The 111,334-nt window shown below is 39.7% G+C and overlaps 6 protein-coding genes and 1 long non-coding RNA gene across 15 annotated transcripts in view; 4 read left to right on the forward strand and 3 right to left on the reverse strand.

Annotated features, from left to right (window-relative positions):
• Positions 1-884, forward strand: part of LOC105039138 (protein NRT1/ PTR FAMILY 5.8) — a 3,246-nt gene extending 2,362 nt beyond the window's left edge. Inside the window, exon 4 of the mRNA XM_010915157.4 lies at positions 1-884. This exon is cut by the window's left edge and continues 42 nt beyond it. Within this exon, the coding sequence (XP_010913459.1) occupies positions 1-778 (778 nt within the window). The 3' untranslated portion in view covers positions 779-884.
• A 5,025-nt stretch (positions 885-5,909) lies between these two features.
• Positions 5,910-13,428, reverse strand: LOC105039140 (uncharacterized). The gene is made up of 2 exons (XR_830843.2): positions 13,030-13,428; positions 5,910-6,391 (listed from the first exon to the last, which is right to left on the reverse strand). It is a non-coding gene; the product is annotated as an uncharacterized lncRNA (long non-coding RNA).
• Positions 13,429-15,136: 1,708 nt separating this feature from the next.
• Positions 15,137-16,712, reverse strand: LOC105039141 (metalloendoproteinase 2-MMP-like). The gene has a single exon (XM_010915159.4). The coding sequence runs from the start codon at positions 16,396-16,398 to the stop codon at positions 15,298-15,300; it is 1,101 nt and encodes a 366-aa protein (XP_010913461.1). The 5' UTR covers positions 16,399-16,712; the 3' UTR covers positions 15,137-15,297.
• A 140-nt stretch (positions 16,713-16,852) lies between these two features.
• On the reverse strand, positions 16,853-23,637 carry LOC105039142 (uncharacterized). 4 transcript variants are annotated; one of them, XM_010915161.4, is made up of 8 exons: positions 23,260-23,636; positions 22,952-23,159; positions 21,631-21,740; positions 20,347-20,425; positions 20,181-20,248; positions 19,945-20,011; positions 19,477-19,593; positions 16,853-17,266 (listed from the first exon to the last, which is right to left on the reverse strand). In XM_010915161.4, exons 1-7 carry the CDS (start codon positions 23,539-23,541, stop codon positions 19,481-19,483), a joined length of 927 nt encoding a protein of 308 aa, XP_010913463.1. In that variant the 5' UTR covers positions 23,542-23,636; the 3' UTR covers positions 16,853-17,266; positions 19,477-19,480. The 4 variants fall into 4 exon arrangements, 3 of the variants coding, with proteins under 3 accessions (XP_010913463.1, XP_010913462.1, XP_010913464.1); XM_010915160.3 differs by lacking the exon at positions 16,853-17,266 and having other exon boundaries at positions 19,187-19,593; positions 23,260-23,634; XR_002163707.3 differs by lacking the exon at positions 16,853-17,266 and having other exon boundaries at positions 19,524-19,593; positions 20,321-20,425; positions 23,260-23,637.
• A 13,623-nt stretch (positions 23,638-37,260) lies between these two features.
• Positions 37,261-38,682, forward strand: LOC105039143 (uncharacterized). The gene has a single exon (XM_010915163.4). It carries the CDS (start codon positions 37,417-37,419, stop codon positions 38,338-38,340), a length of 924 nt encoding a protein of 307 aa, XP_010913465.3. The 5' UTR covers positions 37,261-37,416; the 3' UTR covers positions 38,341-38,682.
• Positions 38,683-61,928: 23,246 nt separating this feature from the next.
• Positions 61,929-63,952, forward strand: LOC105039386 (protein JINGUBANG-like). The gene has a single exon (XM_073250868.1). The coding sequence runs from the start codon at positions 62,508-62,510 to the stop codon at positions 63,753-63,755; it is 1,248 nt and encodes a 415-aa protein (XP_073106969.1). The 5' UTR covers positions 61,929-62,507; the 3' UTR covers positions 63,756-63,952.
• Positions 63,953-75,851: 11,899 nt separating this feature from the next.
• On the forward strand, positions 75,852-82,740 carry LOC105039145 (uncharacterized). Of its 6 annotated transcripts, XR_012134922.1 has the most exons (8): positions 75,852-76,129; positions 76,944-76,979; positions 77,099-77,300; positions 79,428-79,506; positions 79,610-79,727; positions 79,890-79,972; positions 81,994-82,085; positions 82,246-82,740. XR_012134922.1 is itself a non-coding variant. In XM_010915164.2 (6 exons), the coding sequence occupies exons 1-6, from the start codon at positions 75,954-75,956 to the stop codon at positions 79,918-79,920; spliced, it is 642 nt and encodes a 213-aa protein (XP_010913466.1). In that variant the 5' UTR covers positions 75,854-75,953; the 3' UTR covers positions 79,921-80,145. The 6 variants fall into 6 exon arrangements, 1 of the variants encoding a protein (XP_010913466.1); XR_012134921.1 differs by having other exon boundaries at positions 81,994-82,740; XR_830844.2 differs by lacking the exons at positions 81,994-82,085; positions 82,246-82,740 and adding an exon at positions 81,170-81,530.
• The last annotated feature ends 28,594 nt before the right edge of the window (positions 82,741-111,334 follow it).

The raw sequence follows: 111,334 nt of genomic DNA on the forward strand, positions 1-111,334 counted from the left end.
ATCTTTGGAAACAAACTTTGCCACTGTGGATGAACCTCCTTCTGTCACTCAAACAATTTTGAGGCTTCTGCCCATTTGGACAATGCTCCTCATGTTTGCAGTCATCTTCCAACAGCCAGCAACTTTCTTTACAAAACAAGGCATGGTGATGAAGCACAACATTGGAAAATTTGTGATCCCTCCAGCAATGCTTCAAAGTTCCATCACTATCTCAATAATACTGCTAATGCCTCTCTATGATAAGCTCATAATCCCCTTCCTGCGTATATTCACTCGTGATGAGAAGGGGATTACCGTGCTTCAAAGGATTGGGATCGGCATGTGCTTTTCGATCGTCGGCATGGTTGTGGCAGCGCTTGTCGAATCCAAGAGGCTGAAGATTATTATAAAGGAAGGATCAGTTGAATCACAAGCACCAAACACACAACTGAGCATTTTTTGGTTGCTACCTCAATACATTCTCCTGGGAATCTCTGATGTTTTCACAGTTGTGGGAATGCAAGAGTTCTTTTACACGCAAGTACCTGCCGCTATGAGAACTATTGGCATAGCACTTTACCTCAGTGTTTTTGGTGTGGGCAGCTTTCTTGGGGCTCTGTTGATCTCAGTTGTGGAGCTGACAACCAGTGCAAAAGGGAAAAACCATGGCTGGTTCTCTGATGATGCAAGGGAATCTCGACTCGACAACTATTATTGGTCTCTGGCTCTGCTAAGCTCCATTAGCTTTCTTATTTTTGTAAACTTATGTAGATATTACAATGATGCTTCTGCCAAATGATCAAGTATTCCCCTTCCTTAACCTGAAGTGTTGAACAAATTTGTACAGACCAGCGAATGTAGATACCGCAGGGTTCTAATGCTTATGCAAGATGTTTCACAACTTATTATCGTTCCCTGAGTTGGCGTTGAACAAATTTGTAGAGTTAGCTGAAACAGTGCGGAGCAAGAGTTTTTGCTGTATGCTTGGTTAATATTCTTGGGTTCGCTCTTACTTAAAATTGTTGCAAAAGGAGGATTATAATAGAATCTCATGGTGCATACTTTCAAAGATGTTGCAAAATTCAAGCCAATTTTTTTAATAAAAAAACTTATATACAAAATTATTAATGCATGGGTCACTTGTATCTTTGTGTTTCTTGCACTACAAATTTCCATTTGATGGTTAAGTTATCTATATAATATGACTTTCCATTTTGTTGGAAATTAGATGATCATGGTGATGAAAATGACTACAAATAGTCCAATAAAAAACAAAAGAAGAAAAAAAGAAAATGACGCCAAAGAGATGGGGGAACAGGATATGGTGACACCTTTTTCTTTCCAAAGGCTGAGGATTGTGACGGTTTAATCGTGATGTGTTTGAGACGTTAATAATTTAACTGGGTTTGACGTATACGGAGGCAGATGGCTCTGTTTTTATTTATTTCTATGTCTGGCTCTCGAAGAAAAGGAGCAATTATTTTAGAAGGGTTTGGGTTGTATCTCTCATGCAAAACAATGGTGAACTGTTGGATTACGTTTTCCACAGTTTTCACAGTGCTTCAACCACCTCGTTCTATCCGCATCATAGATCACAAAACTGACATCATGCTATTAAAGCTGTGCCAAGTGTGATCTAGCAATTCGCCTCACGAAAGAAGATCAATCATTCTTTCGCACGAAAGATACAACCTGAACCCATTTTAAAAAGCAAAGGGGGAATAGTTTTAAAAAGCAGAGAATATTTTACAGGCTAATGCGTAGTAATCATGAACCTGATGAATGTGGGAATAGGTTTCTAATTTCCTTTTTTTTTTTTTTTGGAAAAAAATCCTTTAACCTTTGTTCAACAGCTTATCAATGAAGATATGGTACAGAAGCAAGAAGGCTATGGGAGGTATCATAGAAGAAGTTTCTGAGGGTAATAAATCCATTGTATGAAATGAAAATCATTCATTTATTTCACCTTCAACCATATCACAGTACGAATTATATGTTTCTGAAAGCACGAATGTGATGCTACAACAACCAAAAAGGAATGCTTAAGATCTACGGAGTTGGTAGAAGTGGCATAGAATGTGCAAACTGAGTGTGAATATACGACTCTTTCGGAATTGGAGGTCTCATCTCTGCTTCCAGGGACTCCAAATATTTAACGTTGCTTCTGGATGTTACAAGGTGGATCTCGTTAGAGATGACAAGGGCAAGTATTCGTTACAGTTTTTATCTTCAATTCAGCTCTACCATGCTTATCCTTATCATCCTTCCTCAAGCCAGAACGGCCATGGCTGGATGGTCATCTTGGATCGCAAAAAGAATGCGTCTCGAACCTGAGCCTTTGGTCATGGTGTTTGCAATTTGACAGGATTAGCAGTTAAATACACAATAAAGAATAAGATAAGCTTGAAGTTGAATTCCAAGTTCTTGCAAGATAAATGGAAGCTATAAGTTCATGATAGAGATATATTTTCCGCCTTAGCGCTGGATTTGGAGACTGTAGATTGATTTTTAGTACACCAATAAAAATAGCAGACACGATACAGATTGACCATCATAAGGATCTCCAACCGGTCAGCATATTATGCAATTAAACTAAGAGAGTTGGATCTCTTCGGATGTGGGAGTAGCTTGCAAGCCAAGGAAACAATGAAGACTGCCGAAACTAGTTTGGAGATGCAATGAGACAAAGACCCAAAAGTTCATCAAGGAGTTGGATTCTCTTGCACGTGTAAGACCAGGTGGTCGCAGGTATTGCATCCGGTGGCCAGCAAAAATCCTTGTGGGAACTATGCCTTGCTGCTTAATTGGTACCAACCGGGCGGAATTCCTAATGAATGCCTTTCTAGCAAAGTAGCATCTACCACACTTAGCAATTCTCGGAAACCCAATCCGGACGCAACAAAACACCAATTTTCTGTAGCAAGAACTGTGCCCGCAGAAATTAGTTTATCGTTGGCAGTTTGATGTTGGATTTTATGCTTCATCAGAACCATAACTGAATTTGTACAGTTTTTTTTTTTTTTTTAGGAAATATAGGGCAAGCCCCTTTAAAATGGTCAAGTGATCTGGGCTAGCATGATCATTTTGGTCATCGTCGACCACCAGATTAACAAAGAGCAACCAAAACAACACCATGGGAACAAAAATTATTCTCTAATTTTATTTACATCACACAACTTACAAGACAAAAGCTGTTCGGTACAAGTATTCTGTATGTATGCAAAGATAAGAAGGCGTATACAAAAAAAAAAAAAAGAAAAAAAAAGAAAAAGGGAAAAAAGAAACTGTCTCCATGGTTCTTCAGCGCTTCTGGGTCGTCTTCTGATACTTGTCTTTGATCCACTGGATCCCATGAGCTGTGCCTTCCTTCACCTTCTTCAGCCCAGTGGAAGCCACGGCCTTCGTCTTCTCGATGCCGCTCTTCTTGTTGCTATCGTCGCTGCTCTTCTCTGAATTTGGCGGGGGATCGCTGTAGTCCCACTGATCCGCCCACGATGTCCCGATCGAGTTATTCCGCTCCATCAAGTCGAGACGATAAATTTAGCAGTCTAATCCAAGAAAGCTAGACGGAGGAGGAGGAGCAATGGAAGAAAGAAACAAGGAAAGAAGGGTCCATTTGGTGTATTTATGGTTAAAAGCCGGAAGGGAATCCTGTAAACAGAAGGCTGGGAAATTTGCCGCGTGCTTTGACGGAGGAAAAGTTTGAAGTCTTTGGAAGAAGGTTCGTTGGTATTGCAGAATAAGAAGACAAAGAAAGGATTTTTAATATCCAATTGCAGCTAAGAGTGATCTGGTTGGTTGGCGATGCATGAAGAATTTTATTCTTCTATTGCTTTTGCAGCCGGCATATTTGATGAATATGGCAAGACCGAGTCCTCTCTATCAACTAACGCACTATTTTGAGGAAGGGGAGGGCCTCAAATGGATTAGGCCACACACCAAAACCAAATGAATTCAATCGGCCATAATCTGCCAAGTTGGCAGTTATGCATCAGAAAAATCTTAGAATATCTGTGGTCAGAAAAGACGGCATGGACTGGCACTCACCGTAACCGAGCATTGGCTCTGGTTTCTACTAAAGGGATGTGTTTGTCAATGGGTGGAATCAGAATTCAGACGAAATTATATGAAAATTTTGCCAAAAATTCAAAGAATGATCGAAAATGTAGAAATCATAATGAGGTGTTCATATGGTTGTATGAAGTAGGAGTGTTTTTTTTATCAAAAAAAAAAAAAAAAAGTAGGAGTGTTTTATTTATTTTTTTTTTGAAAAATATAAAGCAAAGTAATTGTATCATCAACATACTGTAGGCAATGCATCCTTCTTGTAGTCTCGTAGGATTTGATGCCTCAGGTTAAATTGTTTGTAGATGCTACTTCCAACTATCTTGGGAGTAAATCCACTGTGAGAATGAAGAACAAGGGAGAGAGTGCATCCCCTTGCTTGAGACTCTTACGAGCCATTTTGCCATGACGAAGAGTCCATGAACACCTCTTTCCCAGAGCCCTCTAGCTTTTAGGAGAGAAATAAGATAGTCCCATCCAATGTTATCAAAGGCCTTTTCATAGTCTAACTTGTGGACCAGCCCTCTCAAGTTTGTCCTATTTCTATATGAGATGATCTCAATGACCGTCAAGAAGCAATCATTAATCTAACGACCTCTTATAAACGCGCCGATTGGGCTTGGGAGATCAGAGTGTTCTTTACAAGTATCTTCAAGATTCCATTGATGAGGCAAATTGGTCTGTAGTCCCCCATTGTTAAACTTTCGCAGAGCCCTTCTAGATCTTCTCAAATAACCAACAAAGATCCTTTGCGATAATGTTCCCATAATACTGGTAGAAAAGCCAGGAAACCATTCGGGCCTGGGGCCTTTTTCTTGCTAAACCGAACACCACTTTTTGGATTTCCCCTGCAGACAAAGGATGCTTCAACTCAACTCGGGTAGGTTGATTTGCTTACGTTGAAACAAACTTTTGCAGTTTGCCACAAGGGACCTCTCTCTATTCCCAATTATCGTGATAATTGTTACACCATAAATTAGCTATTATCACTACAACAAAGTGATCATATTATGTGCAAGGCATGAAATAAGCACACGCAGAGTAGGTGCCATCTGGTTGAAATGTTAAATGAGTTACGGCCGGCCATCACCTAGAGAAACTGGAAATAATGTGCTATAGATGGATGATGCATGCAAAAACACTTGCAGGCCAGGCCAAGCCATGCGGATGCGAATCTATCGAATTCTTCTCTGCATACATTGCAGGGAGCATCCTATAGTGTTCTTCGCTTGTTCTTCCGGAAAATAATCAATATGAGTCGTAATTTAGCATCACTGGTTGCTCAGCATGTTTGAAAGATGTTTTGGCTGTTACAATCGAAAAAGAAAGGTGAGTTGACCGTTTTAATTTTCAAATAATATTGGAACTTTCTGCTCGTAAGAGCATGTTTGTTATTTAGCAATGTTCGTCAAACCAAACCAGGTCACAACGGATGTGCCGCGTTGATGTTACGTCAGGGGTGAAGCATGCAGGCATCATTTACTAATTACCTGCCCCAACCGCCATGACATGGTAGTCCTTATTTTCATCGGCAATGTCATCAAGTTGGATTTTTGAACTGGATTCCCTCAAGAAATCGTTTTTTTTTTTTTTTCTTAGTTGATTGGATAAGCCGTTGTTTAAAGATAGGATGTCTGATGGCTGTTCAACCTTTCTAGAAGCACCACTTCTTTTCCGAACAGCTTCATTGCCTTTTCCTCCGACCACGTTGGGTGGATACTCCTTGCTTGAATTCCTGTGGTCTTTTATGTTTCCAGGTGGTACATGGTGGGTCTAGGTTAAGGTAAATTTATCATCTATTGATTTACAAGGAAAACAATGAGATGAGATTAAATATGGTTCATTAAAATAGTAAAGGTAAAGAATGCACATAAAAAATTCATTCTTTTAATCTAAAGAAAGGATAGAAACAAGATTGCACATAACCCTACCAAGAACACTGCATGCCAGAAAATTTTGATAGGTTCTTGTTGTTCTTGGTAACTTTGTGTTCAGGATTACCCACATAATACAAGGGAAACAATTGAACCTGCACAATAAGTTTAAATCTAGTAACATCTACAACAAAATAATGGTTCCCTCCGAAACTATTTTTCAAGGACGAGAAAACCCAGTCAAAAATTAACTATGAAGACCCAAATAGTCATATATGCAAAAAGAATCACATAAACAAGTTACCACACAACGCCTAGCATGATCATTGAGAAGAAGACCCAAATAGTTAGAGATGTAATTCACAGCATCAGGCCGCCATCATTGAGTCGGGAACAAAATTGATAGCAGAAACACAGTAGCTTTTTTTGTTGCAAAACTTTTGCCAGGTTGCAGGGTGCGATCCGAGCAACAACTGCAATTATTATTCACATAAGTATCATCATCTAAAATTATCAGTGTGCAAAAATTGACAGTGGCTCGAAACCACTGAAATAAGTGTATCATTGGTCAAAATAAAAATGAAAAATAGGCCCAAATTAAGTTTATCCAGGCTGACTCATCAGTATTTGGCAAGATAGTAAAACTACCACCCCAGCCTTACCTTACAACTACACGCTTGAGAGTTGATCTCATAAAGAAAAGTACATTAGCGAGAATAAACTTTGCAGTAGTCTCATAAGATGACTGCATATGATCATCAAAATTACTACATACAACATGCAACAAAATGATTACACACAACATCAAATCCTAGGTGTGAGTCCATAGAAAGTAGTAGAAAGAAAGGAAGGATAATACCAGACTTGCTCCGGGACCTAGGAATCACATCTAGTTTTTGAAGGCCTCAAAGCTCCCTTGTGGAATCACACCACAAGAGCAAAGAAAACCAAAAGCTCCCCCTTTCATTCATAATCTGCATAAAGTCTGATTACGTCAAACCCTGAGAGTCCATTTTCAGAACAGAACAGAAACCCTGATTTGAGACTTTTAAAAATCCCAAAACAGCCCCTAATAAGGCATGGTTATTGTTCACCATGAACAATTAAATCTGAGATCTTTTAATCTCAGCCTTTGACTTTAAGGCCTACTAAAAACTAAAAATAATAGGAAACATAAAAAAAGAAGATTCATAACTACAATGAAATCTAAGAAAATCAACACTTCAGTGCACCATGACATGTTCTTAATCTCCATCATTCAGTTCTGCTGCCAGAATCTCATCTCCAGTTCTTATTGATTCCTTGTCTCAACAATAATTGGTGATGGATACCAATTATTGCATGTTGTGTGATATTATGAGTAGAGTTTAAACTGCATTTCACGTGTGATCTACATGTTTGTTCTTGGTAAAATTAATACTTGACCTGCTTTGAATCAGCCCAAGTTTCACTGGTTTTCATGTTAGTTTTGCCCATCACAATGTTGTCTTGCACGAAGAAACCAAAATCAACATGTATTTCTTTTAACCAGACAACTTCTCCAAGGTTTAATGGAACCTGTAGGAGGTCTTGTTCATTAAATTTATGAGGATCATAAAAAGCAAGTTTCCAGACTTCTTTAACAACTTTAGGAAATTCAGAATCCAAATAGCCTACTTTTGAAGGATCATCAGAAACAGATGTCACCTATTCTTCTAACATTATAGCAGAGTCTTTTATTTCATTAAGCTCTTCCTTTAAAATGAGAATCTCGGAAAGCTTTCTCCATGACTATCTTTTCTTCCACTATGTCTTTAGGACCTTGTACATTAATTATTTAGGTAACTCCTTGACCTCTTTTCTTTCAGTTCCATTGCCACATGGACTTGATCCTATTTTTGTTGAATTGTTGCCCCATATCCCAGTATGATCATGAGGTACTTTATTATGGCTTTCAACTAAAATTAGCTTCACTGTTCTTGCATCTGCACATGTCTGACAGTTCTCTGAAAAAAGAGGTGCTTAACTTCTTTGTCTACATTGCTTTTTCTGCAAGCCTTCCACCACATAATGAAGATCATTCACCAACTTGATTTTTGAAAATCGAGAAGCTTTTTCCATTTTTCCAAATCCCTCTCTTGGAGTCTTTTTGACGATAGGTTGATCATATCCATTCTGATGTTGAACAGTAAAAAGCTTTTTATAGTACAGCAGCAGATACCTTAAATAATTTCTTCAACCCTTTCCAATTGATAACAGGAGCTCGGTCTCAACAAATAATCCTATCCTCTACACCTCTCCACCAGATGTAGGCCGGACCTTTTAGTTTTGACTTGGTGAAATGGACTTGCATTCGGTCATACATACTGTACCAATCAAAGCAATCTTCTAAATCTGTGATCCAATTCAAAAACTCCTCTGGTTCAGGATCTCTAGTGAAATTTTCATGAGGGATGTCGTCCATGTTCATAAGGGCATTATTGATAATCAGATATGACAGAACATGGTGGCTTACCAGAAGCTCTGATACCAGACTGATGTCGGACAGTCTAATAAATGGTAGAGGTCTATAGGGTATAGGGAGGAAAAGGCTTAAACCTATTATGTTGTTGGAAATTCCAGCTTAGTCATAACTTTAGGGCTTTAAACAAAACAAGGCAACCAAAGACTGTGTTTTTTGCGAGAAAGAGGGGTCTTTTGTTGGATTATAAGAATAGATTCAAGGAGAAATAACAAAGATGGAAACAGCATATTTGATTCTAACGTATTATAGATCTGAGAAACTACTGGTGTTAGGGGCAGCAAGGTTAGAGTTTGCAGGCATAAACCATGGATTGTAATGGAAGGCTGTTAGGCTTGCTGCAATACCAGAACAAGGTCTGGTATGACAACAGCCATGATCTACTAGGACAATGTCTGCTAATGACAACAGCCATGATCTGACCCTGATAGGTGGTTGTTTGCCTTCGACAAATGGCTGACAATGGTACCAATGGAACAGCTTTCTGTGTCGTTAGTTCCGCAGGGTTCTGCTGCAGATTAGTTCACAACGACAACAAAAAACAAAAAGAAGCAAAGCTGAAGGCAGAAGAAAGAAGTAAAGGAGAAGAAGGATGATAATGGACTCGCTTTGTAATACCTCCATTATGGAAGCACATCACAAGAGTAAAGAAAACAAAAGGCTCCATTCTTTTATTTATAATACATGAAGTCTGATTACATCAAACCCTAACATATTGTTTGGTATGAAGGATGGACTAGAGGAAGGATAGGTAAAGGAGGAAGGATGAATGAGGAAGAGGATGAATAGAAGAAGGAGAACCTTCTATCCATGCTCTCATACATTTGGTGAAACATGGAAAGATAGATGGGAATGATACTCTCCTCTATTTGGTATAGGATGAATGAAAGGGACGATGGATGATATTTGTATGATATTTTAACTAAATTACCCTTTAATAAAAAAAATATTATTATTATCAATTTATAATACTTATTTATACTAAAGAAATAAGCAATGTATAAACTTATAATCTTTATAATTTATAATTATATAAAAATTATATAAATATTTTAATTTAATTTAATTTAATTTAATAAATAATTTAATAAATTAATTATTAATAAATTAATTTGTTTATATATATTAATTATACAAATAACTAATGAATTTATAATTTAATTTAAATAGTTAATTAATATTATATAAAAAATTAATTAAAATAGTAAATATAAATAGAAAAATAAAAGATAATTCTAATTATTTAATTATAATTATGAAAATTATGTACTAAAATTAAAATAATTAATAATAAAATTTAATAATATAGGATTAATAGTATAGATAAAATAAATATATATATATATACAAATAATATGAATGAAAAAATGAAGAAGTGTTATAGTTATGTCAAAAAAAATAAATGAGAAATAATTTTATCAAGCAGAAATCCACCCCTCACATGCTCCACCCATCCTTCCTTACATCCTATTTATCAAAAAAAAAAAAAAAAAAAGGCCTTTGAAAGACAACAAAACTAGTTCATAGCTGTAAGCTTTTCTACAACGCCTATTTAACACTTTTCTTGTCTTCCTTGTCTCTCTAACCGGGCATGAGAAAGGAAGGCTTCAGCAACTTTAAGCAAGACTTCATTTACTACAAGGTAAATGGATGCTAAAGTGGCCGGCAACACAAGCAAATGTAGATGGGAGAAGAGGTGTGTTTTTGGTGTTGCTTAGAACTAGTATTTTGTAACTTTTGAAGCAACAAAATGTTTTGTAGATAAAATGAGTGGTTGACAACAATAACTGAAAAGTGCTTCCACAAGAAGGAAAGTTTAAATAGCAGAAAACAGAAAATCTAGCTTCTAATTTCTCCTTTTGTGATAGGAATCTCTTAAAAAGTAGAAGCAACAATAAACATGCCCAATAGGTGGAGTCCTATAGTATTGCTTCATTCAGCCGAACACCCCTTGATGGTTTCACCTTAAACACCCTGCACCAACTCCACAATATATACTCCAATTATTTAGTTGAACACTTCATGTCATGTTCATTGACCCCCAAAAATCCAAAAGTACATAACATTCTTCTTAGAGGACTATAGTGTAGGTTCCATGAACTTGCTGCACCACTTGTCCTAAAATTATTGTGCCACAAAACATTATATAATGTTTTATAACCTTTATTGCATTGCTATAAGTAAATTGCAATATTATCTGTAGCTAATGTGGAGCTCAACAAAGAGTAGAAGAAACAGGAAAATGTATCGTACAAGCTAAAATGAGGACTTACTATTTAATAATGGTTACATGGCCTCAGACAGCTACAGGAAAAGGGAAGACTTATGCAGATGAACAACATGTGGCAAAACAAGGGAAACATCTATTACATCATGAAATATGTCCTGCAGAAATAAGTTCTCTAATATGTGGAACCAGAGAAACTTATGCAGAGGAATAAGATGTGGTGATGTAGATATGGGGGTTCTTTTCTCTAAAACAAAAACAGATGAAAACATCTAAATCTATTGGAAGACTACAAGAATAACTTTGCATATGACACAAATTCATTAAACACAGTAGCTTACAACAGGATGTAACAGCATTCTGGTAGTAACTCCAGGGAATAAGCGTTCCAGCCAAACAACCAGTAGAAGAAACATAGAGAAGGCCCCCTGGTTTGGGCACTCATAATAATCATACACCACCAAGTTCTCTCCTCAGATAGATGTGCGAGACACCAAAACTTAAAAAACCAATGTAAACCAGCTGAAAGTTCCACACTTGTTGCCCCAAGGATCATGGATCAAGAATGAAATCACTGAACAATCAATCTTAAATAAAAAGGATGCAGGAAATACCAGTAATCAGGGAATTATATTTCCCTGAATCTTTACTTGATTTCCATTTATCATAAATCTATATAATCAGTACAAAACAGAGTGAATATCCCAAAGGAAGCAGAGGGGGTAATCTAAACCAAGCCTATGAGGTGATCTAAACCATCTGTCATTTATATAGAAGATGATTGCGTGGTCCAAATACTACAAGCTGGTTGATCAAAATATCCCAATGGCCTGATGCAAGGGCTTTTTAATAGGATAATGCCTTACTCTTTAATAATAACCGAGATAAAAAAGAATATAACGTATTAGGTAAGCTAAACAACAGAAAATATATATCTTTTAGATTTAGATATCCAAGCAGAGGATTAGGGACCATTGAGATGATAGTATACGCAAAAAACAACTACAAGGTGCAGGAAAGCAATAATCAGTGAAAAAAAGGGCAAATCCAAAGAGAAGGTGAGTTTCATGGACATGAACAAAATTGTCCACCACTTCATATTTAAAGAATAAGCACATAAAACAACATGAAAAGTAGAACATTGAAAACCTAAAGTTTACAAATCAGACACCACATAATACCTTTTTCATTAAAGCTTCTTGATATAATTCAGTTCAGATGGTTGAAAGCATTCAACAAATATCTAAATCGCAGTCCTGGGAGCAAAAAAAAAATCTAACTCAGCGAAAACACTGAAGGAACAATGAGAAGTCAAAAAACATTCAGCCTTCCTTGGATTGTTTCAAACATTACCAAAAGTTCATGGTAATCAAGCAGTTACCTAACAAAAGGGGAGAAAAAGAATTCTTCAACCCATTCACTGTAGGACTTTACCAATCAGATACGAATATAGTACCATTCCATTAAACATTTTTGCTTAATTCGCTTCCAGTAGCTTCCCAGCATTCAAGAAACGTTTAAATCACAATCATGCACGAAAGAAATTAGCAAGACTAACTTCTTCACGACATAAAACCAACATCAAGAAATATCAAAAGATTCAGCCTTCCTTGGATTATTTCCAACATTACATAAAAACTCAAAGCAATCAAACAATTACCCTGGAAGCACCAACAAAAATTCTCAAAACGATTTGGTTAAAGGTAGAAAGCAGACACCAGTATTATTCTTTGCATAAAAGATTCTTGGTTCGACTCAGTTTTAGCAGCGTTCAAGAAACATTTGGATCACAATCACGCAAGAAAGGTAGTTTTTTGATTTAAAAGGAAACTAGGTAATTAGCCACCTTGATTTATTACTCAAAGATGCTGGACAGAGTTTTAGGAGTCTGCAAGAGAGTTTACAGGACCTAAAAGGACAGAGCAAGAAGGTTAACAAGACGGGTAAGTGTCCATAAGATTGGAGAAGACAGGGTGGTTGACTGAAGCACCAGGCTTAGGAAACTTCCGTGGCTTAGGAGAACACGCAATAGAGGTAGTAAGAACGTAACTTAATTCACAAACCTAAACAAACAAGATAAGCTTGAAAAGATTCGACCTTTCTTCAATATTTTCAGGCATTACCTAAGAATAACTGGCAATCAAGCAGTTACCGTAGAAAGAGAGGGGCAAAAAAAAAAAAAAAAATCTCTAAACTGTTACGTAGAAAACAGACAAAAAAATAGTACTTATTCCATACAAGATTCTCGGTTCGATCTAGATAGTTTACCGGCATTTACGAAACATTTAGATCATGAAAAATTTAATTAATTAATCAATTAACTAGCAAGAACCTAACTTCATCGCAAATCTAAACTTAGATTGATGAGTTTGAAAGCATTCAACCTTTCTTGGATTGTTTCAAACATCGAAGGAAACGTCCATCGGACGGACAGTTACCTCGGGAATGATCTCAAACTCGAAGCTGGCTTGATAGGCCGGAAGGAGTCCCCACGAAGGCCACGGGCCATTGCTTCTTGAACCTATGGAGACACCCGCTCTGGCTCATGGAACTCGAGAATGCGAGAAAGACGGGAGGATTGGAGTGGAGAGGGAGAAGCAATTGAAGAAACGGAACAGAGGAGGAAGAGGAAGGGACAGAGGACCAAGGAGGAGGCCATGGGGAAAGGCGAAGGAAACGCTGGTTTAGAGTCGATGGAGAGGGACGTACGGAAGTACAAGCGTAAGAGGGGGAGTGGCGGTCACCGAAAGAGGGAAAGAAGTAGAATTCCGGACGGTATGGGGCAAATTATAGTGCCTTCCTGACTTCTTGCGGGCCTAAAATAAGTGAGTGCTCTCCTAAGCGACGGAGTTCTTATTTTCTTTTTTTTTTTTTTTTTTAAAAATTTAAGATTTTTTTTTGATATTTTATAATATATGCAACGCGGCGGTGAATGATTAGATATCTTGGAGAGGCAATGTCTGTCTAACTTCTGAACCAAACTTGTGAGTGGTCATGCGTTGGGAGAAAATTTATTTACCCCTCGTAGGTGAACCATTTTTAGAATGAAAAATATCTTGTTGATACTGCTGGTCGACCATATGTAGAATTTTTTTTTACCAAAAAATATGTTTAAAAATATATTATCCATAACGCACCACACCTGCCTTGGGTAAGAAATTTTTTCAGGTAACCTATGGATGCACTTTTGAGGAAGTATCCATTGTATAAGATGATAGCCTTCCACTAAGATGATAGCCCACGGCGCATCATAGATTCTGTAAATTTGTTGGTTAAGTTCTCTCTAAATCAAACATTTGTTCCTTGCTTAATGAAATAGTTTACTAATTCTAATGCATGGTTGTTAAAATTTAAAGAGAACCGCCTTTAGAAAGTAGAAACCCATCACTCCAAGATCATCTCATAAAGTTTGCCGCACAAAAATTTATGGTGCAAGCATTATTCTAAGATGAATTAAAGTTTCTGAACGGGCCGGGCAAGGAAATAAAGAGAGAAAAAGGTGGATTAAGTTCTGTACAATGGTGACATAGACATCATAAGTAACTTTTTTTTTGTTTGTTGCTAAATGAAATTTCCCTTCCAACACATGCTTGTTAAAATTCGAAGAGAACCGATTTTAGAAATCCATCAGTTGAGATGATCTCACAAACTTTGTTACTGCATGCACACAAATTTAATTATGCTGCAAGCATTATTCTATGATAAAAAGCTTTTCAAATGATCTGGCAAGAAAACAAAGAAGTAATAAAATGGATTAAGTTCCATCCATTATCGACATAAGCATCACAAGTTACATAGAAAGCATAAAAAATGACTTATTCAAACGGGTCATTCTCCTCTATATAAAGCTTGTCTTTATACATATATATATATATATATATATATATATATATATATATATATATATATATATATATATATAGGAAAAAAACTCAGTCTTACGGCCTAGGAGAATTGAGAATTAACCAAGAATTGAATCTCCCCTTCATCAGGGATTGGAAGATGGGAATAATCCAGGAGAGCCATCCTCACTGCCAATAGACCTTTTGACCAACATATATATATATATATATATATATATATATGTTGACAACAGAATCTTTCCTTATAATCGGTTGAGATCTAAATGTGACAACATAACAAAATTGTGTTGCCTACTCCAGATTGGACCGTGATGGTAGCTAGCATCCTTTCGGAATTTTTTTCTAAAACAAAAATGATATATTGAATTGCACCTCATTTTTGGGTAAAAAGCTTCAAATGCCTGAGATATACTCTTAAATTATTAGGATATTCAGCTGCATTTTTGAAGAGAATCTATGGATATTTATATTCTCTATGCGCACAACCACGTATTGAATTGCAACCACCTGAGCCAGAATATTGCCCAAGACAACGTGTCTGAGAGCAACGCTGTTTTGGTTCAAAACTGGCTAAATTATTAGCCTCCCATTCCCAAGGAACTACTAATGAAAATAAATCCCAGAAAAGGAGAGAATAAAGCCATCATATATATATATAAAAAAAAAAAAAACGTATAAATAGTATATCCGTATGTGATATAATGTCCAAGAACATAAATACAAGGAAGAATATAAAAGGAATGCTATGTAAAACAAAAAGGTCAAAAAACAAAGAACTATCCCAAGCGGCTACAACACCAAGAACCCAACGGCCGCACCCGCCAAACACAACCCAACTACCCGGCCCCACCCCACGCCCATCATCCCCAATCCCCCATCGCTGGAGTCGCTCTCCCGGCTGCTGGTCGTCGGAACAGCGCCCGTATAATTCGGATTACTCCCATACAAGTTCTGTATCCCCTCGACGTCGTCGCTCGCCAGCTCCACCTTCTTCGTCTTCGTCTTGATCGTCGGGTACATGATCGCCTCCTCCACCGATGAGTGGCCGAGCCCCAGCAGGTGGCCGATCTCATGCACTGCCACCGATTCCAAGTCCACCGCCACGTTCGAGCTCGCTTGGGTCACGTCCCCATCCGCCACCCACTGCTCCGCCGCGTCGAGGTGAAACCTCCCGTCGGTCGGCGAGAACGCATGAGCTAACGTCCCCAGCACCCCGTCGAACGGCTCCCCGTCGCCGTGGTCGCCGCTGTAAAACCCGATCTGTATATCGGCATCCGACACCGAGTCCGACTCGGTGAACGTCAACGTCGTTGCAGCCGCCCACCGGCCGAAAGCGCGGGCGAAGACGGTGCGGAGAGCGGAGGTGTCGATCGAGACGGCGGAGGTGGAGACCAAGGCGTACGTCAGGTCGCGCTTCCATGAAGGCCATGTCGGGCTGCCCGGGAAGTAGGCGTAGAGGTTGCGGCCAGGGAGCTTGGCGGAGCGCATGGAGGAGGTGCCGTTGATGATGTCGGCGACGCCGCAGCGGGGGATGATGAGCTGGCTGACGGTGGAGTCATCGAGGGAGCCGGTGGCGTTGAGGCCGAAATTCTGCTGGTAGGTCTTGAGGGCTTCTTCGAGAGCCTCGTCAAAGGCGTCGGTGAAGTTGGCGGTCGGAAGGTAGCCGAAGCGGCTCAGATAGTCCTTGAGATCGGCGAGGCCGGTCCTGTTGTCGCCGCGGTGGCAGCCGGAGAGGTTCTGGAAGGGGAGCCAGGGGTTGGTGAAGGGCGAAGGCGCACCGGGGAAGGGGAAGGGGAAGGCAGAGGCGGAGGGGGTGGATGAGAAGAAGAAGAAGAAGGCAGCAAAGGAGGCCAAGGAGAGGAGGAGGAAGAGGTTGGAAGAGGAGCTCATGGCCTTGGTGGTGGGTTTAGGAGGGGAGAGGAAAATGGAGTGGTTTAGGGAGGAGATTAATAGGGTTTTTGTTGGAAGTTAATGACATAAGAAGTAGTTACGTGGGGGAAGAGAGGATTTCAAAGAAGTCTGCCGACCGGGCCGGCTGAAAAATGTGCACGGTGTACTTTTGGTCCTTGGTCATACGGATAATAGTCTGTGTTTGGTGTCGTGTGGGATGAGGAGGCGAAATTAATGAATATTTTGGAAGATTATGCCAGGAAGGTTCTAATTATTTTAGCCTGAGTTTAAATATTCATACAATCAATTTTTGCCATCAATCTCGCATTATGTTCTAATAAAAAAAAAAACAAAGGTAATTGATCAATCGGTATAGGAAATAAAGAAGTTATGGAATGTTTGTATTATTTATCTAAGCAAAAATAATATTTTCAAAATTTTAAATTTTGTATCATATGCCAATGACTTTTATCTATTCCCAGATAATCTTACACAACTTGGATTGATCATCTCAATGTCGCATAACACATATACAAGAAAAGCTGCGAACGGAAAAATGCTTTTGAGTGCCCGTTTGTGCACGCATGATGCTGGCCGACCAACATCAACATTATTCATGACAATTGCTTTCTTCGTTTCTTTCTCCACAGCAATTCTTAAATTGCACCGGAAAATAAAAATGTCTCTACTTTGCTCCACCTATGCGTGTCCCTCTAGTCTTGACCAAGCTATCTATTAGCAAGCTTGTTCTCCCCCATTTACTTCCTCACAACATGGGCTGCGCCACCAAGAGTGAACCTTCCGATGTTTCTTTCAGCTCGCCGGTTGTATTTTGAGAATTTATCAAAGTCAAATGTTTGCTAAGGGCCTGTATGCAGTATGTGAGGTCAATAGACGAGGTCAAATCTAAAAGAATAAACTGTAGAAAAAAAAAAAATATTTATCTAAAATGAATGGCAATTATTAATAATTATGAAGTCTGAAATGATCTAGACCGCGTCCTTTTGATAGTTACAGGCACGATTAGCACACGGTTCTTAATTTTTCTATATAATAAATGATTGAAGTCATCTTGTCCAAAACCACAAGGCAATCCATGAAGGTCGCTCTCGTAGACATTAGGTATCGGACGACTATAATCTACTAGATTTCACATCACCCTTCCTCCCCTAAGGGGTGGGCGGCAGGCGTGAGTCGGGGAACTGGCCTGGAGTTCCACCAACCAATTTAAATGCGACGCGTTATTCAAACTATTTGCCGATTGGATCACATCCTTCCTGCGAGATGGTCAAAGAGGAGAGCTCAAGTGATTTTAACTCGTTGCAACAATTTTTTTCAAAAAAAGAAAAGAAGAAAGAAGATAAAACTAAGGAGCTCGTAAGCTCTTCGAGGGGAAGGGACAGGGAAAGAGAAAGCCATCCATGGAACTTCTCGAGTCCCAATTCCAAGCTCACTAAACCTGAAGTCCTAGCTACGTAAGGGATTCATTATTTCAGGATACTCTTTCCGATACATATGCTTGCTTGTAAATTTCATGCAGCACCAACCTTGGATCAAGAACCCAAGAAGCAGCAACTTACTGAATCATGTATTTATGATTTAATGACCAAGAAAGATCAAGGCCTCTTCCAACTCGTCCATCATTTCTCCTTGATACTGGATAACTCACGGACCTCAACAAAAGGATGTTGTTTCGTCTTACTAAAACCTTCTGATTAGACCACCCAACCACCAAATAGATAGACCTTTTATAAGATTGGTTTGGCCTCTTGAAACGGTTAGTTTGCTCGCATTGACGTTGACCGGACACAAAAGAAAAGAGGAACATTGATTGCAAGATTTCATACGGATGCTACAGTTAAACAAAGCCCTAGGATTAACCTGTCCAAGAGGCGGCTATCTCAATCTTCACGTGGATCACCTACCCATCTATTTATCTAGAAACCAGAAAGAAGGACGCATTTCCTGAGGATATACAAAGTAGCAGGCAGCTGACTAGTTTCGGAGGAAGGTGATGTCATACATCTGTTCTTTGTGTACGTGCCTGCCTGGCCATTGAGATCAAGATAAAAAAGAAGAACAATGATGAGAAAAGATCTGGTCATCCCCTCTCGGGCTTGGCTATTGTTAGGCTTCTTGATGGAACTAGGATGGCAATAGCTAAAATCAAAACATTACCACTCGCGAGCTTAGCCTTACCTTATAGCCCAGTACATTACCAGGTGACCACTTCTCTTAACATGGGTTGACCCAACATATCCAAACCGGACCCGAGCCGTGCAAAATTTACTAAATAAGGAGAAAAAAGGGAGGGGGAATGCAAAATCCAAATCAAGTTTGGCTTAATTAGGATCGAGGATATTAACGGCAAAAAGAAAAAAAAAAGGCAATGGTTTAGCAAACAAGCAAGCATACAATATAAATTTGTCACTCGACATACTGAATATGTTGCAGGGCACAACAACACACTAAGCAGAGGTTATATGTTTTGATGACTAAACCTCAAGTGCAGCAGTTCAGGTCATCTGAACCCAGACCACAACTCCAGTTTGCCAAGAATGGGTTTGTTCTCTGAAAAAAGGGGGGAAAGGATACTACAATTTTGCTTATATATCTTCACTTAAAAGTTGTCATTATTCTTTCGGCTAACAACAAGAACCCAAAAGGCAACCAAATAAGTTTATTTAAGAGAATTCTACACCCCTCGTGCTGAGAAAGCACTCATCCTCTATTTCCATTTCACATATTTAAACAGATCTAGAGGAAACACCATTGAAATTGATAAAAATGTCGGAATTTAATTCTGTATTGAAGGCTAAATGTCATCTGGGAACAAGATGAAATCTCTGTAAACAGGATATGTTTTACACAAATAAACAGGCCAGCATGGGAAAAAAAAAATAATGATCAAATAAAACAACAAGAAAGTATTTTTTACAAATGAAAAAGGTTATTGGTGCAACAAGAATCATCCTTCCCATGGTGGAATTAAACTTAATAACATGGCCCTTTCTGAGTCCATTTAATTAGAGAAAATATAAGTCGACGGTAATATGATGGCAAGTCAAAAAGTCGCACCTATTCATAGTGGCATCTTTGAGGGAACACCTGGATGACGAGGATACTTTCTAGGCGTCGCACGATCTTTCAAACAGATAACAACAGTTCGTTGTCCAAGAGGCCCATGTGATTCCACTGTGAACAATAGAAATAATTCTAAGCTGCACTTATGAATTGCATTACCAAACTATACACGTTGCTACAAAATGGTGATTATGCCATTTGACATCGCAATTAAATGACAAATTGGTGCCTAAGAACTTGCTTATCTTATATCACACCAAAAACACATCTGAGGATCTTCAGAAAATGCAAAACTGCCTATGGTAATTTTTCATGCACATTTAACCCCAATCAACCCTTATCTTAATCAACCCCGGTCTATATGTCCAAGTGTGGTTTCATTTTCTCTAAAATGAATCAATAATCAGATAAGCACTATAATAGCATATTTATGAGACTAACAAATGTATAGAGATAATATACCTGTAGACAATTCCAATATTGAAGCACCCATCAACCGAATTGCATTCTCTGCAACTTTTACTTCTTCCTGCCCAGATAGGCAAGAGAATATAAAATATAAAAGCAGTAAATTTGAGAATTATAAACGGATGAATTTGAGACATTTGATATAAAAATTACATGCATGTGTTAAAATCACATGGGTGGCATTCTTTAAAATATATATGTGCCCGCGCGCGTGTGCACGTGTGTGTTACCTGAGGATGATAACCTTTAGCAGCTACAAATAAGCCACCAACTCGAACCAAGGGAAGACAGTATTCAGCTGTAAACAACCAAGCTTTTAGCAAAGTGAACTTCAATGTCAACTGGTTCACTGGTTATGTACAAAACATACTTTGCAATTATAAACTGAAACTGCACCTAAAATTCTCATTTCTGCAACAGCTCTTGCCACTGCCACATCAAATAACTCCCTGAAATCAAGACACTGGCCCACATTCTGTCCTATAACAAGATTTTGGCATGCCATGGTTAAAAAGAAGGTACTGGTGAATTTGAAAAGTTCAAGAAAAAAAAGCCACTAATCAAAAGAAAACTATATTTCCGTTGGTAAATCAAAATAGTAATAAGTGGATGTCCTAACTATATGTTTGATTAAAAGATCAAAATATGAGATCTAATGCAAGATAAATAAAAATAGGTCACGCTAAAAGCTTAGGCTCAACCAGCCATCAAGACTCGGGTCTGTTGGTTGGTTCCTCTCTCGTTAGTGCATGTGTTGAGGAGAGGTCCTGGGCTTAAACCCAGGCAGTGGCGGTCCCACCATGATTGTCAAAAAGAAAAGAAAAAGAAAGTGGGAAAAAAGGGCCCTTAAGCTCAAACCAATAGCAACTGATATATCTTAACAAAGTTTTCTTTGTTCTTTGTTAGATGTCAAATTTGAGAAGCTATTAAACAGAATAACATTTCCCAACTTACGCAACATTACTATGCTATACTGCAAATTGGACTTGCCTTTATTCATCTTTTTCCCAAGGACATGGGAATAGTTTTGTCATTTTATTGAATAACTTAGAGATATCTTGCACCCTATTCATTAAGTAAAATTATATTGTTTTCCCGAGTGATCCTAAACTATTATTCTACTAGCAATTAAAAGAATACCGAAGCTGATTTTCATAGAAATCTAAAATGAAGTGTTATACAAGCTCCTTCTCTTTAATATGAAATCAACAAAGCAAGAGTATAAATTATGAATTATCATGAATTGCTAAAGATTGCTTTTATTGTATCGCAAATAGTTGAAGACTGCTTTTACTGTAACTATGTTACAAGCGTAATCCATCTTTGCAAGCATGTCTGATTCTAATTATGTGGATGCTAACAAAAATTTGATCTACTAAATGACATTTTCCGCATTAATCACAGAAAATTATATCTATGAATCAGTCAAAGTCTGTGAAGAGAAGCTATCAAGTGGTCTAAGCTATTGATCTGCTTTTCAAGTTCAAATATGAATTAATCTCATTCAATCATCAGAGCTTGTTCAGGGTTTTGCCAAATCTTTTATATTACTAGCATACGTATGTGCGGTAACAATAAAATGAGGTATAATTATGCCAATATAGGTGGATAGAAATAAATGAATAACGTGAATATCTTTACACAAGAATTTTTCAAGCATAAAATTTAAAGAGAAAATACCTCTGCTCTTTCACGTAAGATTTGCACGTTTGACAACCCAGTAAGATCAACAATATGCTCCAAGAATAAGCACCTTTTATGCATGGATTCCAATAAAGTAACTTTCCAACCTAAAAGTACGGCATGTGAGCACTCTGTTAAAATAAAATTTAAAGCAGATATATCTAACAATACAATCTCCAATCAAATACCAATAAGGTTATAAATAATGTTTCTGAAATGCATGTGTATCAATGTAAACCTCCTATGCAGTCTTTTTCTTTGGCCAACATTATTCAATTTGCAGTGATTGGCCCGGTGTTGGTACAATTTGTACAAGTCCTCCCTACTCACCAACCTCCCTTGATTAAAAAAAAGGCACTAGTCTATGCAGCAGTTCCTCACATCACAATGTGATGTGAGGAACATATCATATCATGCAAAGGAATTTGATCTGATGTATATAACCAAATACTAAGGTCCATAATAGAACCAGTGAAGAAGTTTGTATTGATTACATTGATGCATGACATCATAATTCTCTCTCTTACATTTTTCTGCTCTTTTCCTTTACGTGATAAATGAAATCTGGTCCGATGGCACTAGACTGAATGGGCTCATAAAGGTCCTAAAATGATCATTGTTGTTGATGAACATGAAGATAACATATGATATTCATATTTCAAATAATAAGCATGCAAATTTATGTCATGATAAATCCATCACAGCATCTTGAAAGAACAAGAAATTTTGGAGTCAGATATTCTTCTGATTTCAAAGGAAGAACTTGCAGGTTCAAGAAGTTAATTGCAGACTGGGAGACTGCACCTACTGAAAACAGAAGTCCATAGAAAAATGTTTGCCCAATAAAAACTTAAGATCCACATTGACTAGGTTTTTTGATAATCTTGTTTATCATGATCAAGGTTTGCCCTGTTCATTTTCATGTTTCAGATTCAAGTACTCTAACTTGTACTTTTCAGCATCTCAACAATCACTCTAAACTCAGCCCTTTTTCTGGCTTGGTTTTACCCCTTCCCATAAACCCTTGCCTCAAGCTGCTACTTCTGCAACTCAAATTAAACAACGTTCACTACTTTATACCAAATTCACCACATGCGTTTAGAAAGACCAAAAGACCACTAAGATTTTGAAGGTTTTGAAAACAACTCCAAACTTTTAGTATAAATGGTGATGTCTCTGCATTGAACTGTAAACTCATGCTAAGTATAGCTCAATTTCAAAGGATCGGAAGAAGACTAGAAACATTTAAGATCAAAAAAAAGTACTACAAAAAGAAAAAAAAGGGAACAGAAGATGGAGAAAGAGAGAGAAAGATTACTAGGGCAGGCAATAGCAAAAATTAGTCCGGGGAGACCGGGGCCCGAACCAACATCTACGAGGTTGAGGCCGTCACAAGAAGAAGAAGAAGAAGAGCTAGAGCAGTGAGAGAGATAAGACCGCTGCAATGGAGGGAGGATAGCGAGGGAATCTTCCACGTGCCTCGTCATCACCTCTCTCTCCTCCGTCACCGCCGTCAGGTTCATTCGCTGCAGAGACAAAGCGACAAACATAACTCCTGCAATCACGGATTAAAGAATTTGCTAAGCTTAACTCTTCTTCTGCTTCAAAATCAAGAAATTGCGGTACTTGGTTCCATTGGAGCAGGGTGCTGACGTAGAGGGAGATTTGGTCCTTCTGGCGAGGAGAGAGGTTCTGGAGAGTAGGGGAGGAGAGGAAGGTGGTGCCGTAGGTGGAAGTGGGTGGGGTTTCGCCGTTCCGTTCCGGCGGGAGTGCAGTGGCTTTTGTTAGAGTGGTGGCGGTGGTCAGGTGTTTGAGGAGGAAGGGGAGGGAGCGGCGGCGTCGGTGACCGAAGGAATGCAGGTGGGAGGAGAGGGCGGGGACGCTGATCCTGCCGCACCAAACGGACATCGTTTTGGGGGTTGCTTCAGCTTCACTGCCCGGTGACACACAAACGAGACGAGCTCGCGTTTAGGTTTTTAGCTCGATATTATGACATTTGGCTGCTCGAACCTGGGTCTACTTGAGGTACGGCAATTTAGAAGCGAGCAAGTCGCACGACCCCAAAAATAAAAAAATTATCTATTAGTATCTAATTTAACTTAGAATTATTTTTAAATTTTTTAAATTTTTAATTAAAATAAAATATTTTTACATTGCTAATGATTTATTTTTGAATCCCTATCATCTATTATTGCCATCTGCTGGCGTTTAAGCCCATTTAAATAACAAAAATGACCTTGATGATTTTGGAGAGAAAGATTGATCCTCATCTCCAATCCATTATACCCAACTCCATCCTCTTTCCCTTCTCACACTCCAGTGCCATCGATCGTGACTTCGACAGCACCGTCATCGACCGCCCAAATGCACGCAACCGCCACCCTCCCTTTTTCCTCCATCTCTACCCGCAGCGGACGGTGAAAATTTCTCGGTACGCCCTCTCTTTTCTCTGTTCTCCTTCTCCTTTTTCTTCTTTTTTCTCTGATCTCTCTCTAAGGGTCCAAATCGATGATGGGGATAATTGCTCTTTTTTCTCTCTTGATCTAAGCTTCACGTTGCTCGATTTATCCCTATTTTGTGGTCCCAAAATACTGTCACTTATATCTAAACTGTGAAAAAATTATATAAAGCTAAAAAAAAAGAGACGAAGGTATGTAACAGAAAGTTAGATTTGCAGATAAAAATAAGGTATGTATAATCATTACAATAAAGTATGTAACCAAAATTTTGAACTATGTACCGATTTAGTTATTTGATGTATTTATTTTGTGGTAGAAAATGGCTGTATCGATTCGAAATACTACTAGAAGAAGAAGATCCAAGGAGAAAAAAGAGAAGAGCAGGGAGATAATATATTAGATTGAATTACCTGCATATTTAATAGGAGAGTTATATGGGTTGCTGATTTAGTTATGTAAGTATTTATTTAGTTACACATATATCGGTTATAGTCACCTGTATTTATATTTTGATTATAGAATTCACTTGTTAAGTTTGGTTGCACACAGTCCTGATTATATATACTTTTTAAGTATTTTCTTTTAAATTAACTTTGGTTACATATTTGATGTTGTCTCTTTGCAGATTTGATGAGTTTTCATGTTTAAGATTTTTATTTTATGTAGGTTACAAATAAATCGGAGTTAAAGGATGACATCAGTGAGGATGAGGAAAAGAAAGAAGTCGAGAGAGGTGAGGGCAGCGATAAGAGAGAGGAGAAAAGTGATAAGGATCTTCTAATTAATTGTCGCTGTTATATTACATCATATCACCTCTTCATGTTGAAAGTTAAAAAGAAAATGAGCCAAAACCACTTGAGCCGCATGGGCATGACTCCATTTCATGCGTTGCTTGACGTATCCTCTATCAAACAAGAGAGAGTAGTTATTGCTAATCTACTTGTAACGTATTATATAGATTCTGGTTGTTTTAGAATAGATAGTCACTTATTGAGATAGAGTGTGAGAGATGTTGGCTTGATTTTAGGTCTCCCGATATATGGCGCTCATGTCAATTTCAAAATAGGTGCTTGAAAAAAGATTGATATAGTTAAGAAGTACTTTGACCAGAGGATACATAGCAATGAGATATTTAAGCGAAAAAAATTGGAGGGCCTTATACTCTCCTTGGTAGAAAGAGAAAGGATGGAGGACTTTGAAGATTTTATCCACCTCATGTGTTTATATATTATGGAGATATTTTTATTCCCGATAAATAACATAAAAGTTGTTAGATGGATCTTTAGGTAGATATTCTAATTTTTATAATTTTGATTTATTTATAAATTTATATATTAGAAATACTTACAGTCTTGTTTATTGTGTAGATATGTGGAGAATCTCTCTTCACTTTCTAACTTTGCATGGGTCACGCCGTATATGATTTCATGCATAGCATTATCAAAGAGAAGGCCTTATTGGTACAAAAATGAAATACAGGTGAAAAGGTGAATATTGAATACTTAAGGGGTTGTGTAACTATTCTTAATGCAAGTGTCCATCACCTCCATGATGCTTTTTATAATTTTGCTGCAACGTAGTTTTTGTTTTCCATATGATGCAGATATGGTTATATGAGGTTATGGGTTTGGTTGATCGCACCCACTATAGATTTTTTCTCCATATTTTGAGTTATAGTATAAAGAAATTTTCAATTCGGAGGAAGCTGCAATCTAGGATTGCTAAAATGCCATCAAAGAATATAAGTATTTTCAAGTTTAGAAATGTATTTTTTTTTAAAATGGATGATATGTACTTTCATTTCACAGGATAGCTGAAATCCATACATTTTTAATCTTAAAATTTATGTGCAATGGATTATTTACTCTAATATTTAATTTTGCAGATACAATCTCTTATAGAGAGAGAAGTGGCTCTTCCAACCAAGTGAAGAACAATGCTCACACATCGATGCTATTGCCAAGATGAGAAGTGGGATGTCCAAGAAGATAAAATCTGAGATGAAGATAAGGGAAGAGAAAATAAAAGAGAAGAGAGTGGATAGGGAGAGAGGGTTAAGAAAAATAAAAGAGATCATTTCACACTATAAGAAAAAGCATCGAAAGTTGAGATGGATAATTTATGGACTAAAAAAGGAAAATAAAGTTTCAAAGCAAAGAATTGTTGAGCTTAAAAAAGCCTTGTGCCTTCAAAGAATGAGGAAGAAGCTGAGGTTGGACATGATGGAGCTCCATCTAAATTTTTTAGCGATTGTTTTGATCTTCTTTCAGCAGGTACTGAAATTATGGGGAAAGAGAAATATGAACAGAAAGAGGAGGGTGGTGCTAGAAAGAGGAGGGGCATAGGCGAGTATTTGGTCCGGTTACATATTTTCATTGTTCAATTATATGATTGTATTTATGCATATATTGCAGCACAAAAGGAAGATTGAGTCGACTACAGTGGAGGAAAAGCCTGTCAATGATGAAGAATAGTTTGAGAAGTCTACTGCAAATGAAGTAAAGAAAAAGAGTGAAGCTGCTAATTAGCATGGAGAGGGTGAGGAGACTGCAGCTAATGAGGATGGGGCTAGTACAATGGGGGATCAATTATGTAACTATAGATGGATAAACTTAATGTAACTTTTACTTGTGGATAAATAACTGAGATACAATTATGTAATTAATATTTATTTTTAATTATAGATTATTTTTAAAAAAAATTATTGAAAGCTATTTAGGTTACATAGATTTATGTTAAGATAATTTTTATGGTTATGTAAATTGGATAATTAGTTATGCAAGTCCATATTCAGGTTATACAGATTTGTATTAAAGTTACACAAGTTTATATTTAGGTTACATAGGTTACACAAGTCCCTATTTAGGTTACACAGGTTTATGCTCAGGTTATATGCTAGGCCAATGTATCAGTTGCTCTTCGTGCCAGAGTCGGTGGTCTGGTTATGTGCCGGACCAATGTGCCAGTTGCTCTTCATGCTGGTCGATTGTCTGGTTATCCAGTTTTAATTTCTGGTTACACAGATTTATGTTAAAACAGTTTTTATAGTTATGTAAATTGGACAATTGGTTATGCAGGTCCATATTCAGGTTACATAGATTATATTAAAGTTACACAAGTTTATATTCAGATTACATAGGTTATACTGGTTCCTGTTTAGGTTACATAGGCTTATGCTCAGGTTATCTGTCGGGCCAACGTGCTGGGCCAACGCAGGTTATGTGCCGGGCCAATATGCTGGGTCAACGGTGGTTTGATTATTCAGTTTTAATTTTTGGTTACACAACATAATTTTTGATTATATGAATACATGGTTTGGTTATACGAACCCAATTCTTCTGCAGATTCAGTTTCTTTATTTTCATCTCTGGTTGCATAGTAGCTGTTTATTATTCAAGCTATTTACATATACAATCCACTTACAAGTTCAATAAACTATTACAATCCATCAACAAAAGTGAATAAAGCACAAAAATATCAATAAACCATATGCAATTTGGTTACATTTGGATTCAATGCTAAAAATTTACAGTCTCAATAAAATAATTATTTATACACTATATTTTTTTTATAAATATGTGAGTCTCTACAGAATATTTATACTCAGGCTTCAAAAATCAAGAAGGCAACAAAAATATGGATTCTTGATACATTGAAATCCTTCTTTGTTTGGACAACTGGTGAGCTACATCCAAAAGAGAGTAAATTTGAAACAAATAAAAAATAATCAATTTGCTTCATAAAAAACTAACTTTTATAATTTCATCTTTTTCATACATGTGAGTCTCCACAAAACATATACATACAGGCTTCAAGAATAAAAAAGACAGCAAAAATATGGATTCTTGATACATAGAAACCCTTCTTTGTTTAGACAACTGTTGAGCTGCATCTAAAAGAGAGTAAATCTAAAACAAATAAAAAACAATCAATTAGTTTTATAAAAAATTAACTTTTATAACTTCATCTTCTTCGTACATATAAGTCTCAACAGAACATAACCATACAGGCTTCAAGAATCAAAAAAACAGCAAAAATATAGATTCTCGATACATTGGAACTCTTCTTTATTTGGATAACTGTTAAGCTGCATCCAAAAGAGAGTCAATCTGAAATAAATAAAAAATAATCAATTAGCTTCATAAAAAACTAATTTGTATAACTTCATCTTTTCCGTACATATGAGTCTCAACAGAACATATACATACAGGTTTTAAGAATAAAAAAGACAGCAAAAATATAGATTCTTAATACATTAGAATCCTTCTTTATTTGGACAACTATTGAATTACATCCAAAAGAGAGTAAATCTAAAATAAATAAAAAATAATCAATTAGCTTCATTAAAAATTAACTTTTATAACTTCATCTTTCCTATACATATAAGTCTCAACAGAACATATACATACAGGCTTCAAGATATACTAATTCTTCAGCTATTGGGGCATTGCATGTTTTTCGTTTGTGCCCAATATTATGACATCTCCCACATTTAAGCGGATGGACTTCTTTTGGTTGGGATTCAATGTGTTTCTTTTTACGCCTTCCTACCTTTGGTTTGATTATAAGTGGTTTTATAATCGGATCCTCATGCTTTACCTCTGTAGGTTTAGAAATATCCGCGATAGGAAAGATGGCATGCTCATACATTCTTTGATAAGCATCCACTGTGAAAAATTCAATTACATATATATACATTGACTCATACTTTTTAATTATTATTGCATATGCATGTGAGTAAGGATGATCATAGATCTGCCAATACCTACATGAACAAGTACGGATATTTAGATTAACTTCGTATAGGCAATCCGTGACTACTTCAAACTGCTCGTCATTTGAATATCACACTGTAGGACCTCTTCCATCTTCAATGTTCATATTTATCAGTTCCTCAATCTTAGGAACTAGATATGTTTGCCATTTATGGGAGCGATCACTTCTCTCATGCATCAACTCCATCATCTTATACCGGAGCATGTCTACTATAGGAGTTATTGGAAGTCGTCATGCCTCTTTCATCCAATTGTTAAATCACTCTACAATATTAGAGTACATCTCCCCATATTGTTCTTCCTTAAATAGACAATTTGGCCAGTGATCAATATCTGAGCCATGTTCAATCCATTCACATGTCTTCAGTGAAATCTCTCTTATGTCAACCAATGAATTGTGATATCTGTAGTGCATAAGCTACGCTATCAAGTAGGCTCAACATCTTTTCTTTTTGTGCTACAGATAACCCATCAAGTTTTTTCTTGAAATTCTCCTTTAGATGCCTTAAACAATAACCATGGGTAGCATCAGCTAATGAAGTTCTCACACCCTTTGTTAAGCCTTTTGCTCTGTCTGAAATAAAACATAATTGATGATAGTAAGGATCTTCATTGTTATAAATTACATCATAGAATTTTTCACAAAATCAAACTTCATTGGCATCATTCTCTGTACTAACAATAGAAAAGCTAGTGGAAACATCCCATTCTCAGTGTCAAGTGCCACTGCTGAGAAAATTACACCACCATATCTATTAAGGATATGGGTTCCATCCATAAACAATAAAGGACGGCATCCACTCTTGAATCCAACTAAACATGCATAAAAACATAAAAATACCTTCTCAAAATATCCATCTGGATACTTAAGTACAAATAATTTTTCTGGATTAGTCTCAGCCACTGCTTCACCATACCATCACAAAAGATCAAATGATGCATAATCTTCACCATGTAATGCAACTCTAGCAACCTTTTTATCGAGCCAAGCTTACCTGTAAGGAAGATGAATGCCAAAATCTTTTTGAATATCCTTCTTGACATCAATTGGTTTATACAATGGTTTGTCTCTAACTTTCTAAAGTACTATATCGGCTACCCATATTTTTGATGCCTTTAGATATCCGTCCCTCCCAATGCCACTGCTGCAAGTATGTATGTTACTGAATATTTTGATTTTGAAAGTCTCTTGCTACCCAACCCTTAATGCATGCAGTCACCATGGACAACTTTTATTGATGCATTTGATAGTAACTCTTAATTTATCATTCTTGATGAATTGATAATCTTTGTTATGGGCGATTGAATAATTTCTTAGTACCTCCTTAAAATGAGTTGCATCTTTAAATATCTGACCAATACTTATTATGGCATTTTCCCATAATCTAGCTAATCGAAGGCCAGATGTAGATGTAGAACCTTGAGATGAAGCTGTGACCTTGAGAACGATACTCCCAACGTCTTGTGGACCAATTATGCTATCAAAAATATGAAATAATTACAGTGGACAATGAACTTTGGATAAATCAATTCATAATAAAATAATTTAAAGAAGAAATTTTATCCCGACTCAATTAGATGAGTTGATTCTGATCCATTATTAAGGTTGGTCTCCATATTGATCTTTATTGACGGAGACTTCAGTGCAATGTGAAAATCAAGTATGCGTTGAACACCCTTATCATTCTTGAGTTTAAATATAGAGTTTTCTAGGATGGAAAGCTGATATTTCAGTATCAGAATGTCTTTATCTATGCCCCACCTACTATATATCCCATCTGTAATTTTATCGAATGTGCTCTCTCGATTCACCCTCAATATGTTTCTTTCTTGTCCGTATTTTGTCACCACTATATGATAATCTATCTACAATTACTTGCTTTATGAATAATGTGTAGTATAACATATTGATAAAGAGAATATGAAACAGATATCAGCAATCCATCTATATATCAAGCTATTAAATAATATAATAAATAAATATTTAAAAATATATTTAACTATTTACTTATATAATAAATGAATAACACTATAAATAAAACAACAGAGACCATTTCTTTTTTGTTTTTGGTTTAAAGATGAGTGGCAGTATTTTGAAACCAACAAAATAGGGATAAAGATGGATCAGCTGAGATCGTACCACAAATCCAAAAAATCTTAGGAATGAGGGAGAGATCAGAGAAAAAAGAAAAAAAAATAGGAAGGAAAAGAGAGAGAGAGAGAGAAAAATAGAGGGTGTAAAAGAGATATTACCTCCTTGATTGCTGGTAGAGATGGAGTGAAAAGAGAGGACGACGATGGTGGTGACGATGTGGGATTGGAGATGTGGCATTAAGAAAGGATTCCAGTTGAGAGAGTTAAAGGGGCGGCATTTGCAAATAAACCAAAAATCCATCCCTAAGTAAGTCTCTGCAGAGTTAATCTTTTCCTCTAAAATCATCAAGGCCATTTCTATCATTTAAATGGGCTTAAACGATAACAGGTGGCAACAATAGACAGTAGAGATCCAAAAATAAGTCATTAGTAGTCCAAAGACATTTTATTCTAACTGAAAACTTAAGAGAATTAAAAATAATTATGGGTCAAATTAAGGACTGATAGATAATTTTTCTCCAAAAATATATAACCCCGTGCATGGGACATGATTTTTTTTTTAAAAATAATATTTATTTTTATTTATCTATTTTATATATTTTTTAAAAATATATTCAAGTCTTGTATATCAACCGATAGAGAAAGTCTTTGTGCACCTTATGTGGTACAATAAAATTGATGTGTAGCGCACCATCCAATCATATTGGATCATATAACATACTTAATGATGGAATAGATATTTAATATGTTTAATTTTTTTTTCTAATTTTTAATGATAAAAATATTTTTTTTTCTCTAGAATAAAGAAACAACAGCATCATTACTTCTTAATGCGTTGTATGACTGTCCATGGCTATATCTGATATCTTGAACAATATATGACTTCATATGTCTTTATGATATTCTGAATAATATATATAATTTTTTGATGCCTTGTATGATTTTTTGTAAACATAGATAATATATTGAATAATATATATAATTTTTTATGAATATATATATATATATATGATATCTTGAGCAATATATATATCTTCCAATAAATATATATGACATCCTAAATAATATATATATACATGACTTTCTAATGCTTATATGACTTCTTATGCAATAAAATTGATGTGGAGCGTACTATCCATTGGACCACGTAGCGTACTTAATGATGAGATAGATATTTAATACTGCTCTATTTTTTTCTCTAATTTTTAATAATAAAAATATTTTTTCCTCTCTAAAATAAAATAAAAAAATATTATTATTTTTTGATACTTTATATGACATCCTGTAAATATATATGATATCCTGAATAATATATATGACTTTTTATATCTTAATGGCATCTTGAATAATATATATGATTTTTTGATGTATTGTATGACTTTCTGTCAATATATATAATATTTTGAATAATATTTATAATTTTTTATAAATATATATGATATTTTAATATCTTATATGACTTCTTGTAAATATATATGATATTTTGAATAATATATATAACTTTCTATGAATATATATAAATTCTAAATAATATATATCACTTTCTAATACCTTATATGACTTCGTATGAATATATATATGACATCCTGTGAATATATATATAATATCTTGAGTAATATATATAGCTTCCTTATAAGGCATCAAGAAGTCATATATATTATTCAGAATGTCATATATATTGATAGAAAATTATATAATACATTAGGAAGTCATATATATTATTCAGAATATTATATATATTCATAAAAAGTTACATATATTATTTAAGATATTATATATATTCATAAAAAATCATATAACATATTAGAAAGTCATATATATTATTCAAAATATTATATATATTTATAAAAAATTATATATATTATTTAAAATATTATATATATTTATAAAAAATCATATAAGATATTAAAAAGTCATGTATATTATTCAGAATGTCATATATATGGATAGAAAATCATCAAGATATAGAAAGTTATATATATTATTCAGAATATCATAAAAATATAAAAAAATATATATATTGTTCAAGATGTCATATATGTTCATAGAAAATTATATAAGATATGAAGAAGTGATAATATTATTATTTCTTTATTTTATGGAAAGAAGAGTATTTTCATCATGAAAAATCTTACAGAAAAAAAAAGCTGAGCGATATTTGATATCTGTCCCATTATTAATTATGTTATGTGGCTCCATGTGATTAGATGGTACGCTCTATGTCAATTTTGCTACACCGTATGTGGTGCACAAAGAATTACTCCCAACAGGCATGGCACCAGATCTGAATTCTTGAATGTTAGACACCACACCCCATCCCCTCCTCGCTCTCCAGCCATTTGGAACACCAACACTAGCTACGACAGATGCGGTAGCAGTCGTCACTCCGACACCCAAAAGTTTTGGCAATACATATGCCTTCATTTTAATATATCTATATTAGATTAGATTAGATACCAAACAGTGAACTAAAAACTACATCCACCATGTCCAAACTTAAGCTCCTCTATTTCAAATACAAACAGTAGTATTTATACATATTCTACAAAAGAATAGGGATCAAGTTTTGGAGGATTAGGACGTTCCCATACGATAAAAAATATAAGGCAGTCCTTGAAATCATCGCCTTCCATCACAAATATTCCCTGAATTCTCCCATCCTAGCCCTAGACAATCACAACCCAATCTCTTTTTTTTTTTCCTTTTTCCTTATCCAATCAAAGAAGAAGGACAAAACAATAGAGTATTACTACATCATGATTCATTTTTTATCCCGATGAAGCAAGTAGATCACAAAATATTAGATTCCAAACAGAACAGAAGGAAGGAAAGAAGAGGGGGTGGTAGTGGTAACTGACCATCCGATCCAGAAAGAGAAGGAGGCATCGAGGACCTTGGCAGTGAAGACACAGACGATTGTGGGGAGGAAACTGAAGAGGATGGAGATGCCGACCTCGAAAAAGATAGCATAGGGGAGGCAGAGGGCCAGAGTCATAGTGTGGGCCACCACGTAGAGAGGGATCACCCACATCTCTAACCTCTCTGAGAGATCCCAAAAAGTAAGGAGTGTCGCCTCATCGGCATGCCCCCGCTAGAAGCACCACAGGCCCCGCCACAACTGTAGCCCTCGCAAGCCCTTTCCCAATTTCTCTCTTCTCTACGCATCAAATCTCATAGTGGATAACACACCTCACTACCCCTTGTATTTCACCAATTCCCAATTACACGCTATTGCCCACCTCGCCGACTCCCCCTCGTCGTCACCAATGCTAGCAACGTCATCTTCCTTATCATCGACTGCCCTGCCAATGTCCACTGCATCACCATTGGCCCTACCACTAGCATTCTCTCGAGCCTCTCCCTGGCCTCCATCCTTGTCGACATGACCACCACTACAGAAGTCCTGGCAGATGGCTAGCAGATAATCTCAGAGTAGAGAGCATGCTGGCAGTCGTGGGAGAAGTAGGCGGCGGAGATCGATATCTAGCAAAGGGGGTGGGAGAGTCGCACATGGAGACAAATGAATGAAGCAAGTGGTCTGATGCTTCAGTGAATGCAACGAGAAGCAGGAACACGGAAAGCACAATTATACATGTGTCAAACGGAGAAGGTTAACATGTGGTGAACGAAGGCTAATGCCTCCATTTTAATATACATATACATACATACATACATATATACATACATATATACATACATACATACATACATATATACATACATACAAATATATATATATATATATATATATATATATATATATTAGAAGATGGGAATTGGTGTTTGAGAAAGTCTTTGTGCACTGGGTGCAGCAATAAATTTGATGTGGAGCACGCCACCCAATTATCTTAAAGCACGTAACGTACTTAATGATGAAAAATATATTTAATGCCATCCAACTTTTTCTTCCAACAATTTTTAGTGACAAAAACACTCTTTCTTCTATACAATAAAAAAAAATAGTATTATTATTTTTTAATATTTTGTATGACTTCCTGTGAATATATATGACGTTATGAACTATACATATAACTTTCTATATATTTATGATATCCTGAATAATATATATGACTTTCTGATAACTTGTATGACTTTCTATGAATATATATGACATCCTAAATAATATATATGATATTCTATAAATATATATGATATTCTGAATAATATATATAATTTTCTAACATCTTATATGATTTTTTGTGAGTATATATGACATTCCAAATGATATATATGACTTTCTATAAATATATATAACATCCTGAATAATATATATAGCTTCCTAACATCTTATATAATTTTTTATAAATATATAATATTTTAAATAATATATATACTTTTTTATAAATATATATGATGTCTTTATGTCATATAAGATATTAGGAAGTCATATATATTATTCAGGACATCATATATATTCACAGAAAGTTATATATATTTTTTGGGATATCATATATATTCACGGAAAGTCATATAAGATATTCAGAAGCTATATATATTGTTTAGGATGTTATATATATTCACAGGATATCATATATATTGTTCGGGATGCCATATATACTCACAGAAAGTCATATAAGGTATTAGGAAGCTATATATGTTATTCAAGATGTCATATATATTGTTCAAGATATCATATATATTTATACCAAGTCATACAAGGTATCAGAAAGTCATATATATTATTCAAGATGTCATAAATATACAGGACGTCATATATATGGTTCAAGATGTCATATATATTCATGAAAAGTCATACGAGGTATTAGAAAGTAATAATACTATTCTTTCTTTGTTGTATAGAGGAAAGGATATTTTCATCATTGAAAATTAGAAAAAAAAAAATTGAGCAGTATTAAATGTCCGTCCCATCTAAATGCACTACGTGTCCCAATATTATTGAACAGTGTGCTACTATTGCACCACACACGGTGCACAAAGAATTATTCATTGGTGTTTATGAGCCCATCTCACTCATACTTGCACCTGGTATCAAGACTCAAGAGGCTGTCTATTTGGGCGTGGTTAAAAGTTAATCCATGAGTAATGATCTTTTAGTTAAAAGAAATTCTAAATAACATTTTCAGATGATCCATTGAAAAGTTTTAGTTTTAAAAAAATAACTAAAAATTCATATTAGGATCTTCACTCATTGTTATTTAGGCAAATTAGGCTGGAGAGGTCTATTGTATGAGGTCAGGCACTCCGACCCGTGTCCAGCATCCTGGCATTTCATCAAAGTCCGATATCCATCGTGACTCGAACTTAGGTCATTTGATTGGAAGTAAGTGGCCCGTTCCACTGAATTGCCACTTCGACGGCTATAATCATAGTACTTTAGTTGACATTTGCAGCACATGTTTTTGTTACTCTTCTTAGGATGTTGTTGTCTATCTGGATCTCGTGCCTTGCTACTTCCAAGTTATCATATAATCTGTTTCTTCTACCTAAAAACAATGGAGGCGGTGTTTTGATGCATTGACTACCACCATATAAGCCATCCAAATGATAGTTAGAGAGGCATCACATATTGGATCTCTCCGATGCCAACTTTTCTTACTAACTAGGATGATTTTTATCCAATCAAGCAAACTCTTCATGTTAGCATAGTCATTATTTTTATTAAATAGTTTTAGATTATTGCTGAAAAGATGAACTTATCAAAAACTATGAAAAATAACATTCCATAAAACTACATCGCTTGTGCAATAATTAATACAAAAAAAGGTAAAATTAAGGTTTTCTCTGCCATATCCTTGAAACTAACGTTGGGAAAGACTGAATAACCATAATCATACCAGGAAAATATTGATTATTTGGTTTTATTTAATGATTGCGTTCATTCTTTAGTTGGTGCATTTTTCTTTTTTCCTCTTCTAAGTAAGAGATGAGTTTCTTTGGGGGGTTTGAGTAAGGGTCATCTCTACCACATCCTTAAACTACTGCTGGTGAAGGATGAATAGCTGCAATCATATCATAAAAAAAGCATTGAAATTTCGACTTTATTCGATAATGGCGCTTTTACTTTAGTTGGTACCTTCTTCTTACGTTTTCCTCTCTCGAGCAGGAGATAAGCCGGGAAACTTTTGTTTCTATCAAACGACAAACCATGAACCAGTAAAAATTTATTTCTATCGGATAATAAGCCAGACATAAAATCTTTACCTTTTATTACAAAAGGAAGCGAAGAGACAAAACGGTTTTACTTGTGCATAAATGATGAATTCGGTACCGTATTTGCCGAAACTACGTCGCACATTCCCGTGGGCCACAATAACCCGCTTTCCGCGAGAGGTGTTACCCAACTGCTACCTTCCTCCTTGTCCGTCAGACAGAATTTTCAATTCTGACGCCGATTGCTGACCAAGAAAACCCATGAAATCCCTCCACCCTAGAAATACGAGCTAGATCTCTCGGCGATCGCGGCCGGCCGGCTACATCCTCCACCTAAGAGAGCAATGATGGCGGGCCTCTTCGCCTTCTCCGTCGCCGGCCTCGGCTTCCTCCTCGTCGCCGCCCTCGAATCCCTCTTCCCCGTCCTCTCCCCCTCCTCCCTTCTCCCCCTCCGCTTCCTCTCCGTCGCCACACTCTCCTTCCTTGCGATCCTCTCCTCCCTCATCTCCTCCCTCTCCTCCCGCGACCCCCTCTCTCCCGCTCTCCCCCTCTCCTCCCTCGCCGCCGCCGCCCTCTTCCTCCTCTACTCCCTCGCCGGCCTTCTCTCCCTCCCCCCCGCCCACCTCCTCCCCCTCCCCCCTTCCCTCCTCGACCTCCTCTGCCTCTCCGCCTTCGCCCAGGAATTCCTCCTCTTCTACCTCCGACGCAAGGACCTCGATGGCATCGAGAACCGCTACTTCGACCTCCTCCTCGCCCCCATCTTCCTCTGCGCCGCCTCCACCCTCCTCGCCCTCGCCCGCCCCCGATCCCTTGCCCCCCGCCTCGCCCGGGCCGCCGGCCTCGCCCTCCACGGCACCTGGCTCCTCCAGATGGGCTTCTCCTTCTTCACGAGTCTCATCGCCCACGGCTGCTCCCTCCACGAAAGGAGCTGGGCCAACTACACCATCAAGTGCAAGACCCACATGGACTACCACCGCGGCCGCGCCATCGCCACCCTTCAGTTCAATTGTCACCTCGCTCTCCTCGTCTTGGCCGGCGTTGGGGCCTACGCGGCGGTGGTCAGGAAGATGGGCGGCGGGGTGCAGCAGGGATACAGGCCTTTGAATAAGGAGTTGCAGATGAGCGATGTCCCGTCCCAATTCACGTTGGAATCGGACGATGATGAAGAGGGAGAGATTGCGGAAGAGGTTAATGGTACGAAGTGGGGAGATGTCGTGCTGCCCGTGACATCGGAGGCGAATGGTGTGGCTGCTGGTGGGTCTCACTGACAGGGTAAGTCAAATGGCTTCGATTACCAACAAAAGATAGGATTTTGCAGCACCCTTAGATTGTCTTTGTCCGGGGATGCTTTAAAATCTGGAAGAGTGTACCTGTAGTGATGTGTTTCTGATGAAACACCTTGTTGGGTGCTTCTTTTGATACGATTCGAAAAATGCTCCTTGTAGATACTCTTGTGTAATTTAGTTTTAGTTGTGTCGGAATGAGATAGGAAGATTACTGAGTTGTTGTCTTGCTTGAGGCCATCATATGTGTTTAATTTACAGCATTAGACTAAAATGCTAATAATAAGTTTGGACATGAAGAGTACTTGAATTTTACTGGGTATTCAATGTTGATTTGCTGGCAGACTAGATGCGTGCAGGATATTATGTCAATCTCTTTCTACAGTTAGTCTTATCTTCAATTTCTTTCTGAAACGTGAATATATTTGAGAAAAATTTAACATCTGAAGCTAAAGAATGGATTTATCAATTTTCTATTGTATAAGTAACACATTCGAGGTGAACATGGGAGTTCTTCATTCTTTTAAGTTCTTATCATTGTTGCTAAAACTGTATAGAAGTTATTAGATACTACATTGAATGTATTGTGATCATTTATCTCCAAATGGATGGGCTCAACAACTCAAGATTAATCTAGATAGAACAAATATCATTTAGCTTATGAACCCAAGGGCAAATTTGGAGCAATATAAACAAGTGGCGCAACAACTAATCCTCATTCAATCTAAATTTGACTTTTCTTGGTTTTGTAACTTGGTTTTCTAATATTTTTTTTCGATCTTTCTTGGAAGATGGTGCTAGATAACTTAGGGTCAGTATGATAATCACATTTTATCAAGATACCAAGCAACTTAATAAGGTGATTTTTCTTGCAACAATTTTATTATATCAGGTGGATGACTTAGACATTATCAACACTTTTAGGATATAGTTTTCAGTCTATAAAAGAAGATTCATGAACAAAAACCACATATGGTTGTACCGTTGCTCATATAATCCATATCCTTATATAGTTATATTCCTTTTGAAGAAGCATTTTTTTTTTTTTAAAAAAAATTTTGCCATCTATTCTTTGTTTTCTTCTTGAAATGTGGAATTCCCTTCAATATGAGTTTTTCCCTTCTTTTCTTTAGTTATTTTTTATCATCTCTTATACTCTTGGCCTCTCTCTCTCTCTCTCTCTCTCTCTCTCTCTCTAATGCTATGTATTTTTGTTTTTGGATCTGAAGTCAATTTTCAAATCGTTTTTGTGTTGTTTTCTCTTGATATCTGCATGATACATATACTCTCAATCAAAGGTCAGGGTTCTTGCATCACATCCTGCTGCAACTATATACGACCCAAGAATATACTTGATGGAGTGTAAAAGTAGATTATCTCTCATTAATGGGTTATATCTTGTTGAGGATGACAAAGGAATCTACCCTACCTTAGCACATTTCAGTTAGCAGAAAGCCTAATGACAATTTATATATTTGTTTTAGTTTTATTATATATTCTGATAGGTTTATTTAGATGTTGGTTTGGAGTCCTGCTATCAATAGTTTCGTGTCTAAAGGGTCCATTTTATTTATTGATGGGGTTGAGACAGATATTAGGATTGGATTTTGGAAATGTTAGGCATTATTGTCTAGACTTAGATTTTTAAATTGTTTCATTCATATTTTGTGTGCTAAGGAGCCTTGCTAAAAAAGCTTGTGAAGTCATGATGGGAGTTTTGGAGCCTTTAGCTGCCTCTTAGAAGAAGGGGGTTTGGAATAAGGGTGTCCCTGTGTTTTTATTTTTTTAAACCTATAACAGTCCATGTGCAAGCAAACTCTCTTTCGTATGTAATTCAATTCAGTTGCAAATAAAACTATGCTAGGTGTTTCATCATTGTGATAATTACATAATTGAAAGTGGAGTCTTCAATCTAGACGAACTTCAGGAACCTTGTACAAATAGTGATGACTCCACATTCATATAATTTTATCATATAATTTTATTTTGTAATGTTTTTCATCTTCTCTTTAAATTGCCTTGCCCAACTCATCAATTCCATGGAACTCCTTAAACTGTATACTCTGACATTAACTATACTATGTTCTTTTTCTTTTCAATCTCCATAGTTCAATGTCTTGCAATTTGGATTTAACCGGTTTTATCAAAAATGCTCCGCTACACCCTTAATAAAGAATAGAAACTTATATATACATCACCAAATTTTGTCAGGAAAATTCTTACTGTTAGTTCACGTCCTGCTAAATTAAGTTGGACATTAATTTCTATCACTTACTATCACAAATAAAATGTTAGATATTACATTCTTGCTACCTACTCTTTCCAAGTATGACCATCTTAGAACACTATCAACCTTTTTAGGCCTCTATATCCTTCCTAGTACTGCATTAACTTCTTGCCAACTGCACTTCCAAGTTTTGCTATATTACGACAACATTTTGGAGCCTCTATCTCCTGCAGAATCCTGCATGAGATGTCCAATTCTTTTTCATAGGATTATTTCCCTTTGGACATCATTAGTTATTTGTTGTACAAACTTTGAATGACTTTAACTAACCTTATGAAATGTGGGTTTTTTGGGTCATAGTCTTAATTGCTATTCCTCTGTTTGTCTTATTCAAAACTTAAAATATTTGAGAAATAAGAACTTTGAGCACATTAGCTTGGGTTTTTGGTAATTGGCTCTGGAATTGGTAAATTTTCAACTGATCTTTATTTGGTAGATACAAAAAAAAAAAAAAAGGTAGTCTTCGGGAAGAAGCTTCAGGTTCAATAATGCTGAGGAAGCTCTATATGAAAAGTTTGTTAAACTCATTAAAGTTGGAGTAAGTTTGATAGCTTAGAAAGCTGCAGTCAAATAGCTGGTGTAAGATGAAACTAAGTCGATACACTTCAGATAGTTAAAGAAATTGGAAAGCTGTCCTACTGCCACTCCTCAATAATGGATGGTGAAGTATTGCAAGAAACTGCTGACAAGTGAGTTTTTATTGCATTCGATTCAGATTCCTTTACAACAATCTTTCCTTGGTAAGTTGTGTATAGTGGATGAGGCATTAGACAGAACAAGAAGTTGAGCAATGGTGGAACCTTTCTTGGTTTCCCAAAATTATTTTGCTTGTGTTGGAGATCAGTGGTTCTGAGCTTGAAGAGCATGAGATAGTGGGGTATTTTCCATTTCACCATGCATTGGTTAAAATAGGCAGAGGAACATCATTATTTTTCATAAAGAAAAAGAATGGGTATAATTTTACCTAGTATCTGGAGGCTAATTTTCTTGGCGAGCTCAGTGGTTTTCCCACTTCCTTAAGTGCTGGTGATCTTCTTGAGGTATTTGGATGGGCTCTTATATTGTGTGATTTCTTGTCTTAGAAAGGAAAACATTTATCGATAGGGAAAATCATTTGTTGTTTGGTCAATTGAACTTATGGTGATAATTGCTAGAATTCTCAGCACTCTCCAACTTAAACTGGCAACAAAAAAATCCAGTCAAGGTGTGTATTCAGCTAGTCACTGGCATTCTGATCTCAAATAGATAGATGGAATCTGTACAGTTCAAGCAGCAAATAAATCTAACAGTAATTGAGGATCAAGTTGAAGTTATCATGATAAAGCAATTACTGTAGAAGGATCATTGAAATTATCAGGTTGATTTAAAGTGGCTAGGGGTTACCTGTCTGAATTTTGGCTGAGGATGAGCAATGTTCTTTTTCAAAGAGTGCGCTATCACCTCTGCTTGAGTTTGAATGGTTATAAATGCTCTACTTACCAGCCCTAAAAACAGAAGAAGCTGAATTGTATCATGCTCAGGTCCAATGCTAGTGGTTCGCCATTAATGGATTATTGCAAGGTGACTGTTGGAAGTGGTAACAATACCTGTGGTCTTTATGGAAAAAGCTTATCCTATATGAATGCAAAGATTATCATGGTTTGTTAACATAAAAATATAAAAAACTGCATGTCGTAAAGGTGGATGTACAGTCGGAGCCCTGGATAAGCATGCTAGTTTATATTAGTTATATGTCAATGAACTGTGTGCGATACCATCTGTCACTCTCATTTCACTTCCAATTTTACTTAGAAGTCTATATGCAAGTGAATTTGTCATGGTAGGGCCAAATTGGAGTCATATCATTTGCAATGAGTTGGACCAGACTCTATTGGAGCGTATCAGTTTGATGTTGAGTCATATTTGCGATTGTTGTTGGTGATATATGAAGGTGTACCAAAGTCGAAAGACTAGACATCGGAAACATACATGCTCAAAACTTCTATGTAATTATAGACTGCTAATTTTGAGGAGGTGGTAATTCCATTGTTGTCATTATAACCTGCCGATTTTTAGGAGATGAGTATCAGTAATACCCTGTGGTACAGGAGGAGTTTCAAATCTTGTCTTTCAAAGAAGTTAGTCTCAGAAACTCTTTCTACAGGAATTGAGCTTGGATAAATTTTGCAGAGACCTCATTTGATGCTTTGTTGTGAGATGCTTTGAAAAAGGTGATGAACATATGTTATCAGAAAATTTACACCTCAGTTGCTTGAAAATCTGAATAATAAGTGGTTCTTTCTAATTCAATCTGGCATATATGGAAACAAGAATGTGCAGTTCTCAAGAAGCTTTACGTGATGCTGACCTGAGGATGCTTAAATATTTTGATATTTGTTGTTATTATGCTGGAGTCTAAGTTGTGACCAGACGGAATCAATTGTTGGGCATGATTTGTGTAGACAGCAGTCATGAAACAATGAGATGTCACTCAACAGCATGGTGTGGTTGCAACCAGGAAAACTGGGTGGTATCGGTTGAAACCAGGTGGGCTAACATTTCTGCAAAGCTGAATTATAGTCAAGATATATAGGAGGTCCTAAGATTCCAAGCTGGAATTTTCTTAAAATGTCCCATGCTTTAACATTTTAAGAACCTTGAGGCCCCATTTGGATGTAGGATTAAGTTGTTTTTGGAATATGCCTTGCATGGTTATTTGCAGTCAGCGGAGAAGAGAGATCATCATCTTGGGTAAGGAAATTTTGTCTCCTAGAATCCTAAAACAATTAGGATACTGCAAATCACCTTTTACTATGAACCACTTATCCTGGTTCTTCAGCATTCCATGATGTTAAGCCACTCTGTCGCGTCCATATTTCTTTATAATTGTTGTTTCTTTCCTTTTTAAACTTCCATTATGTGAGGCATTTATCTGAAATGGTCTGTTTGTGCATCCAAACAGGCCCTAGTGTGGTATCCAGTTGCTGAATAGGTGGGGGGGAGGGATATTTCTTGCACTGTTGAAGGAATAGGCCTATTCCATGGAATAGGCATGTTTTGGTGTTTGGTTGAGGAATAAGTGCAGGAAATAGATGGAGGTTATAAGCTGCTGTTAATGCATATCGAACTCTGCGATAATTGCTTCTCCAAAAAAAAAAAAGACTGATAATTTGGATTTCATTATAAAAATCAAATTGCCTTCTTTTATCTTTTGAGTGTTTATAGACTGGATAAGGGCTAAACGGTAATTGAAGGGAATAAGGACAAGCCTATTCCCTAGTATAAGTCTATTTTCCACCATCTTGGTGGAATAAACTTATACCATATTGGAAGATATCCCTTGTCACGATATGAGTCCCAAGTTTGTGGTGTTTGGCAAGAATTTTGGGGGATATCCCTCACTTTAGGATATACCTCCATTTATTCCTCAGCCAAATGCCACCTAGGAGTACATTGATCCTTTCTTTTTAATTTTGTATCAAGAGAAAAGGATTAGGTATTTTTAAAGAAAAAATGTACTTGACTATGAACTGACTAAGATGAAGAGTCTTGATAGGTTGTGTTGATCATTTAGAATATGAAGTTGTCGCAAGTTGTAGTCAAGTGTCAAACGTATCATGTATGGGCATCAACCTGATATATATTTTGATGGTAGTGCACTTTAATGATGACTGGAAAACTTGGATGGCATCTATGTAAATTCAGATATTTGTTTGGGAACAAGTTTAGCAGAATCAACTGTAAACAATTTGACTTGTCTCCATTTTTTGCTGACCAAGTCCTTGCACCATATTATTGTTGCTTTTGCCTCAGAACTAGCCTTGTTCCCTAAATTTCCAGCAATACCATGAGCTTTGGGCATTTTCTGGGAGCCACAAACCATGCAATTCACTGCTCATTCACAAGAAGCTGGCCAAGATGCTTTTCCTCCTTCCCGGGTACATGAAGGAGATGCTTTTACCTCTTGGGCAGAAAGCTATTTTAGGTAGCTCTCTTTTGGTCCCCTGAAACGTTGCGTGAGAGGTGTTAACTTCGTGACTTTTTTTTCCTGTCTGAAGTTAATTGGGGTACCATTGAAGTAAGTCTGACATGCAAAGTATTAGGCCGCCATGGCTAAGGGAAATGTTCGATGACTTCCAATAATGTTGGCCTTTTTGAGTGGTTTGTTTTGTTTGAAATTTTCTTAAATGGACGTGTCTTTGTAGCCTCTTTTCTGATGCTCCTTTTTGAGGTGGTGTTAGAATTTTGCGCATTGTGCTTGAAATGCATGTATGAAATTTAATGTTGCAGTTGCATATGCATGCCACCAATTAGGAGTGTAATCGAGCTAAATCAAGTTCGAGCTCAATTCAATTTAAAATATTTAGATTTAAAATTTAGCTCAAAATTGATCGAGTCTTGGTATTTCAAATTTGAGCTCAGCTTAATGAAAAATAGATAAAATTTGAGGTTGATTTGACTTGGTTCGGATATCAATTGAGCCATATTCAAACTTAAAATCGAATCTTAACATACTAATTGTTGGGTATAAAATTTTCCTTCCAACCGAAGTTCGTGTCAGGAGTGACCATTCAGGGATTCTACTGACGTCCGACCTTCGGCGACTTCTCTCCTGCGGTCGAGTCTCCGCAGCATTTTCGAGTTCTACCGACGGATAAACCCCCCACTAGCATTCTTCACGACTGCAGGAAGATTTCGTCCGGACTCCTACGGGAGTCGGACTTCATCCCCGACCCCGACTGCAGGTAGACTTCGTCCGGACTCCCACGGGAGCCGGACTTCGTCCCCGACTCCAATCGCAGGTAGATTTCGTCCGGACTCCTACGGGAGTCGGACTTCGTCCCCGACTCCAATTGCAGACAGACTTTGTCCGGACTCCCACGGGAGTCGGACTTCGTCCCCGACTCTAATTGCAGATAAACTTCGTCCGGACTCCCACGGGAGCTGGACTTCATCCCCGACTCCAATTGCAGATAGACTTCATCCGGACTCCTACGGGAGCCGGACTTCGTCCATGACCCCAATTGCAGGTAGACTTCGTCCGGACTCCTACGGGAGCCGGACTTCGTCCCCGACTTCAATTGCAGGTAGACTTTGTCCGGACTCCTACGGGAGCCAGATTTCGTCCCCGACTTCAATTGCAGGTAGACTTCGTTTGGACTCTTACGGGAGCCGGACTTCGTCCCCGACTTCCATTGCAGGTAGACTTCGTTCGGACTCCCACGGGAGCCGGACTTCGTCCCCGACTCCAATCACAGGTAGACTTCGTCCGGACTCCTACGGGAGCCGGGCTTCGTCCCCGACTCCAATTGCAGGTAGACTTTGTCCGGACTCCTACGGGAGCCGGACTTCGTCCATGACCCCAATTGCAGGTAGACTTCGTCCGGACTCCTACGGGAGCCGGACTTCGTCTCCGACTTCAATTGCAGGTAGACTTCGTCCGGACTCCTACGGGAGCCGGACTTCGTCTCCGACTTCAATTGCAGATAGACTTCGTCCGGACTCTTACGGGAGTCGGACTTCGTCCCCGACTTTCATTGCAGGTAGACTTCGTCCGGACTCCCACGGGAGCCGGACTTCGTCCCCGACTCCAATCACAGGTAGACTTCGTCCGGACTCCTACGGGAGTCGGACTTCGTCCCCGACTCCAATTGCAGGTAGACTTCGTCCGGACTCCTACGGGAGCCGGACTTCGTCCCCGACTTTCATTGCAGGTAGACTTCGTCCGGACTCCTACGGGAGCCGGACTTCGTCCCCGACTCCAATTGCAGGTAGACTTCGTCCGGACTCCTACGGGAGCCGGACTTCGTCTCCGACTCCAATTGCAGGCAGACTTCGTCTAGACTCCTACGGGAGCTGGACTTCGTCTCCGACTCCGACTGCAGGAAGACTTCATCCGGACTCCTACGGGAGCCGGACTTCGTCTACAGAAAGCCTCTGATTGGGCTCCTATAGCAAATGGCCCCTGCCTATAGTACAAACGCTCAAGGCACCCAACGGTAGACAGCCCGCCAGCAGCATCCGAGCTCCTCTCAGATGGATAGCCACCTCTCTTCGTCAGGCGCTTCAATCGAACTTCGGTCGACAGGCCTGGACTCCTTGGCAGGCCACAGTAACGGCCACGACTCTGCTCCACCTCCTGCGACGGATTCTGCGCGGCTCCATCACTCCCCGTAACAGGCCCCACGCGGCAGGCCGCAGTAATGGCCACGATTCTGCTCCACTTCCTGCGACGGATACTGCGCGGCTCCATCACTTCCTGGCGAGTCACGACAACGGACGCCGCTCCACTCTCCGCAACAGACTCCACGTGGCAGGTCACGGTGATGGCCACGACTCCACCCCATTACTCTTCATAATAAATTCTTCCTGGCCCCGAGCGGCCCACTACTAGGCGGTTACCAACGTCGCTATCAATCCGTTGCTCCCTCCGCCTATAAAAAGGGGGGACTCAGATACGTTATTCTCTAAGCTCTAATTTTTATCCCAAAACTCTGCTAAAATTTTCGTTCGAGCACTCCATTCTTGTTGAGGTAGAGAACTGACTTGAGCATCGGAGGGTCTTGTCGGAGCAACCCTAACTCCGGTTTAAACTTTTTTTGCAGGTCCCGACGGCGATCGCGACACCCTCGACTCTAGCTTCTCCGACGCAGGCGGATTTTCGCACCAACAGGATTGACGCTAGAGGAAGGGTCTGTATCTTCGCAGTACCCTTGTTCTTAAAGGAGCGCTCAACGGGACCGCCTCCGGTCATCTTTTCTGACATCCTCTCCTCCTTCCCCCACTAGATCTTCGCCCGATGCCTCCCCGCAAAGCATCCGCACGGCGACCCATGGCCTCCGCAGTCAGATCTCAGGCTTCGGCCTTGCCTCCAGTTTCTCAGGCTCCTCCTCCTACGACAACGGCCGCCGGCATGGAGCGGTCAGGTAATCGACCTCCGACGGATTTCGCCAATACCATCTCGGAAGAATCCTGGCAGGGAGCAATCGGCGTATTGGCCGGACCTCCCAAGCGGCAAAAGATCGAGGAATCCATAACTTTCACTGAAGAAGATGCTCAGGGAGTTCAATTTTCTCATAACGACGTAGTTGTAGTTTCTTTGAATATAGCTAATTACGATGTCCGCCGCATTCTTGTCGACAATGGAAGTTCGACCGACATTTTATTCTACGATGCCTTCTCAAGAATGTCCATCCTTGACGGTCATTTGGGGCCGATTAGCTCTCCTCTGGTAGGGTTTACCGGCGATGCCGTTCCGGTGGAGGGAGTAATAACTTTGACTGTAGCTGCGGATCGATATCCAAGACAATCCAGGGCTCTGATGAATTTCATGGTGGTGAAGGCGCCGTCAGCCTACAATGCAATCCTCGGCCGATCTGGCCTCAACGCTCTCCGAGCCATCATGTCAACCTATCATTTGAAATTGAAATTCCCTACCAACCAGGGGGTTGGAGAAGTCAGGGGAGACCAAGCCCTGGCCAGACACTGCTATAACATAGCCTTGCAAAGAAGTGACCAATCCGACCTTTATCCAGTTGATGGGCTGGACGCCCGCGACGACCTCGCTGAGGAGAGGGGCGACCCAATCGAAGATCTGGTTTCGATCCCTTTGAACGACGGGAATGCGGAGCATGTGGTGAAGATCGGCTCTAACCTGGGGGAAAAGGTGCGGACGCAACTCATCGATTTTCTACAAAAGAATGCGGACGCCTTCGCTTGGGTTCCAGCAGACATGCCGGGGATTGACACGGAAGTCATGGAGCACCGTTTGACCGTCGATCCAAAGCATCGACCGACGAAAGAAAAAATTCGAGGTCACGCACCGGAGAGGCAGAAAGCGATGGTCGAAGAAGTGGACAAACTCCTGAAAGCCGGATTCATTAGAAAAGTCAATTATCCTGACTGGATTTCCAACGTCGTCCTAGTCAAAAAGGCAAACGGCATGTGGAGGATGTGTATAGACTTCAAAAAGCTGAATAAAGCATGCCCGAAGGACAGCTACCCTCTGTCCAGAATTGATCAACTGGTGGATGCAACCTCCGGCCATGAGCTTCTCACCTTTATGGACGCATTCTCCGGCTATAATCAAATCAGGATGGCGCCGGAAGACGAAGAAAAGACTGCTTTCATTACTAACCGTGGTCTTTACTGTTACAGGGTCATGCCTTTCGGCCTCAAAAATGCAGGCGCAACCTACCAACGGCTGATGAACAAAATCTTCAAGGAGCAGATCGACCACAATATGGAGGTCTACGTGGACGACATGCTCGTGAAAAGCAAATCTTCCATGAACCACGTCGCCGACCTCGAGGAGACCTTCGACGCCCTCCGAAAATATAAGATGAAGCTGAACCCGACTAAATATGCTTTCGGAGTGACCTCGGAGAAGTTTCTGGGCTTCATGGTATCAGGGCACGGAATTGAAGCCAATCCAGAGAAAATTTGCGCCATCCAGGAGATGGCCGCTCCGAAGTCGATAAAAGAGGTTCAGCGCCTTACAGGGAGGGTAGCAGCCCTGAATTGCTTCGTTGCGAGGTCGGTCGAACGGTGCTTACCCTTCTTCCAAACCCTCAAGCGGCCGAAGGACTTCTGTTGGACCACTGAGTGCCAACAGGCGTTCGAAGAACTAAGGAGCTACCTCGGCTCACCTCCGTTATTAGCGAAGCCCGAGCCTGGAGAGGAGCTGTTCTTATACCTGGCGGTCTCCCCTACGGCTCTCGCAGCAGTTCTCGTCAAGGAAGAAGCAAAAATCCAACGGCCGATCTACTACGTCAGTCGCGCGCTGAGAGATGCCGAAATCAGGTATACTAAATTAGAGAAACTAACTTACGCCCTGTTGATCGCAGCCCGGAGGCTCCGACCCTACTTTCAAGGGCACACCGTAACGTTGCTCACCGACCAACCGATCAAGGCGATTCTGCACCGGACGGATGCCTCCTGGAGGATGGCGAAATGGGCGATCGAGCTCACAGAATTCGACATCAACTATCGACCTAGACCAGCAGTGAAAGCCCAGATATTGGCAGATTTTATAGTGGAGTGCACTATCCCGGAGGAGGTCGAATCTGAACAGGGCGAAATGGACGGCCTGGAGCCCCGATCGAACTCCCCCGAAGAAGAAGCAGACCCCCCTGGTTGCTTTTAGGCCCTCTACGTGGACGGGTCTTCCAACATGTCGGGCGCAGGCACGGATCAGATCTTGATCAGTCCAGAGGGAATCGTCGTGGAGTACGCTCTGCGCTTCGAGTTCCCCGTAACAAATAATGGAGCAGAATATGAAGCTCTGATCGCAGGATTGAAGATCGTCAAAGAGTTGGGAGTGGACCGGCTCCAAGTTCACAGCGACTCCCAACTGGTAGAGGGACAAGTCAGCGGAAACTACGAAGCACGGGAGGGCAGCATGGCTAAGTATCTTGGAAAGGTAAAGGAGCTCGTCCCCGCCTTCAGTAGCTTCAACATCAGGCAGATTCCAAGGATGAAAAATACCAGGGCCGATCTTCTCTCCAAGCTGGCTACACTGGCTCCGACTGAATTGCCCAAGGATGTTCTCTTTGAAGTTCTGAAGTGCCCGAGTACGGAAGAATCGCGGCCCATGATGGAAATTGACCACGAGCCCAGTTGGATCGACCCACTGATAGCATATCTCAGAGACGGGGTTCTCCCTTATGATGCAAAAGAAACTCGAAAGCTCAGAAATCAAGCCTCCCGATACATCCTTTATGAGGACAAGTTGTACAAGAGATTATACTCTTTGTCCCTTTTAAAATGTCTCCGGCCTTCGGAAGCTGACTACGCCTTGTGGGAGGTGCATGAAGGAATCTGCGGAAGCCATATGGGGACTAGATCCTTGTCCCACAAGTTGCTCCACCAAAGATATTACTGGCCGACTATGCATCGTGACTCAATTGAATACGTCAGAAAGTGCGACCGATGTCAGAGATATGCCAACATCCAGAGACAGCCCGCCACCGAGCTTACACCCTTGAGTGCCCCATGGCCGTTTGCGTAATGGGGGATGGATATCCTTGGATCCTTTCCCGTGGCGTCGGGGCAGAGGAAATTCCTCCTGGTAGCGATTGACTATTTCACCAAGTGGGTCGAGGCCGAACCGCTGGCGAAAATCACAGAAGCTAAAGTGCAAGACTTCGTCTGGAAGTCAATCGTTTGCAGGTTCGGCCTGCCGACAACCCTAATTACTGATAACGGACGGCAATTTGCGGGAGCGAGATTCGTCGAATTTTGTGAAGACCTAAACATCTCCCACAACTTCACATCGGTAGCCCATTCTCAGGCGAATGGCGAAGCCGAAGTGACCAACAGAACTCTGCTGCAAGGGATCAAGACAAGGCTCGAAAAGACGAAGGGAACTTGGGCAGATGAACTTTATCATGTGTTGTGGGCGTACCGAACTACCCAAAGACTGCCCACGAGGGAGACCCCCTTCGCTCTAGCCTTCGAAACGGAGGCTGTTATCCCAATCGAGCTCAAGCTCCCGTCGGCACGAGTCGTGGCATTCAACGAGCATCACAATTCGCAAGGTCTTAAAGCCAACCTCGACTTGCTGGAAGAAAAGCGGGAGGTAGCTCAAGTTCGGATGGCAGCCTACAGACAGAAAGTCGCCCGCTATTACAACTCCCGGGTCAAGAATAATGTCTTTAGAGCAGGAGATCTAGTGCTTCGACGAGCCGCTGTCTCGCAACCTCAGGATCGAGGGAAGCTCGCCCTAAATTGGGAAGGCCCATACGAAGTCAAAGAAGTAGTCCGGCCCGGAACTTATTACCTCAAGGAGCTCGGAGGAGCAGACCTCCCGCGACCATGGAGCTCTGAAAACTTACGAGTGTATTACCGATAACTTTATTTTAAATAAAAATTTTATATCCGCATGTCTCCTCTTTTGGCGCGAGCCTATATCGATAGGACAGTCAAAACAAACCGCGTCGGGAGTTGGAGGAGGACCTCGCCCTAACTTGAGCAAAGTCGAAGGCCCGGTTCTCCCTAGACCGGATGGGGGGAGAGGCCCTGCAACACCCATATGTGCCCCCACAGCCATGTTAGGGACAGGAGGAGAACCTCGCCCTAACTCGAGCAAAGTCGAAGGCCCGGTTCTCTCTAGACCAGATGGGGGGAGAGGCCCTACAACGCCCGTATGTGCCCCCATAGCCATGTTAGGGATAGGAGGATAACCTCGTCCTAACTTGAGCAAAGTCGAAGGCCCGGTTCTCCTTAGACCGGATGGGGGGAGAGGCCCTACAGCGCCCATACGCACCCCCACAGCCATGTTAGGGACAGGAGGAGAACCTCACCCTAACATGAGCAAAGTCGAAGGCCCGGTTCTCTCTATATCGGATGGGAGGAGAGGCCCTACAATGCCCGTATGTGCCCCCACAGCCATGTTAGGAACATGAGGAGAACCTCGTCCTAACTTGAGCAAAGTCGAAGGCCCGATTCTCCTTAGACCGGATGGGGGGAGAGGTCCTACAGCGCCCATACGCGCCCCCACAGCCATGTTAGGGACAGGAGGAGAACCTCGCCCTAACATGAGCAAAGTCGAAGGCCCGATTACTCTGAGATCGGATGGGGGGAGAGGCCCTACAACGCCCATACGTGCCCCCACAGTCCTATTAGGAGCAGGGGAAGAACCTCGTCCTAATACGAACTGGGATCGATTACATCAGAAGTAAGGGAAGAACATCGTCCTGGCGCCGACTAAGGTCCGGTCATCCAAGACCAGATCAGAAAAAGAGAACCTTCTCAGCAGCCCCTTCGCGCTCCCGCGACCCCACCAAGAGCAGAGGGAAAACCCTCACTCGAAAAAGAAAAAGGAGAAAGGGGAGGGGAGTTAAAAAGGAAAACGACGGACTACGTCAGCGACGAATGGAAAACAAACAGCATCAAAGATGCAGGGAACCTCGTCCCAGCAAGGATTGGGGTTCTTATCAAAATCCCCGGCCTTCAAGAAAGCTCTCAACACAAGTTCGAGATAAGACGACTTCGTCAGGGTGACGAGAAGCTCGGACCTCCGAGCTTGAACTCTGAAAGGGGGTGTCAAACCCGAGCGGCCCCGGACAAATCTACGGCCATGGACGAAAGGACGGGCCAATGCAACGGCAATCGGGTACCTCCGAACGGCATCGATTTCGAGCAAGGCAAAAGCCGAAAGAAGCTCGACAAGCGACAATTCAACACATGAGTAAAAGAGGTAGCGAAAAATTTCTTTCTCATGTTATTTATTAAATATGCATTACAGAGCTATTAAGGCTGAAGAAGAAGGATGACTGGAAAAGCGAGCCGACGCGGCAACGACCAGTAACCTTCGGATGACGTCAAAAAAAAAAAAGAGGAAAAAGAAAAAGAAGGGAATACAACAATAACAATGGTGAATGAAAGAAGTTCGGCAGGCGGTAATTCGACGCAAAGTGCGGACGAAGTAACAAAATCTCCTTCTCATTCTTGATTAGCAAGGTGTACGTTACAAGGCCCTGGGGGCCGAGGAAAAAGAACATTGTTACAAGACTCAAAAGGAACACGTTGGGGACCACTTCAAGCATTCGACTTCTCCTTCCGGTTCTGTCCTTCTCGGTAGCATTTTTCAGTGCGTGTGATAAATCCCTCAGCTCTCGCCCCCCGCCTCGTTCCGCTCCATCGTTGAAACCCCAATCCTAGGGGGAAAAGGGGGGATAGAATTCATGGGGCAGCGACGGCGACAGCAGCAGCGACGACGACCTGCATCGGGAAGAATCGGAAGTACCCTGGAGGCCGCGATGGCGCCGGAGGCATGCACCACCACCGTGTGCTCCACGACAACCACCGTCCTAGGTACTTCGGCAAGATCGGCATGCGTTACTTCCACTGTCCTCGCAACAAGTTCTACTGCCCCACCGTCAGCACCGACCGCTTCTGGTCCCTCGGCCCCGACGACGTCAAGAATCCCGCCACAGCTTGTGACGACAACTCTGCCCCCTTGACCGGTGTCACCCTGTTCAACTACTCCGAAATTCTCGCGCGGAACACGCTCACCGGTTATTTCCGTTATTAAATCCTTGTTGTTGAAGGAATTCTCCCTCGAGCCCCCTTTGAGGTGGTGGGAACCCTCAGTGATAGTTCGACCGTCGGAGAATTCGCAGGCCGCTGTTTTTCCCCTCATACTCCTCTTGATCCGTGGCATCCTCTCGAGGTTGTTCTTCGGGGCAGAAGCCCCGACGGGAGAACCCCTCGAAGGGGCTCGGAAGACTGAAGGCGGCGGGGAGCCGGTAGAGATGGCGAAGAGTGCTTAGAGTCAAAAAGGGCACCGATGGAGTGACTAGACTCTCAGGCAAAAGAAAGGTGTCAACTCTCAGGCGAAGTGAAGCCCCTGGAGGGAAGGGGGGCTTAAATAAGCGACGGGGCCTGGCGCAGTTATGGTGGCGAATATCTCTAAGTCCACCAGTGCCCGCCATGTGTCCCACTCACCGTGACGTAGGGCTGGCTGCTAGCGGGACCATTATGGTGTGGTGCTTAGGACTACGCATCAGGGAGAATTCCGAAAGGACTCTTCGGATCACCTTAATCAGAAAAAGACTCCAGCACGCGTGCATTGAATGCCAAGATTTTCGAGGGCGGTCGTGTGCGGAATTCAATGAAACGACTTCGGCTGTAAAAATTTTTCTGTACTTCATTCGTTCGAAACTCGAACTCGGAAGTAGGGGGACTGGTGTTGGGTATAAAATCCCCCCCCAGTCGAAGTTCGTGTCAGGGGTGACCATTCAGGGATTCTACCAACGTCCGACCTTCGGCGTCTTCTCTCCTGCGGCCGAGTCTCCGCAGCATTCCCGAGTTCTACCGACGGATAAACCCCCCACCAGCATTGACCAGATTCTTCACGACTGCAGGAAGACTTCGTCCAGACTCCTACGGGAGCCGGACTTCATCCCCGACCCCGGCTGCAGGTAGACTTCATCCGGACTCCCACGGGAGCCGGACTTCGTCTCCGACTCCAATCGCAGGTAGACTTCGTCCGGACTCCTACGGGAGCCGGACTTTGTCCCCGACTCCAATTGCAGGCAGACTTCGTCCGGACTCCCATGGGAGCCGGACTTCGTCCCCGACTCCAATTGCAGATAGACTTCGTCCGGACTCCTACGGGAGCCGGACTTCGTCCCCGACTCCAATTGCAGATAGACTTCATCCGGACTCCTACGGGAGCCGGACTTCGTCCATGACCCCAATTGCAGGTAGACTTCGTCCGGACTCCTACGGGAGTCAGACTTCGTCCCCAACTTCAATTGCAGGTAGACTTCGTCTGGACTCCTACGAGAGCCGGACTTCGTCCCCGACTTTCATTGCAGGTAGACTTCGTCCGGACTCCAACGGGAGCCGGACTTCGTCCCCGACTCCAATCACAGGTAGACTTCGTCCGGACTCCTACGGGAGCCGGACTTCGTCCCCGACTCCAATTGCAGGTAGACTTCGTCCGGACTCCTACGGGAGCCGGACTTCGTCTCCGACTTCAATTGCAGGTAGACTTTGTCCGGACTCCTACGGGAGCCAGACTTCGTCCCCGACTTTCATTGCAGGTAGGCTTCGTCCGGACTCCTACGGGAGCCGGACTTCGTCCCCGACTCCAATTGCAGGCAGACTTCGTCCGGACTCCCACGGGAGCCGGACTTCGTCTCGGACTTCAATTGCAGGTAGACTTCGTCCGGACTCCTACAGGAGCCGGACTTCGTCCCCGACTTCAAGTGCAGGCAGACTTCGTCCGGACTCCTACGGGAGCCGGACTTCATCCTCGATTCCAATTGCAGGCAGACTTCGTCTGGACTCCTACGGGAGCCGGACTTCATCCCCGACTTCAATTGCAGGTAGACTTCGTCCGGGCTCCTACGGGAGACGGACTTCGTCCCCGACTCCAATTGCAGGTAGACTTCATCCGGACTTCTACGAGAGCCAGACTTCGTCCCCGACTTCAATTGCAGGCAGACTTCGTCCGGACTCCTACGGGAGTCGGACTTCGTCCCCGACTCCAACTGCAGGAAGACTTCATCCGGACTCCTACGGGAGCCGGACTTCATCTACAGAAAGCCTCTGACTGGGCTCCTACAGCAAATGGCCCCCGCCTATAGTACTAACGCTCAAGGCACCCAACGGTAGACAGTCCGCCAGCAGCATCCGAGCTCCTCTCAGATGGATAGCCACCTCTCTTCGCCAGTTACTTCAACCGAACTTCGGTCGACAGGTCTGGACTCCTTGGCAGGCCACAGTAACGGTCACGACTCTGCTTCACCTCCTGCGATGGATTCTGCGCGGCTCCATTACTCCCCGTAACAGGCCCCATGCGGTAGGCCGCAGTAATGGCCACGATTCTGCTCCACTTCCTGCGACGGATACTGCACGGCTCCATCACTTCCTGGCGAGTCACGACAACGGACGCCGCTCCACTCTCCGCAACAGACTCCACGTGGCAGGTCACGATGATGGCCACGACTCCACCTCATTACTCTTCATAATAAATTTCTCCTGGCCCCGAGCGGCCCACTACTAGGCGGTTACCAACGTCGCTATCAATCCGTTGCTCTCTCCACTTATAAAAAGAGGGGGGGCCCAGATACGTTACTCTCTAAGCTCTAATTTCTATCCCAAAATTCTACTAAAATTTTTGTTCGAGCACTCCATTCTTGTTGAGGCAGAGAACTGACTTGAGCGTCGGAAGGTCTTGTCGGAGCAATCCCAACTCCGGTTTAGACTTCTTTTGCAGGTCCCGGCGGCGACCGTGACTCCCTCGACTCCAGCTTCTCCGACGCAGATGGATTTTTGCACCAACACTAATGATATATATATATATATATATATATATATATATATATATATATATATATATATATATATATATGCGCGCGCACGTGTGTCTATATATATATACGTGTGTGCGCGCGTATATATATATATATATATATATATATATATATATATATATATATATATATATATATATATATATATATATATATATATATATATATATATATATATATATATATATATATGTTGGGTATAAAATACCCTCAGTCGAAGTTCCCAATGGGATTAACCCTCGCGAGTCCCCCCCCAACTTCAACCGCAAGGAAGACTCCGCCCGGACTCCTACGGGAGCCGGGCTCTGTCCCCAACTTCAATTGCTGGTAAGCTCCGTCCGGACTCCTACGGGAGCCGGACTTCGCCTCTGACTTTAATTGCAGGTAGACTTTGATCGGACTCCTACGGGAGCCTGATCTCACCAGCTACAGAGAGACTTCGTCCGAACTCCCACGGGAGCCGGACTCCACCCACAACTCCGATCGCAAGCAAACTCTGCCCGGACTCCTACGGGAGTCGGGCTCCGTCCCCAACCTCAACTGCAAGGAAGACTCCGTCCGGACTCCTACGGGAACCGGGCTCCGCCACCAACTTCAACCGCAAGGAAGACTCCGTCCGGACTCCTACGGGAGCCGGGCTCTATCCTCAACTTCAATTGCTGGTAAGCTCCGTCTGGATTCCTACGGGAGCCGGACTTCGCTTTTGACTTTAATTGCAGGTAGACTTTGACCGGACTCCTATGGGAGCCTGATCTCACCAGCTACAGAGAGACTTCATCCGAACTCTCACGGGAGCCGGACTCCACCCACAACTCCGACCGCAAGCAGACTCCACCCGGACTCCTACGGGAGCCGGGCTCCGTCCCCAACCTCAACTGCAAGGAAGACTCCGTCCGAACTCCTACGGGAATCGGGCTCCGCCACCAACTTCAACCGCAAGGAAGACTCCGCCCGAACTCCTACGGGAGCCGGGCTCTATCCCCAACTTCAATTGCTGGTAAGCTCCGTTCGGACTCCTACGGGAGCCGGACTTCGCCTCTGACTTTAATTGCAGATAGATTTTGACCGGACTCCTACGGGAGCCTGATCTCACCAGCTACAGAGAGACTTCGTCCGAACTCTCACGGGAGCCGGACTCCGCCCACAACTCCAACCGCAAGCAGACTCCGCCCGGACTCGTACGGGAGCTGGGCTCCGTCCCCAACCTCAACCGCAAGGAAGACTCCGTCCGGACTCCTACGGGAATCGGGCTCCGCCACCAACTTCAACCGCAAGGAAGACTCCGCCCGGACTCCTACGGGAGCCGGGCTCTATCCCCAACTTCAATTGCTGGTAAGCTCCGTCCGGACTCCTACGGGAGCCAAACTTTGCCTCTGACTTTAATTGCAGGTAGACTTTGACCGGACTCCTACAGGAGCCTGATCTCACCAGCTACAGAGAGACTTCGTCCGAACTCCCACGGGAGCCGGACTCCGCCCACAACTTCGACCGCAAGCAGACTCCGCCCGGACTCCTACGGGAGCCGGGCTCCGTCCCCAACCTCAACCGTAAGGAAGACTCCGCTCGGACTCCTACGGGAACCGGGCTCCGCCACCAACTTCAACTGCAAGGAAGACTCCGCCCGGACTCCTACGGGAGCCGGGCTCTATCCCCAACTTCAATTGCTGGTAAGCTCCGTCCGGACTCCTACGGGAGCCGGACTTCGCCTCTGACTTTAATTGCAGGTAGACTTTGACCGAACTCCTACGGGAGCCTGATCTCACCAGCTACAGAGAGACTTCGTCCAAACTTCCACGGGAGCCGGACTCCGCCCACAACTCCAACCGCAAGCAGACTCCGCCCGGACTCCTACGGGAGCCGGGCTCCGTCCCCAACCTCAACCGCAAGGAAGACTCCGTCCGGACTCCTACGGGAATCGGGCTCCGCCACCAACTTCAACCGCAAGGAAGACTCCGCCCGAACTCCTACGGGAGTCGGGCTCTATCCCCAACTTCAATTGCTGGTAAGCTCCGTCCGGACTCCTACGGGAGCCGGACTTCGCCTCTGACTTTAATTGCAGGTAGACTTTGACCGGACTCCTACGGGAGCCTGATCTCACCAGCTACAGAGAGACTTCGTCCGAACTCCCACGGGAGCCGGACTCCGCCCACAACTCCGACCGCAAGCAGACTCCGCCCGGACTCCTACGGGAGCCGGGCTCCGTCCCTAACCTCAACCGCAAGGAAGACTCCGCCCGGACTCTTACGGGAACCGTGCTCCACCACCAACTTCAACTGCAAGGAAGACTCCGTCCGGACTCCTACGGGCGTCGGGCTCCATCCCCAACTTTAACTGCTGCTACAAGGAGACTTCGTCCGAACTCCCACGAGAGCCGGACTCCACCTTCTACCCCGACTGCGGGAAGGCCTCGTCTGAGCTCCTACAGGTGTCGGACCTCGCTTCCGACTCTGACCGAACTTCGACTGACAAGTCTGGACCCCCTGGTAGGCCACACTAACAGATAACACCGCTCCACTCCCTGCGGCGGACCCTACGCAACTCCATTACTTCCCGGCAGACCGCTATGATGCCCACGATCCTGCTCCACTTCCTGCGATGGATACCGCACGATTCTTCCATCCTCTGGCAAGTCGCGACAACGGACGCCGCTCCACTCCCTGCGGCAGACTCCACGTGGCGCGCTTCGGTGATAGCCACAGGTCTACTCCACTACTCCTCGCAACAAACTCCGCTTGACCCTGGGCAGCCCTCCCCACTCCCTGACGGGTCACGATAACGGACGCCGCTCCATTCCCCACAACTGATTCCACGTGGCGAGCTACGGCGATAGCCACGATTCCGCTGCACTACCCTTCGCAATAAATTCCTCCTGACTATGGGCGGCCCACTACCGAACGGTTACGAACGTCGCTATCAGTCTGTTGCACCCTCCGTCTATAAAAAGGGGGACCTCAGATACGTTATTCTCTAAGCTCTCATTTTTACCTAGAAACTCTGCTAAAATTTTCGTTCGAGCACTCCATTCTTGTTGAGGCAGAGAACTGACTTGAGCGTCGGAGGGTCTTGCCGGAGCAACCCCACCTCCGGTTTAGACTTCTTTTGCAGGTTCCGGCGGTGACCGCGACTCCCTCGACTCCAGCTTCTCCGACGCAGGCAGATTTTTGCACCAACAATATATATATATGTATATATATATATGTATACATATATATATATACATATATGTATACATATATGTATACATATATGTATACATGTATACATATATGTATACATATATGTATACATGTATACATATATGTATACATATATGTATACATATGTATATATGCACACACACATACATACATATGTTCGAGTAGGTTCATAAGTTTTCGAGTCGAATATTCTATTATCCGAGTTTGATTCAAAAAATTATTTAAGTTATTCGAGCTTGATAATAACTGAGTCGGATCAAGTTTGAGTAACTTGCGAGCAACTCGACTCGTTTGTGTCACTAATGTTCTTCTTTATATCATGACCCTATGCTATATAAGAGTTGCTGTTTTATGATATTTTGGGGCTTTTTAAGTGATGGGATAAGTTTAGCTGGGGGCTAACACAAGCTCAACATATCATCTACGGATCTTAGAGATAGTTAGGGTGCTAATCGGTAATGCAAGTACATGGCTTCCAAGACTGCATTTGATAAGGGGATGAGTGCAGATTATCCTCCAAGAGGGTGATTTTTCTGCCAAATGCTCACAAATGGCCTGGAATAACCTTATCCAGATAAGTTCAAAGAGTGGACTTATTCAGATAATTCTATTGCACCAAATTAGTGGAACAGAATTATTCTATGGAAGAGAATAATTTTATCCTTATGATAAAATCCAAATAATCATGAATATCTATGTACTCACTTATATCTTTACTTATCCCTCCTATCATATATCCAAAAAAAAAAAGGGATATCCTATCCCATCAACAGTGCAGCAAAAATTATGCATTCTGTTTTTTTTTTTAATAAGACAAGGACTCATACAACATGAGTATAAATACAACTAAAATGATCAAAAAAAAAAGTATCCTTAAAAGGTAGAGAAAAAATAGAAATATTAGTCCAAATAATCTCTCTTAAGTGCTGGACAATATACTTAGCTATCCAATTCATAGTATTGTTCGTCTGATGATGATAAACATATCAGATATCCATAAAGATGTGTCCTCTTACAATCCTCCGGATGTCATGGATGAATGGATACTAAGCAGATCCATGGCTCTGCATCCAACCCACCACAGTGGCAAATCCCTCTCAAAAAAATTATTCCCATTATCCATTTCCTTGCATATTAAAACTAGTGCACTGGGTGACTCGCACACCAAGATTCGCAGAGAACCTATAATGCTAGTAGATGTATGGTCACACGCAGGACCTGAGTTTGTATAACACCATGAAAGGGTGCCTTGTCTGGAAGTCTGTAACACTCTCTGTTGGAAAGCATATCTCCATCCGGGGGTAGAGGTTTCCCGTTGGCTGTCGCTGTTATCCCAAGTATTCTAGACCATGCTACAGAACCGGATCGTTCCTTGGTAGATCGCCATGGACTCCCAAAAGACTGTTGAGATGGTCCATGGCGACGTTACATTACTTGGGCTATGCGTCTAATCCTATTCGTTCTCTCGTCTTCTCTCTCTCATTGCATCAACTTGACGCCATCAAGTCTCCACAGGAAAAATCTAGAAAAAGGGATGTCTGACCAGATCCCCACCACCGTTGGATGGAAGATTCTGCATGCTGGAAAGTGGAAATAGTGAAAGTAAAAGCCAGACTGTAGGTACCACGAAATGGACGCCCACCCACAAAAGCGAAGTTGTTGGTAGGGACAGTAATAGATTCACATTTTACGGTGGCCGAATCATTGGATGAAGCCATGTTTAGGAAACGATTAGTGCTTGAATTATCTGAAGGTTGATGTCTTACAACCTAGGATATTCGATCTACTACTTTTTGATTGAAGGTTAATTACTTTGATGTAAGCTGTTGGTCAAACTCAAGCAGGTATCAAATCTTCCACAGCTTAAGAAAGCTTTTAGATATGGCAGAACTGTTCCGTCAACTTAGAACAAGTTTTAGAAGCAAGAACTGTTCATCAAACTCGGTTTAACAGCATGATACTGCATTGCATCAGGCATTACGGGTTCTCTTATTGTGTCCATTAAAAATATAGAGGATAACAAAACTATAGTTTGAACCCTTTTTTTTATTGATGGAGTATAATTTGAATGTGTTGACCATTTTGTACTTCTAACGTGCAATTAATAGAAATTCATGATGGTGGTGCAGGCTTGATTCATGAACTTCCGTAGTGTACGTATAATTATTTATATGCTGATACTTCTATACTTATTTAGAGGCAGGTACCTAGATCTCATGTGTCTCATAAACTTGATGGTGAGGAGTGAGAAACTGCAAGTATCCTCAACATCAAAATAACTATATTGATCTCAGTGTCAAAGACCTAAGTAATTTTTATCTCGTTCAACAGTATGATGTAAATAAGAAGCGACTACTTGCAATCGAGGTATATAATGTACAAGCCAGATAGACATGTATCAGCTTTGATTATTGACATGTGGTAGTGCAGAAGCTCACAATACCATCCACATTTTCCTCTGGAAATTTAGGCGACACTTGGTGATTGATGGCTATAGCTCTTGCAACTATGTGCAAGCTGGTGCAGTGAGGCTTCGGCCAACAAAATCTCCTTTACGATTAACCAGCAGAATACTGATTACGCGCAGTCCCCCACTCAGAAACAACCTCCCCGGAAGAAAACTTAGTGCCTTGAAGTCGTACATAGGCACGGACATACTGTTCTCCTTTCGGCCAGGTGGGACAACAAATTTCCAGCCTAGGTCTGGCCTCACCAACCCTGCTTGCGTTGCAACAGTGAAAGCAGTGAAAGTAAAGAAGAAAAAAAAAAAAAAAAGCATCCCCTTTTACCCTTCCTATATAAGTTGACTATATCAGCCATGAGCCTTCCCAATCTGCCTCCCCACCTCTCTCTCTCTCTCTAATGGACATGACACCACCTTGTTCCATAGCTTGCAACGCAAACAAAAACAATGAATCACCCTCACAACACCAAATGACACAATACCATGATTCCAGCCAGCTCGTCTCAAGTTGCACATCCTCTCCTCCCAACCAAGCCAACCAACTCCCACCCCACTCCCTCCACCAATGCATAACCACCCTCAATGGCCACTCCTCCTACATCTCAGCCCTCACTATCCACAAAAACTCCCTCTACAGCGGCTCCTCCGATCAAAACATCAGACTATGGACCTCCATCCCGTCTGACCCACCCTCCCACCAAATTACTCCTTCAAGCTTCATCGTCGCCACCACTACAAGTCCTGTAAAATCCTTGGTAATCTCCGGCGGCAATCTATTTAGCTCCCATCAAGACCATAAGATCCGGGTATGGCAGATTAACCGCAAAGAGAACCACCAGTACCGTTACAAGCTCCGGGCAGTCTTGCCAACACCCAAAGACCGCTTCCTGAGCCTCCTCTTGCCCGAGAACTACGTTCAAGTCCGGCGACACAAGAGATGCACCTGGGTGCACCACGTCGACGCCATCTCCGGCCTTGCTCTCTCTCACGATGGATCCCTCCTCTACTCCGTGTCATGGGACCGCACCCTCAAAGTCTGGCGCACGTCGGACTTCAGGTGCATGGAGTCGGTCGCCGGTGCCCATCATGATGCGATCAATGCGATAGCCGTGTCGCCGGATGGCTACGTCTACACCGGCTCGGCCGACACCACCATCAAGGTATGGCAGCGGCGCCCCGAGGACAGGAAGCATTCGCTGGTGACTGCATTGAAGCGGCATCAGTCGGCGGTGAACGCGCTAGCTTTGACCGCCGACGGATCTGTTTTGTACTCAGGGGCATGTGATCGGTCGGTCGTGGTTTGGGAAGGAGGCGGCGGGCTCATGGCGGCGACCGGTGCACTCGGAGGGCACACCAAGGCGATCTTGAGCTTGGCGGCGACGGCGGACTTGGTGTGCAGTGGATCGGCGGATGGAACAGTGAGGGTGTGGAGGAGAGGAGGGGATAAGCGGTACTCATGTTTGGTTGCGTTGGAAGGGCACGGAGGACCCATCAAAAGCCTGGCAATGGTGGGGTTTGATAGCCATATTGAGGGCTGTTGTGGGAGCGGTGGTTCATATCTGGTTGTTAGTGGGGGTATGGACTGTGATATAAAGGTGTGGAAGCTTTTGGTCCCTAACAAGCTGGTGTTCAACTTTGAGTTGTAAATTGGGGTGGGAAAATCTTGCCATGAACTGGAGCCAGTTTGGACTTATCAGTTAAAGAGAGTCCAGATGGTGGCTTGTCTGTAGGTTTAATTTATTAGCTGGAAAGCAGTTCTACCTGCTTACCATATATTCCTCTATGCTTGAAACTATCTGAAGCGGCTCGACCCCACTGTACCCCTGCCAATCTGTGCAGACTTCTTTCTTCGACCTGGTGAATTCCTTGGCAAAAGCCAAAGGCTGGATAGTCTCGAAAAGTTAGTCTTCCATTACAAACTCTGTTATATCTAAACTAAAATGGAGGGGAGAATTTTAGAGAAAGATCTTTAATTAATTTCTTCTACTTTGATAGTAAGCAATTTTGATTTATCCCTCCAGAAGCCATTTCCCACAAAACATGAGGCATGGCATCCTGTCACCAATTTACAGGAATGAGACAGGAAGGTGATCACGAACCTTCCTGCTTCTTCCGTGATGAATGAAACAAGAAGAGCTGCTATCAAATTACAGGTTGTTGGGATATACCGACCCCTATATGCCGATTTATCTTCGGAACGAACCGACCGACGTCCGACTCTACCCACCAAACGGACAAACGACTCCGACAATGATTGCCGACAATATCCGACCAAAGATATGCCGATCAAACAGATCCATACTGTTTCCAATCGGCCGAATGACCGAACTCATATCACCGACTCACCGTCGAAGGTGGCAGCCGACGTCCGACTTCCACAAGGCACCAAATCAGCCGACGGTATTTTCGAGTCATCATCCGACGTCCCGACAGCCGAATACCGATATATAGTCGGCCAGCCCGTCCAAACGCCGTACAACCGCTATGGGCTGTTGTCCTGTCAAAGACGTGCTGTGCGACCGCCTTGGGACCTTGTCCTGCCAAGGACATGGATTAATTCCAATGACTTGACAATCCACCATGATTTGACAGTCCTCGACGATTTGACAACTCCCCAGTTGTCTGCACCATTAATGGCGAGACCATACCGCATTCTACTATAAAACGGGGTAAGGTAACAGTTTTGGTAAGCTTTCTCAAACTCTCTCAAGTTTTCTCAAGCTGAGCCCCTGGTTCTTTCCACTATTGCCTAGTCTCCTCTCTGATTTGACCGTCGGAGGGTCTCCGCCAGAGGCATCTCTGATCAATGAGGACTTTCCTTGCAGATGTGCGTTCCCGATGATCAGGCAACGAGGGGATTGGCCGCAACAGATTTTGGCGCGCTAGGTAGGGGTTCGACGGAGGTAAGATAGCGAGCTCCACAGAGCTTGAAAAATCTCTCGAGATGATAAAAATCAGGGCTCAACGATCGAGAGCTACCAGATCGGCGAGACACTCTTTCCGCTGGGAAGAGGCCCCTCCTTTACTCTCCATAGCGGAACCCAGCTCTCCGCACCCGGTGGTGACCATGGAGGCACAGTCGCGGTGATCGAGCGGCAAATGACCATTCTGATGTCGCGGTCAAAAACCTCCAACAACAACTGACCCAGTTGCCGCAATCGCCGGCGGAACAACCGACGGCGCATCCTATGCCATCCAGAAGCAGCCGCCGACGCCCGCATCAACTTCTATCTCCTCCTCAAGAGCAGCCATCTCAGCACTCCCACCGAGAAGGGGGGAGGCGGCCATAGCGTGACATCCACCGGTCTCAGCGTCCCTCTCCTTCCCAGCTGGAGCGAGCGAGGAAGGAGAAACGGCCGCAGACGCCGTCCGCCTCACTCTCAAATTTGTCGGAAGGTTCGACCCCTTGGGTTTCTCAACATCGACGGTTGGACGACTACGAACATAAGTTTGAAAAAATCGACCATCGGCTTATCCAGCTCCAGGCGGATGGTTAGAAGTCTTCAAACGACGTCGACTTTCGGACTATCCAATCTCTCTCCCGATTTATCCTCGACAAACCGATCTCTAGTCGGTTCAAGATACCTCATGTGGAGCTTTATGACGGCTCCACTGATCTAGTTGACCATCTGGAGAGCTACAAGGCTCTCATGACAATTCAAAGGGCAACTGATGCCCTCCTCTGCATCGACTTCCCCACCAGCCTTCGTAAAGCTGTCAGGACCTGATACTCCGACCTCCGCTCAGGAGGTATCCACTCTTTCGGACAGCTCGAGCATTCTTTCGTGGTCCATTTCAGTACCAGCCGGAAGCCGCCACGAACCTCGGACAGTCTTTTTCTCTTAAGCAAGGAGAAAATGAGACACTCCGACACTTTGTGGCCCGATTCAACGCGGTCACACTTGAGGTCCGAGACCTCAACTAAGACATGGCTATCTCGACCATGAAGAGGGGGCTAAGGGGATCCCGATTCACATATTTCTTGGACAAGACCCTCCCCTGGACGTACGCCGAATTGCTGGAGTGCGCGTACAAATACATGCGCGCGGATGAAGGAGCTTCTGACCGGCGCCTGACCGAGGGCACGGGCCAGAAGGAGAAGCGAAAGAAAAATTGAGCTCCTGCTGAACCCAGTAGGCCCCCGATCGATAAACAGATCTCGCCTTGACGATGGAGCCCGAGATCGTCCCGACGTCGGAGTCCGAGACCGACGCATCGCAGGTATGAATCCTACACCCCTCTCTCTGCTCCTCGTGCGCAGATCCTGATGGAGATCGAAGGAGCGGAATATCTGCGACGACCCCCGCCTCTGAAGGCAAAGGGCCTCGACCGGAGAAAAAATATTGCTGATTCCATCGGGGCCATAATCACAACACCGAGCAATGCATCCAACTCAAGGATGAAATAGAAGCCCTCATATAATGAAGGAATCTCGAAAAGTGTCGAAGGGACCCACCGACTCGACCCCTTCCCGACCGACGTCCCGACTTGGGCCCAACATCTCGTTGGAAACCTACGGTCCGATCGTCGACGACATATCGGACTCTTATGAGAACCATTCTATCTACACTAATGGAAGGCCAGCGCTGACAATGAAACCTCTCTAAGTTGAAGCCGCGCTCCTTCCACAATCGACTCTCAATCAACGTGGCTGGCTAACTTGCCGACTTAGCTTCGACTAAGAAGGGCAAAATGCCAAGACGATCGCGGTCACACTCATGATATACCGACTTGGTCACGATCGGTCGAAGGATATTCGGCTTGCCACCGTTTATCATACGTCCCGACGTGCATGCCCGACCAAGGGCTGGACAATGGATATTCGACTTATCATCATTATCCTATCCGAATACGTCGGACACTACTCGACTATCAGATTCTACGGAATGATCGTGTCGACAAGCTACGTTCGAAAATTGGCCGACACCCGATCCGACATGTACGCCCGACCAAGGGCCGGACAATAGATATTCGACTTGTCATCGTTATCCTATCAGAATACGTCGGACACTACTCGACTATCAGATTCTACGGGATGATCGTGTCAACAAGCTACGTTCGGAGATTGGTCGACACCCAACTCGACGTGCCCGCCCGACCAAGGGTCGGACAATGGATATTTAGCTTGTCATCGTTATCCTATCCGAATACGTCGGACACTACTAGACTATCAGATTCTACAGGATGATCGTGTCGATAAGCTATGTTCGGAGATTGGCCAACACCCGATCCGACGTGCACATCCGATCAAGGATCAGACAACGGATATTTTACTTGTCATCGTTATCCTATCTGAATACGTCGAACATTACTCGACTATCAGATTCTACGGAATGATCGTGTCGACAAGCTATGTTCGGAGATTGGCCGACACCCGACCCGACGTGCATGCCCGACCAAGGGCTAGACAATGGATATTCGACTTGTCATCGTTATCCTATCCGAATACGTCGGACACTACTCGACTATCAGATTCTACGAAATGATCGTGTCGACAAGCTACGTTCGGGGATTGGCCGACACCCGACCTGACGTGCATGCCCGACTAAGGTTCGAGCGACGGACGCTCGACCTACAGTCGGGACGACTCTCGACCATCGAATTTTATGCAACCTGTACGATAGTCAGGACACCGGCCTGCGATCGGGGCTTGCTCTGCCCTTGGCGTGGCACATGCCACTGATTACATTGATCAACTACACTGGATCCTACTAAACATCCTAACGAGGTATGTCGGAGCTACGACCTATACACTCGGGGATATCTCGGCGAGACATACAATTTGAACCGCATGCAAGGAAAAATTTGAAAAGTCTTCGATTTCATTTAGTTGAAGTTAGATTTATAAAATTGGGCCAAAGTCCGATTACAAGTATCAAAGACGAAACAAAAACAAAATGAAAACAATGGAGCAGATACTCTGACTATTCATCGGAATCGATTTCCTACACTGGAAGGAGTTCAAGAGCGATCGGTGTACCCACTCGGGTCAGAGTGGGACCGGAGGTTGGAGCCGCCTCACCTTCGGTAGCTCGTTCCACCAGCCCAGGGATGGCCTCCTCCGCAGCCATCGGATCCTCCGATATTGGGTCGGCCTCCTCCTGTGCGGCTTGATCCTCCGACCCCAGAGGGACGACGCTGCTCAGGTCGAGCTCCGGGTGCAGACTCTGAATTGCATCCCGGACGTCCTCGTACCCCACTCGATAGGAGGCGAAGCCGCTCTCGAGAAGCTCCTCCCGGTACTCGTCCGAGCCGCGAAAGTCCTCCACCACCCGGCTCAGCACCTCTTTAGCCGACTCCGCCTCCGCCTTCGCTATGTCGGCGTCGGCTTGGGCAGAGGACAGGTTCTCCTCGGCCTTAGCCAGATTCTCCAGGCTAACCCGAAGTTGTTCGTGCTCGGCCTCGAGCTCACCGATGCAGCCGTCCCGCTCACGCCGCAGCTGATAAACAGAACGGGTCTTGCGATGGACTTGCTCGCGGGCCGACTGAAGTTCGGCCTTCGAGGCAGTCAGGCCGTCGGTGAGTCGGGAAATCTCCTCCTCGAGCCTGGCCTCGTGGTCGGCCGACAGCTTCAGCTGTTCCACCAGCGTCGCCTTCTCGACTTTGGCGGTTTCGGCCCTATCCTTCCAGACTGCTCGGACGTCGCCGAACCTTCGATACCCAGCCTCCAACTCGGATATGTTGTAGATCAGCTGCAAGTAAAGGACCGGTCGTCAGAAAAATAAAATGATGAAAAATCATTCCTTTCGTCCGAGGTCGTCACCCATGTGGTAACGCGGGCCAACACGACACCGGACTCAGGAGTGGGGGGGCAACTGTTGGGATATACCAGCTGACCCCTATATACCGACTTATCCTTGGAACGATCCGATCGACGTCCGACTCTACCCACCGGATGGACAGACGACTCCAACAATGACTGCCGACAATATCCGGCCAAAGGTATGCCAGCCAAACAGGTCCATACTGTTTCCAATCAGCCGAATGGCCGAACCCATATCACTGACTCACTGTCGGGGGTGGCAGCTGACGTCCGACTTCCACAAGGCACCAGATCAGTCAACGGTGTTTTCGAGTCATCATCCGATGTCCCGACAGTCGAATACCGATATATAGTCAGCCAGCCCGTCCAAACGCCGTACAACCGCTATGGGCTGTTGTCCTATCAAGGACGTGCTGTGCAACCGTCCTGGGGCCTTGTCCTACAAAGGACATGGATTAATTCCAATAACTTGACAATCCACGATGATTTGACAGCCTCTGGTGATTTGACAACTCTCCAGTTGTCTGCATCATTAATGGCGGGACCATACCTTATTCTACTATAAAATAGGGTAAGGCAACAGTTTTGGTAAGCTTTTTCAAGCTTTCTCAAGCTCTCTTAAGCTTTCTCAAACTGAGTCTCTGGTTCTTTCTACTGTTGTCTAGTCTCTCCTCTGACTTGACCGTTAGAGGATCTCCGTCAGAGGCATCTCTGGTCAGTGAGGACTTTTTTTGTAAGTGTGTTTCCGGTGATCAGACGATGAGAAAATTGACTGCAACACAAGTGAACTAATCTGAACCCTAATATTGATTGTGGTATTGTTTGACATTATAGATCTTTGACTCCGAACATCATGGGTTTCTTATGGGACCCAAAGTAACATTTTCTCTGTCTCAGTGACGTATCCTGGTCCATTTGGAGGACAAGAAGGTTTGAGGCTGTGAAGCTCCGAATCAAATAAAACTATCATAGAATCCAATGCGATGTACGATATATAATTATTTTTTTAAATAATAAATTTAAATAAATATATAATTATTTTTTCCAATCATTAATCAAAAATACATACGTACATACATGCCTAGCATACACAATTACATAAACCCCACACATATTTTTATGTAATAAATATATTATTTTAAAATAATATTTTTATTTATAATATTTTATTCTTATACAATATATAAATAGAGAGAGAGAGTTTTGCAACAGTACTTTTTTATAATATTTTATTATAAAATATAGTTAAGATATTATATAATATTATTTTTATATATTATATTTTATTTTAAAAAATATTTTTTTCTTTTCTCCTTTCTTCCCTACAGCTCCATCGCCTCTCTCTCTGCTCGCAAAACAATTGAAAAAAAATCATTATATAATGAATTCTTCATCAGGGGCTAAATGGCAAAACAACCCCAAACCAAATCAAACCAACTCAATGTGGTCTGATCAAATCAATTATTAATGGACTGATAGATTAATGGATCTAAATTTTTAAAATCCAAAAATTCGAATCCATCCCTTTTTAAAGTAAATGGGTCAACTAGATTTTGAGTTTCGAGTGTGAACCCAAAAATCCAAATCCATTAGACCCTTCTCCTCTTCCCTTCTTTCTTTCCCGATCACCACCCATAACCCCCCATGGCCACCATCAAACTCTCGATTAACCTCCATCGGTGGGTCATCGGGCCTTCCTAACCACCGACGGCCTTCTTCCGACTGTTGGCATCTCGACGACTGTCGGTCTTGAGAGATCAGTTGAAGAAGGCCGTCCAAAATGTCGTTTCACTCCACCGCATCTCAGCTGGCAGCTGTCGGAAATATGCAATCGATGGAACACCGCTCTCTTACCGAGGCTCTCAACTGATTTTTCGGTGGATATGTTTGTGATCTATCAATCGTTAGGAGATCGGTTGAGGAAGATGTTAAACTGTGGCTCCTTCTCCCAAACATACGATCGACGACCATCGAAAAAAATCTGAATCAGCGGACCACCACCATCTGTCCAAGGCTCCGGCATATATTCTTCGACGATCAAGAGGGAAGACCATCAATTTACCTAGATTCGACGGATCCTTCCTCTCATCTTTTTTATTTTTTATTTTTTTATTATTCAGGATGGGATGGTTGCTGGAGGGGAAGCTCGCCATCGGCGAGCCTTGGGTGACTGTCGGATGCAGGTTGGAGGTCTTCATCTGTGAATTCTTCCCCCTCGCCGACGACATCCTCGACCTCCATGACCGCTTCATCCTCCCCAATTCGAACCTCCAAATTTTCTTTCCCTCTCCATGCGGTTTTTTTGGACATGTGGCACCCAAAAGGCCCAACCATATGTCAAACGAAGGCTAATCACCGCAGTTGCTCCATTTTAATATATATATATATATATATATATATATATATATATATATATATATATATATATATATATATATTTGTGTGTGTGTGCGTGATTCTGGCTTATGCAATAAGTTAGTAAAAGAAAATTAGTTTTGAAGTCCATCCAACCTCGAGTGTGATCAAATTTAGATTTGAGCGTATTCTTTGTATGGTTGGAAGATTTTTGTTTCTCGAATCCATAAGCTATTGTTTTCTAAAATCTAAGCCCATACCTCGCATAATTACTCAAGATCTTTTCAACGAATAACTAATATGAGACTAAATATGTGTTCGCATGGATCCTTGTATACTCTCTCCATTTAAACTATAGTGTCCTCGTCAAGCTAAGGTTCCAAATCCATGCATCTATTCATAAACACCACAATAGATCCGTAATCAGCTCTAATGAATCTATGCTACAGTATTTCCTAGTCCATATAGGGATGTACAATTAAATACACGCTCATATGAGTCCTCACATATTCTCTCTATTTAAACTTTGGTGCCCTCACCATGCTCAGGATCTAAATCCATGCATCTATTCATAAATGCTACGATCGACCCATAGTCAACTCCAATGAACCTATGTTGCAGTATTCCTTAGTCCACATAAGTTATGTGTTAGGTCGGCTCTGATATCATTTATAACAATCCAAGAACTCATCCAAAAAGACTAACTGAAAGGTATTTTTTTGATTCTTTGGTCATATATAAGTACCAAAGATATTTCTAATGAATACGGACTAAATACACGTCCGTACGAATCCTTACACTTTGTCTGATTTTGAAAAAAAAATGATATTATTAACTATCAAAAGATATAAGGTACGAGAAGAAGGGTGGAGAAGGAGAGTAAAGCAAGACTTTGGGGGTAGCTGGCCATCCTAACAAAGCCATGACTATACATTTTCCATGTTCTTTTCTTTCTTTTCTTCATGGTGTGCAGGGCTTTAGCTTTTTAGTACACAAGATGAATGCGATCAAGAGATCTTTTAAATAAAAAAATTTACTCTATATTTCATTTAAGAAAATTTGGACCATTCGGACCATTCTTATCATCATCATTATCGTTACCAAAAAAATGCTCAATTTTGAATTTTTTCTAGACTTTTTTTCATATCTCTACTGGATACAAACTATACATGTATACATACATGGATGTGCATACACACATATATATACAATATATATATATACATATGTTCAAAAACATATATATACATATATATATATACATGCATATTCATACATACATACATACACACACCATTGCAAGAAAGGCTTACTTTTGAAATTTCTAGACATTTTTTCCATGGCTTTAACAGATACAAACTATATATACATATGTGTATATAGTCATCGATATATCATGTAGATTTAGATCCGTAAGAAGTGATAATTATCTTATAAAGACTCATTTTTGCTCAAGTAAATCCTCCTGAATGTAAAACTTTTAGATTGTGTTTGATAGCTAGTTATCTATCCAGATTGCTGATAATTTAAAGTTGGTCCATTGGATTATTGTGTTTGGTATACTTTTTAGATGGTAATTTAGATTATCTTGACAATCTAGATTATCTCCTATGAGGCAATCTAGATTATCTTGGAAAGGAGTGGCTATCCATATTACCACTTCTTTAGTAATGTTATAATAAAAATTTTGAATAAAATTACTCCTCAAAAAAATCACACAAAGTCCATTGTCTAACCCTCCCCCTCTCCTCCACCCCCCTCCGCGTGCACCCCCTATATGCGACTCCTCTATCTCCCTCTGCCTACCCATAGCTCCTCCACCCTCATCCCTCCGTGGCTGCTCTGCGCTCATCCCCACCACCCTCATGGTTCCGCATGCATCCGCCTCTCCCCACCCCACTTCAATGTCCATGGTTTCCCACACCTCACTTTTTCACGCCATCACCACATCCATACCACTCCTATTATTTCTTATCAGAAAAAAAGAAGAGCACAAAGATAAAATTATTGGGGCATTTTGAAATTTTGATTTCACATTATCGGTAATCTAATTATCATATCAAATATATCAATTAATATTTATAATAATTTTACTGTAATATTACCTTAATGTATCAAATACAATAATTAATATTATTAATAATTTAAAATAATAATTGATTTTAAAAATAATTCATATTATCTTTCAAATTTACCTGACGATGTACCAAATGCAACCTTAAAGCTGTCTTTAACTATTTTACATAAAACCCCAGACTATATAAATATTACATATCAATTTCTGTTACAATGACTTGACCTGAGAATTTTAAATAAAATTTCTTATAAAATAATAATATCATATAAAAATTTCGAATGCCAGCTTGCAAGCTTTATGCTAATCATTGTCAAAACTACTCCGAGTTATAAATAACTGATCAAAAACCAAGACTTATATAATCAAATGGTTAGAGTATCAATCTCAAAAGTATGATGTCTGCTCTCCTATAAGTTTGGCATTACAGGGCATGTACCCCGGTCCTCCAATCTTAAATGCATCCCAGTGATCTTGTCTCCCATTACAAAATCTCTCTCCTTTTGTCTCCTCTCGTTAGCTCCACTTCTGTCTAAGATGTATCAATTGGAGGAATATAAATATTACATATTGATGAACAAAATCACATATCAAAATTAACAACATCAATTTTCCACAGATGTTATTTGTAAAATGCTACTAGTTGCACACTGCCATGTTAAGCTACTTTACATAAAATCTCCAAGATATATAAATATTAATAACGGTTTCTGCCAATGATGAAATGTTTCACATAAAACTCTCTATCAAATAATAATACTGTATACAAATCTCTATTATCATATTGGCAAAAAATCTCTACTATTAGCCTATAAGCTTATATTAATGATTACCAAAATATTTCAATTAGAAATAATCGACCAAAACTCAAAAATTATGCAACTGACATCAATCAGTCTTCCCTACATTTGGTGCCGTAGGATTCGCGTAGCCTCTCCACCAATCTTGACCAACTTCATTCCTGGTTATAAAACTCCCCCACCCCCGGTCTCCTCTTCTTCAGCTCTACTCGGATGCTCCTGAGACTGGCACTAAGAAATGCCTTCGTTATAACTAGCTTGGCACCATAGACGGTGTAAACAATTTGGTGTGGAACATATTATTTTATATAATTAATTCATATAATTATTATTTTTTAATATATATTTAATATTTATAATTTTATATTTTTATTTATATAATAAAAATATTTTTATTTTTTAAAAAAAATATGACATTCTATGGTATATTATGATTTTCTACATTCAGGATGTCATATATGACTCAAAAAATTATGACATCCTGTGTCAAATTATGATTTTTTGCATACAGAATATTATAATATGATTCAAGATGTCATAATATAGGAGTATTTTTATTCAACCACTTCGCAATGCACATTTAATGCTTACAGTTCTATTTTATCATTTAAAAATTTTGAATGACGAAAATATTCATACTCTTTGAAAAAAAATTATGATATCGTGTGGCATATTATAACATCCTGTGTCAAAATTATGACTTTCTATAAATAGGATATTATAATATGGACATAAGATGTCATAATTTTTTTTAAAAAATAGGAGTATTTTTGTCATTCAAAATTTTTAAATAAAAAAGAAAAACTACAGGTATTAAATATATGTTGGAAAGAAATGGCTATATAGACCAATCACATAAAATGGTGCGCTCGACATCGGATTTTTTACACTACTTGTGGTGCACAAAGAATTTTCCAAAGTTATAAACTCCTATGGTCCTTGATATGCCGATGGGCTACGATGTACGTTAAGTCGGCCATTAGGGTCTATCCGATAGCTCAAGCCCAAAAGGCAGTTGCATAGTAGAGCATGCAAACCAGCTGTGGTGCATTATCTCATCCAGTCATACTCATCATATAACTAGCATATTCATATTCATATTTATCTTATATGATAAATATAAGTATAAATATAGATATTATTTAAATATAAAAAATTATATTATATTCATTTTAAATGGATGAGGATATAATTTGGATATCAAAAATATGAATATTATTATAGATATAAATTAGATAATTAAATTTTATAACTATAGAATTAAAAATATTATTAAAAAAATAATAAAATAATTTAATAATATATTTATATAATTATATATTTTTTTAAAATTATAGATAGATTCTGATATTTGGATATAGATCGGATAGTCGTCTATCCATATCTATATTTATTTTATTTTAATAAATATAAATATAAATAAAAATATTAATTTAATTTTTAAATTTTTATTTATATTTAAATTAATTTAAATTTTAAAATAAATTATATGAACATTATCCATATCATTTTTATTTCCATATAACTGCATAAAATTTGGACCGCCTTGATTACTTAACATGATGCCCATTTTAGACTCTTCGCTCGTCATCTTCGACATGGACCGGTTGATGCGGGTCCCTTTCCTTCGCTCTCCGCCTCACCCACAACCGGATTACAGCGGGCAAGAGATAAAGAATTGGTGGGAAACAGCGCCGGGTCTCCAAATCAAAGCCCATGTCGCTTCGGGAGTGCGACCCGCTTTAATACTTTCAGCCTCATCTAAGTTTTTTTATTTTTTTTTCTATATAAACGTATCCAAATAATCTATCGGAGGAAGAAGAAAGGCGGGCGGCGGGCGAAGGGCATAACCATGTCTTCCTCCTCCCTTTCCTTTATCCTCCTTCTATGCTATCTGTTTCTCCTCCTCCTCCTATCCTCCTCTGTCCCCGCGAGGGGTCGTCTCCTCCGCCTTCGCAAGCCCGATCCGGCCGATGCCGCCGCCACCGCCCGCTGGCTGGTCTCCCGTAACTCCTGGGGCGTTCTCAGGTCCCTTTCCTTCCTTCGACCCTTCCATTTAGAAACCATTTTGATGGATTGATGTGAAATATTTGATTGCTCCTTGTGGATGATATCTTCTTTATGACAAACTAATTAGAATTTCGGTCTCACTTGGAACATACATGGGTTTTAGGTGATCTGCACTTTGCCATATTCATCTCTTAGCCTTGTGCTTATTGATTCAATAAAATTTTTGTTTTGGTTTAGTGTTGAATGGGAGATGGATGAAGAATTGCATTTTCTGCAATACTCATAGCGTTACATGGTCCTGTGATATATTTGTTCTTGATTTTTCATAGTGAAAAGCTTGAAGGGTTGAGGACTCAGCATTCAGTGGAATTAGATTTATTTAAAGATACAGTAACAGAGAAGAAGTGTAATGTCTTAAAGCATCCATTTCTGTACTAATGGTTGATGACTCTTTAATCTACTGCTTGTTACAAACTCTTATATCAATTGATCAAACAAAAATCTCGACCCAAGGGTAGAAATTTCAAGTTCCATAATTTTTTGTCATCTAATTGACTTTTGTAGTGGAGATAAACTATCCTCTGTACTGCACTTTCGCATGATATGGAAAACTACAGAATATCTTTGTTCTTCAGTGCATCCAAAACAGACATTTTGCAATTCATGTTTTTTGCCATTTTCAAGTCTCTGGATGCGATTTCTCCCTCAAAAAAAAAAAAAAAAGAAAAAAGAGAGGGTCTGTGAATGCAATTCTAAATTGATTTTGCATGCCCGCACACACATTTAAAAAAAAAAAAAAAAAAAACTGATTTATTTTTTACTTTTGCTGCAGCACCATCTCAAGTGATTTGGAGGGAGCTCCATTTGGGTAATCTGTCCACTCTCCTAAAGAAAAGCAATGATTTGATGGACTGGAATAAGTACTGACAATTGGATCTGCTAAATTCTATGTTTATCTGATAAGCAACTGGTGTATTATCCTTGCAGAAATGTTGTTTCATTCAGTGATGGACCACCTGGTGATGGCCGTGGCATCCCATACTTCTACTTGACAACACTAGATCCAACAGCAAGGGATGCACTGAAGGATGAAAGGTCATCTTTGACACTCAGTGAGTTTCCACTCGGAACTTGTGGTGAGACTGATCCTGAGAATCCCACTTGTGCGAAACTTACACTCACAGGGAAGGTACGTAAAGAAAAGTCGTCAATCATGAGAGTTTTTCGCTTTTGGTAAACTGTTCCACCAGTTGCCTTGCCACTATCTATTTGTAGTATTTATTGTCTAGTGTATAGTCATGTCCATTTTTTAGTACAATTTTTTATTTCTGTAATTCATCCAGATTCTGTTGCTGACTGCTTTGTATCAGTGGTAAATGGCATTCAGTATCTACCTTTGGATCTTTGAGAACTTTATGTTTCTATGTTTCTAGATTGCCTTAACATAGTGAGGAAGTAAATGGAATAATTCATGCTCATATAGTCAATATAGATCTTTTAAAATCAGATGCTAGTTGTTGTGACTTTATGTACCAGTCTTTTGTGCACACTGCTTGCCTTTTCTCCGAGCATGGTATGGAATGCCAGTGAGAGAAGATTTTGCTAAGTTTGGTAGTTGGTATTTTTAGGGTTGAGGAGACTGCACTGGATGCAGAAGATAAAAAATGGTCTTGTGATAATAGATGAGGCCCGGGAAACAAGTGTATCAATTAGTTACTAGTGCTTGAAAAAGAATATATGGATAAAGAAATTGGTTATAAGCCTCTATTTTCCACCGGTACTAGGGGCACCATTGGCTTTGAGATAATACATCGTAGAACAATTTTCCCCACTGTGGTATAGTGGTCAAAGTTTTAGATCTTCCTCTGAGGTTTTGGTTCGGATGAAGGGCAGACAGAGAGAATTGATGGACTTCTTAAGTACCATAGGTTGGTAAAAAGATTGAACAGGTGGATTTGGTTCTTCAAGGGGTTTGAAGCAGCGCTATAGATTTTTGAGTAGTTATTCCTATTCCATGAACTTCTTCTAGACAGTGCTGTCTTGGGGAATGAAAAGTTATAAGCTGCCAATTTGCAATCATGAAATAATATTTGGTCTGTTCGGGCCAACATGTGTTTTGCTTTTCTTGGTAGCACAGAGGAATTTACATGTTCTGAAGAACCAGATTCAAGTGATAGTTGTAAAATATTTTACTACAATGAACTTAATCTTGTCAATTCGAAAGGATTTGATTGGAAAAGAAGTATATTGTGACTCAAAGATATCTGATGAGGGGTTTTGATAATTTGGCTGCTAGAAACATGTCCATTTAGCTGTTATTCATATGTCACAGTTCAGACACGCACATTTCATTGGAGCCGCATGGCGGACATTGTTAGCATTCATGGGCCCAAGAGCAAGTTTTCATAGTTTGGAAATTTAGGCTTCACAAGATTTCTATCTGTGCCTCTATAAATGTACGGTTACTATAGCTATTAGGCAACTCCAAACCATTGTGACAAAACACTTCAAACCATATCTCATGTTCATTGTTTTGCAATATGAAATGACAAATCATGTTTCATGATCATAGATTGCAATGTGATATGACAAACCAGCACCATTACAATTCGAAGTTTTGAGCTTTGTTGGTTATGAACTGAATATCCAGGTTAGCCACACACTTAGAGCTGGAGGACTGAGCCATTTTTCCTATGGAATTTGGAGATTGGTTCACCAGGATGATGTTCAGGGCCATTGTTGTTCATTGGGTGAAAATAAAGGGAATGCCAACGGTAAAACAGTAATTGCTAGCATACTTGCTAGTGGATGACGTGACTGCTACTTCAGGAGAAAAACTTCTCCCTTTTCCTTGCAACATATGTATGGCAGATGAGCATTTGATTGTTCCCCATCAAGTAATGCCTGCTATCCTCATCATTGGAGTCATCACAAACTGAATCACATGCTGCACTTGTCTGCTATCAATCTTTCATACACCAGACTAAATGGAGCATCATACGATCGGGCCAGGGTCTAAATACTTGGTTTACTTGTAGCGTAGAAATGAACTTAGATGACATTCTGTGACATATATATGATTGAACATGAATGCACAAACTCTATCATGGTCTAGTTGTGCAAAATGAGCTTTATCTAAACTGCTTCCATGCACGATATTTGTTTCTGTTTCTTTTTTTCTTTTTTTTTTTTGTTGACTTTTAGAGAGAACCAATTCTTAAGTATAACCTTACAAACTGAGCTTCCACAAAAATTTGGTATTTGTTCTCTTAGTATGATATAAAATAATTACTTTTAATTAACTTTAATGTGACAGCTGAAGCTTGTTGATAGCCAGTCCATGGAAGCAGAATTTGCTCAACTCGCACTGTTTTCTAAGCATGCAGAAATGAAGGGTAAGCATGTAAAGTTCAGCCAATTTTCCTTTTAAATCATTTCAAAATGTTACAGATTCATCTTGAACTTTCTTAACCATATTTTTGCTATTGGTGCATGTAGATTGGCCAGAAGATCACAACTTCCAAATATTTAAACTGGATATTGAGGATATATTTTTGATTGACTGGTTCGGTGGTCGCAAACCTTTATCTCCAGCTCAGTATTTTGACCCTGGAAAGTGAGTAAAGAAATAATCTGTAATGTATTATCAATCTGGTATGTGCAAAAATAAGTCATGAAAACAAAAAACTGATGTTTGAGTAAAGGGTGACACATGGTTTACATGTAGTTACTATCTAGCTAACGCATTTTGTTTGCACTTTGGTCTCTTTTCTCACAGGAAACAACCTCTTCTTGAATCCCAGGCATGAAAGCCCACCTCATATTCATGTCTTCAGGTTCCTGAAGCTAGTCCACCTTAAGGTACATGATGTTAAATCTCATGCTGTCTTCTTTTAAGCTCAATTCGTGGGTTTCTACTCGTATAGATGCTTGTTTGTGGTTCTCATAAATAAACCTCAGTGTTGATGTTGGTCGACTTGTCATTGGAGTGGAGGCATAGAAGAACAGTATTTGGAAATAAATCTTATTCTTCACATGGCTGCCGATAGAAGAAACTTTACTTTGTTTCAGTTTTGTCATTAATGCCATATATCATGATGTCTTTGTGTTCAAGTTGCTCAGATCACTTGGGACTATGCAAGGGAACACCATATTTTTTGAATTGGAAGAACTTCACTGGGACTCGACTGGTTGCAAAACATTGTCCCACCCCTTTTTTTTGGGTAAAGAGAAGAGTGGCTGTTCTTTAAGGAGTTTGGCTATAGTTTGTTAGTTTAGCTTAAATTCACAAGACCTAAGAGCATGATGGACGGAATGTCTTATGTGCTATAGGCATTGGTTGAAACAATGACTCCTAAAACCACCCTTAGTGCATATATGATCAAAACCATTATAAAACAAATTGATTCAGAACACGGTAAACTATATGAAGGAAGCCACCAACTTGCCCTTCGGTGAAGATGAGCAGCAAAATTCAGAATGACCGGATTGTGAAAATTATGCAATGTCTCATGCATAGAAGGCCTCTATCACCATCATCCAGGTTAAAGTATTTTTTTCACTATTGGCTGAAAGGGCCTCTTTATGCTTGTACAAGAGATCCACTGATTGAAAGAGGAATCCTCCATCTTCCTTGAGATTTGAGGAAGGGCTAACATCTGTTTTTTAGCCACAAAAATATAACGACATGTACGGATATGTATAAACAAAAGGCAGTTAAGTATAAAATATAACTCTTTAATGTATAAACTTAATGAATAGGTTGAATATTAAAATAGGAATAAGAATGTTTAGATGTAATAGCAGTGCTGAGAGTGGGGTTCTTACAAATTAAAGCCCTCCCAAAAGAAAGATGATGCAACATGAAGGTAATAAATAACTCATCATTCAAGCATAAAAAATTGTTTATTCAAAGTGGAGACGATCTGGAAAGGTGTAGAATAAGGCTGCAAAGATCTGGACATGGCTGATGAGTTGAAATAATCCCTTCTGGCATGTCAATAACATAAAAACACTCATCATTGTCCCTTATATAATAGATGCGGTTCCTTTTGACAGCCAGCTCACCTGCAGATTATGGTGCAGCAAACTGCGATCCACCTAAGAAGAACACGTGTTCACCAATGTGATCTGCCTCCCCCAAGGTTTACTTGGAGAAGTCTTATCTTGTAAAGGGCAATGTCGCTTATCACTTTAATATCCCTACGGAGAAGCAGGACTTGCAGAGATCTCCCTGTAAGATTCTAGTGTGTAAGATTGAGAATGAAATTGCACCACCGGCCGTTCAATTGGCTTCGTTTCTGTAATTTGGAACCTGGGGTTTGGATCAAAGTCCATAAGGGCATGCTTGTGTGCCCCTAGACAGACATAAAGCTTGCCTTTGTGGGTAACAATATTATAGATATTGATATTCTTAGAACTGTATCTGTGCCTGACCCCCTTGCTATCTCCAAGGTGGCACAACAAAAGAACGCCACTTTCCAGAAGACTATGCACTCGTGTGTTTAGGCAAGCAAATTCTACTATAGATTGATTAGTTGGGACTAGCACCAATGTTCATATCTTACTGATGCCTCTAGTCTTCATCCTAATTTTGCCTTCTTATTGAAAGCTGATGCTAGAAAGATTTTTTACTTTAAACCACATTGATGTTTCTTTGCTATATCTGTTTTCCTTTTCTCTATGTTATCAAAAAATGAAAAAAGAGACTGTGCATTAGGATCAGTTGGTTGCCATGAGAGAATGTACATTTAATGATCTGCCGGACCCCATTTATTAGACGGTGGATCGTTACATCAGTGGCAGGGTTCCATAAAAAAGAGTGATGTGAAGTTGCATTCATCAGCAACAAATCAACCATCCTTTTTTTCTTTTTTCCGTAGGCCGCCCAAACATTCATCCTGCTGCGTCCTGGGATCCTTGTCTATCCTACACACGCTTTTAATATGGCATCTGTCCGATATCCAGCAAAATTGTAAGTATATATTCAGATCTGAATCTGAATCCGATTGGATACAAAAACTCCTATCGAATTTGATCCGAAGCAGATACGCAAATATCTGACCTGTTTTTAGCTCTAATATTGATTCTAGCATGCTATAAGCAGATCTTTATCGAATAACTTTTCTCTCCAGCGAGGAACAATGTCATTTCATGTTTTGCATAAATAATCAAAACACACTTGGAGAAGCATCCCCTTGCCAGAGTAAATTTAAAGGGCAGGAGCAAGGGAACTTAACAATACAGGAGCTCATATCTGAACTAGCGTTTGTCCTTTGTCTTTAAACTTCTGCTGAACTTGTTGCATGCTATCAGAAGACGTTTATTTATCTATCTGCACTTGTCATTTCTCTTATGAACTCGGCAAGCAACCGTGCAGTATTATCTCCCTACGAATGTCATTATCTGAGTGGGTTCGCTCTTCACATGCACTATTATAGTATGTTTTAAGATGCCTGCATATAATTGTGGGTTCGCCTATCATCGAGTATTTCCTTTTATTTTCTTTATCTGCAAATTGATCTACATAGTTGTATTTTGTTATGGTATAATACTAAAATTTGGCGAAGTAGCCACATTCTTTAATGTGGAATCTTTTGGTTTTAAAGATTTCTACAATATTTATGGCCTATTTGGATGATTGGGCTAAAAATTTTATGGGATTTATAGGTTGAGCTGGTACAACCAGCAAAATTATGGGATTATAACTATCCAGAAATAGCGGTGATGTAAACCAGCCCGAATTCCATGAGGAATAGGAAAAAAACCTCAGCTCAAAGTAATTAAGCATTTTCTCTCAGCTGCAGGACTCAAAGCGAGTCTTTCAAATGACCATCAAGTCTTAACAGCTCTGTAAAACTGATTGTTACATTTCTCCCTCAATGTTGATTCTGAAAAGTGACCATACAACTCAAACAGACGTCAGACCTGCTGGTATTTCTGCTTCTTAAGTAGCTAACAAAACTTATATTCCGCAAGTTTAGCGAGCACGACCTACCCTGCAGGCCCAATGTCTTCAAGACCATTTGGACAGTCTACGTTGCAACAATTGCAAATAAAAATTGCACAACAAAGCTTGGTCCCGAGTCAGTCGGTTAACTCTCACCAGCAGTCAGTGCGCAGTCCTCCTGAAGCTGTCCACTGGTGGAAGCAACCGAGCTTTGATGCAAGCAATGAACTTGAACCAAAATAACGGCTCGATGCCATCTACATTTATGAACTTGAAACAAATTAACGGCATCAGACATTGCTGTAGGAATCTGTCCGGCACAAGTCTATAATATGTACAAAGATGAAAGGTACATCTTTTTTGACAGTTCGATTAAAACTACATCGATGAAATCACAGGCAAAATAACATTCTCTGCCAAGATGAAATGGGCTACAAAATTGTATGGAATCATGCTGCTATAAAACCTGTGAAGCCACTCTTGCAGTTGCAATACGTACATGATATGCTATGTATGCTTTCCTTCTCTGGGAATTTTGGTCGGTGATCCTCAAATTTTATAATAAACTAGGGCCCTATCTAAAAGGGTTTAACGGTGGGTATTATTCGAATTTCTTAACGCTATACAGAAATATTCATGATCTGTCTGGTGCATGGTTGATGTTGGACAAGACATATATTCAAAATTTAAACCCTCGTATGATCCTTTTATTTAAGTTTTAGCATCTCTATCAAGTTAAGGATCAAAATTTAAAATTTAATCACAAATATCATGATCAATTTCTAAACAACTGAATGAGTCCATGCTGTAGGGATCCCTAATCTATAGGAACAGTAGGTCACGTTCGCTCTGACGCAATTTATAACAGCCTAAGATTTGATCCAAAAAGATGAGTTGGGATTTGGGTTCTTTGTTCCGATACAAATATCTAAAGTCCACCTAATACATAACTGTTGTGGGAACAGATATATATTCATATAAATTCTCACGTTACCCACCCCACGATCTGCTTGCATCCTGTAAGTTATACAAGTACTTTCGAGAAATTTAGATATCTGAGAGCTGTCACATCGAATGATCCTGCTGAATTTTATGTCGTGTCAGAACAGTTGGGCTTCTGGCTGTATTTTGTGCTACCAGTCCTCGTCCTTTGGGAGAGAAACCCTTAGAATTCTTAATTGTCAGAAAATTTTGGAGAAACCCGTGAGCAAGACTCCGATAACTGCTCCTTTTTTTTCTATGTTATTTTATTTGAAGAGAGCGTATCTATGGTAATACTCATGATCAAGGGATTTTTTTTTTTTTTTTGAAGGGATGGGAGACAGTAAAAAGGAACAGCTGCCCGTCATTTGTTATTAGCTGGAGCTATTTACAGGAGGTGAAGATTTAGAGGAAGATAAAAAGTTACATGAAAGGATCTGTAAACAACCCAAAAATAGAGATGATCATCACTTCAGATTATAGGTTATAGAAATTAGAGCAAGTGAGGTACGAGCATTGATGTTGGCAGAGTTCCTTGCAGCTTAAACATAGAGTCGTTGGTAACAGATAACAAGAGCATCCGACAATAGGATTGCAAAGAAAATGAGACAGCACCAGAAGCCAACAGTGCATGGATGATCAAGGGAATTCATCAGCAAGATAAGCCGAAAGAATCCCTTAGAATGAGTGCAATTGCAGGTTCCCATTGATTAGAATTTTCGGACATGTTGAGCAGTGTGCTTGAAGCATCGCTCAGCCTTTTATTACAAGAACCGTGGGAGTGCGGTTGGTTTCTTTCAGTCCTCTTAATCTGTGCCGTGCGGCTGTGGGCCAAGCACAGACCGCATGGCTCCACGCTCGGCTCGAAGTGCGGACTCCATGTCACAGACCAAACCATGCACACCAGGCGACACAGTGAAAAGCTTACCTCCCGTACCCCAAAATTAGACCCAAAAGACTGTAATTTGAATGTACTTTCTGATTCACGGACGATTAAAGTGTTATTTTTAGGGGGGGTAGGTTCTCATTTGGCATTAGAAAGTCCAAGGAAGAACCCAATTTTAAGGCGTACCCACTAGAATACGCACATTGCACTTTTCCTTTGATTGGTCGGATGCTATGGCCATGGCCAGTATTCTGGATTCACGGTTCGGACAGCGGGAACAAGGCGTGCTCTTCGCTACAGTGCTTGGCATGTGACTGTTGGCCCCGGGGCAATATACGGCACCGCTGATAAAAGACTGGGAGAAGGCTGTGCTCCATTGCCGACTTCTGTTCATGCTGACGCTGATGAAACGCTTCCTCTCGTTTCATTTTTCATCGGTTGTCTCAGGCAGCGCGGGGGGGGGGACCAGCCAAAAGGAGCTCGTCTTCCACGGGATCCAACGAAAATATATAAATTGAAAGCAATGTTTTTGAAATCAGATCGAACGGCAAACCGATAAAATTGTCCGATTCTCAGGTCTGTTGCTCGAAGCAGTTCTGTTGATGATATCAGCAAGATATCATTATGATATCATAATTATATTTTTTATTTTTCAAAAAATTATTAAAAAAAGTAATAAATCAAGAACGCTCTCTATATTGATATATTCTTTGACAAATATTAGTGGATAAGAAGTTAATGCATTAAGAATTTTTTTAAATAGAATAAATGAAATAAAAGAGGGACCGGCTGGCATTAACTTCCACGAAGTAGGACGATAAGAAAGGGGAGCCAATCAAGGGTGCATTGATGGGTGATAATGTGTGGATGACGTCCTCTTGGTGGCAGACATCTATGACCTTAACCTCATCAAATTTAGACTCGATGTCCACCTCCATGAGCCACGCCCTCTCCAAGTGGTGGGAGTAGTTCTAATGGTTGACAAGGCAAGCATCAGAGGGGGAGGTGCAATAAATGCATCTTAGATTAGGGTTTGGATGCCTTAGATTCGGGATAACGAGAGGATCTGAGCTATCATGAGAAAGAAGAGGGACCAGGGAGAGACAACGATGAGGCTGGGATTTGGGGGAAGTTTGAGACCAATTTCAGCTATTGATTAGGCAATGGATTTCGACGGTGAAGAAAGAGATATCCAAAGAGTTTTACAAGGAGGATGATATCGTAAGGCTTCGGAGATAGATGGTGAGGTCGGTTTTAGATCGAGCTGAAGTATTTTTGAGTGCAGTTTGATGAAGCCATAAAAAATCATACAAAAAAAATCCTGGATCCGATGGAGTACCCTTTGGATTAAAATTCTTTGATGATTAAATCAGTTGGGGCTTTGAAAATCAGCAGTAGAAATGAAAAAACTAGAAAATGAGAGAGAGAATTTTGAAAGAGTAGAGTGAGGATTCTTGTTCCCTTCAGTGGGAGAGCTGAAAAGATTCAACAAAGTCTTAGCACTAGAAGTACTGACTTACATTCCGGAGAATATCTTGTCCCTTTTTATATAGAGAAAAGTTACTTAGCTACTAAGTAATGGAGAGAATTTATTAGGCTATTAGTTTTTTATAACAAAAAGGCTAGCTGTATGAAAATCGTGGATTGTTTGTCCACATAAATATTAGCTGTAAAGTAACTGAGAGATAGCTACTGCTGAACTGGATGCCAGCTGCGAGATAATCATCTATGCTTCCAAAGTTACATCGGTATTGAATCAATGCATGCACCTTACTGCAAATTAGTAATAGGCTGAGCTGAATGTTGTATTTAATCAAGAATCAACTTAAGTCAAGTTAGATCGACAAAATGATGAGCTGAAGATCAACACAGATGGATAGATCGATCCACAACCTTCTTGACTCGATCGAGATGTATACTTATAATTCAAATAATCTAAATGCTGATGTTGCCACATGGCTTGATGATGAGGTCGGTTTTTATGTACCAATAGATACCCCTTGCTTTCCATATCTAAAGTGGAATTAATTCTTCACATTGGATGTAGAAAGTCAATTCAGAAGATCTTATCTGACTTATGCTGTCAATAAAAATACACCATTTGAATGATGGTTAAAAATATTAATTTTTTAATTATTCAAAGTGACACGTCATTTTTCAGAAACGATCCATCGAATCCAGTAATTATGAGTGTTTAGAGAATCAGAAATTCATTATTATCTGAATGGCTGTATCCAAATATGTTTGTGCCACATATTACGCTCGTCATTGGTCATTCTATTTATTTTACAAATTAATCCTATATGACTTAATCAGAAAGAGTGCGTTGAATCGATTTTTTTCAAAATCGTTGGATTATCGACAAGTGGCATTGATCTGATGGCATAATCAATTAATCTGGACTATTAACAAATTCTATAAATAGGCCTATCTTCTGTTTGAAAGTTACTTTACTGTTTCTTCTGTACAGAAGCCCTGTCGAAACTTCCTCGGAGCTTTCTTAACATCTTCAAAGTCGGAAAAAAAAATTTTCGACATCACCAGAGCTGGGGAAGAGGCCATCGAAGTCGAAAAAGAGTTCTTCAGAATCCTTCCTCTATCTATTAGGTAGATTTCTTCATTCTTGGTTTTTTTTCGTACAATTTTAGGGTTTTACATCTCTCTAATCCCTATTTTTCTCTTTTGGACAGTTCTTTCCCTTTTTTTCTTTTTATTTACTTTCATCTTTCCATTCACTTCTATTTTCTCTTTCTTTTCAACAAAAAATATCTCCTGATAATAGCGAGATGAGTCAGAACGATCGTATACTTTGGTCAATCCAACCGCTACTTGAAATTGAATTGGAAACTTCACTTCAGGCAATGATTGAAGTCAGTATTTCAGGTCAGAAAGATCCAAAGTCTGTCATAAAGGGATTTGTAGATTACTTCGGTCCTAGTACTGAGCAATCTATTTTTATTGATCTCAATCTTCAGAAATTTAGAGAAAAATATTCAATTCTTGAAGAATTTCAATTGATAGCTCCAGATAGGGATGATCAGGTCATTGAACCTCCAGAAGGTTGTGTCATATTCTATGATGAGGCACTTTGGTTTGGACTTCAATTTTTCTTACATCCTTTCTTCAGTAATGTCTTAGATTTTTATAGATTTCATTGACTCAAGTCACTCCTAATGCCATTAGGATGATCATAGTGTTTATCATCTGTTATAAATTTTTTATTATAGAGCATAGAATTTTTCATTTTAGGGTGTTGTTCGTCCTAAAGAAGCACTCTTATGAAAAAAGCTAGTGGTATTTCTTACCTCGGCCTAAATGTAAATTTGGCCCTGCTCTTCCTTCTTCTATCTATAACTGAAAAAATCATTTCTTCTTTGTTTCTTCCAATATTCCATGGGATTTTAGCTGTAAATGGCATAAACCTGAAACCAAATGAAACTCAAATAATAAAATATTATCCAAGGATGAGGAGACTTTTGTGGGACTACCAGGTATGAAGGTACCCAAGCTGAGCGTACTGGTGTCCGATTAGTCTTTGTTTGACACCGGCATCAGTCAAATCTCTCTCCAAGATAAATCCGATGTCAATTTTTTTCTTTATTACTTTCACTTCGTCATCTTTTTTATTATTTTATTATTATTTTTTTTATTTTTTTAACAATATTCCTCCTTTTGTAGCAGCAATAATGAGGTTCAATTCAAAAAGATTAGCTAACGTGAAAAAAAGGAAGCAAGATCCAACTGATCAGCCTGCTTCAAAGAGGAGTAAGGAGATTGCTGCTCCTTCCAAATCGACTGCCTCTCGATCATCACTCAGGGCTATCATAATAGATGTAGATGCTGCTCCAATCTTCATCGTGCCGTCGGTGACAAAAGCCAACATTGACAATCTACTGAGGTGGTCCGTCCACCACCAAAGGAGGCGTCTGCATGCCCAAGGCAAGGTCCTTCTTTAGCACCTCCTCTGACATAGATGAAGTCAGCTCAGTCAATAGATCAACAGTCGAGATTCTAGACTCCTGATGTCAACCCACCATCTTCTTCATCGGAGAAGATTGATTTGGCCCAAGCATCACTTCTGGAGACATCGACTCTCGATAGGGACCTGTTATGCACCATGATGCCCTAGAAGGACTTGGATGCTCAAAGGAGAAACCTCGTCATCGAGCAAATAATAAATTTTGGGTTCAATAGTATTATGGACGTAAGTTGTCATTCTTCTCTATTCCTTTTTCTTTTCTTCTACATTGGCTCTTCACGATCTAACCATGTTTTCTCTTTTTTCTCTACAGTCGGCCATGCTTTTCAAGTTGCTTAATGAGCACCTGACATAGTCTTTTGAGAACAAAAAGTTCCTAGAAGAGGAGCTCAAGGTCGAGAAGGAGGCCAAAAAGATGGTCAAAGAGGCCAAGAAAGCAGTGGAGAAGAAGGCTACCAAAGAGAGCGAACTTGTGGAGGGGTTGAAGAAGCAGCTTCAGAAAAAAATAAACTTTATAAAGGAGAAGAATAAGTAGTTTCTGGATAACCAACGTCAGATCAATGACCTGGAGATTAAGCTATAAAAAGACACTGAGAAGATTTCAGAGCTAGAGGCTAAATTGAAGGAGGCCGAATCGATGATCGAAAAATATGATGTGGCTCTTTTTTTATATCAAAAGCAGCTTAATAAGGATAAGGAGCATCTTTCAAGAGTCATTGAAGATTACAACAATTTAGATGCTTTTCAAGATAAAGTGATAGAGGCTTCGGAGGGAGTCTTTGATGATGACTTCCTAAGCTGTAGAAGTTTAATTATAAAATTTTTTTCCGACCTTGATCTCAGCAAGGTCACTATGGAGGTAGCTCTAGATGCAGCAGCTGAAGTGACGTCTGGAACTACCTCCGAGGCCCGCACTATAGTGCCACCTGCCACTCCTACTGAAGTTTCTCTGACCGAAGTCCCAACCAGTTCAGCTAAGGTCCCTGTCATTGAAGTTACTCCGATGGAATTGACCAAGAGGGTCATGCTCCAGCTCCTTTAGCAAATGTTCCTCAGGCTAAGGTCTGAATTATCCTTATAATAAAATTTTCTTTCTTTGAACTTTTATACTAGCCCGATGTGGGCTTCTGTAAGTATTTTTAACATTAATGAAATGAACTCTTCTTCAAGTTTATTGTTTTTTTTTACTCTAGATAGCATCGATCTTAATTAACCCAATTTGGGCGTTAATGTCTCGAACATTTTCAAGTCATTCTCAATAGATGGTCATTATTTGACTTCGATTAGAGTAAGAGTATACATAATCTAACCTTGATTAGATAAGCAATTAAAGCATTAATAAATATTAATCAACCTCAGTCAAATTAATAATGAAGTCGAGGTAGCTAAGTTTAACATATAAGCTTATCTTTGAAGTGAGCTGAATCAAATCAACTGATTAGAGATAAATCAATCTCTTATAATTTATCATAAAGATTCTAGAAGCATCTTTATCTAAGTTTGGAGTGGCAGATTGGATCTTTTCATCTATAAAATCTTGACCCGTGACACTTTTCTACGACTTTAGTCATTGATTACTTTAAACTAATGTAGCAGAACATAGTTTGATTGCTTTGGTCGCATGGCCTAATGGATAAGGTGCTTGCCCCTGGAGCGAAAGATTGTGGGTTTGAGCCCCACTGTGATTGATTGTCTCACATCTGAAGATTCATAAGATCCAATCTGGAGATCGAATATCTCACATCTTTTATCTGTGATCTAATCTGGAGATTGGATATCTCACTTCTTTTATTTATGAGGTCCGATCTGAAGATCGGATATCTCACTTCTTTCATTTGTGAGGTCCAATTTGAAAAGTGAGTGTCTCACATCTTTTATTTATGAGGTCCAATTTGAAGATCGGATGTCTCATATCTTTTATTTGTGAGATCCAATCCAAAGATCAGATGTCTCACATCTAGGAGTTTGGATTTGGCTAGGGTCGTTATAGCTTTAATTCGGCTTTTTTCAATGTCATTTGCATAGGTTTAATTTTTTCTTGTCCTTATTTGGATAGATATCATACTTTTTCTAGTTGAGTATCGTGACCTTATTTGGATGAAATTTCTAATACTATCCTCGCTTGGTCGGACATCATAGCTTTGTTTGGATAGGTTTATCTTTTGATCCATTTGGTACTGATCTAGTTCAAACATGAATTCCATTTATTATCATCCTCATTTGATCGGTTTCCATTGATCTAGTTTGAATAAAAAAGAATTTTTTAGCAGAAAGCTGTCTTCATTCAGATAATCAAAAATTTATTTTCATTGGGATAAAAGTTGAAGGTTTTATTGAGAAGACTTTAAATAATATAGATATCGAAAGACGACATCGAAAGGAGTTCGCAACTTGATTCAAAAAATGTGTACCACTATAGCAATTTTATTTAATTTTTTATTACATATAATGTATACAGATGATTTATCGTAACTTATACGTATGTTGTTGTAGATGATGTTAATATATCATAATAAAGAAGATGGTGCAACCGAAGAACTATATGATTTGGCATGCCACCTCAATCCTAGGATTTCATGTTATAGCTCATGTATTGTTGGTGGCATGAAATTTCATACAAGAGATCTTGATATATAGAGGTGGACTCAAAATAGTAGAATTTTGATGCTGAAAACAGATGGAGATAATAAGATTTAATATTATAGTATCCTAACGGATATTATACAGTTAAGATATGGGTTGAAATGATTTGTTTATCTGTTTAAATACCAATGATGGGATATCAGCAATAATAAGACTGGTATTCACAAAGATGCATACTTCACAAGTGTTAATTTTGTGAGAATATGGTACCAATCTGATCCTGTCATATTCGCTAGTCTGGCAAAGCAGGTAATATACCTAAAGGATACGAGATATAAGGATGAATGGCATGTTGTATAAAAGATTGTATCAAGGGGTATTTATGACATACATGTTCATTCTGAGATAGAAACAGATGAGGATTTCTTTCAGTAGAAATAAAATATAAATGACTTGGGACAGTACAGTGTCGACATTGAAAGCACATCTTCATTGATTTGGGATGATGTGCAACTTGACAATATTAATGTCAGTGAATTAAATCTGAACGTATCAGAGGATGATTATGATAATGATAACAACTTCATTAATGATGACGAAGAATATTATACATTGGTGGATTATGATGATGAAGATATTGATAATCTTCCTGATGAAGATACAGACATTAAATAATAATATGTAATATTTTTTAAAACATTATATATCTTTTATTTCATAAATTATTTAGCATTGATATAATTTTTATCTATATTATATTATCTCTAATATATTGTTTGATACAGGCATGGCACCAGAAGGACAATAGCACAGGGGAGGCCCACATGGAGATGAGGCTGCACATCATCTCAGTAGCAGTCACATCATCTTGAGGCAGGTACATCATCTCCTACATGCCATGACAGATTAATTTTACATATTATAATTTTTTAAATTTAATTTATTTTAATTTTTTATCATGTATAAATAATTGATTTTAAGTTATGCCACTAGGAAAACCATCTGATAGGGGCATCTACACAAAGATGTCGGTACCTCCTCATCTCAGCAACTGTCTATTGAGGTAGGCACATCATCTCTTACTATGATAGATTGATTTTACATATTATAATTTTTTACATTTAATTTACTTTAAGCTTTTATCATGTATAAATAATTGATTTTAAGCTTTTATTTTGCTGCAGCTGATACTTTGATTAGGTGGATTCGTGAAGCCATCAGAAATGAAAAGTTGGAGGAGTGGAGAGCACATCCTAGGAAGAGGATGAGAGTTATCATCCCATTGGGATATGTCATGCCACTTCAGCGTCACATCAGAAATCCGTACGTATGTAAGGTTGGCATCATTGTTTGAGCATATGTTCTCCTGATGATATTCAACTGGCGGAGAGTTTCGAAGCCACAAAAGCAGATTTTCCTCGACCATTTATAGGTAACTAAATATAAATTACATTATATTTTTTAAATATAAATTTTTTTATTTATTTTATATTCAATTTGATAATTACTTAATTTTTATTTTTTAAAATCTTATATGTTGTATATTATTTATGCAGTATGACTTTGATATCGAGGAGATTGATACTCTGCACAAGCGGAAGGCTATCCTTAGGCATATGGGGAGATTGCTTAAGGGATTCATATATGAGCTTTATAGCCATTGAAAGGAGGTCTTTAGTACACGTGGGGTGATGACGGCGGCACATGAGACACCCCACAGAAATATTTTAAGCTTTGATTGAGATCTCCTCTGCAACAAGTACGAGGATCCTGCATATCGGATATAACTATTATATATAATAAAAATATGAATTAGTGAAGTGATGTGGTATAATATGTTCACTAATATCTTGAATGCATTTGCTGATTAAGCCTGTTGCAAAAAGAATACAGCAAATCGATCAAGGCTCACAGTGATGCATTGTGGCGGATCGAAGTCATTTGCACAATATCAGTATGAGCTGGTAAATGTACGTATATATATCTCTAATAATTTTTTAGATTATATATGTATCTGTGTACTTAAATTCACTAATTCTAGAGGGATATCGAAATAGGATAGCTATCCGGGCAAATTGATGTCTATCAGAAGACCCATCATCGGACGATGGGGGAGTGGCTTTTTGAGACTAGGGAGATGCATGTAAGTATTAATTGATTAAATTCTATATTCTAATTTTATTATAAAGTTTAGACTTTTGATTATATTTATTTTTTTCTTTAATTAGGAGCGGATGATGGATATACGATCCCAGCCCATCACTGAGGGCTCCACCCAATCCATAAATGACAATATCTGTGATGAGGTGCTTGGTAGGAGATCCAGTTATATTACGTAGTTGGATTATACGGTTGTGGCCCCCAGCTCCTTTAGAGCACTATATGTTTCTTGTGATGCTCGTCTGCATGAGGCGGATACTCGACCGCATAAGATACAGAGGCGATATAAACAAGAGATGCATCAAGCTGAGGAGGAGCACTGTAGATTTCAAAAGGATATAGCGGCCCTACAGCGGACCAATGTTGAGCTTATATCCTAGCTTGCAGTATTTGGGGTGAAGCTTGATGAGTTATATCACCGCATACCTCCACTGATTTTTGACATCCCTACTGATGTCTATGATGATGACTCCATCGATGATGATGATGATGGATGTCTTCCTGTGATAGATATTATTTTATATTATTTTTAATCTATATATTTTTATTATTTAGTAAATAATTAGATTGCTAACTTAATTTTTTAATTTATTATAGGTCTGTGATATAGCTTGGCATGTGGAGTTTATTTTGTATGGATATATATGTTTATATGACATTTTATACGATTGTATATATACTTGTTTTGTTATATATGTGGTTATAAAAATGAACACAATATTTTACTATATATATATAGATTGTGCCATTGTTAAAGTGAAATGAATTTGATTCTGACATATGTGTGAATGAAGAAGATAGTGTACATATTGTATATATTATATATATTTATTTATCTATATATTTATAAAAAAATTATAAAAAATTGATACGAAAGTAATCAAATTTTTTTTTGATTAAAAGGATAATTCGCAACGCAAGATAAGCATAGGTAAATAGATTTAGCGATGCTAATTAATGTCGGTAAATTCATCATAGTGTCGTCAAAGGACGTGTCGGAATGTCGGACATGCCACCATTAGCGATGCTATATAACTATTTCCGACACTAATTAGTATCGCTAAATCTATTTACCTACATTTACCTTGCATCGTCAAAAAAAAAAATTAGCGATGTAAAATAAGCATCGATAAACTGAATCTTTTTTGACATAATATTTGTGTCGCTAAATATATATTTGCTGACGCTTTTTAGGTGTAGATAAATTGATTATTTCTGACACTAATTTTGCATCGTTGAAAAGCTTTTTGCCCATGCTTTTTGTAAGCGTAGGTAAATGGAACCAACAACGCTTACTTTATGCATCGGCAAAACATAGTATTTACCAACAAAAAAATTTAAGTATCTGTAAATGAAATCAACGACCCTCATTTTACTGACTCTTATTTATCGATGCATTTTACATCAGTAGTTATCTTTTACGATGCTTTTAGATATTTAGCTACATTTCTTTTGCATAACTAATTATCTTATTTCTTGTAATATTTATTAATAATATATTTTGAGATTCTCAACATTCCACATTCATGAAATAATTATGCCATCTAAATTCTCAATTCGATAAGCTTTTGGGCGAATCACTTCTGTAATTCGATAAGGTCCTTCCTAATTCGGAGTAAGTTTTCTCTATTTTATGAATTTTGAGACCTCAGCTCGACGAAAAACCAAATCTCCTTTACAAAAGATTTTAGGTTTTACCCGAGCAATATAGTATCTGGCTATTTTTTACTTCTAGGCTATCATACGGATCCCAGCTCTTTCTCTAACTTCATCAAGTAGATCTAGATCGGTCCTCAGCCGATCCAAATTATTTTCTTCATGAAAATTTTTTATTCTAGTCATCAGTAAACCAATCTCGATCGGTATTACAATTTCTGCTCCAAAAGTGAGCTTACAAGGTGTTTCTCCAGTTAGTTTTCGAGATGTAATTCTGTATGCCCAGATAATACTATAAAGTTCTTCTGTCCAAAGGTCCTTTACTTTAGTGAGCCTTATTTTTAGATCTTGAAAGATAGTTCTGTTGGTGACTTCAGCTTCTCCATTTGATTGTGAATGTTCTATCAAAGTAAATTGATGATTTATATGAAGTTTGAAATAAAATTTTTTAAACTTTTGATTATCAAATTATCATCCATTATCGATGATTATAATCTAAGGTAAATCAAAATGGCAAACAGTTGATTTTCATACAAAGTTCTACATTTTTTTCTCAATAATTTGTGCTAAAAATTCAGCTTCCACCTATTTGGTGAAGTAATCAATAGCCACAACCAAAAATTTTTTCTATCTTATAGCCATCGAATCCAAGAACATAAATTTCTTATATAGCAAAAGACCAGGATGCTATTATAAAAATGAGTGCGGCTGCAGGCTGATTTGGATATTGGCATACTTTTGACATTGATCATATCTATTGACGAGATCGACAACATCCTTTTGGATAATGGGCTAATAATAATCTTGTCGAATGACTTTGCAAGTTAGTGATCTACCCCTCGAGTAATTATCATAGATTCCTTCATGAGTTTCTCGAAGAGGATAATCAGCTTTCGATAGCTGTAAGCATCGAAGTAATAGAAATGAATATGGTCTTTAATATAATCGGTTGTCCTAAATGACATACTATAGAGCTTATCTTTTAATTCTCCTTGCTTCAGTTGGACCAGTTGGCAAAATTTTTTTCATAATATAATCTATTAATGGATCGATCAAACTTTGCTTATGCTCAATTTGAGCAACTGGCAAAGCTTCAATACTAGGCTTTTCAAGAATATCAATAAAAACTTTTTGATTGAGCATAGAAAAATCTGGCGTGGCCAAATGTAACGGGACATCGGCTCGGATATTTTCTGACCTTGATATTTGTATAACTTCTAGATCTTTGAAGTTTTTTTATAATTCTTTTATATTCTGTAAATATTGGGATATTATAGAATTGTTAGCTTCAAATTGATCATGTACCTGTCCAACGACAAGTTGAGAATCGGTAAAGACTTTGAGTTTCTTGACATTAAGCTCTTTGGTCATTTTGAATCTTACGATGAGTGCTTCGTATTCTGTCCCATTATTTGAGGTGTTAAAATTGAATCTTAAAGTATGCTCGGTAACAACACCTTTTGAACTAGCCAGAATCAAACCAGCTTCACTTTCTTTTGAATTTGATGCTCCATCAACAATAGCACCTAAGAAGAACTTTCATCAATATTTTTTAAACTTTTTGAGATTGATTCTTCATCGAGGATAGAATATTCCATAATGAAGTCAGCTAATATTTGAGTATTTAATGAAGATCGAGGTTGGCAATGAATATCAAATTCACTCAATTCAATTGCTCACTTAGTTATTCGATCTGAGGTATCAAGTCATTGTAAAACTGATTTCAAAGATTGTTCGATTAGAATAACAACTGAATAAGCTTGAAAATAAGGTTGAATTCATCTAGCCAATATAATAAGAGCATAAATCATCTTTTCAATTTTAAAATATCAGATTTCAGCATCTAGAAGCTATCTGCTAGTATAGTAGATTGATTTTCGTATTCCTGTATCATTTCGGATTAAAATCAAGCTAACAGCATTTGTTGAACAGATAAATACATGAATAATTCTTCACCTTCAACTGGCTTTGATTGCAACAGGACCGTGCTAAAGTATTTTTTAAGATCATCGAAGGTAGCTCGATACTCATCTGTCCAGTCAAAGTCTTTAATTTATCTCAAAATTTTGAAAAAAGAGAGATATTTCTCAGTCGATTTGGATATGAATCGATTGAGTAACACCATCTATCTGATAAGTCATTGTACATTTTTTATGGTGTTTGAATGTTTCATCTGAAGTAGCACTCGAATCTTCTCAGGATTAGCTTCGATCTCTCTTTGAATCACCAAAAAATTCAAAATTTTTTTTGATGTAACTCCAGAAGCATATTTATTAGGATTGAGCTTCATTTGATATTTTCGAAGCTCCCCAAAGACTTCTTCTAGATCAGTAATATGTCAATCTGCTTTCATGCTTTTCACTAATATATTATCAACATAGACTTTTATATTACGATCAATTTATTGCTTGAAGATCTTGTTGACTAAATGCTGGTATATAGCATCTATATTTTTAAGATCGAAAGATATCATTTTATAATAATATAAATCTTTTTCGATGATAAAGATCGTATTTTTTTCATCTTCAGATGTCATTCTGATTTAATTATAGCTAGAAAAAGTATCCATAAAACTCAGTAATTTATGTCCTGAAGTGGCATCATCAACTTGATCAATTTTTGAAAGAAAAAAGCTATCTTTTGGACAGACTTTGTTGAGATTGGTATAATCAATATAAATCCTTCATTTTTTATTTGCCTTTTTAGCCATAATAATATTTACGATCCACTTTGAATATTATACCTCTCTGATGAATTCAGCTTTTTAAAGCTTATCAACTTTTTCATCTATTATTTTTTGCTTTTTTGAAATGAAGCTTCTTTTCTTTTTCTATACTGATTTATATTTTAGATCGACCTTTAGCTTGTGTATAATGACATCGGCTGAAATTTCGAGCACGTAAGAAGCTGACTAGATAAAGGCATCAGCATTTACTCGAAGAAAAGATATCAATTTTTTTCTTAGATTATATTTCAATTGAGGTCTGATCTAAATAGTCTTTTCTGAATCTTTACCTAAAGAAACAGTAATGAGCTCTTTAGCTGGTTCTCTTCGATTCTTGTTGACCTTAACTTTTTTTCTTTTTGATCGAGTATTTCAATTGGTAGAGCTTCTATCGATTTTTTCATCTTTGTAGCAATCAAGAAGCACTGCTTAGCAAATATTTGATCTCCTTGCATCTCTCTAACTCTATCCTTGGTTGGAAACCAGACTAGTAAATGATAAGTGAAGACTGTAGCTTTGAGGGCATTAAGTTCTAGTCGGCCAAGAATAGCATTATAAACTCACGGTATTTTGGTAATAAAAAAAGTGAGCTATACAGTGGACTGGTGAGGTTCTCTTTCAGCGATGAATGATAGTATAATTTTCTCTTCCACAGCTACAAAATCTCTATAGAATCCGACCAACGGAGCACTGGCATGTTTTAATTGACCTAATATGTTCATTTTTTGGAATGCATTATAGAACGATACATTAGCAAAACTTTTATTATCAACTAATATCCTCTTTACATCATATTTTGCTATTATCATAGAGACGACAACAGCATCATTATGAGAAGTTTAGACCCCCTTAATATTATCATCAAAAAATAAAATTATATTGTCAACACATTGCCGCTTCAGAGAAAGGTCTTTGATTACTTCTATTATTCTGCGAGCTCCATCGAGTCCCGAGATCATGTTAATGACCCCAGCAGTAGGCTTGTTGAGCTCGTTTTCATTATCGAATCATTGTTCAATAGCTTGGTTTGCTTGATCTCAAATATACTTGCCAAGAGACCTCGATGGATCAGTATCTCAATCTCATCTTTAAGTTGCCAGCATTCTTTAGCATCATGATTATGATTTCGATGAAAACGGTAATATTTTTTCTTTTCTCTTTTTGTCGGTGGGGCCTTCACAGGATTGGATTGACAAAGATATCCTTGATCCTCGATTTTCATTAATATTTGGACTCGAGTAGTAGAAAGTGAGGTGTAGGTGTCAAATCATCGAGATGGGCTCCTAGATCCTGAATTTTTCTGAGGTCAATCAGAATTGCTTCCTTGATTTCTATGGTCTTCTTCTCATGACTGTTTTTTTTCGTTCTTTTTTTTCTTCGCCTGGCAAAGTATGCTCTCCTCTTTTTCAGCTTGAGCATATTTTCATATCCGGACCAATATTTGCTCATAAGTGTCAAGATAATTTTTATTAAAGAAAAAAAATCAATTGATTGCTATGGAGCTTTTGCTCCAAAGCAGACATTGCAACGAACTTATTAAAGTTTTTTACTTTTAGTGCCGTGGCATTAAAGCGTGCCCCATATTCTTAGAGAGATTCGTCCTCCTGATGTTTAACAGTAAAAAGATTATTAGTATTCTTCAAATGGACTCGATTATTACTAAAATAAGTAATGAACAACTTCGTCGGCTATTCGAAAGAAAAAATAGATCCTGACTGGAGCCCAAAGAATCAGATTCTTGTAGATTTTTTTTGGATAATTAAGAAGGCAATACAAAGTAAGGCATCAGACGCCCTTTGTAATCTCACGATAGATCTAAAACCTTTAAGATGGTTTAGAGGATCAGTAGAACCATCAAATGATTCTATTGATAGCATCTTGAACCAGGAGGAAACTAGTTCGCTTAAAATTTTTTGAAAGAAAGGAGACCGTAGATCGAAATCTTTTTCACTTTTGGGTGGGTCTCCAAGCTGTATTTTCATCAACCTTTTCTCAACTTCTATCCTAAACCTCCTTTCTAGTATGGTTTCTTGTTGTGTGAAGTAGATTCTGCTTTTCAAGATTGATCGACATAATCAAGAAAGTATTCATGATGATGATCTTGACGACTTGGTTGCTAAGTGTGACGAGACTGAGCCTTTTGAAAAGCTGCTTCTTGCTGTTGTTCTATGATACATTGGAGCTATTGTACTATAGCAATGAGAGCCTGAACTTGCTGAACCAAGAGGTTAAATTGTTGTGGATAAACCATAACAGGAGGTTGAGTGTTTCCTGTGCATATTCTGGAGAAGATGGTGTGGGTAGAGGATGATTTTGCTCTTTCTTCTTCACCATTTTCATCAAAATTTTTGGGGACACAGAGCTCTTCCTCTAGCGCTAATCTGATGTCGTAAGATCCTAACTGATTTAATCACCAAAGGATCCTAATCTGGAACATACTCCATGGGATCCAGAACTTTTTTTGCAAGATTTCTCGTGAACTTCATCAAACTACACTCAAAGTACTCTAGTTCGGTCCAAGACCAACCTCGCCATTTATCCTCCAGAGCCTTGCGACAGCAGAGGATGATAATAGATCAACAGAGGAAGGAGAAATTAGGGTTAGAAAGAGGTAGCGCATGCCTCACCCCCTCAACAATCAATTACATCAACCCAAGGGTGAACTAGTTGAGTTCAAGAAAGAAAAATCAAATCCATAAAAGCTGAATCTAACCTACCAGTCTATTCAATTCGTCGGATTTTTTTGAGCTTGAATGAGTTTTGATTATTTTTAAAATATCTTTTGAATGGGATCAGATGGGCGATCGGTTTCCGGCTCAATCGGTCGAACCAGCCAGCCCCATGAGGTTTTAAAAATATTAATTTAAAGGCAGAAAAAGGGCTTGAAAGGACAGGGTATATTTGTCTCTCTGCTTGGTTTCCGCCGCGACAGTTGAGTTTTCGGCCTTTTCCTTGGGCTTCACCCGTTCGCTTTTCCCTTGATTCTCGCAGCCCGAAGCCTAACCTTTTTACAACAGCTGTCTCAGTGGAAACATATAAATTCCGTACAAACAGTGTGGAAAAAGTAGGAGAAGAATTAAATCAAATAAAAAGATGTTAAACATTGCCGGTTGGTTTGGTCTCAAAACAATAATGTTAATGGATTCGACCAGAGGCCCATTTGGGACTCAATTCATATTGCTTTAGGCCAGGTTGGCAAGTCAAATCCATTAAACCAAGATTCCTCCAGGGAGATAACATGAAAAGATCATCATAATTAGTGTCTGTTTAGGGGGTTGAGGAGCATATTTTCTGGACGTGGCAGACCCCTCTGAGAGACTAATCCATTTAATCCCTCTCTATTTATTCCATAATCAAATAGCATCTTAAAGTTACACCTGCTTTGGCGTCCGCGCTGCCCAACCACTGAAAACAATCTCCACTTGGCACACGAAGGCCACACAGAGATGGCCATAAAGTAACCAGAGCCGGCTGATAAATAAACTCTCTTTTTTCTGAAAAGGAAATGGAGGAAGAAAACAACTTCCCTTGTTGAAGAAGATAATAGCGTAGAAGGACTGAAAGAACCGAGAAGCAAGAATTTAGGAAACGAGGTAACCATATACAGTATAAACAGTCTACTTCAGAAAAGAGGCTGGTGCACCAAAGAAGCAAGGCTGCTCCATTGTTTAGCATGGTTCTCAGCCAAATTTCTAGGACACAAGTGCTCCCAAAAGTGAAAAGTGTGTGATGTTTTTCCGTAGAACAGCATAGATGGAAGAGCTCCTGCCACCAAAGATCCAAGGCTGCTCCATATTTTACCATGGCTCTCAGCCAATTTTCTTGGACACAAGTGCTCCCAAAAGTGAAAAGTGTGCAATGTTTTTGCCGTTGAGCAGCATAGATGGAAGAGCTCCTCCGAATAAATATTTTTGCATTTCTTTTCTCCTAAATCTTCCAGCATAGAGCCGCACAAAACCAGTCTCATGGAAGGTCTTGTTTTTTGATGAAATCATGGAAGGTCTTGTTCCATAATGCGAAATTTTGTCCCAAACAGTTATTAGATTGCCAGCAATAATGCATAAACTCTTCTTTCTCTACACCAATAATTAACCTTCTCTTCTTTTTGTACTTGCTGATTTGTTATGATCCCAATGGTTTTGTAACCATTCAAATCTCTGAGAAATTTTCAGCTCATCATTGATCTTTGTAAACAGATATATGTTTATGATAATCCTCTTTTTTGGGAAGTTGGGTTGAGTCTGATTTCAAAATTTCTACTTCTTGACCCCATATTACTGTGCCAGAGATTCAGAGAAGATACAGAATAAAGCTTTATTTTTTAATTTTTAATTTTTTTCGGTTTTCTCTCACTCCCCAGTGTGTCTCCCTAGTTGCTCAGAATATTGTACAATATTTATCTATACCTCTCTCTCTCTCCCTCTCTCTATGTATATATATATATATATATATATATATATTGTACAGTCTCTGAGCAAGGTGCAGAGGTTCAATATTAGTGGCAGCCAACGTGGGTGAGGGTTCCCCTCTCTCAAGGGTAGACTACTCCTAGCCGTGGACCCCTCGTGTTGGAGTCGGTCCAGAGAAGCCGTGCCCTGTGGCTCGGACGGGAGCCCACGTCTTTGCACAATAATGGCAGTAGATAGCGTAGAAGAAGTGAAAAAAAAAAAAAAAGCAGGCTTGCCTTTCCGCACCTTCACCTCAGCTTTACGTAGCTACTTTTTACTTGTTTATGGAAAGGAATATGTATTCATTTCAACACATATATTTGGGAAAAGCAGAAGAAAAGGCTGGCCCGCGCGTGTAACTTTGTTTTTCTTTAGGTGGGTCAACTCCTTGGGGGTGGTGACTCGTTACAAAATCCCACATACACAAAAGCCTGCCCAAAATACACAAAACAGCAGTGACTCTACAAGATAGACCTCTAGATTTGACTCCGTCATTGCAATGACACAGAATAGCCTACTCCTGCAACAGAGCATAGCCAGGCCAGATACAGAAATCCCAAAGTGTTAGAATAGCCCAACCATAGCGTTCCAAATGAAGGTGACTCATCTGATTACAAGAACAATTCTGAAGATGATATAAAGATGATCTGATGCATTTCCTTGGCGTCCGTTTATGGTTCTTGTATGTTTGTTTTTACCCGTTGCCAGGGTGGAGTTAAGATTCTTACCACAACCTACCAGACAATATAAAATTTATTCAATCCGAAAATGAAAGCGGTAGCAATTAATTATGAGCTGCTGACCTGCTAATGTAAAGCAGAACTATGAGCATCCTATGAAACCATGACAGAGTTGTTTAAACGAAGAGGGGCAAAAATGTCTAAGGATTCACGCTTGACAAAGAAATAAGCAATGTTCTTCTATATCCTAATATCACCGAGTCCATGCATGAGCTTGTGTTTGATGCCGAGGGGGTGTTTGGTTCGCAACTTTAATCAAAATGAGAATGAGAATCGAAATGATTTGAAATCAAAATCAGAATGGTCAAATCTTTTGAAATATTTGGTTCGTGATAGAAATCGAAATCAGAATTGGAATGAAAAATTGAATCCATAGAGAAGAATAGAGATTGAATTCTATATAGATTGAGCCATTCCTATTCTACTTCGAAATGGGAATCAGAATGGGACTTCTCCCAACCAAATGGTTGGGACGAGAGTCACCGATTTTGAACCCCACTCTTCTCAATCAAACACTCTCTGGTAACGATCGGAACATCTTTTTGATAGAGAAAATGAGAACTAATAATTAATAAAATTGTAAATCCATTTCACGATGCAGGCAGCGAGTTCTTGACCCACCAATGCTCCTTCTGTTCCTTCCCCAGGATAGCTGTTTGTGTGCTGTACACCCATAGGCCGAGATTTATTTCATTGATCTCTCACTTTTATTTCTCTGCACGATAATAGTGTGGATAGCCATAATCACACAGATTTACACATCTCAAAGTGGCTACAAGGCATGATCTTCATGGTGTGACTAAACAACCTTGCGTGTGCGAAAGTCCGTACCCCGTTCAGAAAAATGCAGCCATGGCTAGAAATGATGTCATACCGATACTGTCGGATATGCCAAGATTTTGAGTTAAGAATAAATTTTGTGTTGGTATCAAAAAAAAAGAAGCGTAAAGAATGATTGATGCAATCAGCAAGCATCTATATGTTTTTCTAATGTAGAAAACGTAGTATTATGGCTGATTAAAATTGACATGGCTGCTAGCTAACAGCGTCTTCGGTTTTCGCATGCAGATTTGTACCATGGCACTGAAAACGACATTTTGAATTTTGTTGTACTGGCCTGCTTAATATACATCAGCATAAGAAAATGATGCGCTGAAATCCATATTAACACATGCCAGCACTACCAGAATCCAAAATTATTGTGATCAGATTTTCTCCTCTAACATAATAAACAATGGTCCACACTTTTCAGAGTTTCCACGCCTATACGGCGCATATGGTTGTAGGCGTGTTTGTAAATGCGACTTTCCAGTCATCTCATCAGTCTATCTTTTACGGTTTTACTAGATGCAGCAGCACTTGTTTTTATTGAATTTATTTTTATTTTTTTATTATGAAAAGAAATTAATAAGTGTAAAAAGTTGGCATAAATTTTGTTTTATCTAATTATCTTTTTATTTAAAACAAGTCATTGGCTTGCTCCTAAGCTGTAGGATGCAAGATTTTAAAATGTGGGATGAAACTGTCTCCTTTTTCTTATAGAACAAAACATGCCGTCATTTCATCCCATCTCAATATTTGAGATAGAAGATATGACAAAAGATGTTGATCCAGATATTACGATGATGATGAGATGATGGTATCCTATTCTAATATTTTATAGGACATCTCATCAGAATTTGAATTTTTAATGCAATCGATATAAATTTGTTAGACATCTTGTCATCATAGGAAAATTTTGCAAGCAAAATAACCATAGAAAATTCCTAATCCAAACAACTAGTCTCCCAGACCTGTAGCTCCAAGTAAATAGAACTCAATTTGCATAGGTGGATCCTAAACCCCAGGCGAAAACGGTTCAAGTCCCCTTGCCAGGTTACCAACCCCATTTTTGAGCCTTCGCAAAACCATGGTTGCAGTGGCGTAAAGAAAGCTAATCTAATCAACAGCCGTTTCATGTGAACCTCTATGACCTATGCGTTTTGACCGCTACTTCTGATCACGATCCCATCCCACACCCTTCTATTATTTCCCTTCGCTGAGGCCTGCAAGAAGGGGCCGGCCAGGGACCAGCTGCAGCTCCCGCCATATGGCCCCTTTTTCAAATCCTCCCTTGGCCCAGGCTAAACCCTCTTTCCCTTTCTCAGCCTGTTTTGGTTAGCCACCATGATAGCAACCGACCTGCCCATGTCTTTTTGAAACCACCATCCACCAACCTACTCACTTTTGTCTACTCATAAGATGGTAACTTTGCCTGCCATTTTGTTTTACCTGAACCCAAGACACAAGTATACTAATACCCTAGTGGCATCGACCAAACCCTTGAGAAGAATAATATCACCACATCTTTCATAGGATTCAGCAACAACCAAAATTAAATAGAAAAGGATAACAGGAAAGTGGAGAGGGGGGGGGGGGGGGGGGGGGGGGGGAGGGAGAGAGAGGAGGAAGTCATGGGTTTCATGATAGTTCTCCATGTGAGCAGCAGCAGCGACGGTACTGCCGAAGCCACCTTGGGGTCTCTCTTTCCTCCTCACCCTCCCCCTCCTCCCAAGGCCAACAACCAACATCAATCATGTTGCTCCTACCACCACCATCATCACCCATTTCTTCTGTTCCCTTGGGACACTCATCATTACTCTCCCATCAACTCATTGGAAGAAGTGGGAGGGGAATGAATAGATCGAGAGAAAAGGAGAAGGGCGAGAGAAGAAGATGATGGCTTCGTGGGGAGTTCCCTGAGTAGCTGTCACTACTCACGCAACGAAGGTCTCCTGCAAGTCAAGGAAAGCATCACTTCCTCCTCTTCTTGGCTTCTTCTGGGGAATCAAGCGTCTTGGTCCGATAGTTTGCTCCATAAATAGATAAAGAAACAGCTATAAGAGTGTTTTTCTTTCCATATATATGGTTTGTATCTCTTTGCCCTTTCCTCTTTGAGCTTTTTTTCCCATGTCTTTTGTGTCTTTAAACAAAAAAGGTGGTGCCGATGCTATTTGTGAGTTTGATGTTTGGATATTATGTGGTTTGGTGATCGAAGAAGTGGATGGTTTGACTTTGTTTCTATTTTTTTTCTTTGGCTTGCACAATTTTCTTACTTTTGTTGAAAGAGATCCTTTGGTGTTGCACCCTTTTGGGAGGAGATTCAACATATCCGATTCTTTCACTTGCCCTAAAAATATTGACAGACAATTACATGTTTAATGATTAAGAAACTGTTTTCTATTGAAAACCTGATTAAGAAACTGCACTTCAGATCTTCCATCTATTTTTACATAGATGTTTAGATTGGTTTGGTCTTGAGTATGAAAAGGTTGTTTGATGAACCTACCAGTACTGTAATGATGCATGGGTAATGGATTATTGAGCATCTCTTTTTCTTTTTCTACTGCTCTACGTTCTCATTGAAGCGGTTCTTTCATGGAGATCCCTTCGATAAAGCTCTGATTTAGGTTGATCTTTATATATCATGAGAAGATTGATTGATATTATTTAGAATTATTATCATTCAAGCAGTTAGTTTATCTGAAGCCTTAGCATGGTCAGTCTTTGTATTCTCCTTTAATAAGAAACGGATGTGGTCTAACCCCTCCTTTACATCAAAAAAAAAAACAAGATCGGTCTTTGTTCATCTATATTTCTTTGCAAGCACTGGATTAAATGTACACGCTCAAAGAAAAAAAAAAGCTTGTTTTATGCAAGCGCATCAGTTACATGCATTAATTTGAACACTTTGTGAGCACTAATTTTATTTGTTTGATCTTTCATATCTGTAGGTATGCATGTCATGTGTGCACTCTTATAATTCATGTCAGTATCCTAGGTTTACTAGTGTTGTTGCAAGATTATTGTATCTGTATGTATCTTGCCAGGGCTTCCTTGTATATGAGAATATTTTTTCATACTGTCATCTTGGAAAGATATATAGGATATGCCTGGTTTTAAATGTGCTGAGCTGTACATTGACGTGTATGTAGGTGCCTTTTTACTTTTTCCTTACTATGGTAAAACCCAATTAACCAAGAGAATATATATATATATATATATATATATATATATGATGTCATGACCCTCCTAATTTCTTTTTTGTTTTTTGAGGATAAAGGGAGGCAATAGCCACCCAGCTTTATTAAGGACAGAAGTAAAATTTACAAGAGAAGGAGAAAGACAGGAGGAAGATAAAAAGCATGAAATAAAAATAAAAACAACAGCAAAAACCTGCCCCTAACAGACCTGAACAGAGGGAGAAAAACATGCTCAGGGTTGTCATTTTATATTATACCATGTGAAATATGTTTAGTTAAAAACAAATATATATCAAGATTCTATCATCCTTTATGATTTTTTTTTCCTAATTAATCTAATTTGCGTTATGAGTGTGTTAAGGCTGATATACATTATTGATAATTTTCTTATCAGCTTAAGTTTTTGGAGTTAATTGATTTCTCAACATAGTATCATAGCTCAGGTTCTCTATAGATCATAAGTTCAAACTTGGTTCAAGTTGTATATATTGTTGACCTTTCTCAACAAATAATACTTAAAGGATTAATCAGGTGCCTAAATTATTTTTTAGGACAACGATTATCACTGATCAGGTAGATGAATGTTAGTTAATAATATGTAATCATTCCACACTACTTTGGCCTCCTACCCTTAAACCAATATTTCTCTCTCTAATTAAGGGTGTTTATTAGTACATTGTGATCTTTCTTGTACCTCACAAAGACTTATTTTATGTCATCCAAGTATTAAGATCTAACCTACAATTATGCATTCTCATCCAAGTTGGTTCAATTTCTTTTTGCATAGAAGAAATGATAACACATCAAGAAATTCTATCATCCCTATATAACATGAACATAATGATGTAGCACGTGCAAATTTCACATCTTCTCGATCCACTTTTTATAGGCTTTAAACAACTGTACGAGCTTTGCTTCTTTAAAACCATTTTAGGTATGAATATTTATCGATATCAGGCTTTGTATTTGTTAGAATAAATATTGAGGCATAGTTAACAGTAAAACATTTGCTTTATTTCTTATACCATACGACAATTACTTATATGGCTACCCAATTTTTTAATGGGAAAAGGCTTAAATTACATGGTAACGTATATGTTCAATGTTATCATTTCAAAAACAATGAAGCTTCAGTAGTCCTCTTCAAAGTTCCTCATTAAATCATGTCATGAAGAATCCAGTCTTATTTACAGGCCTCAATTCATAAAGAAGTGGATGGTATGCTTGTACATACACAGTCTTATTTACAGGCCTCCTATAAGTATAGGATTGTTGCATATGCTTGTCTTTTGGGCCCATGAGATCAACATTGTTGCTTATACGGCTAATTTGTAATAATTTTTTTTGGACGTGAGGATAGAACAAAAATAAAAACCAGGAAAAACAAATCATTCTACCAAGCGATGAAGAATAGGTATGCGCTGAAATTGGTTATTAGCAACATTAGGACATTGAAGGGCTTCGTCAATGATGATTGGTGATATATATAAGATGTTTGTAATGAACTGAGTCATGCTGGCAATAATTTCTCATGTCTGTTCCTAGCATCAATAGTGAGTTGCAAACCCTTTTCTCGTAAGGAGCACAAAGTTACAAAACCCATATGTACTCCACTTTGTGCAGTTTTATAATTCAGAGGGGAACTGATGTTTTCTTTGTAGCAGTCTCAAGTTCAAATGATGTTGGAAATTTCTTTTTAGGCAGTTTTCCGATGGCAAAGAGAGCTGGTTTCATTACATGAATATCGTTGTTGATTATCTTGAAATAGATGAAATGGGAAGGAGAAAGCTCAAATTACCTCATTATATGCCTAGAAAACACCTCTATGGTCTTATCCCAATCTAGAATTAATCTTTAGAACGAAATTTATAAAGTCAAAAATCTGTTCCCTAGCTTCTCTGGGGTGGGCAACACAAGATAGATGTCATCTGACTGACTGCCACTTGACAAGTCATAATTTAGATTCAGTTTGTTTCTTGCAAACCTAGCAAAAAGCTTTTAGTATGACCTCAAATTTATCTGATCACTCTCCAAGTTGACCGTTGGAGAGGGGGAAAAAAAAAAAGATACCTCACCCCTGTGGTGGACGGACGCTCATATTTCAATATAAGCAACTGAAGGGTGAATTTGTGATACAGACATCTCATCCAAGATAAGATTTTGATATTGTTTTGTAAAGCATTGGGATCTAAATGGTGGGCAAGAGGTTATAATTGGATATGGTTCCTCTTTCGTCTTTCCATATGAGGCTTTGTCCAAATAAAGGCTGGCCATCGAAAAGCAACAAAATTCATCAATAAAAGCTAAAAACAATAGGGCTTAATTATGCAAAAAAAGCTAAATTTTTTTGAAAGTTTTCAATTTCATTTTAAACTTTAATTTAATGCAATTAGGTCATTCAATTTTAGATTGATTTAATTCGAATCCTAATTGTAATTTTTGTTGACCTCCTGTAACAATATTGTCACATGATGTCATGTGATCCATTTATGTAGTCCTTTTTTTTTTCATATTTTAAAGCTCCATCACCTAATAACTATATCACAATATGCCAATGAAAATTACATTCGAGACTTGAATTAAATCAATTTAAAAATTAGATAACTTAATTATATTAAATAAAAATTTAAAATAAATTATTTTTTTTAATTAAAGATTTTTGCATAATTAAATCAAATAACAATAGTACTAACCGCAAATAGTATTCCTGCTCGACGAACCCTTAACATTCTCCTCCTCAGGGTTGAGGGCTTCGGACTTCTAAAAAAAATGGTGGGTGAGAGAAGTAGGAGAAGGAAAGGAAAATGGCAAGACAGAAGCATAAGGATGATCGAGAGAGCTACTCTTGGCTATGAGAGATCTGTGCTCATAACGTAATCAAGGGTCTTAACTATAAAGCTTGTCAAAGGCATAGATTATGTTATATTTTTTGATAAAATAGGACTATCGAATGGTTCCATGAAAATTTAATATAGGATAAAATTCAAATATAGTAAATATAAAATATTCATATAAATATAAATAATGGAGAGATCAAGAAGATGCTGCAAGATTATTTCATGCTTTATATTTTTTTTATTATATAATTAGCTTTCTATAATTCCTTTCTATTATATCAAGTTCTAGCACCCAATATATTGAGACTTGTTCAAATGTTCACCAGGAGAAACTTAGATATATAAGTTCCTTTTCCCTGTTTCCTTATACATACACCCACCCACTTACCTACCTACCATACATAAAAAACATACATATGTATGTATGTATGGATTTCTGTTGTCATTTTATTTTCCTAGGTTTGCTATCGTAAATTCATGCATGTATGTATAAAGAATTTCTATTATCCTTTTATTTTTCTATGTTTGCTATCATAAATTCCTGAAATATAAACCGAAAAAGATTACATACCCTAGATTATTATTATCTCATTCCTCCTCCCCCATGATGTGCATGGTGTTATATATAATATGACAGATCCTTTCTAACCTATCATAAATTCTTGAAATATAAGCCGAAAAAGATTACATACCCAAATTATTATTATCTCATTCCTTCTCCTCCCCCATGATGTGCATGGTGTTATAATATGACAAATCCTTTCTAAAGGTTCTCTTTCAAAATTATTATTTGATCAATGCAATAGCTATAACAGATTTATTTGACTAAATCTAACTAAATCAAGTTGATCTCAAAATAAGTAGTAATTAATTATAGCAGCTATCATTTGATATTATGATAAAAAGTAGCAGTTAATAATGATATTATTGGTCCGTATTTCTATTTAATAATTTTTCTAGTTAGCCTAGTTAGTATACATATTTTAACTTGAAAAACATTATTTTACTTAGATCAGTAGTGCAAATTATAAATAACGATAATAATTTTTGTGATATAAGGTAGCCAAGTTGAATATAATGAGTCGTATATCTAAACTATTTTGATCACATTGCTTAGGAGCTGTTATGAGATAATAAAAATGGAGATTTCATATATGAAATGTCGTATTAGACTAAACCATCAAGTGCATTTCATATTGTACCATATTGATCTTTTATTGTACCAACAATTGGTACATTATCTCTTACCATACAGAA

Source organism: Elaeis guineensis, chromosome 1 (assembly GCF_000442705.2).
Source record: "Elaeis guineensis isolate ETL-2024a chromosome 1, EG11, whole genome shotgun sequence".
NCBI lineage: Eukaryota > Viridiplantae > Streptophyta > Magnoliopsida > Arecales > Arecaceae > Elaeis > Elaeis guineensis.

What these genes read in the sequence shown, in the direction of transcription:
- LOC105039386 (XM_073250868.1), top strand. Translation starts at nt 62,508, where the DNA reads ATGGACATGACACCACCTTGTTCCATAGCTTGCAACGCAAACAAAAAC.
- LOC105039141 (XM_010915159.4), bottom strand. Translation starts at nt 16,398, where the DNA reads ATGAGCTCCTCTTCCAACCTCTTCCTCCTCCTCTCCTTGGCCTCCTTT.
- LOC105039142 (XM_010915161.4), bottom strand. Translation starts at nt 23,541, where the DNA reads ATGTCCGTTTGGTGCGGCAGGATCAGCGTCCCCGCCCTCTCCTCCCAC. An exon ending in CTAAAGGTTATCATCCTCAG is followed by an intron (nt 20,012 to 20,180) that starts GTAACACACACG and finishes CTATCTGGGCAG; the next exon opens with GAAGAAGTAAAAGTTGCAGA. An exon ending in AATATTGGAATTGTCTACAG is followed by an intron (nt 19,594 to 19,944) that starts GTATATTATCTC and finishes TATTGTTCACAG; the next exon opens with TGGAATCACATGGGCCTCTT.
- LOC105039143 (XM_010915163.4), top strand. Translation starts at nt 37,417, where the DNA reads ATGATGGCGGGCCTCTTCGCCTTCTCCGTCGCCGGCCTCGGCTTCCTC.
- LOC105039145 (XM_010915164.2), top strand. Translation starts at nt 75,954, where the DNA reads ATGTCTTCCTCCTCCCTTTCCTTTATCCTCCTTCTATGCTATCTGTTT. An exon ending in AACTCCTGGGGCGTTCTCAG is followed by an intron (nt 76,130 to 76,943) that starts GTCCCTTTCCTT and finishes CTTTTGCTGCAG; the next exon opens with CACCATCTCAAGTGATTTGG. An exon ending in CAGTATTTTGACCCTGGAAA is followed by an intron (nt 79,728 to 79,889) that starts GTGAGTAAAGAA and finishes CTTTTCTCACAG; the next exon opens with GAAACAACCTCTTCTTGAAT.